The sequence below is a fragment of the Rattus rattus genome, chromosome 8, assembly GCF_011064425.1.
Source record: "Rattus rattus isolate New Zealand chromosome 8, Rrattus_CSIRO_v1, whole genome shotgun sequence".
Taxonomy (NCBI): Eukaryota; Metazoa; Chordata; class Mammalia; order Rodentia; family Muridae; genus Rattus; species Rattus rattus.
Genome location: NC_046161.1, coordinates 66,992,819 through 67,136,997, shown reverse-complemented (window position 1 = coordinate 67,136,997; position 144,179 = coordinate 66,992,819). Strand labels below are relative to the sequence as shown.

The 144,179-nt window shown below is 44.7% G+C and overlaps 1 protein-coding gene, 1 long non-coding RNA gene, 1 other non-coding gene and 2 pseudogenes across 4 annotated transcripts; 2 read left to right on the top strand and 3 right to left on the bottom strand.

Moving 5' to 3' along the window:
* Positions 1–23,379, top strand: part of LOC116908207 — a 38,186-nt pseudogene extending 14,807 nt beyond the window's left edge.
* LOC116908324 lies at positions 21,550–21,654 on the bottom strand. The gene has a single exon (XR_004388881.1). It is a non-coding gene; the product is annotated as a U6 spliceosomal RNA (small nuclear RNA).
* Positions 23,380–30,254: 6,875 nt separating the features above from the next.
* LOC116908206 lies at positions 30,255–31,223 on the top strand (annotated as a pseudogene).
* An 11,809-nt stretch (positions 31,224–43,032) lies between these two features.
* LOC116906971 lies at positions 43,033–51,307 on the bottom strand. Its single transcript, XR_004388791.1, has 3 exons — positions 51,297–51,307; positions 44,154–44,223; positions 43,033–43,113 (listed from the first exon to the last, which is right to left on the bottom strand). It is a non-coding gene; the product is annotated as an uncharacterized LOC116906971 (long non-coding RNA).
* Positions 51,308–54,385: 3,078 nt separating this feature from the next.
* On the bottom strand, positions 54,386–139,300 carry Nedd4 (NEDD4 E3 ubiquitin protein ligase). 2 transcript variants are annotated; one of them, XM_032910856.1, is made up of 29 exons: positions 139,216–139,300; positions 132,348–132,512; positions 131,335–131,408; positions 124,240–124,318; positions 124,104–124,142; positions 115,090–115,143; positions 92,578–92,628; positions 91,172–91,233; positions 88,823–88,922; positions 82,982–83,148; positions 80,579–80,696; positions 80,337–80,501; positions 77,060–77,125; positions 75,312–75,431; positions 72,425–72,502; positions 72,130–72,184; positions 71,980–72,038; positions 70,863–70,928; positions 67,723–67,952; positions 66,310–66,431; positions 66,148–66,218; positions 63,864–63,959; positions 63,496–63,569; positions 63,080–63,140; positions 62,095–62,154; positions 61,250–61,357; positions 60,379–60,475; positions 57,778–57,850; positions 54,386–57,118 (listed from the first exon to the last, which is right to left on the bottom strand). In XM_032910856.1, the coding sequence occupies exons 1-29, from the start codon at positions 139,270–139,272 to the stop codon at positions 57,016–57,018; spliced, it is 2,670 nt and encodes an 889-aa protein (XP_032766747.1). In that variant the 5' UTR covers positions 139,273–139,300; the 3' UTR covers positions 54,386–57,015. The 2 variants fall into 2 exon arrangements, with proteins under 2 accessions (XP_032766747.1, XP_032766746.1); XM_032910855.1 differs by lacking the exons at positions 115,090–115,143; positions 124,104–124,142; positions 124,240–124,318; ... (1 more) ...; positions 132,348–132,512; positions 139,216–139,300 and adding an exon at positions 105,157–107,401.
* Between the last annotated feature and the right edge of the window lie 4,879 nt (positions 139,301–144,179).

Below are 144,179 nucleotides of genomic sequence, written 5' to 3'. Positions count from 1 at the left end.
GTTTCTTCGCTTATTTTTTTTCTAGACTATCTCTCTACTGGTGAGAGTGGGATAGGGAAAATCATCTATTAACCCTATGCTACAGTCAACCTAAGACCTATATAGAAAACTTTCATGTAGTAGAGGGCCCCTGTATACTGCATATGTTTAGAATTATAATATGCTGTGGTGGGTATTTTCTTTAATGAATATGAAGTACCCCTTTTTTTTTTTTTTTTTTTCCGGAGCTGGGGACCGAACCCAGGGCCTTGCGCTTCCTAGGCAAGCGCTCTACCACTGAGCGAAATCCCCAACCCCTGAAGTACCCCTTCTTATCTCTCCTGACTAGTTCTGGTTTGAAGTTTCTTTTGTCCGATATTAACATAGCTATGCCTCCTTGCTTCTTACTTCCATTTGCTGGAATATTTTTCTCCATCATTTTACCTCAGGTGGTCTATTGCTGATGGTGGAGCATGTTTTGCAGAAGCAGAAAAAAGACGGATACTATTTTCTAATTTAATCTGTTAGTCTGTTTTTCAATTTTTTAGTTTTGCTTTTGTTTGTTTTGCTGTTGGTTTTGGTTTTTGTTTGTTTTTAGCTGAGACAGGGTTTCTCTGTGTAGCCTTGGCTGTCCTGAACTCGCTCTGTGGACCAGGCTGCTGGGATTAAAGGTATGTGCTGCTACACCTTTTTATTATGAGTGGAGACCATTAATATTATGAGTTGTTATTAAAATATGTGAATCAATTCCTGTCATTTGGTGATTTTTATGGCATTTTTGTCAGCTCTCTTTTGGTATTTGCTTTTCTTCTGTGACCTCTTGGTTGTGTTTATCCTTTAGATTAAATATTTCTCCTAGAATCCTCTGTAGGGCTGGCTTAGTGGCCATAAATACTTTTTAAATCTGTTTTTACTATGGAAACTTTTTATCTCTCCTTCAAGCTTAATAGATAGTTTTGCTAGGTATAATATCTGGGTTGACAGTTGTGGTTCTTCAGGACTTGGAGTAGATCTTTCCACGTTCCTCTAGACTTTGTCTCTGCTCTCCTCTGACTCATACAACCCTCCACTTCATCTGTCTGTTTATAGGGAGGCTTCCCTTTCCCTCACTGTGAGCTCATTGAGGTTCAGAGTTATGCTTTATTTAGTTCTGATTTGCTAACATGCAACCCATAGTGGATACACTGAATTTAATTAAGAAAAGACATCTGAGGACCAGAACTGGGAGGTAAGCTCTACCCTTAAGTAGATGAGTCTCCATTTGAATTTGAATATGAGGCAGAGAGAGTGTTGATCTGGTAAATCTCTTAAATAAGATGTTTTCTCAGTAGCACAAAGAAGCTGAAGGCTGGGACTGTGTGTAATACTTTTGTGGGGGGTGGGGAACTGCATGTGTATGTGCATGTGTCAGGGTATGCATTCATCTGTGTGCACATGTGTTGTTTTTTTTTTTTTTAAGATTTATTTATTTCATGTATGTGAGTACACTGTAGCTGTCTTCAGACACACCAGAAGAGGGCATCGGATCCCATTACAGATGGTTGTGAGCCACCATGTGGTTGCTGGGAATTGAACTCAGGACCTCTGGAAGAGCAGTCAGTGCTCTTAACCGCTGAGCCATCTCTCCAGCCCGTGCACATGTGTTTTAAGACCAGGGATAGAGACTGAGGGTGTTCTTCAGTCACTCCCCACTTTATTTTTTGAAGCAAGGTTTCTCACTGAGCCTAGGGCTCATTAATCCTAAGTGGCTGGGCAGCAAGCTCCAGGGATCCTCCTGACTCTATCTCTGGGATGACCAATATGTCTACACCTGGACTATTTTATGTGGATGCTAGGGATCTGAACCCAGTCTTAGTGCCTGCCTGGCAAGCACTTTACCACCTGAGCCATCTCCCTGACCCATACTACTCTTGATTGCTTTCTTGCTTTGGATGAAGTCGGAAGTTTGCTAATCGTGCGGAACATCTGCAATACTTTTGTTTTCCCTCAGACCTTGAACCACAGACCCTCCGGCCTCTATCTCCTAAGTGCTGGGAATAGAGGTGTGTGACCTCATGCCAGATTGTGTGCAGTACTAGGGAAGTCCTCCTTTGACCCAGCGACACTTGGCTGTGAAAAGACCAATAAGAAATGTGAGTGACCGTTTCTCTTATTAGCTCTTCTGTTCTCTCTGGATAGCCACAGTTCCTCTGGAATATGGAGTATGGGAAGATACACAGAGAGTGTCTGTTTGGATCCCTGGTGTTTGACTTTCCATCTCTTCTGTGTCCTTTTTATATAATCGCAGAGAAGACTCCAAGGGAAAATGTGTTTGCCGTCCAGATAACCATACAAAATAGCCTGTTTCCCGAGCTTAGTTTTTCTTTCCTTTTCTTTTTTTCTGGTGGTGGTAATAGGGATTGAACCAGGGGCCTCATTCACGCTAGGCAAACACTCCACCACTGTGCCACACTCCCAGTCCTCTAGGATTCACTTAAACTTTATAAATTTTGCGTGAATGAAAATATTGAAGCACCTTGTGCTTGTAAAGATGGTTTCAAATTAGATAGTTCGAATTTCTTAATTGAGACTGAAGAGACTTTTGGGTAACTCGTGAATTGAAAGGAAAGAAACTGCCAGTTTCCGTCCCAAAGGTGACCCCTTTAAAGACGTATTTGTTAGTTATGAGTGACAGAGGTTACGGAGCCAGCCGGGACCATTTCTAAAGTGTTAAGCTGACCTTAGGTAACGAGGTCGCGAGGTCGGTGGGGGTCAGGATTGTGCTGGAGAGCCCTCTGCCTTTTGTGGAGAGCTTTTTAAAAGGTTTTAGCTTTCTGTCCCTCCCTCTCTTCTTGATGTCTCATCCTGCCTGGCTGTTTTTTAGAAAACCACCGTGATTTGAAATCTGACTCATGGGCTGACCTCCCCAGTGGAAGGGCACATGGACAGCCAGATGCTGTGGTCGGAGCCCCTTCCCATTTGGCAGGATGGAAGGAGCCGGAAGCCTGATGAGAAGGCATCCCTTACGCGCCCCATCCCCCAAATCTGTCTAATGCAGACACTGTTTTCAGGTCTCCCCTTCCGCTTCTGCTTCCGCTTTTCTATGGCTCTGGTGACCTCGGATAAGTCATTCACACTTCCTGGGGACTCTTTCCCCCCCCCCCGTCATTGACAAAATAAGAAATTTGGACTGCATGGTGTGTTATTGATTTTTATCTCATTCGTTTGGGTTGATAAAATGACTGAACCCTTTTGTTTTTGTTGTTCCTAATTAGTAAAAATTAAAAACAGATCACGTTTTATTTTCCATGTTCTATGCGTCTCTTTAGGGAGAAAGCTTCTGCGTTAGCTTTGCCCTGTGTGTGACAAACAGCACTGTACACGGGGCAGTAGATTCTGGGAGCTCCTACTTAAAGGGCAAGTCCCGGAGGACTCGGAATTCAGCGTGAGTGGGGCCAGAGAGATGGCTTAGTGAATAAGGCAGTTGCTGCCAAACCGGATGGCTTGAGTTTGATCGCTGGGACCTACATGGTGGGAGGAAAGGACTAACTCCCACAAGCAGCCCTTTGACTTCCCACATGTGCACCATGGCTGTGTGTGTGAACACACACCTATACACGCATGCGCAAAACGTTAAAATAAAATGCAATTTTTAAAAGTTTTTTTTTTTTTTAAGCGTTTAGTACAAGCGACTAAGCTTTGCTACATGATGTGCGCTTACTGCGTGGTCCTATCTGTTCTCTCTGGCATGTGTGACGGACGTGGCACCAGGATGAACCTGATACCTTACTACTACACTATGGGTTTGTTTGTTTGCTTGCTTGTTTTTTTTTTTTTTTTTTTTAGCATAGACAAACTATGCTATATATTCTCTTCTGAGCATTGAAGACACATTCTGACAGCCTTTGAGCAGAGAGATCCAGCTCCCTGCCCACTGATACCTGAACTGACTGGGTGACATTCCTTCTTCATTAATTTCTGTCCATCAATTGGGAAAATAAGTCAGCAGGATGAGTCCTCTCTCTCTCTCTCTCTCTCTCTCTCTCTCTCTCTCTCTCTCTCTCTCTCTCTCTCTCTCTCCCCCCCCCACTTTGGAAAGCCTGCTGGAATTTTGACTGGAATGTTTCCCAGGCTCCTGGCTGTAGAGACCTCAGCTCCCTAAAACCACAGTTGTTTGTGTGTCTGCAGCCCCACAGGAGGCTACAATGGTGGAAGCCCAGTGTGGAGTGTCCCCATCCCTTCTCCTCAGGATTCCAGAGACTGGCAGGAGGACAGTTCTCCCTGCCAGGGGCTCATCTAGCTCTTCCCTCCACCTCCATTTTAGGAGAAAATGCCAAGGGGAGAAGAGAACATGACTGTGTTGATGAAGCTGGCACCACAGACTTCTGGTAGATATGCTGAACCCACAAGAACCAAAGACCCAGAGTAGGGATTTTAGAATTGTTTAAATCTGATTCAATTAAACGAATATTTCAAGGAATAAACCACTTTTTCTTTTTGTCTGTTTGTTTTTTTTTAGCCCTTGCAGGTCTGAAACTCAATATGTACATCAGGCTGGTCTCTCATCTGCCGGCCTCTGCCTATCCAGTGCTGGGATTGAAGGTGTGTGCCACCACACTCAGGCTTGTATACTAAAATTTGGTTCTGTGAGCAAGGGAGATGCAAAAAACATTTAAAAGGCATAAGCAACAGGTTCATCTTCTAATGGGAGAGAAAGAAAAACACATCCAGATCTTACACAAGATACAAAATGAACGGTGGGTGGGGACCCGGGAGATGGTCTTCCGGAAGGGAGAGCTCCCGGGAGGAGGCTTCTGGCAGAAGGTAGCATTTTAACTCAGTCATGAAGAACGGGTGTGATTTAGTAAACAGATCTGACTAGGGGGCAGAGGTCATGGAGGGTGATCCAGAAAAGCGAGGAGAAAGCAGTTTGAAAAATCCTAGAGGAGAAAACCAAAACAAAGCAAGATACTACATAGCAATGACTTCTCAGTAAAGTGTCCAGTAATCTGAAAAAAAAAAAATCCTAGAGGAGGCAGCAAATGACTGAAGGGATGGGAGGAGTTAGGATTCAGTAAAGGTCCCGATTAATAGTGCTTTAAAAATCATTGAGAAGAAGATGATTAAAGGCAGACTGAGCACTTAGTTTAGGAAGATAGATAGATAGATAGATAGATAGATAGATAGATAGATAGACAGACAGATGATAGATAGATAGACAGATAGATGATAGATAGACAGATAGATGATAGATAGATAGATAGATAGACAGATGATAGATAGATAGATAGACAGACAGATAGATAGATGATAGATAGATGAACAGACAGATGATAGATAGATAGATAGACAGACAGATAGATGATAGATAGATGAACAGACAGATGATAGATAGATAGATAGATAGATAGATAGATAGATAGATGAACAGGCAGATGATAGATAGATAGATAGATAGATAGATAGATGATAGAGATAGATAGACAGATGATAGATAGATAGGTGATAGATAGATAGATAGATAGATAGATAGATAGATAATAGATAGGAAAAGAGGGGGAAAGGAGAGGGTAGAAGGGAGATATTGTTAGAAAAAGAAAACCTGTCATATACAGCACAGAATATCTTAGAAAAACTTTAATATTACTTAGACATTGCTCCGACTAGGATAAGTGTTGGAAATAAAACTTTTGTATGTGCAAGACTCTAGGTGTATACCAGAGAGAAACCAGAGGACTATCTCAGTTGTCACCAGGGCATTCTCAGGGGAACTCATCCACTTCAGTCAAGCCAAGTTCCAGTTAGGCCAGACATACATACGGGCCAGCGAGCCCCAGGGATTTTCCTGTTCTGCCTTCTCAACTGGGACTATGCCTGTCATGTTGGTTCATCGAACTCGGGTCCTCATGCTTCTGAGGTAAAGCAGACTGCTGAGCTACCCTCCAGCCCTGCACACCATGGTTCTCATGTGCGTAATCACTAAGGCTATTTAGGCGAAAGCCTTAACACTCTGCCTGCTCTCTATGCTGGTTGCTACTGGTATTATTTTTAAACCTTTAATAATATTTATCGCAATTTTTCTAGTTTTATGAAACCAAAGTCCAAAAAGCAAGAGTTGAGAAGTGCTTGGCTATGAAATGAGGTGGGAGGGATCCATAAAAATTTGACCCTATGGAGTGGAGACTGGAGGCAGCGGCATATAAAATCTGCGATGATGAGGGGCACATTGAGCCCCATCAGACCGTTCCCTCCAGCCTTGAATTTTAAGCTCAGCCAGTGTCCTCAGTAGCTACAAACCACTTCTGTTTCCTAGCAACCTTCCACACATCTCCCCAAGCCTAGGCCAGGTACCACCTTCCTACGATATTTTCTTCCCATTCTTTCCTCCCATTGGTTGAAACACACGAGTGTTTTCTGTGTGTTCAGAATTCTGACCATGCACAGAGTTGTACGCCTCTCTCTCCCGCTGGGCTCTTCTGGCTGTCTTGCACTTATAGGCACCCAAGAAATATTAATGTTATATGGCAATATTACTTTTGATGGTTTTGGATGTTTTATCTGCATGTATGTACGCATACTATTTGTATAAATATATAAGGAACCCAGAAGAAATCATTGTCAGCCATCATGTGGGGTGCTCAGAATTGAACCCAGGTCCTCTGTAAGAACAGCCAGTGCTCTTGATTGGTGAGTCATCTCTCTAGCCCATGTACAGATCTGTTTGTTTATTGAGACAGGGTCTCACTATATAGCTCTGGCTGGCCTGGAACTTGTCATATACAGACTGAGTTGGCCTTGAACTTGTAGAGATCTGTCTGGTTGCCCTCTGGAGTGCTGTGATTAAAGGTGTACTATCACATCCAGCTATACTTACATTTTAAATGTAGCTGTTGAAAGAGTAGCTCCAAGACCTAGATATTTAAAAAAGTAATCTTTCTTCCTCTCCCTCTCCCTTCCTTCCTTCCTCTCTTCCTTCTTTACGGAGAGGGTCTTGTAGCCCAGGGTGGCTTCGATCTCAGCATCCTAACCACTGATATTACAGGCACGTGACTCCCCTCTAACCTATAGAGGTTTTTTTTGTAAACTCTATTCTTTTATCTGAAGGTGAGAGAAAACTGTACTTATTTGTTTTGTTTGTTTATTTTATTTTTTTTATCTTATTGTTTTTCTTTCCTGTGGCATGAAGTTCTAGAGGGCTCTTTTGATACTGTTTGGTACTCAAGCTGTAGTCTACCCAGCTCGAGGCTAAGCTGTTTCTTGTTCCTTATGTTGTCTCTGGGTTTCTCAATTTGAGAAACTAATTCCAATACCCTGGTGGCATGTGTGCCCTGCTGCTCAAATGTTCATAGAGTTGTCCCTGCTCTTTACTCTGCTGTCTTTGGTTCTGCAGGGGACCTTACACAAAGCCATCCCTGATTTCTGTTATCATTTCCCACCCCCAACCCTAGGCTAAGACAGAGTACAAACCTTTGTCAGCAACCCGCATGCTAATGGTTTCTGCCTCCTTTCTAGCATGGGATTTCTTCCTCTTTCCACAGCAGAAAACCTTCATCTTAGCCCAGGAGTTGACATTTGCTCTGAGACATGCATCAAGTCTTTTTTGATGTCCCAAGGGTCCCATCAAAACCTGAGTGGGATCAGCTTTTAATTGTCAGCTTGATCACCTGGGAGGCAGGCTTCTGACCAGGTCCTGAAGTGGGAGGACCTGCCCATTGTGGGTGGCACCATTCCCTGTGCAGAGGATTCTGGATTACGTAAGAGTAGAGAAAAACAGCTGAGGACTCACACTCCATGTCTTCAGATATGGGGGAAGGTTTCTAACCCTTCAAAGTACAGTGTCAAAGTACCCTGGCGAAGGCAGCTTAAGGGAGATAGAGTCTAATTGTCTCTCAAGTACATTAATTCATGGCTCTCTGTTCTTGACTGTGATTGTGAAGTGACTTGCTACTTCGAGCTCCTGCCATGTTTCTTGAAATGATGGACTGTACTTGAGAGACAAAAAGACTCTGCCTCCCTTAGGTTTCTTTTTGTCAGGGTATTTGACACTGTACTTTGAAAACATGGAATGTCCTTTGTCCCTCAAGGGAAAAATGGACAGGGAAGAGGGAACCCTGGAGTGAGTGGAGTCTTTATTATTTCAGTTGCAATAGGCGGTTGGTTAAGTGGACCTCGTGGCATAGAGAAGAGAACTAAACATATAAACTTAGGCATCAAAAACATGAGGGTTGGGCTGGAGAGATGGCTCAGCGGTTAAGAGCACCCGACTACTCTTCCAGAGGTCCTGAGTTCAATTCCCAGCAACCACATGGTGGCTCACAACCATCTGTAAAAAGATCCGATGCCTTCTTCTGGTGTATCTGAAGACAGCTACAGTGTACTTATATATAATAAATAAATAAATCTTTTAAAAAAAAACATGAGGGTTGGACTAGAGAGATGGCTCAGTGGTTAGGAGCACTGGTTGCTCTTCCAGAGGTCCTGAGTTCAATTCCCAGCACCCACATGGTGGCTCACAACCATCTGTAATGGGATCCCATGCCCTCTTCTGGTGTGTCTGAAGACAGCTGCAGTGTACTCATATAAATAAAAATAATAAATCTTTAAAAAATATGAGGGTTTTGATCCAAGAGAATATTCTTTGTCTCCATTCATGTCAAAGGGGAGGAGAAAATCAATTCAGTAAATTTTTTAATTAAGCACTATGCTAATTACCCCCAGGGAATAGAGAGGAAGTTTGCAATTAGGTATAAGATCCTTTGGGAGTATGGGCCCAGGCTTCGTCTGTAGCCTTTCCCCCTCCACAGCCTTCCTAGACTACTCAAACCTAAGCCTTTTCTGCCTTCATCTTTTAGATGAAATGCCTGCAAGGCTCCCTGGACCTCTTTACATCAACTGACAAAGTCTTCCTTAAAAAAGATCAAATTTCTGCAGCAGTGGCCTATTGCATGCAGCATTGTGGTAGCTCTTTTGCCCAGCCTGTCCTTACAGTAGCTACCTCGGACCTGTGAATCACCAAGGCCAGGGACTGAACCCATCCCACAATACACCTGGCACAGTCCTATGACTGAATGAAGGGTGTGTGTGTGTGTGCGCGTGTGTGCGTGTGTACATACATAAGTGCACATATTTATATATATGGATATGACAAACATCTGCATGACGTCTGGGCTGTCAGCTATAGTAACATATGTTGAATGCTGCTGTCTAAGAACTTTGCCTCCATTTTCTCATGTATTCTTACCCACAGACAAAACCTAGCTTTTAATTCCCATTTAGAAGGAGTAGTATTGAGAACTAGAAAGGTTGCTACCTGTATAGAATTACTTGCTCACCTTACTATCTTACAACTGTTATTTAGTTGTTAAATGTGATTCCTAGAATCTTCCGAAGTTTCCCTTTGGAAAGCTTCTGCCTAAACAGGGATGTGGCTAAAATAGGGGAGGCAGAGGGCTTGGGGCAGAAGGGACACAGTCTAGTAGGCTGAAGTAAGAGACGTCGCTGAAGTTCAAACCTGGGCTAGGTACCTGGCTCAGTTGGTAAAGTTCTTTCCTTGCAAACACACGGACTTGAGCTCCATCCTCACACTCATCTACAGAAGAGCCAAATGTTACCTGCTTATATCCCAGCTCGGGCTGCCAGGAACAAATGGACCCGCCCAGTTTAGCATAGATAGTGAGATGCAGGCCAGTGAGATACTTTGCCTCAAAAAAAAAAAAAAAAAAAAAAAAAAAAAAAAGACGAAAAGAAAGACCACATTTAAAGAACATAGAACACCCAAGGTTGTTCTCTCTCTCTCTCTCTCTCTCTCTCTCTCTCTCTCTCTCTCTCTCTCTCTCTCTCCCCCCTCCCCCCCCCCCCCCCCCCCTCCTTCCCCCTCCCCCTCCCTCTCTCCCTCCCTCTCCCCCCCTCTCCCTCTCCCCCCCCCCAGTGTTCGGCGGTGTTGGTCAGGAAGTCCGCTCCCCCTCTCCAATACAGGCTGTTGATTGCAGGCTACAGCTGGGTGTTAAAGCCCTGTTGCTGAGGGCACTGTATACTTTGGCTGTAGGCCAGGGAGGGAGAATTGGGCGGGAACTGAGTTAGAAGCCCCCTGCCCACTGGCTGCCATTCCTAGTGCTGGAGACTTGTTAGTGCTGGTCCTACCAAGCTATGAGCCCACGCTCTAACACTGGCAGCATGCCGGGCAGGCTATGCACACTGAGGTAACAGTGGCACAGCTATTATGGGTACAGCGAACTGGGTTCCACTTGCACTTAAAGCTTGCTCCACTGGGGTTGGGGATTTAGCTCAGTGATAGAGCGCTTGCCTAGCAAGCGCAAGGCCCTGGGTTCGGTCCCCAGCTCCAAAAAAAACAAACCAAAAAAACAAAAACAAAAACAAAAAAAGCTTGCTCCACTGGAGAGAACCTGCGCTTGGTATGTAAAAAAACCCGGGGCCATGGGTCCTGGTGGGGAACGCTAGTGTTGTTTTGTTGAATGGATTCTATGTGCTTGTAAAGAGACACAATATATTACCGCTGCTGTCAGCCTTGGTCGGTGAGGCTTCTTTTTGCAGTGAGGATGGTGGTTGCTATGGAGACTCGTAACCAGTCAATCTTCTGGGAATAAACGCTTGTTGCTGTGGCACAATGACACAACACTCAACCCTTAATTGAAAAGAAAAAATACCATACACTTATGTCACCTTCTCTAAGCCTAGAGAATACAAGGGCAGGAAGAATGGAAAGGCCAAAAGAAAAAAATAGCACGTTGTACGGCATTTCCTCTGCATAGGACAGGATTTTATCCCTTCTTGTTATCGTTGCTTGTTTGTGTGTTTTTTTTAAAGTGGTTTAACTTCTTGTGATGTGGTCATATTACAATTTTTAAAAGATTTCTTTCTGAATATGTGTCGGAGTTGGGGGCGGGGCACCTGTTTCAGGCACTCTTAGATGCTGGAAGAGGTGACTGAGGGCCACCCTTATGTGGGTACTGGGAACTGAACCCAGAGCTTCTGAAACAGCAGCAAGCTCTCCAAACTGCTGAACTCTCTCTAGTCCTGATAATGGCTCTTAAATCGACTACCTGTGGGGGCTGGAGAGATGGCTCAGTGGTTAAGAGCCCTGGCTGCTCTTGCAGAGGTCTTGAGTTCAAATCCCACAACCACATGGTAGCTCACAGCCATCTGCATTGAGATCTGATGCCCACTTCTGATGTGCTCATATACATAAAAATAAATAAGTCTAAAAATAATTTGAGTACCTGTGATCATTAACATGAGGGCTGTCATGAAACAGAGCTTAGTGACAACGTTCCCTCTTGAGGTGGTAGGAAACGCATGAGCCCCCTCTTTCCCCGAGGTCATGTGAGGTGGGATGAGGATTAGGTGTATTGGTTGCTCACAGATTATCTAATGCCATTCTATACTCATGTACAGAGCCAAATAAACTAATTGGCTCACCAAGCAAGGCTTGAGTAGAAACCTTTGTTCAGTCTGCCATTGTCCCCTCTAGCTGGTGTGGATAGGAAATGACTCTCCCAGGAAAGTCACACGTGAGCAGTTTGCCTTGTAGGTTGGTCCTCTGATGGCTGTAAGTGGAGTTGCTGACTTTTAGTTTGTATTACATTTTTTTTCTTATGAGGATGGATGTAAAGGCCTCCAAAGCAAAAAGCAGAAGCCTGGAGACGGCCTATTTTGGAATAAGGAAGAAGCAGATGAACCAGACAGAGAGGAAGTGAAGAAGCAGGCAGTTGTAGGTCTGGGACAGTAAGGGCTTCTCTTGTCTGTGAGGGTTTGCCCCTGACATGATTTAGAAACAAGCCCCAAGCCCCCTATCTGCGCCCTCCGTATCTTACCTTCTAGGGAGGGGCCTGAAGAGGGATTCCTCACCCCTGTATCCATTAGCTATGGCCAAGGTCCTAAGGTCACATAGTAAGGGTGCGAACTATCAAGCCTGCCCCTGTGAGCTGGGAAGGGGTCTTTGTAAGGTGAGTAGGACCACAGGAGATATCCACCTCACTGCTAGATGTCCTCGTTTGAAGGCACTTGTGAGGAGAAGGGAGGGAAAAGACAGTTGATGGATAAAAAGTGCCATAACTGTCAAGAAGATGGAGACTGAGAAAGAACTGGCTTTAATTAATTAATTAGCTTTTTGAGACAAGGTGTACCATGTCCCTGGGGGGCCTCCCACTTGCTATGTAGCAGGGGAAGGCATTGAACTCCTGCCCAGTGTTACAGTTAGAGCTCTGTCTCACCAGACATGGTTCATGTGATGCTAGGGGATTGAACCTAAGACTTCAGGAATACTACCAAGTGTTTTCATTTACTTTTGTGAACTGAAGGCCAAACTCAACACCTTAAATACGCTAGGTAAGGGCTCCACCACTGAGCAATGCCTGAGGCCTCAAATGTGTTCGGTTACTAACGACTGAAGAAAAGGCTGCTAGAGAGACGGCACCCACGTCACATAGCCTCAGCTTCAGGGAATCTGATGCCCTTTTCTGGCTTCCGTGGACAGCACACTAACATCTACACAGACACACAATTACAAATAAAATATTTCTCCACTCCACTCCTGAGGAAGAGGGGAAGGAAAGACCGTAGGAGTCAGAGGGGGTGGAGGATACCAGGAGAACGTGGCCAACCAAATCAACTAAGCAGGGCTCATATGGGCTCTCAGAGGTTGAATCAGCAAGCACATGGCCTACAAGGGCCTGCAAGGCCTCTGAGCATTTTAGCTTAGTGTTTTTGTGGGTCCCCTGATAGTGGGAACAGCTGTCTCTGACTCTTCTGTCTGCTCTTGGGACTCTTTTCTTCCTGCTGAGTTGTCTTGTCCGGCCTTGATATGGGGGCTTTTGCCTTGTCTTCATGTATCTTGTTTTGTCCTGTTTGGTTGTTGTCTCTGAGAGGCCTGTTCTTTTCTGAAGGGAAACAGAGCGGGAATGAATCTGGGGGAGAAGAACAGTTGTGGGGAGCTCGGAAGAGTGGACGGGGAAATAGTGGTCAGGATGTATTGTATGGGAAGAGAATCTATTTTCAATTTTATAAAAGTGTACAATATGGGGTAGCTGGGTAGAGAGAAGGCTCAGTGGTTAGGAACACTTGTTGCTCTTGCAGAAGATCTAGGCTCTCCTGGGACCTGTATGGTGGCCTACAACTATCCTTAATTCCAGTTTTGGGGAATCTGATGCCCTCTTTTGAATTTCGCAGATGCCACACATGTATGTGGCACACATACATACATGCAAATAAACTATTCATACCCCTAAATAAAAATAAATAAACTTTAAAAAAAGTATATGGAACAAAAAAATTAGTCTTATATCCTCTGCTAATTTGGCTTATTTGTTGAAGATGTTGGTGGAGAGAGAAAATTGGGTGACCAAAGGAAGGAATTCAGAGATGGCTTTCTGAATGCAGGGATGGAAACCAGAGGGTGTGCCTGAGGCTAGATCTGTAGCCGGGAAGGAGAGAGAAGGGAAGAGAGGCAGAGACCACGGGGTTGGGAGCTCTGTTTTGGCACCTGAGGTACTTTCTGCTCAGAGCCTCTGAGATGGCAGCTTACAGGCTATGGACGGGTAAAGAAGGGAATCAGAGGCCAGAGGCAGAATTTGGAGTACTGTTTCTGCATTCATTTTGTAGCAAGTGCTACAAAGAGTTTTAAACTGAGCAGCTCGGACAAACAGGCATCTACTGTCTCCACCCTAGAAAGGGAGGTTAGAGTCACCTGCTGTCCTAGTTGGGCGATCCAGTGCTTTCCTTGCTCTGTTGAGACACCATTCCAAAATCAACTGGGCTATTTCATTTTACATCACTGAGGGAAATCAAGGCAGGAGCTGATGCAGAGGCTGTGAAGGAGTGCTGCTTACCAGCTTGCTCATGGACTGTTCATCTTGCTTTCGTGCTTTCTTTCTCTTCCTTTCTAATATTTCAAATCTTATTTTATGCATACAAGTGTTCCGTTTTCATGCACACTAGAGAAGGAAGTCAGATTCTATACGAATGGTTGTGAGCCACCATGTGGGTGCTGTGATTTGAACTCAGGACCTCTGAAAGAGCAGCCAGTGCTTTTAACTGCTGAGTCGTCTTCCAGCCCCCACACTGCTTTCTTATAGCACCCAGGACCCCTAGCCCAGGGGGAGCACCCTCCACAGTGGGTTGGGGGGCCTATCTCATCGAAATCATTAATCAAGAAAATGGCTCAGAAGCTTGTCCCCAGGCCGGTGTAGTGGGGGCATTTTCTCAATTAAAGTTCCTGTTCCCAGACGACTCTAGTTTGTGTCAAGTTGACATACAACTAGGCAGCACACCTGGGTTGTGACCTACCCTGAGTGACTCCATCTTGTCCTAGTTTTAGCTAACTGACTAGTGCTTCACCCAACCACTCCCTGGCCTCTGCTACCCACATCCTGCTGAACAGAGGATTCCTATGCACTGTGCTTTGGGGGGTCCGTGGTTTTACAACATAAAACAAATTGTTTTAATCAACTGAACTGAAACTTTTGAAACGTCTGCCCGCTGGCCTGCCTCTGGTAGGATATAATTGTGGGGTTTTGGCTTCATAAACTCTGCCTTCCTTTCTCTGGGGTCAAGAGTTCTTTCTGGCATAAGACTGCTCTGGACAGGGTCTAGAGAGATGACTCAGGGGTTAAAAACACTGACTGCTCTCCTAGAGGTCCTGAGTTCAAATCCCAGCAACCACTGGTGGCTCACGACCATCTGCAATGGGATCCCATGCCCTCTTCTGGTGTGTCTGAACACAGCTGCAGTGTACTCATATAAATAAAAATAAATAATCTTTAAACAGCAATGAGAGAGAGAGAGAGAGAGAGAGAGAGAGAGAGAGAGAGAGAGAGAGAGAGAGAGAGAGAGAGATTCTCTGGCATCCCAAGTGGGCACAGCAGGTCTGTTCCATCTGAGGCTGCGGAAGAGGATCTGCCCGTGCCTATCTCTCTCTGAACTTCTGTATGGTGATGTCATTTCAGGCCCTTGCCTTTCTCTGTACAGGATGGTTTCCCTGTGTCTTCATTTGGCCTTCTTGTTAGACAATCAAGGTCACGCCTGAGTTCTCAGGGGCTACAGTTTCACTATATTTTCTATTAGAGTAGCGTACCCATGAGTTTATTGGTATAACTCACAGGAGCATGGGTGACTTAAAGATACCTGTGTGGTGTGCAGGTTAGAGACTCTTCCGTAAGATCGATCCATTTTCTTTTCTTTCTTTGTATGTTTTTGTTTTGTTTTTCAAGACAGGGTTTCTTTGTGTAGCTTTGGCTGTCCTGGAATTCACTCTGTGGACCAGGCTGGCCTTACATTCACAGAGATCCACCTGCCTCTGCCTCCTAGTGCTGGAATTAAAGGCATGTGCTACCACTTCTCAGCTAAAACATTTTCTTTTGAGAGGAGACAAGTCAACATGTAGTAGTTCTCACTTTATACATGAGCAGACTAAGACTCAGAGAGATGAAATGAATTTCTGGATGTCATCCAGTCTGTGCAACCAGGGTTTGAATTCGGGTCTGATTCCAAGCCTCAGAGCCTTCTTCCCTGTGATCTGAAGGCTGGTGCATCAGATTCCATTATAGATGGTTGTGAGCCACCATGTGGTTGCTGGGAATTGAACTCAGGACCTCTGGAAGAGCAGTCAGTGCTCTTAACCACTGAGCCATCTCTCCAGCTGCAACTCATGCTTTTTTTAATCTCAGGACTTGGGAGACAGAGACTGAGTTTGAGGTCAGAATAGTCTAGATCTAGACCTGGGTCCTGCTGTGCACTCCAGCTACCATCCTGCCCTCTCTTCCTTTCCCTGGTTCGAGACCACCCAGGATCGTATACTGAACTCCTGAGAGAGAGAGAGAGAGATTGGAGAGTAATGAAAAGAACATATGACACTGACGACAGCTGTCCCCCACATACAAATGTGCACACACAGACACATGTGCACACATTCATACATGAACACACACACACATACCACACACCAATGTTTAAGATTGTTTAAGATAAACAATGGTGACATCAATACTCGTGCTTTTATAGTACTTATACTTCATTTCTGCAAGACGCTTAAGTCTCTCAAGGTACTTGAGGCCTGGCCTGAGGTTTAGTATCTACTGCCATCCTAAGATTACTGACGAGGAAAGTGAGGCCTAAAAAGCTCAGCGAATTCTCTAGAACTTACCAGCTGGCTTAGGAGCAATGGCTAGGCTTCTGGTTCCATTCTTTCTCCTCGGAACACCACCCATAAGTATCTTCTTCACCAAGGATCTACTGGAACAGCAAGGACTCAATGATATCACCAGGAAGGCCAAGGAGAGAAGGAAGTGAGGGAAGGTCCCGCAGAGGCCACACTGGGTCACTATGATAGAGTCATAGGACAGGACAGGATTGTGGATCAGAGGGAATGATTGGTAACAGGCAGATCAAACGCTCAAGCAATGTCAAGGAGGATGAAAATGAAGAAATAACGCCAGCGCTTTGGAAATGAGCAGTCTAGTCAGCCTATGACCTCTTGAAGGTTTCAAGAGAGCAGGGGAGGAAACAGGCGTGCAGGGGGCGGGGCTGAGGAAGTGGGAGAGTGAGTGGCTCCATTTTTCATTCAGAAAGCTTGGCAGGGAAAAGGAAGAGAGAACAGAATGGTAGCTGGAGGGCACAGCAGGACCCAGCAAAGGTTTTTCCAAGGAGGGGAGGTGGGGGTGGGGGCCCATGTGTGTCTGGAATACATCGGATTTCAAGGCTAGCCTCCGTTTCCAGATGTGCAGTAGTCAGTGATGAATTCAACGTCTCCATCTGTCAGCGCAGCCAGAATCTCTGTCACAAAGATTTTCATGTTTATCAGCACATGGTACTAATTCTGTTTGCATTGTCTTGGATGGTGTATTGCCCAACACTTGTCAGAGAAGTCCCTAATTAGATTCAAATGCATCCTAGCACACGGCCACGTTGAGTGCATAGGGATGGAGAGCTTGGATTTGAAGGTATAAGGACCGAGCGGAAACAACGTGTGGACAGTTAACGTGCCCCAAGTCCAGTTTGCTCATCAGGAGCCCAGGGGTGAGGCTGTCTGCAGCATGTTGTCAGTGGAAGGAAACGAACTCAGCCCAACGCCCCGAACAACGGAGTGCTCACTGCACCGCTGTACAAACTGCCGTAGCCATGGTGCAGCCCTGAGAACGATGCTCCTACTCTTTGCCCTTAAAGTATGAAAACTGAGGCTTGCCTTATTTCACATGCTTCCTTTCCATATGGGGAGGGTGCAGTCTCTTCCTACCAGAACTTTCTTTAGGCCAGGGAGCACTGGTGTAGAGTGGGCTACACCCCATACCAGAGCAGGCCCCTCCCCCACTCATTCCTCCATTATCAGGTCAGTCTGTGTGTGGGAAAAAAAGATCTGAGCTTTTTGCAAACAGATCTGGGGTGGGGGTTGGGAAGGAAGAAGAGAGAAGGACAGACACCAAATGAAACTCTTTGATCTAAAAAAAAATGTTCTTCAATGTGCCCATACACACACACACACACACACACACACACACAATTTGGTTTCTCTCTAGCATGAGCCTTCCTTTTTGAGGCCAAAGAGACAGACACAAGAACATTGTCGAAGAGGTTTGCTTTTGTAGATGTTAAAAATGGTGAAATCTGATGGGGACTATCCAGCTCTTCTCTCAGCCCATAAAGGTACACAGGATAAGCTCCTGAATTATTATCTGGAATTAGGTAGATTATAGGTCCCTTTCACATATATTCTTTGTGCACACATCCCTTAGCCTCTAGAAAAGCTACCCTCTTGGGGAGAAGCAGGGCTGGAGAAAAGGCAGACTGCCCCAGAAACCTGACAAACAGAAACAAATATCCAGACCCACTGTGATGTTCTTTCAAGTTTTCTCAGCTCTTCACAAATACCCACTCCCCTTTGATCAGTTTCTTCTGAAGACTTGGGGGGAAAGACGCAACTGGCTTCCTGCTGCTCTGGCCCATTTTATCTCATTAGACCCTCTGCTCCTCGGGAGAAGGCCACTTGGCCAGGGGAACCCATATCTCCCTCTAGGAATGTGCTCCCTACAGTACGGCTGTCACGGAAGACCGATGGCCTCCCTGGAGTGTGAAGATAAACAGGTTTCTCCTGTCTACAGAGCTTGTTCCCAGTGCCACCCATCCACTCCTGCTCTGGAAGGACCCTCCCTGCATTAAACCCCCTCTCCCCCATATTGCTGCCCAGGGTCCCTTTCTGGGCTCTCTTGTAATTGTCCTAGCATCCCAGAGGCAGTTAATGCAGTACAGGCTCTTAAAAGGGCGCAGCGACAAGCTGGTTCAACAATGGTTGCGCTAACAGAGAGAAGCACTCTGTCATTCTCTGAGGTTACAATGGCCACAGATGTCAGGATCTGCCACCACGACTGCATACACACAGAACACATAGACACACCCACAGAGACAGACACACGCACACTCGGACACACATGCATGCACTCATGCACACTCATCTTGCCAAAGCCTCCCACCACATCTGACTTCCAGCCTCGCGCACCGGGCACTCCATGCTCTTCCTCACTCACAGAGGAGCCCCTCCTGGATTTATTTGCTCCTGAGATTCAGTGGTGGACTTGGGTGTGGGGAGATAGTGATGACCTGGAAAGGCTCAAAAGATGGCGACTATACCACTGTCACAGAGGCTCAGTGCAGACACAGTGGGAGGTAACGTGGACTGACCTGAGAAGGAGCCAGCCTCCTGATCTCAAAAGCTCTATTTTTTTTTTTTCCCAGCGCAGAGTTGATGTTTTCTGAGGGCAATGACAGTTTCCTATTAGTGGGACACGAAGCCTGGCTTTGGTTTTGCAATTAAGGTCCTCGCACAGACCTAAGAAGAAGACCGGAGCCACACAGGCAAACCTCCCCGGAGGGGCAGCAAATGCAGAGCAAAGCAGAGGCAGGAATTTTAAACTGATAACCTCAGAATAGCCAATTGGGTTGATAATCCCCCCTGGCGGCAGGTGACAAAGGCTTCTTGATGCCTTGCAGACAGGGCTCCCCTGCAGGGCCCCTAATGGTCAGCAGTACATTCCCTGGTGTCCCTGTGACCGTAACACCGCTCTAGGGAAAACCTCTTAGGCTCTTCAGGCTCTCTTCTGGTGTCAACAACCCTGGGGACAGTGAAGGGGTGGGGGTGGGGCTAAGGAAGGACTGGAACGACTTCGCCTCTAGCGCAGGAAAGTGCTCTGTAGGGAGGAGGAAGGGTGACACGGGGAAGGGCAGCTTCTGACCCCACCCTTGGTTTCAGAGCCAACGGGTGACCCTAAAGAAGGCAAAGAAAGGCTGGTCCTCCCAGCTCACAAGAACTCTAGAGGCCCGGCATCCTCTTCATTGGGCCTTGTAGAAAGGGACTGACTTCCAAGTGAGGCCCATCAAGGGAGGAGAGACGTGGACTTTACCCCTAAGCAAATGCTGAAGGGAGTGAAAGCCGACCCACACCCACTTCTGCATTCCTTCTCTTCCCTTCAGCTCTTGGGCTGCAGGGGTGTGTGTGTGTGTGTGTGTGTGTGTGTGTGTGTGTGTGTGTGTGTGTGTGTGTGTGTGTGTGTGTGTGTGTGTGTGTGTGTGTGTGTGTGTGTGTGTGTGTGTGTGTGTGTGTGTGTCCGTGTGTGTGTGTGTGTGTCCGTGTGTGTGTGTGTGTGTGTGTGTCCGTGTGTGTGTGTGTGTGTCCCTGGCTTCAGCTGGGTTTCCTCAGACAATTACATGGAGTCCCTCCCTGCCCTCTGTTTTCTTCTTTGACTCCTGACTAGCTAAGCTCTTCCAGAGCGCTGTGTCTGCGTCCACAGGGTTCTTGAGGAGAAGGTGACAGGATGAACTGTTTGGTACACAGCGGGGATGCTGTGGATGCTGAATGAACAATTATGGTAAGTAATATGAGGAATAAATGGCTCACTCCCTGGACCACTCTCCAGAGCATTCTGCAGTGTTCTAGAATGCTTTCAGCCTCTTCCGTTAACATTATGAGAGCTACTAAGAGGTCTTTAAAAAAAAAAAAAAAAAAGACCTCTTTGCTGGGCAGTGGTGATGCACGCCTTTAATCCCACCTCCGCGGGTGGGGGGCACAGGAGATGGGTCTCTATTTGTTAAAGGCCAACCATGTCTGCAGAAAACCCCTCAGCTCTTCAGTGTGTGTGCATGTGTACGTGCGCACAAGTGCCGTGGTGCACGTGAGGAGGTCAGAGGTCAACCTCAAGTGTCAGTGCTCACCTTCCACCTCCTTTCTGACAAGATCTCCTGTTCGCTGCTGCATCCCTCAGGCTAGCTGGTCGGCCCGTGAGCATCTGTGGATTCTCCTGTCTCTGCCTTTACGTTTTGTCCTGCTGGATTTGGCTTTACTCAGTTTCTGGGGATTTGAACTTAGGACCTCACACTTGCATGGCAAACACTTTACCCACTGAGCCATCCCCCTACCCCCAACATGGGGAGGTCGTAAGTTACCTGGTATCTAGTAGAGGACAGGAGAATGAAAGCAGCATTTGGAATCTGCTGCATACCACCAGGACATACCTTGTACTCCTCGTTTTGGTCTTTGTGTTTGAAACAGGGTCTCCTGTAAGCCCGGGCGGCCTCGAACTCACGATGTAGCTGAGGATGGCCTTGACCACTCGATTCTCCTGATTCTGCTTCCCTAATGCTGGGATTACAGCCATGTAAAGGAATCCTCAGGATTTGTTTGTTTTTAAGATTTAAAATTTTTCTATATGTGTCTATGCACGCACTCACGCACGCACGCACTCACGCACGCACTCACGCACGCACACGCACGCATGCATGTGCATGAGTACCCATGGGGCCCAGAAGAAGGCATCAATCCCTCTGAAGCCTGAGTTACTTGTGGTTGTGGTGTGAGTCACTGTGGGAACTTAGCTCGGGTCCTCCGGGAGAACAGACTTTGAGCCATCACTCCAGCCTCATGATGTCCAGTGTTTTGTGAAGCAAGGTTAGCAGAATTGAACCCACAGCTTATTGAGGACAAGGTAAGCGCTCTGCCGACTGAGTTATATTCCTAGCCTCTCAGTGATATTCTTGATGTGGAGAATTCCTTTTATTTTTTTATTTTTTATTCCTGGCTGTTCAGGAACTCTGCAGAACAGGCGGGCCTCAGACTCAGAATCATGCCTGTCTGTCTTCTAAGGGCTGGGATTAAAGATCTGTGCCACCAGAGCCTGGCTGATGTGGGGTGTTTTTAAAAAAGAATGTATTTATTTTATGTATATGAGTACACTGTAGCTGCCTTCAGACACACCAGAAGAGGGCATCAGATCCCATTACAGATGGCTGCGAGCCACCATGTGGTTGCTGGGGTTTGAACTCAGGACCTCTGGAAGAGCAGTCGGTGCTCTTAACTGCTGAGCCATCTCTCCAGCCCCCGATAGGGTGTTTTTAACATGTTTACATTAATACACTGAATCACAAGTGTGGGCTACACTGTAAACAAGGTGAATTTTTAAAGGCATGCATATACAGACAGTCTTTAACTGTACCGGCTGGTTCTGTGTGTCAGCTTGAGCTGTCACAGAGAAAGGAGCCTCAGATGAGGAAATGCCTCCACGAGACCCAGCTGTAAGGCATTTTCTTTTCTTTTTTTTTAAATATGGAAGCTTCAGGAATTTGCGTGTCGTCCTTGCGCAGGAGTCATGCATCTTCTCTGTATCGTTCCAATGTTAGTATATGTGCTGCCGAAGCGAGCCCAGGCATTTTCTCAGTTAGTGATCAAGGAGGCTCCGAGGGCCCAGCCCTCTGTGGGTGGTGCCGTCCCTGGGCTGGTGGCCTTGGGTTCTATAAGAGAGCAAGCTGAGCAAGCCGGGGGAAGTAAGTCAGTAACATCCCTCCACGGCCTCTGCATCAGCTCCTGCTTCCTGACCTGAGTCCTGTCCTGACTTCCTTCGGTGATGAACAGCAACGTGGAAGTGTGAACTGAATAAACCCTTTCCTCCCCAACTTGCTTCTTGGTCATGATGTATGTGCAGGAATAGAAACCCCGACTCTGACACTAACTTACGTTATGATGATTTGACTTAAAATAATTTTTGCGTGTGTGTATATGATGAGTATACATGCGTGTAAACCTTCAGATGCTGGTTCTTTCCTCCCTCCACTGCAGGTTCTGGGGACTGACCTTGGGGGTTGTCACACTTGAGCCACAGGTACTTTTACCACTGAGCCACCTCAAGGGATTTTTTTTTTTCTGACTTCTTCATGATGCGAAAGGATATGTATTCAGTGTAAAGCATACTCCAGATCTGTGACTTTCGATCCTTCCCAGGCTACACTGTACACACTCCCGAGTGGCTAAGAGCTGGCAGAGAGCTGTAGTTCTATGAGCCATGGCCTGCTGAAGGGATCAAGCAATGGCTGCCATGAAGCATCCTGAGCCATGACGCTGGTAGGTGTCTGCAGTGCACTCTTGAATTATGGGTAATGTGTTCAGCTTAGGATGAGTTGCCTAGGTCCAGAGCATCAGTGTAAGCGAGGATGGCATGTGTCTTTGTCCATTTGTCTTACTATAACAAAGCACTTAGACCAAGTGATTTGTAGTGAGCAGAAGTTAATTTTCTCATGGCTCTGTAGTCTGGGAATTGCAAGAATGACATCTTAATTTAGTGAGTTCCAGGACTACATATCAAGACCCTGTCTCCAAAAAACCAAAAACCAAAACCAAAACCAAACCAAACAAACAAACACGAAATGAAATAAAAGGGTCAGACCAAGATTTGAGGGGGCCTCGCTTGGAGCGCACTTGACTCAGAGAAAGATCACACCACACCCTTTCTAAGCCCACACTCCGCCGTAAATACGAAACCAAGTTCAGCTCGAGCGCCAAGATTATGAAGCCCAAGGGCAAGAAGCGGGACGATCTCGAGTCTGACTTCTCTCAGGTGCTGCTCGAGCTGCAGATGAACTCAGATCCCAAGGCGCAGATGCGGGAATTCAACATCGCCGCGGCAAAGGAACTCGAAGTCAGTGGTGGTCGGAAAGCCATCATAATTTTTGTACCAGTTCCTCAGCTGAAATCTGTCCAGAAAATCCAAGTCCAGCTAGTTCATGAATCGGAGAAAAAGTCTGTGGGAAGCACGTGGTCTTTATTGCTCAGAGGAGGATTCTGCCCAAGCCAACCCGGAAAAGCCATTCAAACAATAAGCAAAACGGCCCAGAAGCTGCACCCTGACCGCAGTGCACGACGCCATCCTGGAGGACTTGGTCTTCCCAAGTGAAATCGTGGGTCAGAGGATCCGTGTGAAACTGGATGGCGGCCGGCTCATAAAAGTTCACTTGGACAAAGCACAGCAGAACAACGTGGAGCACAAGGTCGAAACTTTTTCTGGTGTGTACAGGAAGCTCACAGGCAAGGATGTCAACTTTGAATTCCCAGAGTTTCAGTTGTAAAGAAAATGACTGAGTAAAGTGTCATTCATAGTAAAAATAAGTAAGGTCGCAGCACGTTGCTGCTGGAACCAGTGAGAAATCTGCCACAGACAAGCCTGGAACAGACCCTAGACACACAGGACTAGAAATGTGTACAGCGATCTCGGTTATTTTTCTTCGGGGAACGGTGTGAGTGGAGTCTGCTGGCTACCAGAGCGCAGAGGGGACCAGCAGCAGCAGACTTATCCTCGACAAGCATGTCGGGCTTCAGATCTGCCACGAAGAACCAGGAGGTGGCAGGGTGCTCTGGTCTCATCCTGAGCCCAGCTGTGGGCACACCGCTTGGACGAGCTTCTCCTTCCTAAGATTTGACAACTGTTCGCTAACATTCTGGTGGTATTTTCTGTGACAAAGCGAAACATGGTATTTTGACATTTAGAAGACTATCAGAAAGTAGCCTGGGGAGCTGGCTTAGTGGATAAAGTGCTTGCTGCACAAACGTGAGGACCGGAGTTCAGATTCCCATCTTCATACAAAGCAGACACAGGGTGCACACTTGTACTCCCAGTGCTGGTAAGAGAAAGCAAAGGATCCTCAGGGTGTGCTGGCCAGCTAACCTAGGCAATCAGTGAGCTGTAGGCTCACCGATGGACTCGAGAGGCAAGGGAGGGAGTCAGAGAGACAGTCCAGCGGGTAAGAGCACCAGTGGCCCTTGCAGAGGACCTGGGTTGGGTCCCCAGAACCTACTTAGCAGCTCGAAGCAGACTAACTCCAGTCCCAGGAGATCTGATGTCCTCTTCTGACTTTGAAAGCATGTCGCACACGGACATTTAGACAAATGCAGGCAAAATCATTCATGCACACAAAAATGACACAATAATAATTAATAATAAAATGGAAATTGAGGGAGATAGCCAACAATTACCTCTGCCCTCCATACCTTCTCTCTCTCCTTCCTCTCTCTCTCTCTCTCTCTCTCTCTCTCTCTCTCGGTATTAATTTATTTTCGGTAATTAATTTGCTGTGATAACAAACTGACTAAGAACAACTCACGGAGGAAAGGAATGATTTCATCGTACAACTTCCAGGTCATCGTCTGAGACTGAGGGAAATCAGGGCAGGAGCTGAAGCGAAGACCATGGAGAAACACTGCTCACTGGTTTGTTCCTCACGGCTGCCTCAGCTCGCCTTTTTATACAACCCACAGCCACCTACCCCTACCCAGGGATGGTACCTCTCACAGTAGGCTGGGCTCTTGAATGTCAATCATTAACTAAGAAACCCCGCCCCCCATACACACACACACACGCCTATGGGACAATCTTGTGGAGGCTTTCTCAGTTAAGAGTCCTTCTTCCTTGATGATCCTAGCATGTGTCAAGCTAACAAAAAAACTAACCAAGGCACATGAGAAGCAAATATTTGGAAGTGCACTTGGTTCTTCTTACTCTGGGACAGCAGATGCCAGATTAAAGAGACCATGTGGCCGCTGGCCGTCAGATGCTGCCGTGTGATCCTCGTTCTCTCAAAGCCCAAGATGAGGTCCGACTGCCACCGTCCCTTCTGGATGCAAGCCCAAGCAGAGGCCAAGCTTGACCTGGTATTGGGCTTCTGTAGAAATGGGTCTCCATGTCTGGTTTAGTCAGGGATCCCTTGCTAAGCCTCCTGCTCCCTGGCCATCTACAAGCCCAGTCAAGCTAGGAGATACCAGAACCATGTGGTGGATGGTGATCAGGCATCCCCTGCGGATATCTCACTGTGGAGAAGGTGACAGATGATATCAAAGCAGAGAGAGAGAGTAAACTGGGCCTGAGTAATGAGACCAAAGAAGCATCAGAAGCTCAGGCCACTTCAGTGTCGTTCCAGGAAGCATCGCTGGCCCCAGCACTGGATGTCCCATTTTGCACAGGGACAGGGCAGCGATGAGCACCTCTGTTTATCTCTCAGCTGTGTAACCTCCGTAGACAGCATCCTGCACGCAGAAGCTGCGTAATGACCGATTCATGACTCCGCTTGACCAGTGCCGAGATGTAGATTTGGAGGGACTTGTCACAGAGACCATGAGGACTGAAAGAGAAGGTCTGATGAAGTAGTGAGCTTCCGTCCTCGGTCAGGCCTGCTTCGATCCACCTGGGCTTTAAGAGGGCGGCATTCACAGTGTCCTGTGTGTGATCCAATGATGCTAGCGTGTGTCTGCAGGCATGCTGCAAACCAGGCAGACACATGAAAACGATCCAGAAGTTTCCTTCCCTTCTCTACATCCCCTTTGCTCCCTCCTGTAACCTAGGCTGGCCTTAGATGATTCTGCCTCAGCTCCCAAAGTGCTGAGACTACAGGTACACACAACCATGCCCTGCTGGGCTACCTGATTCTTTTAAAGTCTTTATTATTTATGCACATGGCTGTTTTACCAGCATATATGTCTGTGCACCACATGTGTGCAGTGCCCACAGGAGCCAGAAGAGGGCATCACATCCCCTAGGATTGAAGTTACAAATGGCTATGAACTGCCGTGTGGGCGCTGGGGTTTAAGCTCAGGTCCCACGGAGGAGCAGCCAGTGCTTACCGGCTGAGCAATCTCTCCAGCCCTCCCTACCTGCTTCTTTTTTTTTTTTTTTTTTTTGGTTCTTTTTTTTCGAGCTGGGGACCGAACCCAGGGCCTTGCGCTTCCTAGGCAAGCGCTCTACCACTGAGCTAAACCCCCAACCCCCTACCTGCTTCTTGATGCCATCTCTCATTACTGTGACCTCAGGATTTGGCCTGTGCTACAATACGTAGCTGCTATTCAATGAATATTATTTTACTAGGAGTTTGTTCTTTGTATGTTGCACACAGAGGTTTTATTTCTGAGGGTTTTTCCTTCTGTCTTTGAATGACTAATGTTTCGTTGTAATGGCCCATGTGTGTCTGGCTGTCCTAGGAAGACCCTAAGCAAGGTCTCTGTAATCAGGGCTACCCACTGTCCTAACCTGCCTGCAGTACCCAGGCTAGCACACTGTAGGGCTTTTCTAAGCATACTGGGAATGAGAGCGCCTGTCCTAAAACTCCCGTTAGCAGATTCTCCATGGTTACCTAGGTCAGCCTGTCTTCTGTCCTAAGTTCTTGCAGCTGGCCCAGTATGTGGCCCTGCCCCACAGCCATATAGCTCCGGCTATGGAGGGGACAGGAGGAGGACTCTCGCCCTCAGAGTGTGTGCGCACATATACATGGTCAGTAGCACGGATGCAGGTATAAATAACCCTAACTTAAAACTCTATTCCAGAGTGGGGGGTGGGGGGGAGACTGAGCAAACACATCAGAGGAAGGAGGATTGCTTCCAGCTGTGGAGACCAGGCAGGCCTCCAGGACACTCACTGTCTTCTGCCGCTCACCCCCATCGAGGAGGAGTGACCTCCCAAGACTTCAAAGGACTCTGGAACTAAGCTGATAACAGCAACTGGAGAGCCCCTCCCTGGCTATGCTCCTTGGAGTACTTTAGCATTTACTGTGTGTAGGAATTAGGATCTCTGTCGTCCCCCTCCCCAGGTTATGTGTATGTGCGTGTGTGCGTATGAGTGTATCACTGTATCAAAATTGGCTTTCCAGCTTGTTTTTCTTATTTGTTCTTCTCTGCTATGTACCCAAGGCTAGCCAGCCTGCAAGCGCCAGCCATTCTTCTGTCTTGGTCTCCCATGGTCCTCACAGGTGGTGCTCAGATTACAGCCACTGCTGCTATTGTGTCCAGCCTTTACCTAGGTTCAGGAGATCTAAACTCAGGTTGTAAAGCCTGACTCTGTATTTTTTTTATGGTTGAATACAATTCCATTGTGTCTATGGATCAAATTTCCACTGTCTGGTTGATGGATACTGTGGCACAGTGTAGCAACAAGCATGGGTGTTCTGGTGTCTCTGTGATGTGCTTAGCTTCCCTTGGGTGCTCTCCCAGCAGCCAGGGGGTGGTATTGTTGGATCATAGGGTAGTTCTTTCAGTGTTGTGAGGAAACGCCACACTGACTTCCAGAGTGGTCGAAGAGTTTTTACCATTTTACTTTTTTTTTAGACTTATTTATTTATTTCATGTATGTGGGTACACGGTCACTGTCGAACACACTAGAAGAGGGCATCAGATCCCATTACAGATGGTTGTGAGCCACCATGTGGTTGCTGGGAATTGAACTCAGGACCTCAGGAAGAGCAGTCAGTGCCCTTAACCACTGAACCATCTCTCCAGCCCCCATTTTACATTCTTACCAGCAGTGTCTAAGGGTTCCCCTTTGCCCACATTCAGACAGAAATTTGTTATTTTCTTAGATTAAAGCATTTGAAATCTAAAGGTGCTGGAGAGATGGCTGCACTCATATACATAAAATTAAAAAAAAAACTTAAAAAAAAAAAGCAGTTTGGTAGTTTAGGCGGTTTGTTTTTTTCTTCCTTTCTTTCTTTTAAATACCAGAAGAGGGCATTGAATTCTATTACAGATGGTTTTTACCCACCATGCACTTGCTGGGAATTGAACTTAGGACCTCTGGAAGAGCAGTCATTGCTTTTAACCACTGAGCCATCTCTCCAGCCCCGTTTTGTTTTCCAAGACAGGGGGTTTCTTTGTGGAACAGAGCCCTGACTATCCTAGACTTGCCCTGTAGACCAGGCTGGCCTCAAACTCACAGAGATCTGCCTGTGTGTCACAGTGCCCAGATTTGGCAGGGTTTTGTTGTTTTTGTGATTATTTTATGAGTATGTTCACATGGCGGGCACTCTTGGGGTCCAGAAAGGGAATCACACTCTTTTGGAGCTGTAGTTACGGGCGTTGGGGAGCTGCCTGGTTGTGAGCATAATTGAGCAGCAAGCACTCTCGTCTCAGTTTTGGTTTTACTGTAGCTTAGGCTGACCTGAATTTCCAGGAATCCTTCAGTGTCTCAGTCTAGAGTGTTAGGATTACAAGCCGGAGCCACCATGCCTGACACAACACCCTTTTAATTCCCATCTCTCTGAAGGCTAAGGATGGCTTTGTTTTCTTTTATTTTGATCAGGCATAGCTCTTTTTGATCTTTTAGTTCATTTGCCTGTGTATTGATTGCATTTTTTAATATTTTTTTTTTCCGGGGCTGGGGACCGAACCCAGGGCCTTGCGCTTGCTAGGCAAGCGCTCTACCACTGAGCTAAATCCCCAACCCTCCTGCTTTGCTTTTTAAACAAGATCTTTACATATAGCTGTGGCTGGCCTGGAACTCACGAAGTAGACCAGGTTCAAGCTCAAGAGATCTGCCTGCCCCTACCTCTTGTGTTTAAGGCTGTACAGATTAATTTTCCTGTTAATCTATCAGATGTGTAGTTGGCAAGGTTTTCTCCTGTTCTGTAAGTGCTCTTCCCTCTCTCTGTCCTTTCTGTTGCTACACAGAAACTTGTTTCCTGAAATCCCATTTGTCCATTCTGGAACTATTTTCTGAGCTTCTTTCCTTTTCAGAAAAGTTCTTGTGTCTGCCTCCATCCTGAAGTGTCTTCCTCTAATGGCTTGAAGAGTTTCAGGTCTTACATTAAGGTGTTTTGTCCATCCTGAGTTCATTTCTTTTAGTAGGGTTTGTTTTGAAACAGGGCCTTGCTATATAGCTCTGGCTGTCCTGGAATCCACTATGTAGACAAGGCTGGCGTCAAACTCAAACTCTTCCTGTCTCTGCCTTCTGACTACTGGGATTAAAGGTGTGAGCAACCATGCCCCAAACACAAGATTCATTTTTTATTTTATATATGTAAGTCTTTTCCTGCTTGTTCCCTAGCCTTGATGTAATGACTATTCCTGGTTGTCAACTTGACTATATCTGGAATGAACTAGTATCCGGAATTGGAGGGTTCATCCGTGATCTTGAGGCTGGAAGACACAAGTTTCTGACCTGGATCTTGGCATGGAGATCTTGAGGCAGAGTAACCATGAAAAGCTTAGGCCCAGACAACGTAGCACATGCCTTTAGTCCCAGGAGACTGGGGCAAGGAGATCTCTGAGTTCAAAGTCAGCCTGGGACAAAACGAGTCCCAGATCCAGTTGTGGTGGTACACGCCTTTAATCTGGGCCACACCTTCTGCTGGACACCTAAATAAGGGCATTGGGAGAAGGAAGATTCCCTCTTCTTTACCACTTGCATTTACTTGCCAGCACATCTGTTGGAATCTACTTCTACAGAAGAGCAGCTGACACAACCAGCCTTGTGGGACTGAGCAACTACTAGGTTCTTGGACTTCCCATCACAGCTGACTGTTGTCGAGGAGTTGGACTACAGACTGTCAGTCATCATAATAGATTCCCTCAACATAGAGAGACATGCCATACGCTCTGTGACTCTAGAGAACCCTGACTAACCTACATGTAGGTTGGTTCAAGTGCTTGATTCACAACTGAGCACTTGAGGTCTGCTCCTTTGGTTCTTAGTTTCTTCACGTTTTCTATCATGACAGGATACTTCAGATGATCATACAATTTCCTCTTTGTTTTTTTAAAAGATGTATCTGCCTATTATGTATGCAGCATTCTGCCTGCATGTATGCCTGCAGGCTAGAAGGAGGAAGGCACCAGGTCTCATCACAGGTGGTTGTGAGCCACCATGTGGTTGCTGGGAATTGAACTCAGGACCTGTGGAAGAACAGTCAGTGCTCTTAACCACTGAGCCATCTCTCCAGCCCCTGATTGTACGATTTTCATTGTGTTTTCCAAGATGAGATGTATTAGTGACTTCTGAGTTGCTATGATAACCAAAGAAGCATCTTAAGGGAGGAAAGACGTATTTTGGCTTGTGGTTCTGAGAATGTAGTCCATTTGGACAGGGGAGGCCAGGTAGAATGCTCAGCGGTAGGAGCAGGTGGCAGACTCCTTGCATCAGAAGCCCGCCAGTGGAGAAGAGTTTCTGCCGTTTTTGAGAAGTGGGAAGGTCCTTATTGGAGTGGCTGTGGTCGTTGCAATGGCAGTGTTTGCGGTGGATCCCCAGGCGCCCACGCTAGGATCTGAACCAATGATGTCCGGCTCACCTACATCTCCAGAGCCAGGCCAGTCCTTACCTAGATTTTTAATGGGAGATCTACCAGCTCCAGGGACTCCAGAACTTCGATCAATTAGCAGCCCTTCAGTAGGAGCAATGGAAATGAGGTCACCTTTACTTGCAGGGGGCTCCCCACCACAGCCAGCTGTACCTGATCGTAGAGATAAAAGTGGGGCTCCCCCTTTTAGAAGTATCTATGATGACATTTACAGCCCAGGACTTGGATCAACATCTTTGCCTTCAAGGAGACAGGCAAGCATTTCTGTGTTGTCGGAGTTACAACTCCTGTGACCAGGCAAAGCCTGCTCAGTCCAGCAAATATTGGTCACCTACGAAGGACGACACTATCTCCTGCCCAACTGGATCCCTTTTATACTCAAGGAGATTCTCTGACCTCAGAAGGTCACCTAGATGACACTTGGGTGACTGTGTCTGGGTTTCCACAAGCATTTGCTTCTTATATATTATTATAGTTTGCACAACATGGGAATATCTTAAAGCATGTGATGTCTAACACAGGCAACTGAATGCATATTCATTACCAAGCTAAATTGCAAGCCCGGAAAGCCTTAAGCAAAGATGGGAGGATATTTGGAGAAGCCATCATGACTGGTGTCAAGCCATGTATGGATAAAAATGTCATGGAAAACAGTGACAGAGGAGTCTTGTCATCTCCATCTCTGGCCTTTACACCACCGATTAGGACCTTAGGCAACTCCAACACAGCCTGGAAGCACTCCTAGGGTTTCTACCATGAGGCCTCTCGCCACAGCATGCAAGGCTTCCACTAGTGACTATCAGGTTATTTCTGACAGAGAAACACCAAAAAAGGATGAGAGTCTTCTGTCCAGAGCGATGGAGTACATACACACTCGGTCGGTGGGACAGTGAGAGCTGGACTGAGCCAGTTTCCTCGGGTTAGTTGTATAGCCATGCTGGCAGGGTTGGGGACCTATCTCGGATTCATCTTTACAAACCTTTGTTTAAGGAAACAGCCCGTTTGTAGCTTGCACTTTAAAAGATGGCCGTGATACACCTGCAGAGAAGCCGTCCAGGTGGCACTCTGTGCTCTGTGATACAGTGCATGCTTAGTGCCCTGTCCTCGGCGTCTGCCGCAGTAATTAAGTGATTGAGCTTGAAGTGAGTCTCATTGGCTTTCATGGGAAGATGGATGAATTCCACAGAGCGACAGCTGCTTTACCAAGACACAGTGATCACGATTGGCAACTCGAATTATGGTCTTAATTTAGATAGTATTTAATATCTCCATATATGTCTTGTAGATTGTCATATTTTATGTTCTCTTTTAAAAAACCATCTACCACTAATGTTTCCTAATAAACTTTGTCAGTTTTTATGTGCTTAAAAAGAAGAAGCCCACCAGTGATGTCCCTCTCCTGTCAGTGAAAGCCAATCTTCTAAAGGTTAGTTTCAGCTGCACCACAAGCTAAGTATTCAATATGATCCAGGGAGGATATTTCAGATTCAAACCATAACGTGAGATAAAGGGAACCAGAGTATGGTTTGAAGCTAGAGAGGGATAATTAAAAAAAAAACAAAAACAAAAAAACAGGAGGCTGGAGCTGGAGAGATGGCTCGGCAGCTAAGAGCACTCGCTGCTCTTGTGGAGGACCTGGGTTTGGTTCCCAGCACCCAGGAAGGGCAGTTCACAACTATGTGTAACTCTAGCTCCAAGGGAAACAACGCCCTCCTCTGGCCTCTATGAGCAACTACGTGTCCATGGTGCACATACACTCATGCAGGCACCAACACACCCCCACACACATACAAATAATAAATGGATCTTTTAAAATGTCAGGGAAAACAAGACAACTAAAAGTATAAAGAAAAGGCCACACCAGCAATGCGCTGAACACTCCTCGCACCATCGGTACAGAGCTCGGATACAACAGTTCCTGTTAGTGGCGGGGAATCGGAGGTCACACAGAGAGCAGGCAGGAACAGATGTGACTCGGGAATTCCACACAGAAAGCACACGCTTGAGCAGTATACCGTGTGAAGGAAGGTGGCCGGAAGCCATCATCTTACTCTGTACCACAGCCTCTGTCTTCACCACACTCAGTGTTGTCTGGACCTCACAGCGTCGGTAGTGGGTAATGGGATCTAGTTCAGGGGGCACCCATCTTCCCCAGAGGTGCTCTCAGTCCACTCGAAACAATGTCTGGTGCAGACCTAAGGGACCAACTCTGTTACCGTCTTCCTCACTGTGGAAGCTCATCTTTGAGAGCTCTGTTGCTTCCTTGGCTCCCGGTGCATCCCTCTAGGTGCAGCAGGCCACCCTCTTTTTACCACCTAAGGTGGGGCCTTCTGGACCTAACACAGTGCCCAGCGGATCCAATGTTATAGAACGCAGGACAGTTTTGCATCACCTGTGCTGTACGGCATACAGAAAGAAGACAGTCTCCAATTTCAGTGCTCTTTCTATCACGCACAGAGCAGTGTAACTCAGAAGGCACACTTTGCCCTCCGATTGTTCATAGCTAAGAAGTAGGGTATTGGAGAAAACATTTGAAATGTAAATTAAAAAATATCCAATAAAAGAAAAATAAAGTAGGGTATCAAGTCGGATGCTGTGGCATGGCTGGAGCTGAGGAAATAGGGTGTCACATCCGTATCATATGCCACAGCGTGGGTGGAGACAATGATCCATGTGTATCCCCTTCCCTGTGTCTTCCCAGAAAATGCTGGTGTCTTCTAAAAGGCTTATTTTCATTTTTACTTGTATATTTGCCGCATGTGTGCGTGTGCCCACAGAGGCTGGGAGAGGGCCCTCCGGAGCTGGAATTTCAGGTGGTTACGAGCCACTCAGTGTGAACTCTGGGCCCTCTCCAGCCCCCTCAGATATATTTCAATAAAATAATGTCTTATTCCCCAGCCCTTGGGACTGGCGTCCTTGGCCTTCTCCAGCTCTGATGAAAAGTCTTAAACAGCCCCTTTCACTGTTCCAAAGTCCAACAAGTAACAACCATGTTACCATGTTTTATGGTGTTCCTTCACCAAAAAGATCAACATGCCTTTCAGTAACTCTTTCTTCTCTGTGCATGTGTGTGTGTGTTGTGTGTGTGTGTGTATGTGTATGTGTGTTGTGTGTGTGTGTGCGTGTGTGTGTGTGTGTGCGCGCGCACAAGTGTGCATGTGTGTTGTATGTGTGCTCATACATGTGGAGGCCGCTATCTTTCTCCCTGCTCCCACTTTATTTGTTGACACAGGGTCTCTCACTGAACCTGGACCTAGGTGGTTGGACTCCACAAGTGTTTCTCAACCTCTGGGTCTCGACTCCTTTGTGGATCAAATGGCCCTTTCATAGGGGTCGCCTAAGACCATCTAAAACACAGACATATACACTACAGTTCATAACAGTAGCAACAGTTATGAAATAGCAATGAAAAGGTATTGTATGATTGGGGGTCACCACAACACAAGGAACTATGAAAGGGACACAGCATTAGGCAGGCGAGAACCGCTGAACCTGACTAATAGGCTGGTAAAACCCCAGGATCCTCTTGTCTCTGCCTCCCAGCCCAGCATTTGCACGGGTGCGAGGGATCCGGACTCAGATCCTCAAACTCACAATGAGGTATTTTATCCACCGAGTCATCTCTTCAGACCCCAAACACATACATCTTAAAGGTTCCGCTGAGGCCACTACCAGAGAACAAAGTTATGAGAGCCAAACATTCAAAGGGTCAGAATCTGTCCACAGGATAATTTCCTAATATGCCCAGCATGACGACCTGGAAGTGCCCAGTGCTTACCTATGCCAAGGAAAGGCAGGACTCTTGAAGCAACGGTCAAATGATACCTTTGTATTTTCTACTTGAATCTTAAAACTATTTACTTCAGTGGTTCTCAACCTTCATAATGCTGTGACCCTTTCATACAGTTCTTCATGCTGTAGTGACTCCCAACTATAAAATCATTTCCTTACTACTGTTATGAATCAAAATGTAAAGATCTGGCAGGGGTCGCGACCCACAGGTTGAGAACCTCTGAGTTACTTTTAAGGAAAAAGAGTTAGATGATTATTTACATCAGGACTATTTAATGAATCTACATTTCGGCCCCGGTCTCTTTCTCCTCTTCCCTTTTCCTGCCTTCAGCTCCTTTCTGCTCCCCACTCCTTCTCTCCCCCCTTCTCTTTCCTGTGTATGGGGGGGTCACTTGTGTAGTTTCTCAGAGCCATCCATCTTGTCTTTAGGACAGGGTCTCTCACTGTCCTGGATCTCACTGAGCGGGCTGGTTGGGTAGTTAGTGAGCCTTGGGGTTCCCTCTCTTTCTAATTCCCCAGCACAGGGATTACAAATTTGTGCCACCATGCGGAGCTTGTTTAAAAAAACATGGGATTGGGGCTGGGGATTTAGCTCAGTGGTAGAGCGCTTGCCTAGGAAGCGCAAGGCCCTGGGTTGGTCCCCAGCTCTGAAAAAAAAAAAAGAACCAAAAAAAAAAAAAAAAAACAAAAACCATGGGATTTAACTTAGGTCCTTTACAGACTGAGCTATCTCCCAAGTACATGTACACACACACACACACACACACACACACACACACACACACACACACACACACACACATGCCCCCTTCCTTCCATTCTCTCTTCTCCTGCCGTCTTCTGTTTCTTTAACATGTGAGAAGAAATCAAAGCCTAGAATTCTTTTGGGGATTTTCGATTCGAATTCACTTTATGTGTCCTGGACAGTCTTGGGGTAGTATCCAGGACACGGGCCTGCTGGCCTAACATCTTTTTTTTTTTCCCTGCCCTGATCCCTCTCCACAGTACTGACCTGACTCACAGTAACCTGAGACAACCAGAGAACCACTTTTTTCTGGGCCTCTCTAACATAGCTGCTGCCAGAGATCTAAGGTTGCAAAATTGTATCTGCTCCCCTCCCCCAAGCAGCAATTAGGCAATTGACAAGCTCGGTGGCCATTTGTACCTTCTGAACAGCGTGCAAATGGCTGATGGTGGGTGCAATTCAACAACAGCACATGCTCATCCGCGGCTGGCTGTTAGGGCTTTCCAGAAGCCAGACGACAGTCCAAAGACCATGTTAATGTGCTCGGAGTAAGAAAAGGGATAGACGGTGCATGGTGGAGCCACCCCTTGGGAGCATGAGCGCATTATTTTTAAGATTAATATGTTGGCAGCTGGTAAGTAGGTGAGTTTCCTGCAGCCTTTGAAAGCGGAGGGGATTGACTCACAAACGACCTCCCACACTTTTGCAGGAAACATGAGTCCGTGGCGCCACCTTCTGGCAGAAATGCCCCCAAGGAGTGGCTGAGGAAAACAACAGACATTTTATTGGAGGCTCCAGAAGATTCTGAGCTGGGGGAAATCACAGGACTGGTTATGATCTGGTCCAGTCTTCGCATTTCATAGGAAAACGAACGGAAGCCTGGAACAGGGAACAGTCAGGAGTCGGGGTAGAGCTGAGACAGAAACTCAGCGGACCAACCGATTACTACCTGTTGACTCTTTCGGCTGAGCCCGGACAAGCACAAGTGTACCCTCACACCCTCCATGTGAAAAGTGAGGTCAGAGAGGCTCAGGAGATGGCTAATTACATGTCCCAGTGGCCTTTCATACACACAAATGACACTTGAAACAGAAACTCAACCTAGGCTCCACAGTGTCTGGGAAAATACCACCACTCTACCCTGCTCATGTCTCCAGATCGCCTGAATGGACCCAGGCCCATTTCTTTGGAGAGAAGACCGCGGTGGGGGTCCGCGGAGAGCATGGAGTCCTAAGAAGGCAAGGAGCTTACGAGAAGCCAGTCAGTAAATAACATTCGCCAGACGCTCTGTGCTTCTTGAGTTTTTTCATAAATGCCAGACCAGGGTCTTATTTGGGAAGAGTAGATCCTATGTTATGGAACACAGTGGGGGAGACACTTATTAAATATAATAGATTGGGCCGGTGAGACAGCTCAGTAAGGCTGCTTGACTCCTAGCATGGTGACCTGAATTTGATCCTAATGAACCACAGACTTCTGAAAGTTGTCCTCTGCCCCTACACACATGCCATGGCACATGCCTGCACACACAGAGAGAAATAGGTACAATATACACATATGCATACATATTAGGTGACCATGAAGGGGAATGCAGGCATCAATTCCCACACAACTCTCTCTCGCATACATGTAACATGCCTACCACTGCCTACATTATTCCCAATCCCTAATCCAGATTGATTAGCTCCCGAAATCTCACTGAGAGACTGCCCATCTTTTTTGGATTTGTTTGTTTCTTTGTTTTGTTCTTCAGACAGGGTTTCTCTATGAAACAGCTCTGGCTGTCCTGGAAATGACTCTGTAGACCAGGCTGGTCTCAAACTCACAGAGATCCGCCTGCTTCTGCCTCTCAAGTGCTGGGATTGAAAGTGTGCACCTGGGTTGGGGATTTAGCTCAGTGGTAGAGCGCTTGCCTAGCAAGCGCAAGGCCCTGGGTCTGGTCCCCAGCTACGAAAGAAAAAAAAAAAAAGGCAGGAAAGTGTGCACCACCACCACCTGGATATGTTATCTATTTTTAGTTCCTATAATTAAAGTTATCCTTTTGGTGACTCAGTTTGTCATACAACTGCAGCCTCTGGTCCTAATAGGTCATTTCTTGGGCCTGTTTGTCTTCTACCGAGAGGCAGCCATGTTTCTCCTGCTCACCTTGGTTTCTTCCATATCTCCTTTCTGGAGGTTCTGTTCCCGCCATGCAGCCCCCATCCCTGGTCACAAGTACAACCTGCTGAGAAGGTCAGCTGAGAAGGACTTCTCTCTTCCCTACCCAGGCACTGCCATGCTCAGCCCTGCCCTCCACCAGACAACAGTCTTACAGAGAGAGCCCCTGTACCTGACTGCCCCGATGGGCACACGGGCCTGGTTTGTACCTGGCTCTTCAGAGAAGACTAAACATCTGCAGTTCCTGGGAAACTCTGCACTGGTCACTGCAGATCTGCCCCACCTCCCATCTCATCCACAAACTAAGGGTGTGGGCCCGTTTACCTCAGCGGTCCTCTGAGGCTCCAATGCAAGCCCTCTTAGTTCTGAGCGCCTACACTGGCGTCACTGAGGAGAGCAGAGGCATTTCCAGTCACCTCGGTGCCCTCATCTGCATGCTAATCTTTTCCTTCCTGGAAATTTCATAATGGCTACAGATTACTATTTGGAGAATCTTTCTGGCTGAGTTGAAAACTCCTTTATATGACTTTTCTTTCCCATCTCCCCCTCTCAGTGCAGCCCAGGGCACTTCCTCACTTCAGACTTCTCTAGGCCCTGTGTTGGCATCTCTCTGTGCTGGTAATGCCTGCCCTGTGCTGGGACAGCCTTGAGAAGAAACCATGGGGATTTTCTTTTACTGTTCATGTCTGTTAGGTGAGGTAGCATGTGGAGCTCAAACGTCAACCTCAACTGCAGTTCCTCAGGTGACAGCCATCTTTTGAGGTAAGGCTTCCAGGACTTGCAAAGTAAACTAGACGGTGTGGTCTGTGATCCCCCAGAATCTGCTCATCTCTTCCTCCCCCAGCACTGGTTTACAAGTGTTACCATGATTGTTTTTTTAATGTGGGTTCTGGGGTTTGAACTCTGGTCCTTGTACTTGCAAAGCTCTGAACCATCTCCTCAGACCCCAGCCTAGGGGGTGTTTTGAACACTGAGAGAATGCTGTACACATCTGTACACATCTAGATCAATGTCAAGATTATGACAGCCCCCTCTTTCCATATAGTCATTGTTTTGATGGTCAGGAGTAACCTATTATTTACTACAATTTAGAGCTAGAATATATGAGACAGTTTTTCTCTAATTGCTCTCACATGGCGAAGGTATACATTTATTTACGCAAACACTTCATTTATCACAAGAGAGGATGCATAAAAATTTTGAGCATACTTTTTTTTTCTTTTTTTTTTGGAGCTGGGGACTGAACCCACTCTACCACTGAGCTAAATCCCCAGCCCCCTCTTTTTTTTTTCATAAGAAGCGTTTGTCGTCCTGAAGGGAAGATGCTCTGTAGCAAAGGAACAGTTGCCTACCTGTGTGTCCAGACCAAACGATTCCTGACTTTTCCTCTCAGCCTATAGAGAACAACAGATGGGTTGTGGCTGAACTCTGAGTCTAGGCTAGCATGTTCTGATGCTGAGTCCCCAGAGTCCTGCTTGCCTGGTGCCTGGTAGGTTGTCCAAACAGCCACAGCACAAAAAAGGGCTTTGCTGCAGCCTCCACAGGGGAATAATCATAAGAGGGAAAGAAAAAAAATGCTTTAATTGCCTCGTGACTCTCCTTAGCTGTGAAATGAGGTGGCCTTTACAGCTGCCCCCCAGAGAGACTAAACACCCGCCAGGACTATTTTGAATAGAGAGCCATAAAATGCCATCGGTTAACAAGAGGCAAATCTGTAATCTGGGCTATTTATAGCACTGGCTCCACAGGCACAAGGCCCAGAGCGCCTAACTGCCCGGCTGTCAGCAGCTGGCTTAGCCTGCAGCCGAGGGCCCAGCATCCAGCAGAAGCTTAGGTGGGAGGAAGCCTAGGACTGTGGGACTACAGTCACACACAGTGTGTTTAGGGGGTTAGGAGTTGGGGGGCCAGAGGCCAGAGCCTCCCCCAAGCTAAGCTATGAGGAAGGTGGCTGGGCTGACAGTGGTTGTCACTACTTTTATCTCTTGTGCCCAACAAATGCTTGGAAGCTAGGATCTATACCATTGGAAAAAGTTAAACATTAAATTTTTTTGTAGCTTTCTTCTGCCAAAATTAAGCATCTGTAGAACTAGCACTGTGCAGGACGGCTGTGGCCAGGATCTTCACACCACTCTCCTCTCTCCTCCACCCCTCCCTGCTTCTCTACCTCCTCCCTTCCTTCTTCCCTTCTGCTGTTTTGAGACAGGGTTTCACCATGTAGCCCTGCCTGGCTTAGGACTCACTGTGTAGATCACCACACACCCGTGGTGACCCTCCTGGCTCCGGATGCTGGGGTTACACTTGTGCAGACGGCACCGAAGCAGCACCCACAGGCCAGCCAGAAGGAACGAGCGAGCGAGTGCAACCAACAGAGAAACTCATCCCATGAAAACAAAGTCGGGAACAGAAGACTTAGAACCAGAGTCTGTGAACAGTGTCTCCGGAGGGCATCTTGTCCATAAACAAGACAGGATGCTGCAACACAGAGCTAGAAGATGGCTCGTGGATAAAGGAGCTCGTCATCAACGCTGACGAGCTTAATCCTTGGATCTACAGAGTGGGAAGAGAAAACTTGTCCTCTGATCTTTACAGGCATGCACACACACACACACACACACACACACACACACACACACACGCACGCACAAACACACACATGCACAAGCACACGCACACAGACATGCCCACAGACATCTTTTGAAAACATGAAAATTTAAAAAAAAAAAAGGGCTAGACATCGAAACAATTGCTGAGGGCTGGAGAGATGGCTCAGAGGTTAAGAGCACTGACTGCTCTTCCAGAGGTCCTGAGTTCAATTCCAGCAACCACATGGTGGCTCACAACCATTTGTGATGGGATCTGATGCCCTCTTCCGGTGTGTCTGAAAGATATCGACAGTGTACTCATACATAAAATAAATAAATCTTTTAAAAAAATGCCAAAAAAATCAATCAAAGAGAAAAGAAATCTCCCAGATGGTAAAACAAAAACAAAAACAAAAGTCACATAAGCAGGTCTTGGTGGTACATGCCTTATAGAGATGGAGATATAGAGAACTAATTGAAAAGGACAAAATGTTCCAGAAAGAACCTCAAACAGGCAGGAGAGAAAACTAGGAAAGTCGTCTTCTTCTTCTTCTTCTTCTTCTTCTTCTTCTTCTTCTTCTTCTTCTTCTTCTTCTTCTTCTTCTTCTTCTTCTTCTTCTTCTTCTTCTAAGATTTATCTTATTTATACGAGTACACTGTAGCTGTCTTCAGACACACCAGAAGAGGGCATCAGATCCCATCACAGATGGTTGTGAGCCACCATGTGGTTGCTGGGAATTGAACTCAGGACCTCTGGAAGAGCAGTCGGGGCTCTTAACCACTGAGCCATCTCTCCAGCCCCAGGAAAACGTTCTAAAGGTGAACAGCGCACGTCAATGAGCAACATCATAAGTAACAAAATCTACTTGGGCTACACATGAGGTTTACTTGCTTTTTCAGTCCTTTCTCTGATTCCTTCAATGGGGGTCCCATTCTCAGTTCAGAGGTTTGCTGCTGGTATTTGCCTCTGTATTTGCCGTATTCTGGCTGTGTCTCTCAGGAGAGATCTACATCCGGTTCCTGTCGGCCTGCCCTTCTTTGCTTCATCCATCTTATCTAGTTTGGTGGCTGTATATGTATGGGCCACATGTGGGGCAGGCTCTGAATGGGTGTTCCTTCTGCCTCTGTTCTAAACTTTGTTATTAATGTTCTTAAGGGATGGGTGGTACTGGGCTTTGTATGTTTAGGTGGGCAATTATATCTTATCAATTGGGTCAAAGGTTATTGTGTTGTGTGTTCTTTTTTTTTTTTAAGATTTATTCATTTATTATATATAAGTACACTGTAGCTGTCTTCAGACACACCAGAAGAGGGCATCGGATCCCATTACAGATGGTTGTGAGCCACCATGTGGTTGCTGGGAATTGAACTTAGGACCTCTGGAAGAGCAGTCAGTGCTCTTAACCGCTGAGCCATCTCTCCAGCCCTTGTGTGTTCTTTTATGTGAGGGTTTGAGTGTAGGAAAGTGTGCGGTGGCAGGAGACACTGGGCCGCCGCAGAGTTGGGATGTGTTTCTGCCAAGATATCCAGCAGATATCTTAGGGCACTGTGGTGCAGACCTAGCGAGATAAAAGACAACTTTACTTTTTTTATTTTTTATATTTTTACAACAACATCTGCACATCCCCACAGATGTGCTTCAGAGCAACAGAGGCAACCATTACCGATAGAGCACAGAAGGACAAACGCCACAGACTTCTAAGGGTAAATGGCTGTCAACTAGAAATCTCTACCCAACAAGTTATCATCTGACCATGAGGACAAAGCCCAGACCCTTTCAGGAGTGAAGCTATAGGCAATCTGGGTGGTAGGAATTTCACCCTAAGATGTGTTCTAGAAAAACAAGTGGGCTGGAGAGATGGCTCGGTGGTTAAGAGCACTGGTTGATCTTCCGACGTCCCGAGTTCAATTCCCAGCAATCACATAGTGGCTCATGATCGTCTATAATGGGATCTGATGCTTTCTCCTGTCATGCAGGTGTACACACAAATAGAGCACTCATATTCAAAAATAAATCTTTTTTTTTTCTTTTCTTTTTTTCGGAGCTGGGGACCGAACCCAGGGCCTTGCGCTCGCTAGGCAAGCGCTCTACTGCTGAGCTAAATCCCCAACCCTCAAAAATAATCTTTAAAGAAAAACAAGGAAGCAAATTGCAGAATGACCCGGTGTAGAAGAAATGGGTCCAGCGTAGGAGTCACAGGGTCCCAAAGAGGCTTTGAGCAGTCAGAACAGAGGGAAATCCCAGGAAACGGTCACTTCACAGTTACGAGGACTGAAAATAAGTGGGACTGTGATAAAGACAACTGGTAGAATAAACACACGAGGAACCTTCCAGGAGGGGCCTAGGAGATGCTCAGAAGGTAGCAGTGCTCGATGCTGCAGCCTGGCAACCTGAGTTTGAGTATCAATCCCTGTGGTGCTCAGAGAGAATGACTCCTGAAAGTTGTCCCCTGACCTCCACGATTGGAGTCAGAAGCAGATAGTGAATTTTTCAAATGTATTTATTTGTGCTTATGTCCAAGGCCCTGGAACTGGAGTTACGGATGTGCCAGGGAGCCGCCAGAGGAGTGAGCATTCGGAGCGTGCATTCTCTGCAGGAGCCGGTCTGTGCATGCCATGGCATGAGTGCAGGGGTCAGGGAACGACGTGTAGGAGTGAGCTCTCTCCTTCCACCATGTGTGTCCTATGGATTGAACTCATCCCTCAGGCTTGGTGGCAGGGACCTTTACCCACTGAGTCATCTTGCTGGCCTAGCAGTGAATAGCAGTTCTCTATCTGGCCATCAGAACGCTGGTTTCCAGCCATTGGACTAAGCTAATAAGCAGTGTAGGACATTATGCTTTTGGACCCAAATGTAAGCATCCTGAATCTTGAAAATACAGAAGAAAAAGTTAGATGAACAGTTAGAGAGGTGAGGGAACGAGTCAAAAGAAAAAAATATGGATGCTAACCAGGTAGTGATGGGGCACACCTTTAATCCCAACACTCAGGAGGCAGAGGCAGGCAGATCTCTGGGTTTGAGGCCAGCTTGGTCTACGGAGAGAGTTTAGGACAACCAGGATCACACAGAGAAACTCAGTCTTGAAAAACCAATAAATAAACAACTTTTGAAATTTGTGTGCCTGTGTCTACACAAATGAGCGCAGGTGCTCATGAAGGCAAGAGAGGTGCACCCAATGTTAGGGAGCTGGAGCTCTGGGGACTTTGTAGGACGGGGTCATGCCCTGCAAGAATAGCATTTGCTCATAAGTGCTACTGAGTTTTTCAAGAGGGCCAAGTTACACTTTAAAATGTACTCATTTTTCAACTCACTTCAAGGCCGGGTTGAGTTTTTATTGTTATATCTAATGAGATGGAGACAGTATATGTCCTATTCTCTCTGTGTGTGGGGGGAGCCGCACCTTAAGTGGGATTCGGCCTCACACACTAAGTGATGTTTTCAGAGCCCACAGAGAGCGTGGCGGATTCCTTTGATGAGTTTTTATCAATGTCAGCTGCAGAGGGGGGCTGTGGGCAACCAGGAAATGCCAGGGACACAGGATTGCTTTCTTTCTTGGATCTGCCTCTCAGGGCTCTGCAGGAAGCCAGATCTTACCGCCTAACCCATAAAATTTCTTGAGAAACATAAACAGCTTCTCCCTTCTTGAGGAGAGAAGGCTGGTGTAAGCCACAGTCAATAATCTGAGACAGACTCATTCAGAATAGTATTCAGGAGAAAGAGTGTGTAGGCAGGCCAGTACTTGTAATAAGGAGACAGCGGCTGTGCTGCAGAGAACTGTGTACACGTGTACACACACAGATATGAACACGCAGAGCATACGCACACATGTGTAAGCACATGTGTAAATGCACGAAACATGGACAAATGCATGCACAATGCACACACCTAGACACATGAGTATGCAAACACACACATATATATGCAAAACAGTACACACATGTATACTGCACAAAGTGCATGGGCACATGTACTCACACATTTGAGTGTGCATGCACACACACACACACACACACACACACACACACACCAACATACTAGAAATGGCAGGGAAAATGGATTTGTGCGCAGATAATGAAGAACCAAGAGGGTCAGAGCAAAGTTTCCTTCCCTCCCCCCTCTGCATAAGAGAATCATCCCCAAACTAAGTTACACTGGGGCATCCAAGGTCACCCAGCACTCAGACACACTAGATTTCTGAGCAGTTGTATTTTAACTATGGCGCCTGTCATAGCTTTACGATTCATGAAGGTTATATAAAAATTACAAATCCCGTAAGGTCTAGCTGTCCTTAGTTTATTTGTACTCTTGTCCTGAGGAGGAGAGAAGGGGACCTGACTGAAACTTCAGATAGAAGGGTGGTCTCCAGCCTCACCTACAGGTCAGGCATGGGGAGATTAAGGTGCTCGTACTAAGCCTCGATGGAGCTGGGAAGCTGGATACAACCTGAGTCCGGAGACCACCCAAAGAGACTGACCTCACTCCTAGACCTGCTTCTCATTTACCCAGTGGGTGAGCAATGGTGAGCCCTTGATGGCGCCTGGCTTACCTTTTTAACTTTCAGATGAGAAGGAGGATGTGTGCTTTTACCAACTTCTCTGGCATTCAACAGAATGAGACTATAAAAGGAAAAACATGTAAGACAATTAGATTGTCCAAATGTCAGTGATTCTCAAGCCTGTCCTAGCACTCTTGGCTGCATACACCGCCAGGGAAAACAACCTACGGTTAGAGGTCTCACAGATGAGCGCCATGAGTTTGAAACTCACTCGGGGGGGGGGGGGCTGAGTCACCCTCCCATCCTTAGGAGTATGCATGAGGTCTCTGTGTGTATGTACGTGGCCAGCTTAAAGGGCTAGGGGACCTGGATTCCACCAGCCCAAAACATTACCAAGCTGTCCCCACACAGCTGGCGGGGCATACTGAGGCTGAGTCAAAGGAAAATAGTTATTGTTACCCTGGCAGAGACTGTAGCCGCCAAGCAGCAACATTTCTTATATTCGATTAGGGAAGCAACATCATTTCAAACCTCACATTTATAGCTGTCCTTTACAGTGTCAGCCCATTTGCTCTCTGCACCCGTGCCCGCGAAGACTAAGCATCTTTTGGGTAATTCAATCCTCAGGAGCCGTTTGTGGTGTGGAATTGTGAAATACTTCTCCTCAGAAGCCCTAAGGGAGGAGAGATCTCAAACAGATGACGCAGTCCAGCGGCTTGTGCTGTGTGGAGAACACACTGGAGACCTCAACCTCTGTCTTGGCTGTGTCTCCTGGCCCGAGACTGCCTTCTGGAGCCGAGAGAGAGTGGGCAGGCTACAGTATGGCTCCCACAGGCCTTGGGGGCTCTCTTCCAACTCAGAACAAAAGTCTCTTTTCTAACACTGGAACCCACTCTGGAATAGTAGTCATGGATATTTGGGGCCAGGAATCTTTTTTCCTTTGGCTTATAATTTCTTTTCTTTCCCTTTCTGACAGGGTCTCACATAGTCGAAGCTGATATGAATTCAGCATGTTGTTGAGGGTGATCTTGAACTCCTGGTCTGCCTTCCCCTACCATTAGAGTGCTAGAATTACAGATTTGAATCACCATACCCAGGTGAGGTGGAAGCCAGGCCCTGGTGCATGTGAGGTGAGCTCTCTCTCTCTACCGACCGAGTTTTGTCTTCATTTCTGGTGCTTTATTTCAGTGTGAAAATAAAAGGCCTTCTTTTCTATTCATGTCAGCTATCAGCAAATAGATGGAAGTGTACACCCTAACGCTCATATCTTACCCTTCTGAGGCATTCACATTTGTATGGTTACCCTAACTCATTTCTGGGTTCTACTTCCTCAAGGTTATCAGAGCATCTCACTGTGCTCTCTGCCTGGGCCACTTGGCCTGGTTGATTTCTCTATCTACCTTGTCACCTCATGGAAGTACTAGGGCTGTGTCTGAGTAGCCCTCCCCAAATTCTTAGGCAGCAGCAGCCTTCCAGCCCTACATGTTAACATGAGGAAGAGAGATTGCCTTTACCTGGGAAGCTCAGGCCCAGGGGTGCCAGGGTGGGGTTCAGACCTATGCCAGGTGGCTCAGGCCTTGAGCAGGGAGCTCAAACACCCTCAGAGGGAGTGCTGGAGCACAGTTACGACTGTGAGTCCCAGCCATCAGTAGACATCAGGCTGTCCATATATACATGTGTGCATGGAGGATGTCTATTGTTACAGATCCTAGAATACCCAATAAAGGGGAGATGGCCTAAAATCTGGTCAGGTGCTTTAATTCTGGTCGGGTGTGAACGCTCACTTCCCCCTCCTTCCACCCTCTGAGGCTAGGTCTATTATGTAGCTCTAGCTGGTATGGAACTCACAGAGATTTGTCAGCCTCTGCCTTTCTAAGTGCTGGGATTAAAGGCTTATGCCACTATGCCTGGCCCAGTAACCTTATTTATTTATTTTCTTTTACTTTTTCAAAAAACGATTTATTTATTATATATAAGGACACTGTAGATGTGTTCAGACACACCAGAAGAGGGCATCAGATCCCATTGCAGATGGTTGTGAGCCACCATGTGGTTGCCAGGAATTGAAATCAGGACCTCTGGAAGAGCAGTCAGCTGACCCATCTCTCCACATACACACCCAGGTTTTCTTTCTTTCTTTTTTTTTTTTCAGAGCTGGGGACCAAACCCAGGGCCTTGCGCTTGCTAGGCAAGTGCTCTACCGCTGAGCTAAATCCCCAACCCCTAGGTTTTCTTTCTTAATGAGAACATCTCATGCTCAGGTATCCCAGACTGGTCTCGAATTCCCTATGTAGCCAAGGATGACCTTAAGTTTTGATCCTCCTGCCTCTGCCTTCCAAGTGCTGGGATTACAAGGGTATTATTACCACACTTGTTTATGGAGTACTGGGTTCAAGCCCAGGGCTTTGAGCAAGCTTAGTCAAGCACTCTACCGAATGAGCTGTCTCCAGCCCTGATTCCTGACTCTCTGATGCTGGCGACTTTGTACAGATGTGTTATATTCAATAGGATAGCATTTAAGTGTTGATTGGGGAAGATTCTAAATGTAGCTGGCTTTGTATTTAAAAAATTAATTCTCTAAACTAGTAGCATCCATGAGATCCCAAGTTTGATTCCTAGCACACCATAAACCAGGCGTGTTGACTCACGCCCAGAATCTCAGGACTTGAGATGTAGAAGCAGGAGATCACAGACTGGGCTATCCTGTGCTATACAACAAATCTGAGGCCAGCCTGGACTAGATGAAACCATCTCTTTCTTTCTTTTCTCTCTCTCTCTCTCTCTCTCTCTCTCTCTCTCTCTCTCTCTCTCTTTCTTTTCTTTCTTTCTTTCTCTCTCTCTCTTTCTTTCTTTCTTTTCTCTCTCTCTCTCTTTCTTTCCTTCCTTTCTTTCTTTCTTTCTTTCTTTCTTTCTTTCTTTCTTTCTTTCTTTCTTTCTTTCTTTCTTTCTTTCTTTCTTTCTTTCTAGACATGTTTTCTCTTCTGTCCTGGAACTTGCTCTGTAAGACTGTTCTCTAACTGAACAGCTAAATGAGACCTCTTTTTTAAGGGAAAAAAAAAGCCTGTGGTGGTAGTGGTGGTGGTGGTGGCGGTGGCGGTGAAGGAGGAAGAGAGGAGGAGGAGGAGGAGGAGGAGGAGGAGGAGGAGGAGGAGGAGGAGGAGGAGGAGTTCCCATCTATAGAGTGAGTTCCAGGACAGCCAGGGCTACACAGGGAAACCCTGTTTTTAAAAAACAAAAAGAAAATAAGGGCTAGAGAGAGATGGCTCAGCGGTTAAGAGCACTGACTGCTCTACCAGAGGTCCTGAGTTCAATTCCCAGCAACCACATGGTGGCTCACAACCATCTGCAATGGGACCTGATGCCCTCTTCTGGTGTGTCTGAAGACAGCTACAGTGTACTCATTTACATAAAGTAAATAAATAAATGTTAGAGAGAGAGAGAGAGAGAGAGAGAGAGAGAGAGAGAGAACCTGGAAAGTAGTGGCACATACATTTAATCCCAGCATGCAGGACGCAGAGGCAGTGGATCTCTGTGAGCTCCAAGCCAGCCTGGTTTACAGAGTGACTTCCAGGATAGCCAGGGCTACACAGAGAAACCCTGTCTCAAAAAAGGAAACAGAATATAAAACTATTTAGAGCAAGGAAAAAAGGGATGAAGAGAATGTGAGAGAGAAGAATGCAGACAAGCTAAGGCTCAGCTTGGCCCCTGTCTCCTGCTGGTTCCTTCTGTCTAACTTGGGATATCTGCACATCTCACCTGCCTGACAGGAAGTTCTGACTCCATACCTGCTGCCCTTAGGTACTAAGAGTCTCCTAAACGGCGAACCGGCAGCTCAGGCGCCAGCTCTCGCCATGGCTGTCGACCGTGTGGGGCGCAAGGGATGCTGTTTCCCCAATCGTCTGCTTCTACTTTTCCACACCAAGATAATCCCTGCTCCTCCCCCACCGTGAGTAACTCATAATTATCTGCGAGGAAGCCCTTGTTTTACTTCCCAGGCCACACGCACAGCTGAGAGTGAGTGAGCTGATTCCAGTTCAAAGCCTCCAGCTGGACCCACTTCCCAGCCAGTGCTCCATCTGCAGCCCATTAGCCCTCGGTCTGGTCGCATCTTGTTATTATCCTCATAGCCAAAAAAACAAATAGATGTCTCTCCCACAGCCTGTGCCTTCCCCTGCATGTCAGAGGTTTGCTCCCAGTGACCCCTGCTACCCCAGTCCCCAGGAGCTCCTGCCTCAAACAGTGGCTTTCTCCAGTCTGTTTGTCGCAGCCCTTAGTTTCTTGCTCTTTCAGATACACAATCTCATTCCTGTTCACCTCACAGCTGTGCTGAGCATGCCATCAGCATAGCTACTGTGGTGTCCTCAGCTCAGTGGTGTCCTCTGTCTCTCTGTCTCTCTGTCTGTCTCTGTATCTCTGTCTCTCTCTGTCTCTGTCTTTCTCTGTCTCTCTGTGTCTGTCTCTGTGTCTCGCTCTGTATCTCTGTCTCTGTGTTTCTGTCTCTGTCTCTGTGTCTCTGTGTCTGTCTCTCTGTATCTGTCTCTCTCTGTGTCTCTGTCTCTCTCTCTCTCTCTCTCTCTCTCTCTCTCTCTCTCTCTCTCTCTCTCTCTCAGAATTGCATGTTTCCCTGAGTAGACTTGCTATAGAGCCAAAGATCTTCAACTTTTGAAGCCCCTGCCTCTCCCTCACCACACCCAGCTGATATGGTACTGAGGACAGAACCCAGGATTCCCTTCATGACAAGCAAGCACCTCATCAGCTGAGCCACAACCCCAGCCCTAGAGGGGCTTTCCTCACACCCCTCCTCCTCTCAAGCAGGCACTTGGGCAGATGCTAGCATGAGTTGAGTTTTTAAACTCTTCCCCGCTGTGGTGGTTTCAGTAAGAATGGCCCCTGTATAACTCATATATTTGAGTATGGCCCCGTTAGAGGACCTGTGTCATGGAGTGGACTTTGAGGTTTCAAAAGCCCATGTCAGGTCCAGTCTCTGCCTTCTGTCCCTCTGTCTGTCTGTCTGTCTCCTTGCAGATCAGGCTGTAGGTCTCAGCTACTTCCCCAGCATGTCTCCTGTCTGCTGTCATGCTCTCTGACACGATGACGACGGACTAAGTCCTGAAACTGTAAGCAGCCCCTAATCAAATGCTTCCTTTGTAAAGAGGTGCTGTGATCTTGGTGTCTCTTCACGGCAATACAACAGTGACCAAGACACCTCCATAAGCCGCATCAGCCCGACACCCAAGTCGTCAACAGTGAAGTGAAGCGAAAGTGCTTCTGGGAAACAGAGCATCCTCTTTAACCAGAGATCTAAGGGTAAGCTCGGCAGTCGCAGAACATGGCAGCCGACAGGGTGAAGCTTAGTTCTCAGCATTGGCAGTCGACTTCTCACTTGCTTGGATGAGGCTATGGGGAAGACATGGCATACATATCTATTGGGTAGGGCTGCAGTGTGGGGGTAAACCCTCGCACAGGTCTTGGTACAGCTCCCCCTTTCTCCCTAAGGCCACCTACCTCAGGAATGCCTAGGCGAGTAATTAGAATTCTTTTTCTGTTGGTTTCAAGGCAGGGGCTTATGTAGCTCAGGATGCCCTAGAACTCCCTATGTAGTTGAAGAAAAGCTTAAGTTCCCTCACTTCCAGCATCCGCCTCCCAGTGCTGGGCTTAGAGATGTGCAGTTATACCAGCTTTCCGACTAGAGGTTTTGACACTACACCCCCAAGTCCCTTTCCACACCATTCCCGGCTCGCAATGGAGCAGGCAAGCAAAACAAACTCCTGGACAAGCACAGATTATTCCAGGCCTGGGACCGACTGTCTGCCCAGGACTTTCTCTTTTCTTTTCTCACAATTCTTTTGAAGAGGTAGATGACCTCTTCACATATCACCGACTCCTCCTGACTGAAAAACCAAACACTGCCTACAGACTCGCAAGCGTGTCCCCATTGCAAAGCAGCACTGAGAAAGCAAGCCCAGCTGGTGCTCTGCCATCATCACTGAGGGTGTGGTTAATCCGCTGGAGGTTGGACATGAGAGAGCTCACGGTCGTTGGCCTGGGAGAATATTTATGCTGCTCTTGGACTGGTGCCCAGGGACAGAATATTAACAAAGTCGTTTGTCTGGACTGTGCTTTCAAGTCTAGCATCAGCGAAAACCCTGTTTATTTAAACAAAGATTAGCGTAGTTTGGGGTGCCCATCGCCTCACATAGTTTGAATGACTTTTCTGGACATTCCCCTGTGTAAAATGTACTTGTTTTGGGACTGGAGAGATGCCTTAGAGGCTGAGTGTTTACTGCTCTTGTAAAAGACCCAGGTTTGGCTCCCAGAACCCACATAAAACAACTCGTAGACATCTGTAACTTCAATCCCAGGAGATCTGATGTGCCCTCCCAGCCTCTGTGGGCACTGCAGACAGGTGGTGCACGTAAGTAGACTAACTCACATATATTCTAAAAATATTCTTGTTAAAGAGAATCTATTTTCAGGAACACCTAGGATTTGCCTTGATAATTATTTTTCCACAGAAGTTAAATTATGGTCCAAATAAGGAACTAAACAGTGCTGCTGTACCCGCAGCTGTGTATTTGGTCTCTGGTGAACTCCACTAGGAAGGAATGGCTACCCCACAGCCACTTGATTGCAGAGGAGGGTCCACCTATGCCAGAGAAGGGAGCCCGCCACTGCCCTTCTGGGAGATGAAACAGGGCTAACAAGTGCAGGGTAAACAGCTAGCAACTGGCTGGGAGTGGCTCTCCTCCGTTCTTGACTTAGACCAACTAATCCCACAAAGAAAACCAACCTTCCTTGAGTAAGGTGACAACTCTGGCCTTTCGTTTCTCTGCAGGACAAGGAAACATGTAAGGAGTATTGAATCGCTTGGGGCTAATTTACCCTCCATGCTATTGAGAATAAACATCAGAGGGCTTACCTGAGAGCATATAGTGCTGAGATGCACTGGTCGGTGTTTCTGTCCGTTTATGCAGCCTTGGGTTGACAAAGAATAGAAAACCACAGTGCGTGGCCCTCCTTAGGGTTTCTCTCGCTGTGATGAAACACTATGACCAAAGCAACATGGCGAGTGTTTGTTTGGCTTTCTCTTCTATATTACTGTTCATCCCTGAAGGAAGTCATGTCAGAAACTTAAACAGGTCAGGAACCTGGAGCCAAGAGCTGATGCAGAGGCCATGGAGCATGGATACTTACTTGTTCCTCATGGCTTGCTCAACCTCCTTTCTTAAAGAGTTCAGGAACATCTGTCCAGGGACGGCCCCACCCACAATGGGGTGGGCCCTTGGACTCTCCCCCATCAATCAATAATTAAGAAAATGCCCTTCAAGCTTGCCTACACTTGATCTTATGGAGGCACTGTCTCAACTGAGGCCCCTCTACTAGATTCCAGCGTGTTCCAAGTTGACATAAAACTACACAGAACCCTGCATGTCACAGGATCAGACACCTTGGTGTTTTCAGAATAGAATCTCCGGTCCTTCTCTTCATACCCTTTAAATTGTGGGGAGGCAGATTTTCCTAGGAGCAATCTAGAAAAGAGTGCTGGTCAGGCATGCCTGTGGTCTGTGAAGAAAGATCTTACTCCCATGACCGTGCTGTGCAAATGGCTTCGCCGATCTGCCAAGGGAGGGCACCCATGTGGGCCACATCTTCTCAAGTAAGCGGTGACCGAGGGAACTTTTTCCAATGGTGGCAGACAGCAAACTGGAGATTAGAAACTCGAGGTGCATTCCCTGCCTGAACAGAGTAGGACTAGTGAAAAGGGATGCGGATCAATGCCTAGCTGACTCCAGCCACAAGGAAGGAATTCAGACCTGAAGCTACCAAGAATTGGGCTTCGGCAGCCCCTGGAGGGATCCTGGAGGAGGGAAAGCCTGGCTAGTTGGCACCCAAAGTTTTGACACCAGCAGAAATCATGGAGACTTCTGACTTAGAGAGCCCTGAGGTTGGAAATTCGTCTTGTTTTTAGATGCTACATTTGTAGCGACTTCTGCAATGAAAGAGGATCACAAACCTGGGTAATAGGTTCAGCTTCGCTTTTCTCTTTTCTTCCTCTTATTTATTTATTGTTTGTTTATTTACTTATTTATTGGCATGGTCTCTGTGCCCTGGCTGTCCTGCAACTCAACTTTGTAGACCAGGCTGGCCTGGAACTCACAGAGATCTACCTGCCTCTGCCTCCCCAGTGCTGGGATCAGAGACATGTGCCACCATCTTCCAACTGGTTTTCTTTGAAGAGTATTTGTGTGAACATATCTTCATAAGTATGAGTTAATTATTAATGATACGATGGTCAAGTTATTTAATCAATGCCCATAGCATCAGGTATGGTACCACCCAAACAGTAATGTCAGCTCCAGGTGATCCAACGCCCTCTTCTAGCCTCGGAAGAAGGGAGGTTAGTTATTAGAGCATATTAGCCTATTAGAGGCTACCCCACCTAAGAAACGACTCCTCCTCCCCAGCAGCTGTTCACTGTGACCTCCCCAGCAGTGAGCAGCAACCACTAGCCTGTCACACTCTCTTACAGAGAACCTGAACTCAGTTCTCAACACCCACGTCTAGCAGCTCCTGTCTGTAACTGTGGCTCTGAGGGATTTTGATATTATCTTGTGCTCTCTAAGGGAACCTGATCTCAGGTGTGTTTATACAGACACACAGAGATGAATAAATAAAAACAGAAATTAAAAATAAAAGATGCACGCAAAGCCTTCTGTGTCCACAAGCTACCCAAATGTGTGCAAGTTATGGAAATAAATTATCGTTAATACAAAGTTATTGGTCATAGTGTATACCAATGCTGGGGTCACTGAGCCCAAAGAAAGGAAGAACTGGAAGAGCGAGTGCTCCCAGAAATACAAGCACTGAACACTTTCAGGGGTCAGGGGTTGAGGGTGACCAAGTGAGGAATGACATAATTTTAAGATTTTAAAATGTTTGATACTCTGTGAATTTCACATCATGTTCCCCAATCCCACTCATCTCCCCTTCCCTTATCCACCCTCTACCCTTGACACACACCCCAACCCCAAATCTCAGTGTGGAAGCTGTGGTATGCCAGTGTGTCCCAGTCTATCCCTCTGCCCACACAGCTTGACTTGCAAATGTTAATTGCAGTAAGTCATCGGTCTGGTTTAAGGTCTCTGGTTTCTGCTACTCCTGGATCTGCACCAGGTTTCTCTTGGGTATCCTGTTGTCCTGTGTCCTGCAGATCCTACAGCTTTGGGTCTTCAGGGCAGGTTTCCTTCACATGCTCCAACAGTTCACAGATGGGGTGGGCCAACACCAAGCCCTGCACTTGGGCCTGGGAGGTAGCTGAGGCTCAGCTTGCCTGCTCACTCCCATCAGGACCACCAGTGAGAGTTCTCCAGCACTGGCCTGGCCTGATCAAGCTCTCTCCCTAGGGGCTGGCTTTTTAAATACCTTTATGAGCAGAGACAGTACCAATGGGAAGCTATGAGTGAGGACGTTCAAGGACCCAGGGTACAGAGGTCTCTCTTTATCAGGTCTAAAGGAGGAGCTGTAGTTTGGGTGAACCCCTACTTTGATTGACAGTTAAGGTGCTGTCACATCTTATAATGCAGTTGATTTCAACCTTCCTAATGCTGTGACCCTTTAATACAGTTCCTCATATGGTGACTTCCAACCACATTTTCACTGCTACTTAACTGTAATTTTGCTGTTATGAACCATAATGTATCTGATATGCAGGATATCTGACCCTTGTGAAAGAATTGGGGGGTTGTGACCGACAGCCATAATACATCTGACTTTAATCATACACACACACACACACACACACACACACACACACACACACACACACACACACACACACAATTATGCATAGGCATAGAAGACAAATGGGGAATTCTCCCCAGAGTTTACTGGAAGACAGTTTTGTCTCACTGCATATGCACCCTAAAATCAGTTAAAGTCAGATCAGCCCTTCTCATCATACTGCTTAGATACTGTCTAAATCTGATTGCTACCAGGAGTGGGGAAGCTCACACTTTTGTGGGGTTCTGAAGTTCCTGGTGCACTGTTTGGAGAGGGTTGTGTGCATAGTACATGCAGAAATTAGGCTGCTGAGTCCATTATTATAGGGAGAACATAACCCAAAACCAAACAGGGAGCCCTAAGCTAAAGTACCTTCTGTGCTTGCCAGCCTAGGGGCCAGAGGGCAGCTGTCTGTCAGAGTTAATAATCATGGAGGGCATTCACACGTCAAGTCAGTCTTGAGAAGCTGAAAACATTTCTAGGTAAACGGAGTCACAGCTTTGTTTTTAAAATTAGAATAGAACTTTATTTGTGGAACTGAGATTTTGAAAATGATTTTATAGTCTATGCAATAAATTTTGATACATTATTCTGGATATACACTTACCATATAAGAAAAAATTTAAAAACAATGTCAAATAGCTTCTCATTAAAACCAATTGTGTTTAACTTGATACTTATAAGGAATAACTTGAAAGGTATAAATAAAATTGAAAACAAATACCATTTGGGTTTGCTTTTATAATGCAATTTTGTGTTTCATTTGTTGGGGGTAAGGATTAGAGAAAAAGAAGGCTAAAATACTTTTTTTTCCTAGAGAAGTACAAAGCCTTTGTGTTTCATGTAAGTGACTTCACAATGCCCCAGTGGTAGAATGTCAACAAGATGTTTTCATGCGCTGGCATGAGGGGCTGTGGTGTCCATCCAGGGTCCCTCCGGACCGTCACTACACACCGGGGGTAGGGGTGGAACACACCTGGTCTCCTTAACACCAGGTTCTAGTGAAGTCACAGAATCATCCAAAGGGAAATGGGTGTGAGGAAGAGGAAGCTCGTGTTTTCTAAGCTCTGCTGTGGATGAGTTCTCAGAGGCGACACTGAATAACCGTGTGTAAAATTCTGTTTTCACAAGATGGTTTCACCCATAGTTCCATACTATGGGGACATTCCAGGTAACACACCGGCCTATATTAGTGTTACTTTGCCACTATGGAGAAAGTGAACTCTGACACTGAGATCCATACATGAAAACGCACATAAGCCAGTACACATTAGGGATCACCCTTGCCTACGGTAAATCAACTTTAATTTTTAGGTGAACATGCTCACTGGGAGGGGAGAGAGCTGACTGAGACTGGTGGCTTGCAGGAAGTACCTTTTTAAGAACTTAACATAGCCTTTAGAGACAGAGAGGGCGGGCACAGGTATTCACATCTGCCAGACAGAGAACTGGAGCCCTGTACCGCAGGCTTGGCTGGCCAACGATAAAATCAAGACTGGACGGTGGCCATGCCTGGCTGACTCTGATCACCCTGGAAGCATGCACTGGCCTATGGAAAGCGTTTCTGCTACCGTCACTGAAATCCCTACCATGGGCTGACAGGCACTAGTCATGTCAGAGCCAGTAAGCTTAAACCAATGGCCCCAAGTTATTTCTTACAGCTCCCACAGGCAACTAATAAGCATTCCAGAAAGTTTATAACACAAGCTTACATTAACTCATTACATGCCACACTGAAAAACAGGCTTAGCTTTTCTCATCTATAAAGAGCATTTTCTGATCAGTCACCAGTGTAAGGTGAATACAAGGAACCTTGGCAGATATAATCTTGCAGTCGGACTAGGACCTCGCTTTCCTGTCCTTCTGCCTTATTCTGCTAACTCCTGCTTTCTACTGTTAGTATAATCACCTACACATCTCTAAGCTTGAGGATGAAGGTGGAGCTGACGATTTTATCTCAAGGGCCTGGTACACAGCCAGCCAGCACTGCTTATGCGTGGATTCACGCATGGGATCTCTTCCTGTACTTCAATGTGGTTATGGTGGGATTCCACCTGTAGCATTTTGCCCCAAGGGTTTTTGACTTTAATAAAACATAATTTTCATAGGAAACAGTATTTTTTAGAAAGCATAAGAAACCTGGTAACAAATTCATACAAATTATGCATTGAACTACTCTTTGGTTATTTTAAACAAATTTTTATACTAATGTGATACTAAAAATATAAAAATGCAACTACAGAAATTCGCTTAATCTGTAAACATAATGAACTCCGTAAACACGTATGTACTACGTGACTGCAAGCGTGAAGAGTGGCTGGTAAGGGCAAGTCATACATGTAACTCGGTTCTTCACGGCATGCTTAGAAACACTGCGTTGTGGAGCTTGTTTCGTGTTTGAAGGAATTCTAACGCTAACACAGGACTCTAGCCTTGAGGGTGCACAGGCAAAAAGGAGGCCTAGTACTCACTACACACTGCGAACAAAAGCTTGCTCCACTTGTCTCCAGACTCGCTTAGGCTCAAGCTGCATGCTAACACACGTGAAATACTTCCAAGTGAAGAGTAACTTTTTTTTTTTTTTTTTTTAAACACAAGTGACTTACTTAAGTGACTAAAAACACATGTGATACATCTTCCAAAGCGGCTTCAAGGGGTCTAGGCGATAAGGTACACTAGGCAGGTCTACAGAGTAAGTAAGCGACACGTGGTACTAAGTGTGTCGCGGTTTATGAATCAATCATTAAAGACTTCTTTGTCCAAATTTCATCTTTAAAAAGCGTCAATTTTTCCCACCAGCTACTCATTACAGATATTTCACAGTTGGAATCTCAGTAGTTTTAGAAGGATGTGCCTATGCCTAGCAAGATGAAATACGGTCAGAACTCAGGCACGCAGGACTCACATCCTGCCGTACACATGAACCCCAACAACTGGACAAAGTACTTGGACAAAGGAACAAGTCAGCATGGTGGTGGCTGAAATCATGGATAAACAAACTGTCCCCTGGACTCTGTTAAGAGCCAGTGACCATCTTTTAGAAGTTATCTGGAAAATGCTAAAATGTGATTTTGTTTTTGCTTTTGCTTAGGAACTATGGTGTACAAGACACCACAGCTTGGTTTTTTGTAATCTAATCAACCCCATCAAAGCCCTGCGTGTTCTCAATCGCCATCTGAAGTTTATCCCAGAGTTCGTCAAAGGATTCATAGGGTGGCAGGTCCAGGCGGTTGAAGCTGAAAAGATTGAGAGAATCTGGTTAGGATTGACAGCGAAGGGGGAAACGTCCCCATGGTAACCACAGCACCGCTGCTGCCTGTCAAGAGCGTGTTCCATTACTGCTTTCTGAGGTCACAGCTGCCAGGGAGGCTCTCCTGACCCCTGTGCAATCTTGCCCTCACACCTGTCTCCAGATGACTGGGTTCGTAGATCATGATAGCCTTTAAGACGGAATGTTCTAGCACTCTGGGGAAAAGGTCAATACTCATGGAATGGAGGAAAAAAAAAAAATATATATATATATCCAACTAAACTAGTTGGGCCTCTCTCTTTCTTTTTTTAAGATTAATCTATTTTATGTATGAGTACACTGTAGCTGTCTTCAGACACAGAAGAGGGCATTTAATCCCATTACAGATGGTTGAGACCCACCACGCGGTTGCTGGGATCTGAAGTCAGGAAGAGTCAGTGCTCTTAACCGCTGAGCAAGCTCTCCAGCCCAGGGCCTCTATATCCTTAGCTACCTGGATTTTGAGCCCAAGCAGCATGGGTTTCAGGATCCATGTTCCTGTCCCTTCCTGTCTCTCCTAAGGCTGCCACACACCTGTATAGTAGGAGCTGCTCCTAGGCCAGCAGCAAGGGACTATGTCTTGTCTAGGGTAGAACAGCTACTCACCAGGTATGTGCTCTGGGCAGCTTATCAGGGGTGCCCCACTGTTCCACTGTGAAGGACTGTGGTCCATTTGAGCCTGTGGAGAAGACAAGTTTCTGTGGTTTAATTTACTTTACCCACAAATCCCTAGACAATTCAAACTACACTTTTCCATATATAAAACTTGTATACACAGAAAACGAATCAGAAGAGAAAATGAAGCCTCCCCTGTGCTAGGATTTACTGTTGAGTTATAAAACTGTCTGTCACTTCACCTGAGGGTGCTGTGCTCTGCCCCACTGTGGCACACGAGGTGGCACTCAGCTTTTTGTTAGACCTGACCCAGCTGCATCTTGAATCAGGGCTTTCTTTACAGGTACAGGTACAGGTACAGAAACAGGTACAGGTACAGGTACGAAGGAAAGAAGGAAGGACGGACGGACGGACGGACTTCTTGCTTTTGATTCTCATTGAAACCAGTTTTAATTTTTTCCCTGATTATGTAATGTCACTGTAAAAACTGAAAAATGACAGAAAAACCACAGCTGAAGGCTGTGAGAGTCATTACAATCCTAGCTCATGAGGTCGCCGTGGGGAGGGTTTTGTGTGGTTTCTGTGTGGTTTTCTTTTGTTTGATTTGTTTTTCAACATTTAATTTAGGGCCTCCCATATGCCATGAACACATTTGCTACTGAGCCAGTCTTAGCTTTTAAGTATCTTGATTATAATTATTTATTATTTTCTCCGTATCTAAATGTGCATGTGTGGAGGTCAGAGAAAAACCTGTGGGAGTTCTCTCTGCACCTGTAGGTTCTGAGGACTTAACTAAGGTCATGAAGCTTGGTGGCAAGGGCTGACCTGCTCAGTCATGGGGCAGGGCGTCTTTGTCTGCTGTTCAAGACTGGGTTTCCAGGCTGTGCTGGAACTCACAATGTAGCTGAGGCTGGCCTCAAACTTCTGTCAGTCTCTGTACTTCAGTTTCCCAAGTAGTGGGACTCCTGAGTCTTCCTGAGTGGTTCTCACCCTTCCTAATGCTGCAGCCCTTACTTAACACAGCCTCCCACTTTGTTTTGACTCCCAACATAGGGTTATTCCGTGGGTACTTCATACCTGTGATTTTGCTAGTGGTATGGACTGTAGTATAAATATCCAACATGTGACACCCCTCAAGGGGTTGCCACCTACAGGTTGTGAACCGTTAGCCTAGAGCAGTTTGTGTGCATGTGGCCCTGCTACACGGTCTACAATTTTTCTCATTACAGACATTTTAGAAACTGCCTTTCTTTTCTTTCAGAGTTTCCACTTAGCTGTCTCCAATCCTCAACATCTCAAGTGCCAGATAAGCCGGCTCACATCCTGATCTGTGACTTTCCACTCTCCTCCTCAAATCCCATAATCAATTCCAAATGTGCACACATCATTGCCAGAAGGTTTTCAAGAGGCGTAACTTTCTATATTTTGTCCTCTATGATCAGATCCCACTATAACTTTTAGTCCTGGGGCCGGAGAGAGCTCAGCTGCTAGGAGCCCACACTGTGTGGCTCACAACCTCCCATAACTGTAGCACTGGGGGATCTGACATCCTCTTCTAGCCTCCGTGGGCAAGCACATGGTACACAGACATAAACGAAGGGAAAACACGATTACATATAAAATAAAATGAAAGGAGAGTGGGAGCTATGTGTGATCTTATCTGGGATCCCACCATCTTCCACAAGAATGAAGCTTTACCCACACCTCACACCAAATCACAAAAGGACTCTCTGCTCGAGAAAGCTCAGGAAAACTTACTCTTAATTTAACTTTATTTTTTTTTACAAGTTCCTAAGAAATCGTTGAGTTCTTCCTAATCTGTGTTTGCTGGAGTTGTGCATATATGCACACCTCACATCAGGCATGTGACTACGCTCTCTGCTCTTTATTGAAATTCCCTTTAGGATTTGTGGACTGAATGTCTGTGGTAGCTGAAGCAGCAGGAAGAGAATCCTTGGGTAAGAGGGCAATTAGACTTTCTTTAGTGTAGTCTATGTATCCTCCAAGGCTACTATGGCATAGACATCAGCTAACCCTGTTTCACTGCTGTCTCCACCCAATATGCTAGAGCAGTGGTTCTCAACCTGTGGGTTGCAACAACCCCATTGTAGGGGTCACCTAAGACCTCTGGAAAACAAAGGTTTATATTATGATGCATAATAGTAGCAAAATTACAGTTATAAAGTAGCAACGAAGGTCAGCATGACACACGGAACTGCATTAAAGGGTTGTAGCATTAGGAAGCTTGGGAAGGAAGGAACTGGGCTAGAGGTGCTGCTGTTTCTGGGACTACAGAACGCAGCTCAATGCTCAACAGCGAAAAGTAACTCAGCCACATGCCAGGTTCTCGGTCACTATCCAATTAGAAGGTAGTGGCATCATCCACGTCTTTTTAGGGCAGGGTCTCTTACCTACCTGCAGTTTGCCAATTGGTCTAGGCTGGCACTCTACCAATCAAGTTGTCTCCCAAGCCTTCAACTAAATTTTTAAAAGTTAAACTAGACTTGAAATGGTAGAAACTTAAAGACTCTTCAGCTATGAAAGTAACAGTCAGCTTCTGTGCACTTCTGAGAATCTACACAGGACTCTTACCATAGAGTTCAGCAAATCCATTCATAGGCACACGGGATGTGCCAGTAACAAACTGAAGTAAGCGAATTCTTTTTTCTGAATCCATCATCAAAACAGCCTGAAAAACAGAAAGACTTCTGCTTGAGAAGAGTACTGAAAATAACAGACAAACTGTCTTGGAAAAACCATTTGACACCCCAAGCCCCACCCCGCAGTGGTGGTGGCAGGTGGATCGCTCTGAGTTCAGAGCCAGCCTACAAAGTGAGTTCTAGTATGATAGCCAGGGCTACACAGAGAACCCTTATATCGAAAAACAAAAGTCATTAGAGTTTAGACAATGATCACTAAGGTTTTGTTCTTATTCTCAAAAAACTTATTTCTAAGGCTTTTCCCTCAGAAATGGAGAGGGCCTCAGCAGTGAAGAATGCTCACGGCTGCTGCAGATGGCCTGGGTTTAGTTCCCAGAATGCACATGTTGGTTCACAATTGTCTGTACGTCCAGGGGATCTTACACCTTTTGGCTTCTACTAGTATTGTATACATGTGACATAAACTCATGTAAGCACGCATACACACACACTTAAAAAAAAAACCTTTACAATAATTACATATTACTAAAAGTCACATATCTAAGAATTTAGAAGAGCTATGTTGCAAGTTCTTCGAGAGAGTCCCCACACTGGTGAAAACTGATGTGCCTATTTCGGCTCATTTCCTACGATTCTGAATGCCTTCCGTACTTACCTCTGGATATCAAGAGGGGTAGACTCACATTCAAAGGCATATTATGCAAAATTAGAGGCCTGTCTGCTTTGCTGGTGCACCTTTCAGAGTGCGACACACTCTGAGAGTCACTCTACAGGTGGCGTAGTATGACTGAACCTCAGATTACCTTCCAGAACCAGTGGATGACCTGGTGGTTTAAGCTGTATCCATTTTTGTATTTTGTATGTTCCCTCCAGTCGTTCACGTCCACATCTCCCAGACCACACATGAGAAGCTGCAGACAGACATGCAGTCAGAACTGTGAGCAGGGAAAACCGGTGCAAAGCTCTGGGTTTTTTCCTCTCCCGAGTCAGGGTCTTATTACATAACTCTGGATGTTCTATAATTCATTGTATAGACCTGGCTGGCTTCAAATTCAGAGGGTCACCTGCCTCTGTCCCTCAGTGCTGGGATTGGAAGAATGCATCGCTACATCCAGCCAAAGCTGTTTTAACATAGAACATTTTCTCTGCTGCCCTGTTCTATTGCGTGTTTATATGTACTGCAGCATGTCTATGTCATGTTGTGAGTGAGGAAGTTAGCGATAGCTTGTGGGAGTCCATCTCCACTCTAGGAGTCAAACTCGGGCTGTCAGGCTTGGTGGAGGGTGCTTTTCCCATCTTGTGGGCCCTTCAGTTCTCTTTTTAAAGACAGGGTCCCTTTGTAGCCCAGGTTAGCTTCAAACAATGTAGCTGTGGATGACATGAACACTGGTCTTGCTCCCACCTCTCGAGTGCTAGCTAATGGGTATGTACCACCACACCCTTCTACACCGTGCTTTGGATGGCACCCAGGGCTTCACACCCTCCCTCCTCCTCCCCACTTTCCCTCCACAAACTGCCATACTCTCCCTTCCTCCCCACTCCTCCATGCCCTCGCCTCCACACCAGTGGCGCTGAGGACCGAACTCAGGACCTGCATGACTGCTCAACACTGAACTACATTTCCAAGCACAGCACAAACAGTTGTTACCTCTAGTTCATTTTCATCGAATATCTTGATCAGATCCTGTGGTATCAGTTCAAAAAATCCCTAGAAGGAAAGGAATGTGCCCAAAGCTGGTTAGCAGGCTTGGCACGCTCAAGCATCTTGTGGATGGAACACTGTCACTCCTACACAGATCTTGCCAGTATACTTTCATGAACAACCCTTCACTGTGATCTTAATGTGGCCGTCCTGTCTTTATTTCTCAAAGTGGCTATGTTAAACCCTCCTTCCTCCCTCCTCATCCCTTCTTCACAGTACTGAGGAGACTGAGGCAGACAGAAGCCTATCCCCCATCCTGGCCAGGCCCACTGCAGGAGGTGAACCCCCTCAGCGGGCCTCACCCCTTCTGTTGCTCCCTCCTCCTCCTCTCCTTCACCCACTGAATCCTGTCCTGGCCTGGGACTTGCAGTAATCCTGCCTAAGTCCCCAATCGTGAGTCAACTGCACCTCCGTTAACTTCCTGAGTTTTCCTCTTCAGCCCCCACTCAGGACTGAAGACACTCATTCTCACCGGCACAGCTACTTGCTCATAGCTCTTCTCTGCTCCTCTAGTCCCCAGCTTAGTCTCACTGTGCCCCTCCGTCCCCACTTCCCAGTAAGATTCTAATTGTGCAAGACAGCCAGAGCAGGAAGATTTGCCCAGGAAGATAAGGTGAGACTGACACACAGCACCTGAGCAGAGGTAACCAGCCACGTGGCAGAATAAAGTTCTCTTAAGTTCTAATTCTCCTCAGAGAAGATCCTAACTATATGGCCAGGGTCCATGTAAATGTATGCTGAGTCTGAGTCTTATTTTGGGGTCATGGGGCTGGAAGAACCAGGATCCAACTGACACTCTAGGGAGTCCTCCACAGGCCTCCATGGGCATGCATATGCATAGTATTTGAAAAACATAAACTCAACCTAAAAACACAGCTAAAAAGGGTCTTTGAAGCTCTGGTACGGCAAGCAATGAATGTGGGGTACCCACCTCTTTAAAAGCAGCCATTTGCTTCTGGATTCTGTTCACAAATCGCCACTGGATTACAAGGCTAAAAGGAGAAAAAAAAATAAAAACATTTCTTTCTGTTTTTTCCCCCATACAAACCATGAAAAATGTTTTCAGATATGTCTATTCCACTGAGAGACAGATAGACTAGCTGTGCCCAAGGCAAAAAAATCGGAAAAGAAACAGGGAGAACTAGGATGTGCTTTTCTTAAGAAAACTGATTCTGGCTTGGGGGGAAGAAAGAGCAAGTAAAGGAAAAATCTTCTGAAGGAGAAGGAGAAGGAAGAGAGAAGAGGGAGAAGGAAGAAGAAGAGGAGAAAGCAGGAAGAAGAGGAGGAAAAATAGAAAAAACCACTCAGAATCATTTCTAGGAAAATACTTAGAAGTAAAGTACTCACTAGATATACTCCTTTTTGTTCTTGTTGGTGACCACAACCTCCGATCCACCAGTTTTCAGCTCGTGTTGATGTGTCTAAATTAAACATGAGTGTTTTCATGAGGAAAATGGGAGAAAACTGTACATGAATTACACCAGAAGCCTAGTGCTTTAGATTAAATCCATTCAAAAGTTAAAAGCTAAGGAAGCTTAAATATTAGTCACACGTCAGTGGCGAGTACAAATGCTGGCTGAGAGACACCTTTTGCCACGAGAAAATAAATGCACAAGCTGAACAGAGAAGTGTCTCAGGTGCACTGGAGTGCACTACACTTAGGTGACAACACTGGCTTTGCAAACGACGTTTATAGAATCTGAAAGTCCACAGACCTGTCCAAAAAGCTCTTCATCTATGATAAATCTCAGGTCCAGCTCCGTTGGGTCATTTTCAAGAATCCATCGCAGAGAACTGTAATATTCACTATCCTAAAAGGAAAAGTGCACTCTAATTAAGTAAGTGAGTAAGCGGTGCTAGGAATTGAACTTAGCCTAGAATTCTATCTTCTAGGCATGTACCCTACCACTGAGCTAAAACAGCACTTAAAAAAATCTGTATATAGAAAGGTACATGAACATCCATGACATCTACACTGATGGGCTGGGGAGATGCTCAGTCAAGCATGAGGATTCCCACCGTAACATGGGCACAGGGCACACACCTGAATTTCCAGCACTAGGATTGAGAGATTGTATGTGGAATGTCTGAGTTCGTTACTGGACGGTACTTAAACGTTCAAATTAAATATACTATTCTAACCCACACAATAACTATGTGCTCTTGTCTTACAGTTTCCAAAGACCCCTGCTGGAGCCGGGGAATGTGGAATGTGGCTCACTCACTGGTGTAGGACTTACTAGCATGTGTAAAACCCTGGGTTTGATTCCTGGAAAGGCATTAACCAGCTGTGGGGGCCTATACCTATAATCACAGCACCCAGAAGTCATGGCTGGCTACATGATGCGTTTATGGAGGCCAGCCTGTGCTCCATAAGACACTGTCTCAAACAACAAGAAAAAGCACAACAAAGAATCCATGAGGCCTGGAGAGAGACAACTTAGTTAGTGGTTAAGAGCTCTGGCTGCAATTGCGGAAGAAGGTTTGATTGCTAGCAGCCACAGCACGGCTTTCTGGCCACTGAGGTGCACATACACACATGCAGGCAAAACACTCATACACAAAAAATAAAAATCATACTGTTTGTGATATGGAAGCCATGTGTATTCACACTACACAGGGCCATACACAAGACCTCATCTTTAGGCTTCTGTTTCCTTATAGGAGACCCCACAATACCCTGCCTTTGGAGTGGAGGCTTTAAACATTTGCCATTCATTATAAAGAAGTCTAACTCAAAATGTGATGAAAGAGATCTCTGTTTTGTGGCGTCTGGAAAGACTCCTCAGTGGGTAAAGGCAACGGTTACCGAGCATGATGACCTAAGTTCAGGTATTGGGACCCACCTGACAGAAGGAGAGAAGCAACTACGGCCAACTGTTCTTTGACCTCCACAGGGGTCCCATGTATAAGCAATGCTCCCCTCCCCCAAACAGACAAATGTAATAAAAATAACTAAGTGTAAATTTAGAACATTAGCAGATAGCTGTCGACAGAGAGGGCTCAGTGGGTAAAGGCAGGTACCACCTTACTTAATGAGCAGAATCAAGGGCTGGAGAGCTGGCTCAGAGGTTAAGAGCACTATCTGCTCTTCCAGAGGTCCTGAGTTCAATTCCCAGCAACCACATGGTGGCTCACAACCATCTATAATCTGGCGTGCAGGTGCATACATGAAGGCAGAAAGCTGTATGATGTATACATAATAAATAAATGTTAAAAAAAATGAGCAGAATCAATCCCTGGAATCCACACGAGGGAAGGAAGCAGAAAACTGATCTCTAAATGTGGGTGCCTATATGCATACACAAAGATACGTAAATGTAAAGGAATTCAGCAGAAGAGACTAATCGCTGCAGTGCATGGCAAACAGATACTGATGGAGGGAGGTACAGGAATAGTCAGTGTGGTGGACACAGGCCCCGCTCAGTCACTCTCTGCTTTGCCTCACTGAGACAGGGCTGCTCGCTGATCCTGGAACTGAGCCCAGAAACCATCCAGCCTCTGCTGCCAATAGTGCTGCGGCTTCAGACACTCACAGACACAACCCACTTTCTATGACACTCAGACACAACCCACTTTCTGACACTCAGACACAACCCACTTTCTATGACACTCAGACACAACCCACTTTCTATGACACTCAGACACAACCCACTTTCTATGACACTCAGACACAACCCACTTTCTATGACACTCACTCACAGACACAACCCACTTTCTATGAGGTGCACGATGTAAACTCAGGTCCTGGGACTTTTTAAAAATTTTGTTTGGTGCCCAGCAAATGCTCTTACCCACTGGGCCATCTCCTTAGCCCCTATCTATATTTTGACACATGAAAATGTATTCATTTCTGTTCTTACTATAAATTAATTGGGCTGTGTATGCAGCTTGGTGGTACAGCACACACTCAGCAGGTGCGACCACCACTAAGTCAATTCTGCAAATAATCACCGGCCTATTAAATCCTCCAGATTCCGGCGCATGAGAGAGACCTACCACGGACTCCATGTCGTGCAGTGTTATCAGTTTCTGAAGCATCATCTTGTAAAAGGGGCGGATGAAAAACCCTTGTAAGAAACAAAATATTTTTAGGGTGACTATTAATCAAGAAACAACAACAAAAAACATATAAAAAAAAGTCTGCTCCTCGATGCTCACCATCCAACAGCTTGCCATGATAAACCGCCATCCCGGCCACACGGCCAATGAACTTGAAGTATGAGAGGTGATCTTCATTACACAAGCCCGAGTTTGGATTTATCTGCAGAGTGTAATTGTCCCTGTAAGACAAACCACACTCACGTGATCCTCTTGGTATCTCATAGAGCAACAGTCTATGTAGACAAATGATAATGAAGTCTCCCCTGTGGATACTTTTCTCTCCTAATACCAGTGACTCTGATAATGGTCTGAAATAGCCACTTCCGTTAAAAGGTGGAAATAGTTCCTAAGAACACATAGACAGATAGACAAATGGCCCCTGTAAAGACAGAGAGAGACTCAGGAAGAGCACTGGTGCTTTTATAGACGACCTATGTTGAATTCCCAGCACCCACATTGCAACTAGCAGCCATCTTCTGGCCGGAGAGGGTACTGCATGCATGTGGTGTGGGGCATAGACAAGCATGCAGGTGAAAACCTATTCACACAAAATGAAATTAAAAAACAAAGACCCAGGGAGCTATCAAAACCGTCTACAGGATCTCCAAAGTCCTCCCCTGGGCTAGGTAAAGTAGCAGCAGGAGAGAAGATACTCTGACCAACAGAGCTCCTGAAGTCGTGCAGGAACTCCAGGGACACAGCCTTTGTGGGCCTCACCCATGCTAGGAAGGGCTTCTCTGTTACCCTTGAGTCATGCCTGATGCCAGAAAAATCCCTCAACCACACTTCTGAAAGTACTTCAAGAAAGCCCACTGGTTTGCCATGTTGGGCTCTGGTAGAATCCTAAGCTGATCTGGGGTGAAGAGAGGTTTGTTCATGTTTTCCAAGGAAATGCCACTTGACATATGCTAACTAAAATTGCCCATAGTACAGCCAAGAGCTGTATGGTCTCATATATCTAATTTGAGTATGCAGTCAAGAGTCACAGAGAATAGTAGACTGGTGGCTGCCTGGAGATGGAGGGAAAAGTGTTTAATGAATGTAGAATTATGGCAGGAGGATGAAAAGGTTGGAGAGGACAATCCAGAACGCACTCAAGAAGTCGGCCGAGTGTGTGCTTACAGAGGGCTGTTGTGGGCACTCTGTGGAGGAGGGCCTGCCCACTAGGTGCAAGACACAGCACACACAAGGTTAAAATGGTAATTCTTATGTTCTATAATACAATATTTAAAAAGCTGTTTTTGAAATATCAGTCATAATTTCCCTGTGTCACAATCATGGAGTCCACGCTTCCTAAAATGCAAACTAATGTTGGAGACTGTAAACTATTTCACCCCCGGTACACAGCCATTTAAAGTATTTATGAAGGGTGTGTGGACATGTGGCTCAAGTCTTAGCTAATCAGGAGGCTGAGGCAGCAGGACTGCTCAAGTCCATTCACCGGGGACCTGGTGAGGAAGAGGAACTTACGTAGCGGAATATTCAAACAGGCCATAATAGGGATTAAACATCTCCTTTGAGATGAGGAAGAACCATTCTCGGGCAACTCCTCCATAGTCAAGGCCCTTTTCACCATCAAACTCAATCCAGAGTCGGGCCTTGAGGAAGTCAGCTCTCTTCACACCCATGATTCTCCGGTAAGAATCCTCCAGAATGTTTGCACGGCGAAGTTTCATTTCAAATTTGTTTGGAATGTCAGTCTGCAAAGCCAAGGACAGAGACATTGTTTACGTCAGCCCAGTGTGTTTCCACACTTCACTAGGTATCCACGGTCCTTTTCCTGTAGGTAAGGGCAGCAGGAATAGCCACTTGGATGTACTGACCTTTCTTTCCCTGAACCGAAATTGAGGAACCTAGTAATCCAGGTTGGCCATTTGCTTGCTAGCTTGCTATATAGGTCAGGCTGGCCTAGAACTTTTAAGACCTTGCACCCTCACAGCCGCCTCCCCCCCCACCAGTCTGGACATCCTTACAGAAAGCTAGGAAGTGTGGTCTTAACATTCGTCAACGCGGAAGAACCTATGTATCACTTCTGATTCTTATGTCTAAAGACGCTAAGATGATAAGAATGAACCCTGGAAGGCATTTAGCCAGTGCTGTATTCCACGCTAAGGTACAGGTTTGGCCATTCCGCCATCAATGTTCCTTCAACCTACTGCTGGCTACTCGCTACTGGTTGTTCTTACTTTTGTTCCAGGCTCTGTTCTCTGAGTGTGATGGGTGCAAACCATTCATTACAGCACTATGATACACTACTCTATTTTCTAACACAAGGAAACTAGAGACAACAGAGCTGGGCTCTGACTTCCCAGTCTCTGCTCTGTGCGTGGGGCATTTGGCTCTCGCATCTGTACTTTGGAGACAAACACAAGTAACCATGCCTCAGAGCCTACTGTAAATACTATGATACGTATCTGAGTGTTTCATCCCTGAGTGCTTTGTGTGTAATTGTCAAGTGGGTACTGTTAGAATAAGTTCTCAGCCTTCTGCCAATTCAAAGACAGACAGACCAATCTGTTAGTATACTTACGGAAAACAGAAAGCCCCAGGGAAACTAATATCAATAGCCCACAGATGCAATATAGGCACCACACTGGTTTTCCCTGCTTGGGAAAGTTAAACAATGGTAGGAGTGGTGAGAAGTGCTTTTTAAAGACTAATTACCAGGGCCCTGTATGCAGGTAGAGTCCTGCTCTGGGCCAGGCCCTATGTGCCGGAGGAATGGGGAAAGGGAGTTAAACTCCAGGGGTAGACAGACTGTAGAAATACAGTGTGGGGATAGAAGTGAAAACCTGCTAACACATCAGATGTGGCTGCGTCCCTGAGGCCTATGCAGTACAGTGTGGGAGTGGGCGTTAAGTGTAGTCCTGTCAAGTTCAAACTAACAGGAGCCATGGGAATGCAAGACTGAGCTCTTGGCTGACCAAAGGCAGAAAACTGCTGAGTTGGAGACTAATCTGGGCCCCATTATGGATTCCAGACCTGTTTCAAAACACCAATGATTTATTTATTTATATTTAAAAGTTGAGTGGTGTGTGTGCACTCTCGAGCATGTGTGCAGACAGGCACGTGCATGCAATGTCATACACAGGTCAGAGGACAAATTTTCATGCGTGTGAATGTGTAGGCCAGAGGTCAATATTCATTGTCTTCCTCAATTTCTCGATACTGTATCTTCCTTTTTAATTCCTTCTGAGACATGTTCTCACTATGTTGCCCTGGCTGGTCTGGAATTCTCTATGCAGACAAAGCTGGCTTCAAACTTAAGAACTTAAGAGATCAATCTACCCACATTCCTGAAATGCTTTAAAGTCAGAATGCCTAAAAGTAGAAGTTAATACACAAAGCTATTGATTATGATTTTAAAAAGCAGTATTTCATTTTGTTAAACTTGTGAATGAAAAACCCTGGTATCCAACCCACCATTTTGAATATCTGGAAAAATCATCAGCTTGGAACCCAAAAAAGCACAACCTAGCGTTGCCACCTAGTGGCCTTGCTCCTAAACTGCAGGGAAAGGAGGATGGGACCAGTCCATAAGGAAGGCATTTAAAATGTTGGCTATACCAAAGGATGGCAGATGATTTAAGTTAAGTTTGGTCATGGGAGAAAGAGTAACAAATATATTGGCCAAGCACAGGGAAATGAGTAACAATACCAGCCATCTGCACTTGTGCTACCTGTTAACTTTTACACTGTGTAGAAATGTGCTGTGTTGGGGTTGGGGATTTAGCTCAGTGGTAGAGCGCTTGCCTAGCAAGTGTAAGGCCCTGGGTTCGGTCCCCAGCTCCTAAAAAAAGAAAAAAAAGAAATGTGCTGTGTTTAAAGCTGAGAACAAATGGCTATTAACACTTAGAGTAGTAAAGGGAAGTCTGGAACAAACACAAAAAAGGGAAAAAAAAAAAATCTCCTGAGCACCAAGTTACAAAGACCAAACCCCAGGAGGGCAAAGAATAAAGCAACCGTCTCATGATGTTTTTCTAAATTACAAAGACTCCTGGAAAATAATGTAAGCATGTTGGTTTAGTAAGTTATCTAAAATATATGTATCCCGGGACTGGAGAGATGGCTCAGTAGTTAAGAGCATGTACTGTTCATGCAAAGGACCTGAGCTCAGCTCACAGGTTCACAGTGAGTGGCGTACCTAAAGGTACCTATAGTGACCTATAGGTCCAGCAGACATGATGCCATGGCAACTACAACACTCATACACACAATGAAACTTGTAGCTTTTGTTCTGTGTTTTGAAAGATGTCAGTATGTATCCTTGGCTGTCCTTGAGCTCAGAGAGACACCTGCTTCTGCCTCCTGAGTGCTGGGGTTGACAGCATGCACCAACATGTCTAGCCTAGAAAAGTAATAGTCTTTTAAAACTAATGGAGCTGGCAAGATGGCTCAGTGGCTCAGAGGACACAGATGTAGGCCCACAGGGCAGCTTAACCAAACTTAACTGCAGTTGCGGACACCCAGATCAGGCATGTATGTGTAATGTATACATGCACGCACGAGGAAAAACACTCATACATGTTGAATAAATGAATCTTTAAAGAAAATAATTTAACAAGCACACCACACCATTTTCTGTGAGTAGCTGTTATGACGTCACCCACCTGCTTCTTCAGCTTCCTTCGGAAAAACTCATACTTTCTTTTGTAATCTCTGGAGTAGGGCACTGCCTTTAGTGGAAAAAATTTGAAAAAAAAAAAGGAAGAAGTTTAGGTTGTCCTTATCGTAGATGAGATTCTATGTCCCCCTGGATATTTTAATGAATATATATAAAAATAAAATAAAGAATTACTTGAAAATTAAGGTTTCATATGAAGAAAAGCAAACAAAAAACTTAAGTTAAAAAATTCTCTTTAAGATAAAATTAGACTCAACATTCAACTGTCTCTTTGACTGCAGTTTTCTTCATGTAATTTCTTTTTCCTTTTATAAAGGACAGTCTTTCTGTGTCTTTGGCTATCTTTGAATTGTCTATGTAGACCAAGCTATCCTGAACTCACTCGCAGTAGTCTTGCCTGCCTGTGACGTCTGAGGTTAACAGGATGTGCCACCATTCCCAGCTCATGTAATATTCTTAAAATGTGACAAGCCAGAGGCAAAGAGAGGTCTTCCAAGCACAGAGAACCTCTACTTCTGAAAGGATCTGAGAGTGCCTTCTCCATTAAAGGAAAAACTAGAAACTTCCAGGAGTTCCCTTTATTATTTTAAAAGAGTATATACATCATAAAAAGAAAGAGTACTAATCTAAAAAAGGAAAAAGAAAACTAAGCAAAACAAACAAAAAACCCGCATACATCCTATTTTCATTAATTTTGTAAATTAAACAAAATCTGAAGAAATGGAAAAAGTAGCTACATGAGAGTTTTCTATAAACGAACCCAACTCAAAAACGGTATAATCATGGGGCACTGAAATATTTATACAAAACATGAACAAGGTTTCAACAGTAGGCATGTGCAATGGCTCTGACTAAAAATCTAGTTTCAGGTGTGATCCCGGAGATGGTAGGGGGCTGCCACCTATCCTGGCTCAGGCTGGCCCCTCTCTGCTGGGCATCGTGCTTTGAGACGGCCTGGACTGGACAGTCTACTGTCCGAGTGGTGGAGCAGGGTAGGATGGCCTCACACCATCGTAAGAGCAGGCAGTGTATGGAGGCCAGAGAAGGCTGCTCCTCTACAGTTCCACCCCTGACCCAGAGCACCAGGATGCGGGAAGACTCACTGGTCCAGTTATGCCCACATTCTGCATCCGAGGATCTTCCCACTGTGTCTTCTTTATATCTAAGAGGGAAAAGAAAAGAGATGTTCCTCTTCCTGGTACCCACAACTGCGTGCAATAAACAACTGCAAAAGAGGAGGGCATGGCACGTACTGTGATTTATGAAGAAGACCCTTCCATCTGTGTGGGTTCTTTCTTCCCAGCCTGGCTGTAATAAAACAGTCATTGCAACTACTTCAGTACCACGTCTTACATGTACAGGTCATAAAAACACAAACAACAAAAAGAGGAAAAGAGGCTAGCATTGAGTGCATGCCTAGTTTGCAATAATAATTTTTAGCAAAAGGTTATCAATAGTTTAATAACAATGTTAATTATAGTTGTTAAATAAACTTCTACAGGTACAAAATGTCTAAGTTAGGCAGGTGAGCTCAGCAGCAGAACTTACAGGTAAAGGTCCCAGGTCATTGGAGTCGACTGGTGTCTTTCCTCTCAGATGAGCAGGAATTTTCGATCTTGGATCATCCTTTATTTGTTTTAGTCATGAAATAACAACACACATTTTAAACACATTGGCTACAGTTGCTTTGTAACACCAATAGATTTTTAAAACAGTAGTTAGAGCATTTGCCATGGGACTGTGAGGACAGGGTCTGGATTCCCAGGGCCCATGCGAATGGCAGGCAGGCCCCACGGTCCACTCTAATTCTACCCTTGGATGACAGAGAGGGGACCCCCCCCATGGCAAGCTGTGCAGATTAACTAGATGCAAAGATAAGTTGTGGGTGGGTGGGCGGAAGACGTGACAGCTGTTTCGTTGAATTACTTGAAAAGCGGTGGAGCATGAGTTCTGCCATCAACCTCAGGCCTCCACACCCATTCACATGCACACACACACATGAATGTACAAAAACACACATACAAAATACACACGCATACATATGAAAATGGAAAAATAATGAAATAAATAAAAATCTCCTATATTTTATTCACACTTCTTGCGTTTTGAGACGGGGCCCAGACTGGCCCTGGAGTCCTGGTCCTCCCATCACACAGCCTTTTGAGTGCTACCTCAAGCACTTATAACAGGCACGTGCCACCTCACCAACTTATAAGTCCCTTGTGACTTATTTCTTCTACTAGAAGATACTGCTGGGAAGTCCTACTAATAGGAGAGTGTGTCACTTCCTGGCAGAGTCAGAACTGATGTCGTCCATTGGGAACCATTTCAGCCAACTGTGAGGTCACTGCAGGCACTGAGGACACTTTACCCAACTGTGAGGTCACTACAGGTACTGAGGACACTTTACCCAACTGTGAGGTCACTGCAGGCACTGAGGACACTTTACCCAACTGTGAGGTCACTACAGGTACTGAGGACACTTTACCCAACTGTGAGGTCACTACAGGTACTGAAGACACTTTACCCAACTGTGAGGTCACCACAGGTACTGAGGACACTTTACCCAGCCCATTAGAACCTGAACTGCATCCAGTGTTCCCTGCACAGAAGCTGGTACAAGAGGGTAGCATTCACATGCAGGCCGGTGAGATGGCTCAGGAGGCTGAGGCGCCGACTGCCAGGCCCCACACCCTGAGTCTGATACCTGGGACTCACATCACAGAAGGACAGAACAGGCTACTACAAGTTAATTGTGCTCTGACCTCCAAACACAAGCAGTGACACAAAGGCATGTACACAGACAGGCTAAATGATGATATAGGTGTAATCAAAGAAAATAATGAATAAACAAACAGAATCACACGTTGTGGTCCTATCTGCTTGAGCACTTGGCTGTACTTTCCCAAGATAATTCAAAATGCATATGGGGGCTGGAAATTTGGCTCAGTGGTTAAGAGCACTGACTGCTCTTCCAGAGGTCCTGAGTTCAATTCCCAGCAACCACATAACCATCTGTAATGGGATCTGATGCTCTCTTCTGGTGTGTCTGAAGACAACTACAGTGTACTTATAATTAATAAATAAATCTTAAAAAAATAAAGTTCTATTTATTTGGATTAATTAATGTACAATTACTTTAATATTCTATTAAGTTATTAAACTCTTTTAGATTTGTTTTAGATATGCTGACCTTTAAAATAGTTCTTTCAGTCTTAAGTGTTACAAGTTTGAAGAACTTTTTTGTTTGTGATTAGCTAAACACCACCCAACTTTAAGAATTAAAAATTAAGAAATATCAAGAACACTGACGGGGCTGGGGATTTAGCTCAGTGGTAGAGCGCTTGCCTAGGAAGCGCAAGGCCCTGGGTTCGGTCCCCAGCTCCGAAAAAAAAGAACACTGACTGCTCCTTCAGAGGACCAGTGCTTGTCTCGCAGCACCATGTAGTAGTTCACGACCATCTGTAACTAACTCCCAAGGATCTGACACCCTCTTCTGGCCTCCAGGGCTACACAGGCATTATATATAAATATAGGCAGTCAAAAACATAAAATAATGTAAATAAATTCTAATGACGACACTAATAACAATAAACATCTGTCCTGCTTAGCCTCAGTCTTTCTGGTAGTATTAATGAATGAGATAGAAACTTGAAAGTTCTTTAATCTCATAAAGGTAGAAAAATTATTACTAAAAGTATTGCTAAAAGCCTTTATGACTAGTGAGCCAAAAACTGGAAATAGTTTATGAACACCTCTATAAAATCTAACATAATCTCAACAAGAATAAATGTACACTGAATACAAATAATATTATTAAGACTCCCAAGAGTTGGGGATGTGGCTCAGTTGGAAAGCACTCACCTAGCGTGCATGAACCCTGGCTTCCAGGCTAGAGGTGGCTCAGTGGTTAGAAACAGTGGCTGCTGTCTCCAAATGGCAGCTCAGAGCTGTCTGTAACCCAGCTCCAAGTGATCTGACCTCCTCACAGAGACACACATGCAGGCAAACACCAATGCCCATAAAATAAAGAAACCCTAGCACCACAGAAACAGAACTCATGTGTGGTACCTGGGAGGTAGAGGCAGGCAAATCAGGAGTTCAAGTTTAGCTTCAGTTATACAGCAAGTTCTACAACAGCCTGGGCTACATAGGACTGGGTACTGAACCTGTGTCCTCTGCAAGAGCAGCAGGTGCTCTAAACCACTGAGCCAACCCTTCACCTTATAGTTATAAACACTCGTTCACAGACACTAATCATCAAGACTACCCTTTAGCAAAACGTCTGAGCAGGCGCCCAGGGAGATGACTCGATGGACGAAATGCTTGCCATTAGTGTGAAGAGCTGGGCTCAGGTCCCAGCACACAGAAGACACGAACTGTGGGGTCTGAGCCTATGCCCAGGGCGCTAAGACAAGCTAAGACTGCGGAGTACCTGCATGGTGGGCTTGGACCATGTGGTCGTCTTAGAGTTGTGGTCTACATAGTACGATCTTCCTCTGTCATCTTGTTTTTCTTCCCAACCTGGTGGCAATCCAGATGAAGTAGGCAAAAGCTAATACACACAACAAAAAACCTCCATGTTAACCAGCAAGAACTACTGACAGAGGCCTCGTGCCTTTCTTCACTGCGAGTGCTGAGAAACCCTCGTTTATATTTTAAAGGTACACCACTCATCAGAAAATAGGAAGATGATACATTTTAAATTTATAACAATGAACCACAGTTTAAACCATATTTTAAAATATATTTAAAAAACATAGCAATTTACTTGGGAAGAAAGAAAAGAGACAATGAACATAATAAAACTTGTCAATATGCAGAGCTATATAATTTGGGGTGGGAACATTCACACACAGGCTTGCGCACAAACTGATGGGACTACTGCTAACTCGGGTCCACTTTGCTTATGACAAGTTGAGGCTTTGGAAAGGAAACTAAGCCACTGTTTCTAAGAAAAGGAGTTAAAGCCTAAACTGAGGCATGCTAACCTCAGAAACCACAGTTAGGTGCTGGGTGGCAGAGTGGATCTCTGTGAGTCTTGAGCCAGCCTCATCTACCAAGTGAGTTCCAGGACAGCCAGGGACTACATAGTGAGATTTTGGCTTCTCCTTGCACATGCTATAGTCTGTAAGAGGAGGCCAGACTAGACGGGGTATGGACCCCAAGACAGGGTAACAAGGTAGTCCCTTCATGGCCTTTACAATCTGCTGTCATGTTGACTAGGCCAGTGGTCTTGACTGGACTGAATCTTTTTCCAAGACAAATAAGCCACTCTCCTGAGCTGATGCATAAATCTCATTTCTCAAAACCGATATATAGAATGCCAGTCAAAGGTGCACTGACTGGCGGGAAAGAGGAGGGACTTCCAAGAGGAGACATGGGACATGCACACATCAGATGAGCAAGGATAGAATTAGGATTTGAGAATCCAGGTGTTAGAAAGAGAGTAGGAAGGGGCCAAGGCGCCAGATAGCAGGCAAGGGGAAGGGTAGGCTGAAGAGGCAGGAGCCTCCGAGTTTGATTCTATTTGAAAAGCAGGTGGGACTGGGGACAGAGCTCAGTGAGTAGAATGCTTGTCTAGCTTTCTTGAAGCCACAGGTTTGAGCCCCACCTCTGTAAATCAAGCATGGAGGAGTATGCCTGGAATCCCAGCAGGAGAGCAGGCATTCAAGGCTTGAGATATATGAGGTCTGGTCACAAACAAAATAAAGTGGTTCCGTGAGGCAGTGAGAACTTGGTGTAATCAGAGAGGAATCAGAAGAAGTGAGAACCACTGTGGAGATGGCAGGACTCTGACGAGAGCACAGGAAAAGAGGCACCCGGAAAACGCCAACGTGGCAGCTGCACACGCTGAGCCACGTGAAGGAGGGTCCTGGCTAGACAACCCACACAGAGGGCAGGTATGACTGTGCATGACACATGGGTAACAGTGGCCCAGCATCTCCCAGCAGCAGGGACCGAGCTGAGAAGCCACATCCCACTTGCCAACAGCATCACATTAGCACGGGGCTCACTTTATAAGAAACAGCACTCTGAGGCTCAATTTCCAAGGTTGTACGGCATGGTTCCTCCATCCCTTGCTGAGCAGTCACTCACACTCAGTCTGGTGATATCCAAGAATTAAAAAATTAGCTGAGTTTTTTTGTCATTCATTCTTAGCCAAGAGGAGAGAAAACTCACCACAGGAAGTGTAGGCTGTTCCTCAAAGATACAGGTTTGCGAGCTGCCTCCTCTGCTGGAATGGTTCTTGAGGGGAGGAAAACAAGTAACACTTTGAGGTCTATCCTCAAGCACAGGCAATGGAATGAGACTACGGGGACAGAGTAGGACACAGCATGTGGGAGGGTGTTGCCAAGATCCACAGGGGATGCTTTCTCTCTCCACCCTCGATCCTGGTCCTTCCACTTTCTGGTCCTCTGATGTCCACGACTGGACTCGGATTTTCCCTGTGTACAACCACTCTAGATCATTCTTTCATCCTGTCATTCTTATCCAGTTTAAATATGGCTTTTTTTTTGCTATACCCAAATAAAAAAATTTCACGTTGATTACCCCATCAGTGACAAGGGGTTCCTGTTTCAAGCCACATTTCTGCATGTCCAGATTGCCGGCTCTAGCCAGAGGGCTGGTTCTAGCCCCACTGTTCTCTGGCTGCAGCATTCAACAGAATTTCAGCTTGGATGTGCAGCACCAAACACATGCTTCTGCCCCGGGAAAATGCTCCTTCCTCCTCCCAGGCCACTTCCCGATTCGCAGCTCAGGACTGGGCATTCCATGCCAATGACTTATTTCCTGGAAATCTATAGTCTCTCGTCCCCTTCACCTCAATATACAAGCTCTAACCACTAAATGAAATATCTTACTCTTGTTATTAAATGATATGACTTCAAAACTTATAAATATAAAACATAAAATCAGAATATCCCAAATTGTATTGTTTATGGTAACACAAATGGTTAACCTAAATTCATCACAACAGGAAATGGTGTGTACTTTCAGGACAACTCGTTTTTGGTGATTTTAAAAGAACATTGATATCCATGGAAACAGTCCAATTAGCAAATGAAAAAAATAACCAAAACGCATGTGTAAGAGGATGTCAAGGGTGTGGCTGGGAGGTAAGACACATGCTCTGCACATGTAAGGTTAAGTTTGATCCTCATACCCCAAACCAACCAACCCACAAAAACACAGAACAGGAACACACACATGGCGGCACACACACACACACACACACACACACACACACACACACACACACACACACACACACACACACACACACCATTTAAAATTACATATAGGATCGGGAGAAAGGGCTCCGCAGTTAGTGTGCTTGCTGTTCTTCCACAGGACCAGACTTTGGATCAGCGCCTCTCCTGTAAATCCAGCTTCAAGGGATCTGATGTTCTCTTCTGAATTCCCTGGGCACTTATGTGCCCATGTGCACAAACCCATATACAGATGTATAGACATGCACACGGATACATTAAAAATAAATCTTCTGTAAAAACGTTAAAGGTATGTAAGTATGTGTATACATGTATGTTTATGAATAGATATAGAATGTCTAAGACACTATATATCAAGCCACTGATACTTATTAAGGCAACATAATTTGGAGTTAAGAAGGAAGAATCATTTTTGATTTTGTAAACCTCAATACTGTCTCAGGGTTCAACCCATTCATGAAATGGTTGAAGAATACACCTAACAGTGATGGTAACTCACACAAGGCCTAAACATGACAAGGGTACACTGCCGCATCTGGCTTTTATTTTACACAGTTCTGGCATCGTGTTCAGGGTCCCATATAAGCATGGCAAACACTTTGCTGAGTCATCTCCCCACACCTATTCTGTAAATCTGATGAATCCTTTCCCTGGGCCACTGACTAATTAAATAAGCAAACGGGAAACAGAAGAGGCTGTAGGAAAGAGGAAAGGGGTCAGGGAAAGGTGACCTGACGGATACTGACATAGGTAGGGGACATACAACCGTGTAAGTGAAGCTTCTTGAGGAAGGGGCTAGAAGTTAGCAAATAATTGCCAACTGCAGTCCAACACTAAATGCTAGTTCTTCTAACTGCTCAAGTCTGAGATGTGTTTGAACGTGGCTATGAATAAGTAGGAATGGCTGTATTCCAATGACACCTTATTTATGGCAACAGGCAGCTGCAGATTTAGCTCACAGAGCGTAATAATGACCCTCACTAGAATGAAGTCCTGGGAGATCAAGGTGTTCTGTCCACTTTAGGACAGAAGAACTCTCAGTGAGTGAGTGATTATGGCACCTTGTTCCTGGCCAGCCAGAGGAAGCAGTCACTAGCCGAGTAATAATGCAATGAATGACCAGTCTGCCTTCTACTGAGTCTGGCTCGATGATACCGACTATAAAGGGCCAGCCAGTTTCTTCTCATGGGGTGGGATACAGTGGAATGCTTCTCTCTGGGCCCTGTAGATAGTGAATGAAACCATTACTTCTCTCTTCATCTCACCAACTGCCTCCATCTAAACATGCACTGGCCACATGTGTGATTTAATGCTGAAGCCTCAGAAGGAATAGATATGGCTCTAGTAGTTAAGAACACGTACTGCTCTTCTATGATGAGGGTCTGGTTACCAGCATCCCATGGTAGTTCACTCTCTGTAACTCCAGTTTCTAATCTGTCATTTATGTTGGGCCTCAGAAGACATCGAACATACACATGGCATAGATACATGCAGACAAAACACACGCACACGCACACGCACACACACACACACACACACACTCTTTAACATCCCCATCCCCACCCCTACTCCAATCTCAATTCATACAATCAAGACAGACAAGAGGCCTCCCCCACTCAGGAAGTGGCAGACACAGGCAGGGTCATGGCAAATCCAAGTTGCCTTTTAAATTGTGTCTGAACACAGGCAAAACAACAACAAAACCCAAACAAACGAAAGCAAAACAAAGCCAAAAGAAACATGGCATTGCCCAAGCTGAAGAATACCAAACAGCTGCCACGTCTGCTCTGCTCTGCTCCTCAGTGAGTTGTGTCCTCACGGGAGCTCTGGTGACTCAAGCACACCATGCAGAGTACACTCCTCGCTCCCCCAACCTCCTTTAAAACTACCTAAGGAATGAAACCCCACTGTCCTCCCTGACATCCTCGCACCGACAGTGAGTTCCTTCCTGCTGAAATGAGCAAGTCAGCGCCTGGTTGCAATGCTTCTGATGGGTTTTCGAGGAGGCAGTGAGTGAAGGGCCCTGAGACCAGTGTGCACTAGGACTATCCACATTCTGCTCCACGGTGTTACGGGGAAGGAAGGGTAAGTGAAGAACCACACTGGGAAGTCTCAGCAAGTCACCATCACACGCCATCGAAGACAGAAGTTTACATGAAGCACAGCTGTCAAATCTACTCATGACATGAAATCACAAAGCCATGACAAAACCTAAAACATCTTACTGAGCTGGTGACTGGCTGGCTGGTGGCCGGGTTTCCATACATGGTGAGTCTGGTATCTAACTCCTCTGCGAGGCGGACCTGCACGTCTGCGTGACCTGACGGAGGCGACTGAACAGCCTGACCACTGTACATGGTGTTCTCATCTTCTCGTACAATCTCCCAATTCTGAAAAGAACAGAATCCACACTCATCCACTGCTTAACTGTGCTGGGAATGGGAACAAGAGAATGGCGGGCTCATACCTCAGGGGACTCGTGGTTGTCAGGGCCATCCACATCCTCCGATATCTGCCGCCTGGTGGTAAATGCTCGCTGTGCCTGCAGCTGAATGTCACCATTCTCATCATCTGTGAGGTCATCCCTAGGGCAGAAGTGTAAGAAGGTATCACCCTGTCTTGTTACACTTAGAATCAAAGTCTGCAATTAGGAAATATTTAGATGGAGTTTATGGGTCTGGTATGCTGATCAGACTGTCAGCACACTGGTAGCTGGTCTAGGGCACTGGGGCAGGAGAGAATATACACTGGAGTAGAAATCTCAAGCATGTGTAACAGCTGATGTGTGGTTCATCACTGTGCCTAGTTTGATCCTTACATTATGGTAAAACACTGACCAAAGGCAACCAAGGGAGGAAAAGGCTTATTAAATTCTACAGGTTCTAGTTATGGCAAAGGGCAGGACCAGAAGCAGAGGTTATGGAGGGGTGCTGCTAACTGCTTCCTCATACCCCAGACCACCTGCCCAGGGGTGCCACTTCCCACAATGAGTCACACCCTCTTACATTAATGATCAATCCAGAAAAGGCCCTCAGACATGCGTACTGAAGACAATTCTTCAACTGAGGTTCCCGCTTACCAGCTGAGCCTATCAAACTGTGAATTTTATTCACATATATGGTAACAAAAATGTTAACTAAACTTGTATAAATATTCATGTGTGGAAGTCAGAAACCTACTTGCAGGGAGTAGGTCTCCCTTTTTATCTTGTTGGCTCAGAAAGATCAAGCTCAAACTGCCATGAATGGCAGCAACCTCAGTTGCTGGGCCGGTTACATTGGCCCCGAAAATATTAATTTGTTTGATGTTAGACCAAGATAGCTTAGGAAATCAGTTGTTTAAAAACACAATTTTTGCCACAATGGTGACATACACCTTTAATTTCATTAATTAGGAGGAGGTAGCTATCTTCGAGTTTGAGGCCAGGCTGTGTCTACAGAGCAAGTTTCAGAACAACAGGTTCCAGGGCTACACAGAGAAAGCCTGCCTCAAATACCAAAAGCCACCAAACACGCACACATTCTTAAGGTGAAACATGAAAAACTGCATATCCTGGGGCTGAAGAGACATCTCAGCAGTTAAGAGCACTGGCTGCTCTGCTAGGACACAGGGCTCAGTTCCCAGTGCCCAAGGGGTAGTGCACATCTACAACATCAGTTTCAGGAGCGTCTATCCTCTCTTCTACACAGACCTACATGAAGGCAAAACAGCCATACACAAGGAATGAAGTAAAAATTAAGAACAAAAACGGATACTGGACAGTTGGGGGTGCTGTGTGATCTATCCGTGGGTGTACACACTGTAGTGACTGTGAGCGCTTGGTGTAGATACCATTCATCCACGTCACTTCAGGATCATAGGAGCACTCAGCCTCCTCAAAATCCAGATATTCAACCCAGCATTCCCACCAGACAGAGCGTGAGAACGGTGTCTAACTGTCCATCTGTCCACAAGCATCTTCTCCCAAACCCTCCAGCCACTAGAAGATCATTCTCTATTGTGACTTGTAAAAACATAATTGTGATTAATGGTTCTAAGAAATGCTTAACTTTTTTTTCTTCCACCTTTATACTAAAAAAGGCCACTAAGGAGATAGCAGCTTTAATATATGAAAGGTTATATATATTCACCCTTGCCCTCTGCATGTGCATGGCCCATGTCTACCATCCGAATTAGAGAAGGGCCCTAACAAAGAGCCTTCATTAGTGACCCCTCCATGAGTAAAAACTAAATTATATTTTAAGAACTGGGATGGTGGTTCAGTTGCAAAGTACTGGCTTAGCAGGAAGACGACACTGGGCCCAAACTCTAGCAGCACAACAGTGCAGAAAGTTACGAGTGGCCTTGACCTTCGGACCCTCCTTCCTCCACCTCTCAAGTGCTATGAGGCAGGAGTCACTTTATGTGATGCTGGGAACGCAACTCTGGGTCTCCTGTAGGCGAGCACTCTACCAAGTGAGCCACAGGGCTAGCCTGAAGTAATTTTTCAACATATGTGGGTTTTTTTTTATTACATTTTATTTATTTACTTGTTATGTAGTGTGTTGAGAGGTGTGAGCAAGGCATGGCGCACATGTCGTGGTTAGAAGATGGCTTTGGTAATCTTCTCTCTTTCTACTCTCTGGGCCCTGGCAATCAAATTGGAATAGTCAGGCTGGATGGCAAGTGCCCTTCACACCCTAAACCATTTTGTTGGCCTCCAAATAATTTTAACTATTATCAAATCGTTTATTAAAAACCTCAGGTAAGATAGAAGTTTTTCAGTGGTGGTTGGCCTGTAGTTTAGGGATCCCTACACCACTATAAGCCTACTTGAGACGCAGCACCAACATGCTAAGTAGCAGCAAAATCTATGCAGATTGGCACATACTCAGGGCTTGGTCTTTTCCATTGTGTTGTTCTAGACTCATGGTTTACGTAGTAGGTCCTTCCAAGGACATCCTGCCTCTCCTCCCACCCTGGAGGTAGGGGAGAAGGTTCTGGTGGATGCTGCAAATGGGTGGCAGCATCTGGTTGGTCCAAAACAACCCAGCCAGGCTGAAAAACAGAATGGAAGCGATTAACTTGATGACTTAAAACAACAACAACAACAGACAAAAAACCCAAACCCCCAAACTCTTTATAAATTACAAATAAAGGAAAGTTTACATTCAATTCAAAAAATTGTGCATAAATAGAATTAGTCCATGTTCAACTCTTAAGAACAGAATGTGAATACTTTGTAACCAAGGCTTTCCTGCAAAAGGATAAACATTTCAATACTGTTTGAGAATGCCTTAAGTTTTCGAAAAGCTTAAAATACAAAACAAAACATACTAACAAAAAGGAATAAAACAATAAACCCCATGACAACTAAAACCAAATCCTTTCAGTAACTGAACAACGATGTGACACTGGAAGGTGCTGAGGAAATGAGAAACACAACTGAAGCCAATCTGAGCCTGGCCACTCACCCCTCCCACTGAGAAAGTGCACCACTTATGGTAGAAATCAACAAACACTAGAGACATTTAAGAGTTGTCCACTGATGTCCAACAGAGACAGGAGAGTGCCTGAGAAACAGTCACCACTCGGGGATGTGTACTGAAAGACCCAGCATCACGCTGACACTGAAATGTGCATATTTCTCCCCTACATCCAGGACAAGCATTGTGGCCAGGCCAGAAGAGTCAAACAAGGGATTCTAAAAAAAGAAATGCACAGGAATTTTGGGTCTTTAAAGAGACAAAATATATAATGCCCCAAGATAAAGTAAGGAATTAAGTGGAAAATGTACTAAGTATTAGTATTAACATGCTTTCGTATTAAAAACCTTTAACGGGGGCTTGAGAGGTTGCTCAGTGATTAAGCACATACTGTTCTTGCAGGGATCTGGTATCTCTGGGCCACACGCACACGCTCTTGTGCGCTCTCTCTCTCTCTCTCTCTCTCTCTCTCTCTCTCTCTAGTTCAGTGGGGAATATAGCTCAGTTCATAAAGTCTGTGCCTGGCATACATTCCATCCTAGACGGCACGATGGGTTATTTTCCTGGGGCCGATCTATCAAAATTCTGATAAAATTATTATGTCATAATAAATGTTTTAAAAATAATGAGTCAATTTTCAAGTTCAAATAGAAACAAACAGGCCATAACCAACATCATTCTAAGAAAGAAGAGCTGCATGGAGAAGAGTCTGTCAGAGAAAACAATCTAAGTGGTACACACAGCTCAGAATAACAGAGTAGGAAACACAGAAAGAATAAAAATCAGAGGAACGTGGCATTCAAACACATAGACACTTGTTGAGAAAAAAAAATTAATTCATATCCCTACCTAGTAACTTATACCAAGATATACAACAAAGCCAAATGTTTACAAAGCAAACCCAAAGACTGTTAGAACAAATTTGGAGAAATTTAAAGCAGGAAGCTGTTAAATATGATGGCAAACCCAGAAAGCACGAAAGAATTATGAACTTCCTTGGAAACTCAGACGCACACATGCCCCAGTGCTGCTGAATCAAAGGAAAGCAGACAAACTGGAAAGGTCTTCCATACTGGGACAGATAAACACCTGCATACAGGGCTTCTATTCCTTGTGTTGGCAGAAAGTGTGCAGGCAGATACAGGCTGGGAAGAGCAGCTCAACCCTTGGAATTAAGAAAGGAATTAAGTGGAAAATGGACTAAGTATTAGCATTAACATGCTTTCGTATTAAAAACCTTTAACAGGGGCTTGAGAGGTTGCTCAGTGATTAATCACATACTGACACCTGACAACAGAGGGTCAGGAAGATGAGAGGAAGAGGGACTGGAGGAAGAGGGGGGCTGAAGAATTACCTGGGAGGGGATTCTATGTGGGAAGCTAAAGCTAGTCCCCCCCTCACGTACACTCTCTTTTTCTCTTTCCACTTCCACAGGAGCTGATACTCAAATTTCATTCTCTTCTCCTCTATTATTTCATCTCGACATTTTTCTGTTTTCCTTTCCTGTATACCATCATAATATGCCACTTTATAAAAGAAAATCTAATCCTGTGTACAGAGTCAAACTACATCTCCCAGGGGTTGGTCTCAGAAGATGTGGTCTGAGTTTGCTAGTCCTTTGCAAGACTGTTTACTCAAGACCTCCGTTCTCAGTTTTTCATTATTTATTCTATGTGTTAGATGTTATACGTGTACCTGTGCATGACACGCAATGCAGTGTCCATGGATGGCAGAGGCACTGTGTCACAGAAAACTAGTCACAGATGGTTGTGGGCCACTATGTGGGTGCTGGGAACTGAATCTGAAACCTCTAGAAAAGCATCCAGTGCTCTTAACCACTCAGCCATCTCTCCAGCCCCAAGATTTCTTTATTGAATGTGGCCAATGGCTACTCTGCTATCAGATTAATAAAGTCTAACAGTAAAAAGGAATTTACTAAGGAAATTAAAGAAAGAAGACACACAGGGACTTCAGAGAAAAAAGGTGATGGGGAGGGGGAGGGAGTAGAAGGAAGACAGGGGCAGGGACTGTGATCAAGGTACATTACAGGCATGCACGCAGGGACATGTCAGGTATATTACACGCACACAGGGACAGGTCAGAATGAAAGCAGCCTTTCATGATTCTGAGTGTGTTGAGGGGGTTTAGAGAGGAATCCTACTGCTGAACATGAAACAAGACACTGGAATGAAAGTTCACCGTGCCCTTCCATTCCACCATTCACACTAGGTGACTTATCAGTGCCTCAAAGCCCAGTGCCAAGAGGGCTGATGCCCTCTGGCCTCCACGGCACCTGCACACATAGTATATGCATACATGCATACATACATACATACATGAATTAAAGAAACTAAAAAAAAAAAAAAAAAAAAAAAGAATATAAGGCCAGAGGCGGCTCAGGCCTTTAATCCTAGCATTTGGGATTGGGAGATACCGGTGAGTTTGAGGCCAGCCTGGTCTACAGAGTGAGTTCCTGGACAGCCAGGACTATACAGAGAAACCCTTTCTGAAAAGCGCTGAGGAGTACACACTGGCTGGTTGGCCCTTAGGCTTTCAGGGGGTTCGTCTTGCTGAGGAAGTGGGTTCTGAGGACAGAGCTTAAAGTTGGGGCCTCAGGCTTTAGCCTACTGAGCCATCACCTTGGCCCAAGAAAATGTGTATTTCTTCTTTTAAGGTCTGCTTTAGTGTTGTCCGTGTAAATTCAGTAAGGAAAACAACAACAACAACAACAACAAAACCAAATAAAACCCAAAACAACGGAACTTATTTTAGGGTCTTAGAAAATGAAATGATTTCAAATTTGAAAAAGTACAACTGTACCCCAAACATTACTAGGAATGATAACATTTTCAGTCTTCCCTAAGAAACATTATCTATTTTCCTCATAAAATAATTTTCTACAAGACAAGGAATCCTAATTACTAGTCTCAAAACCAATATGCAAATACCTACAATTTAATGGAGTCAGAGAGACCAGAAACTAAGTACAAAGTACTTAGACCAACATTTTACCCTAACCTTGTAGAATTCATCCCGCTCCCCTGATGATGGCAAACACAAGACAAATGTTACACAGAGCCACATTTACTCAGAAATGCAGGCCGCCCAGAGCTCGCCTCCCTCCAAAATTACAATTGTTTTCTTTTTCAAATAGCAGAATTTTAAATATTTAGTCACAAACTAGATGTCAAAGGAACAGGCAAGACTTCTCTGGTCTCTGGCTGCCCAGAAGATAAATAAGCACATTTGTGTCTGAATTCCTTGGCCTTTTCATAAATAAACAACACACTTACATCTCTTGAAATTATAAGGTGGCCTCTGAAGGAATTCAAACATTGCTACGGGAGGCCACAGCATGAAGCAAGGCCAGTCTACACCACAGAGGCGAACTGTGAATGAGGTGCCTGTGATCCCAGAGCAAGCAAAGCCTGGAGAGAGTTCCCATGGAATGAGATGCTGCTCAACGTTTAAAGACTCGAGGAAAGCCTCTTCTTTCTTCACAGCACAGAATCTTAATGTCAAACAGAATTCCTGTACCACACAGCTGTGTACAGACATTTATACCCATCAAAATCTCGTACATGTGGGACCAAGTGAGAAGGCTGCGGTATGAAGGCACTGTGAAGGTGGGAGCTCACAGAAGGACGACCTTCTGAGAGTTGTCCTCTGACTTCTACAGCATTCCACAAACACCCTGGACACGCACACAGACCCACAAGTGTACTCACGGAGGGAGGAAAATGCATGAGTGAATGTGAACAGGGTTTGGAGAGACGGCAGGTAAGAACACTCACTGTTCTTCCAGAGAATCTGGGTTCAATTCCAGCACCCACATGGCAGCTCAGAACTACCTGTAACTCCAACCCTAGAGGATGTAAAACCTCTGACCTCACAAGCACCAAGCACACACACCTAACATATGAACACCCATGTAAAATGAACAAACAAGTAAAACCTATAGAGAAAATAAATGTATACTTGAAAGATTATTATAAGGAAAACAAAGACAACAGAGCAGCAGAACGGTAACCAAGCAGGTGGATATGTATGTATTAAGAGTGGGTAGTAATGAGCTTCAGTCCCCAAATTAAGGGTCATTATATTCTTGGATTTAAAGAGTAAAACAACTTTCTACTCTCAGACATTCCCCTAGGAAACAAAATCTCACAGACACATGAAATACCAAAAACTTTACTAATTTACTTCCTGTGCCAGGTATCCAGGCACATGAACTGGAGCCCACACCTCAGGGAGGGTCCCTGGCATCATAGCTCTCATGGAGATTAGAGCAAACCCTCAATCAAAGAGAGACAAGCCTGTGAAGAAAACACACACAACAAAGAACCTTCCAGATCAGAGCGCGCCTGTGCACGCGCGCATGTGCACAGTTGCGCGCTCTCTCTCTCTCTCTCTTTCACACACTCACACACACACACACACTCACACTCTCTCTCTCTCTCTCTCTCTCTCTCTCTCTCTCTCTCTCTCTCTCTCTCTCTCTCACCCACTCCAGTGTGTGGTAGAATAACTAGTTATACCTTCTGATGAACTCTGCCTCTAAGGGGACCACAGACAGGACGTGGATTTTGTCTTTTTAAAGCCAGGGAAGAAACCCTAAAGGCAACCTAGTGAAGTCCTGTTTCCCCACAAAAGGAAAACCTAACACATCTGAGGTCACAGGGCTACTCATGTGGGGCAAAGCCCACCCCACCCTGATACTCTTCCTCCATGTACCCAGATGGCTCTCAGGCACCTGGTCTGACTCTTTGTTAGCTCTGTCACCCATGAAAACCAACAACTTATACTCACTTCGAATAAACATGACAAGAAAAGCAACAAGAATTAATATACTAAGTTTCTTTTACACTAATATAATTATTATATAGTGACAGCAATTTTCACATAGTAATGTCTACAGACTTAGCTTTACAAACATATATTTTCTTATTCTAAATTAGACTAGGACATGGTTTTTACAAAAAAACTAAAGACAATGATGTAATTATAATAAACACCTGCATTGGTAGATATTTCATTTCCTATTTCTACCTTTAAGTCTACCAATAACAACCACTCTACAGAGTAAATACCATCAGAACTGCCTAAGGAACATTTGCTCAAGTCAACATCCTGGTGATTTTCATTGCATGCATTAGTTTCACTGAACACCCTATTTTTCTACAGAGTATGTAGAAAGATATCAGATAGCCCATTTCAGCCTAAGCAAACATTCCTGGGAATCTCACCTCTAACTCCTCAGCCTGGTCTGCATTTTCATCATCTGAGCCGTTTCTAGGTAAGTAAGTCATTTTTAATCTCAGATAACCTTTAACTCTTGATTTGTGGCTGTGGAAAAGAAAACAATTATTTATGAAACTTGAACACCAAGAAGAAGGCATTTATTTGCTGAGTTTACCGAATGCCTGCTGGCTCTGAGGGGATCTACTCGGGGCACAGTGTCAAAGTCATGTTTCTGTTAAGATAGAAAAGACTCATCAAAGAGAACAGAGGTTAGAAAGGAGAGCAATGGGGTATAGAGGAGTGGAAGAAGGCAGGAGGGAGAAAGGGAGGCTATGACCTGATGGGATGGGTGAGAAGGGGTAACTGAGTAAAGGACAGGGAAAACCCCGCTGGCACTTCAGCGGCTGGTAGCACACAGTGCGATGTGGAGATGTAGTCAGAGGTTCTAGCAATGGGAGGAAGAGCTGGAGAGGTAAAAAAAAAAAAAAAAAAAAAAAAAAAAAAAAAAGGTGAGACTATATCCTTAGCTATTTTTGGTATGCACACATTGCAATCAGCCCCGAACTAGAGGAAGAAAGAGATTGGACTCTTAGACTTCCTATAGAGGAATTAAACACAGGACTTCGCTCACACAGAGAATAAATAACAACAATCACAAAGCCACGGCTCCTTTAAGTTGTTTTAATATTTATATTGCAAAGTCTAGGTTAAAGCAGCCATTTTAAATGAAAAAGATTTAAGTGTACATAATACAGTATTCAATGCATTTACTTTGAAATAATAAAGTAAATGCTATGGTTTTCCCAGATGGGTTACTCTGACTTGTGATGATTAATCACACATTCTAAATTGATTTTACTTGACAAAGTGGCACAAAAGATCAAAAGGAGTTTCACTTAGAACTTAAAATTAAAATGTGGAGGACTGGTTCAATGGCTAAAGAGCACTTCCTGTTCTTGCAGAGGATCCAGGTTCAGTTCCCACTACCCACATGGCAGCTCACTTAGGGCGGTAAGATCCAGTGGACCTGACTCCCTCTGCTGGCCTCATCTAGTACTGCACAAATGTGTTGCACAGACACCCATATACAGTAAATAAAGTGAGCAGCTCCTTTTCAAAAACTAATGTCTTAGGGCTGGAGAGATGGCTCAGCGGTTAAGAGCACTGACTGCTCTTCCAGAGGTCCTGAGTTCAAATCCCAGCAACCACATGGTGGCTCATAACCATCTGTAATGGGATCTGATGCCCTCTTCTGGTGTGTCTGAAGACAGCTGCAGTGTACTCATATAATAAATAAATACATCTTTAAAAAAAACAAAAAACAACTAATGTCTTAGTTAAAAAAAATTTTCAGTTCAGGAAATTGCAAAAACAAGTGCACTAATTTGGCTTAAATTTTATTCTCTGTTCATGCTATTTTCTCTGATTGTGTGAATCTTCTAAAGTATTTTTGAAATTAAATTTAGCAAAATAAAGTTAAATATTTTCTTAATTTGTTTCTGTGCATATGAAGGAAGCAGCACATTTGTTTTACAGGAAATAACTGCTATTAGATAAATATAAGGGGGACAAATCATTCCTAAATTTTGTGTCCTTTTAGGAATTTTATTTGCAATGTGCATAAACACTGTTTAAAGATAACTATGTGCTGGGGTGCACCCATAGTATCAACACTAGGAAGAGAAAGGGGGAGTCAGGTGTGGGGTACACACTTCTGATCCCAGCAGTTCCAACACTGGACTACACAGCCAAACAGTGTCTCCAAAACCAAATAAATAAGAGGAAAACGAAAAAAAAAAAAAAAAAAGATAACTATGTGCATCTGTGTGTGTGTTGTATGTATGTGTGCATGTGTGTCCACAGACACCAGGAAGGCAGCAGATCCCCAGAGGCTCCAGCTGTGAGTCACACAACATGGGTGTTGGGTCCACTGAAAGAGTAGCGAGCACATTTAACAACCGAGCCGTGTCTTCCAGCCACCTCAGTGTATTTTAAAATCTAAGACAACTAAAGCTTTAAAACAAATAATACAATATATTTAAATAGTTTATCTATAGGGTGTTTAAATCCTGACATTTTAAAGGTTTAGCAAAGACAAAATGTGTGGTATGGGAGCGGCATGTATAGCTGGAGGATGGCTGAATGGTTCAGGAGCACTGGCAGCTCCTGCGGAGGACCTCATACAAGTCTCAGCAGCACCGGCAGCACCAAGGGATCTGACACCCTCTTGTGGCCTCCTTGGGAACTGCATATACACGATGCATATTCAGGCAGATAATATACATAAAATAAAAATAAATAAAAATCACAAAAAAATTTAGCTTAATATACTATAATCTTATATATTTACTGACCTTCTTGGATGAAGAACAAAATCCTTAAATGTATATGGTCTCTCAATTCTTGGGTTTTCAGTCTAAAATGAGAAAGGGGGTTAAGTACTTTTGAGAGAATTTATGAACTATAATGAAAGGCATATTGAAGAATGAGAAAAGGAAGTTTTAACTTGTTAAAAGGGTCAGCTGGTAACCATGTGACTTTTGCTTCTTCTACAAGAGGAACTCCAACAAGTGCCAGAACTAAAGAGGTCAGCAGAGTGGGGTGTGCAGAAGAGGGGGGCGGGCTGAGGTGTGGGAGCAGGTAGGAGGCAAGTAGTAGAGGACAGTACAGAATGGGCAGAACCCCGCCCCAAAGGAACATAGGATATGTACAGTATCAGCAGCTTGACTCAGTTAGAGTAGAAAGAATTCTAGAACAAAACCATCAACAGCCTGGAAAGTAAGAGCAGGTCAAATATTCACAAAAGTCTAAGATCACTAAACACTGCATAAAGCCAAAAGCCTCGAACACTGAGAGGGGCACAGGTGGCTGGCTCATTAATCCTCTCTTTGTGTTGCTTCTCTACTTCTTTGCATTGAAACTAACCTTCCTTCCTTTCTATGGAAGTTCTCGCTATAAAGCCAGGCTGGCCTCAATGTTATAATCCTCCTGCCTTAGCCACCCAAGTATCAGGATTACATGAAGAACATACACAATAAGAAGCTATTTCCTTAACATTTTTTGAAATTATTTTCTCTGGTTCGTTTCCACTCTGCCTTCTGACTTTCTTTCGGCCCACCATGTTGACTAAGGTTTTTCACCTGGTCTCTCATCTTATTTGGACACTGTGAACCCTCAACTCCTCCTACACAATATACAGTTAGTTGCTACTAACTGACCACTTTCAACTTTGAAATTTCCCCCATTTTATATCAGAATTAAAAATGTACATTGCATGTGTACAGGATCCATCAGAATCCAGAAAAGGACACTGGGTCCCACGCAATGGAGGTTTCTGGTAGCTGTGAGCTGTCAGGAGAGTGCTGGCAACTCAGTCCCCTGAAGCACAGAGCCACTTCTTCAATCCCCCCAGTGACATTAGATTCTGAAAGGCTACCTAAGACTTTCCCACTGCTGTTTCCAACTCCATTTTCAGGAGTTTGAACTGCCCTGCAGTCCCTAAGTTCCCATCCACAGAACCCAGGCTCTGGCTCTGCTTATAGGAGTAATTCCAAACCCTTTAAGTCCAGGCTCCATCTTGCCTACCAATCCCTGTGGTTCAGTTTCTTGTTGGAGCTCATGTAAGGAAATCTTAAAAGAGAGTGAAAAGGAAAATTGAGATGAATTTCGGGAAATGGCTGACATACTAAAGATTCATGTTAGCAGTTATTAAACTAAAAATCACAAATACAAAGCCAAAGTCATGGACAACTATACTAACCGGTAAAGGATAGAGAGGGACATCCACTTGACCCAGGAAATCATCTCTTGTCTGTAAAAGAAAGGAGAAACAGTATTACGCATACACTCAACATCACTGTTTATTCTTTGAGGAGAAGCTTGTTTAACCCACTGCAGCATGGGTGGAGGTCAGTGAAAACAGCAACACCCTGTGGTGCACTCTTGGGTGAGACAGCAGGACTGGTCCTGCAGATAGTTACTGCACAACAGGAAGTATGGACGTGCAAGCACATGACAGAATAGCAGTAGAAGCAGAAGAGCTGCTCTTGAAGAGAGATGGATCGGTGAGAGGGAGGAGTCAGGCACACAACCGTGCAGTGCACAGGAACTGTTCAGTCCTTAAGCAAACATCTGCTAAGTTCTGCTTAAGGGGTGGGAAAGCAAAGCGTGGAGTTAACAACACAATGGGAAAGTAAGCGATGAAACCTCAGGATAAAAAACAAACAAACAAACAAACAAAAACAAACAAAAAACCAACAATCCTCACTGGTCCCTGATCTGCCCTCCTTAAAGGAACAAGGCTCAAAAAAAGACTCCAGGCAATGTTCACCCAAGAAGCAGCTTGTGGCCAGCCCAGCTAAGGTAGCTTGCTAGACTGAGAGTCAACAGTCTTCCAGGAAGGGACCACAACAAGCTCTCTCTCCACCCAGAACCGTATGCATGAAATTTACTACACACAAAACAAGAGGGAGGAACCAGGCAGAAAATCATTTGAAAAACTCCAAGTAGGCAAGGTTTTTTCAGGATTGGGAAAATAGAAGCTTAAGTTTCAATAAGCAGATGCCTGACGAATCTGAATTACGAGTGAATAATAAGCACATTATTATTAAATGCTAGAAATTATGGGAAAATCTTGAAAGACAGCAAATTTAAAAACAAAAACAAAAAGGCAAAACCACTGCACACAGGAAATAACAATGCCCATGGTGGAGCTACGGAGATGCTGGGTGGTTAAGGGTGCATGTTGCTGCGATCCAAAGTGGCTCACAACTGCCCCCACCTCCACCTCCAGGGTACCCGATGCCTTCTTCTGGTCACATTCACCCACCCCAACCCCATACCGACAGACATAACTGAAAATAAATTTTAAAAATTTAAAATCTTGGGGTTGGGGATTTAGCTCAGTGGTAGAGCGCTTGCCTAGCAAGCGCAAGGCCCTGGGTTCGGTCCCCAGCTCCGGGAAAAAAAAAAAAAAATTAAAATCTTTGACATATAATTCACATAAAGTTTACCCACTTTAAGTGTAGGCGGTGTATATGCAGGTAGGATTGATTACATGTTGAGGCTAGAGACTGACATGTTAAAACCAGGTGGCATCCTCTATCCCTCTGCCTTACTTTATTTTATGTGCATTGACGTTTTGCCAGGGTTTACATCTGTGTGAAGGTGTCAGATCCCCTGGAACTGGCGTTACAGTTATAAGCTGCCGTGTGCATGCTGGGAACTTAAGCCAGGTCCGCTACAGAAGAGCAGCCAGTATTCTTAACCACTGAGCCATCAGGGTTTATCACTGACCCTGGAGCTGATTTGCCTGAACAGGCTGGCCAGAAACTCTGTCCACTCAGGTGCATCTGACACACTCAACATTTATGTGGGTTCAGGGTTTCCAAACTCAGGTCCTCATGTTGGTAGCACAAACCACCCAACTAACTGTGCCGTCTCCCCAGTCCTATTCTCTTCCCTTTTTAAAGAAAATGAGATGAATTGTCGTAGACTGTGAGTGTGTATGTGTGTGTGTGTGTGTGTGTGTGTGTGTGTGTGTGTGTGTGTGTGTGTGTGTGTTAAGCTGTCTCTCTGTAGGAATAGTTTTCATGAGACACTGAGGAGCAGGAGGATGAAATTAATAAACAAGGGGTTGAGCATGCTGGGTGGATTGTAAGGCCAATAAAATTAATGAAGGGGCCTGCAAGTGTGAAGCCCAGAGGCCTAGACTCTAAAACCTATATAAATGCCAGTCTGGTGTGGCTGGCCGCCCACCTATAATTCCAACCTGGGAAAGAAGCAGGGGTCCCCCATCAAGCTGGCTAGCAGACCTAGCCACATCAGCAAGCCCCAGGCTGGGTTCAGAGACGCTGTCTCAAAGAGTAGCATTGGTGAGCATTGGTGAGATGATTCTCAGCATTAACCTGAGGCCTCTACAAGGACATGGACACATGTGTAACCACACACATGCATTCATGCGCACACACATTATGCCTCCATGAAAAACAAACAGTAATCAACGAAATGAAGTCCTCCACACCTCTGGCCACAAGATGGGGAAAGACCACGAAATGAAGTACTCCACACCTCTGGCCACAAGATGGGGAAAGACAAACAGGTAAAAGGGATATTGACTCTCCAGGAACGTTAGCTGATAATCCCCACAGCCATTGGTGTCACTCAACGATTGCAGTAAGAATGGACTTGACCTGCCCCAAGCACTACCCAGCTGGGACATTATTCATCAGGTTGGAGTCATCTTAATGGAATTTTTCCTCCAGACACTTGTTTTTTCCTTCTGGTTCGAATTTTACCAAAATAACCTTTTCTAAGCAGCTAGCCCCAGTTGGGTTTTCCTACTGCAGGGTCAAAGTGCTGTCAGCCCATGTAGAGCAGGGACACCATTAGACCATAATGGTGCTGAGCTTCTGTACATGGGGCCCAAGACAGGCATGCGAACATTTATCCCTTCATTTCTCATGCTGAAATAGTAACTATTTGAGCAGGTTTTTCAAACATGGAGTATGAAATACAAGCATCAACTAACTCTTTGTGGAACAATATGTCAAGCTGTCCTTGAAGATAGAAATCCTAGTTGAGGCTTTTTGACATAATGATTGTAAGCATCCAAAATAAACCACCAGGAAGTCATCCTGGTATCTTCTGCCAAGTCCTACTCTCAGAGGAATGGGTATGTGAGCATAAATCCAAAGGACAATCTCAGATGTCACTCAGTCCCCAGGCATCACCCATTTCTCTTTGTTTCCAGACACTGGAATGTGGTGTCACTATCTGAGTAGGATAACTGACCTGCAAGTCCTAGTGATTTGCCTATCTCTGTTTCCCATCATATGCCACCAGGGCCACTCTAATCTATGAGGTGGGATTGGAACTCATAGGTCCACATGATGACTCAGCAAGCACTTTACTGACAGACATCTTGTTTTGTTACATGGTCGGTTGGTTGGTTGGTTGACTAGTCTTGCCCAAAACAAGGTTTCTTTGTAAGCCCTGGTTATCTTGGCACTCACTCTGTAGACCCAGGCTGGCCTTGAACTTAAAAGATCCTCCTGCCTCTACCTCCTGAGTGCTGGGATTAAAGGTGTGTGCCACCATGCCCAGCTTTGACCAATTTTTAAGGGTTCTATGTCTGTGAGTGGCAGGAGTGCATGCTTATACTTAGTACATTGTCGAAAATGCAAAAGACACAGTGTGTGTTAAGAAAATCACATTTTAATGAGGTATGTTTGAATTAGTCACTCCAGTACTAGATGTGCTTCTAGAATATAATCAGGTATATAAGACAATAAATGTGAAGGTCAGGCAATTTATGTATTATAAATTAATTCCCATAAGCACCTTGAGAATCAGGTTAAGTAAAATGACTTTTAAGATAGTTTTAATCTGAGTTAGTGCAGTTATATATCCCACAGAGAGGAAACATTTTCCTGTGTCCATCACTGTGTCTATAAATTGAGTAATAATTCAAGGTGTCTTCTCTAAAAAGGAACTGACCAGAGGCAGAGTCGGAGAGGTTACTTCCTATGGAGAAACACCCTAGTCCTATTGGAAAAGCCCTACATTACAGAACCTACAAAAACTGCACTCTGATTCTCTTTCAAAAACAACAAACAATCTGACCCCCCCCTACACACACACACTGAAACTTTAGAAATTTTAAAACATTAAAAAATTAAAAATATGGGCTGGAGAGATGGCTCAGCGGTTAAGAGCACCCGACTGCTCTTCAAGAGGTCATGAGTTCAATTCCCAGCAACCACATGGTGGCTCACAACCATCTGTAAAGGGATCCGATGCCCTCTTCTGGTGTATCTGAAGACAGCTACAGTGTACTCAATATATAATAAATAAATAAATCTTTGAAAAAAAAATTAAAAATATTCAATTAAAGGGAAACTTGGGGAATAATTTTCTGGAAATCAGAATAAGGAAAAAATAAAAAATAAGAGGAAAGCCAATTATATGATCAATCTAAAAAGTGCCAATCTTGGGCAGTAGAAATTCTAGAAATAGATTAGATGGAAAATCCTTAATGAAGTAACTCTTCAATTAGACATGTTAAAGTATATGGGTCATCTCATATCTTGGAATCTGGATAGTCGGGTGTTTGAATGAAACATTTGGAGATTATATTATAGCATTTTTTTCTCGCTGTTCTCTATAAATTATGTTGTCCTCCCATCTCATTAAAGGCTCTTTAAATCTCATAATAATTTTTGTTACTTACATCAGGTTCATATTCTGTTTCTGGTAAATACTTCAGTTAGACTCATTTGCTTTGAACAGGACTTATGTGTCCTTTAAGCTCTATGACCCTGTAAGGGCTGAGCCTTGGTCATGAGGAAAGGCCATTCTTAACTAAAACAGTCATTTGAAAGCAGCACCGCCTCAGAGGATCCCACCTCCAGGCTTGGAGGAGCACAAATACTGTCTATAAGCTAGCTGGATGGGCTTTGTTGAAATGTTCTTTAAAGTCTTCTCCATTCAATTTTCCCTGCAGAAACCTGACCTGAGTCTCTTACTCAGACACTGAGTTCTAGGGCACCATTTTAGTGGAATGTGCAGGCTATGAATCAGTCTACTGTGGAAACTAATCCTTGGGTCAGGATCACAATATTCCATTGGCACTCACCCCAGGGACGCGATATTCATTTAGGAGAACCATTCAGTCATCACTTAAATAGCCTAGATTGGTTATATGTCCCTGCCAGGGTGTCAGCTCACCCTCAGCCAGCAAGATCAGTTCTACCTCATCCCAAAGGGACCGCGACTTTATTCATTAATCAACACTTTCAATGGTGAACTCCTGGTTGTGAACTGCCTGATGTGGGTGCTGGGAACCCAACGCAGGGCCTCGCTCCAAGCCCTGGATAGTCATGTACGCTGCTCTAAAAAAAGGGCAATTGCTGAGTGATTTAATACTGATTTAGAGTTGACTTTTAGTAGCATTATAAAAGTATAAAATGATGCCCTAACTTTCTTTAAAGTAGCAAAAGGGAGAGCCACAACTGGGCGTGTAGAGTTTACAATGTCTCAATTGTTACATAGTGCTGTTTAAGAATTACATAGTTTCAGTAGCATCCTGACTGGCATGCCTGAAGAAAGTATGCTTACAAGATTCAAACAGTGCTTAAAAAAGCCAGAAGAGTTAAGGAAAACAGAATATTCCAACAGTCCTCATGTTGAAAAGGGAAAATTTAACATAACCATTTTTAAAGAAACACACCAAGGGGCTGGAGAGATGGTTCAGCAGACACTGGGCATGCCCCATGGTGCACTTACACACATGCTGGCAAATTGCTTATACATATAAAATAAAAACAATTAAAAAATAAAATAGCACAGATGTTTCTGAATGGCAGATTTTGGTTAGTGCCCAACTATTACCACGAGCAAAGATGTATATATAATCCTCTTCAACATCGAATGAAAGGTCAGCATATGGTAAGAATGTAAAGTCTGGATAGCATTATTTTCATTAAGATTGACTGCATACCAAATACAAATGTGGCTTCTTTGCTGTGTGTCCACTTCCAATGGCTAAACTCAAGATCTAAGCATCTGAATGTAAGCTGAGTGTTGATTATTTTACATCTAGCATCAGGGGCGTAAAGCACCACTAGTGTCTTATTCCACACAAAAAATAATCAAATCTAACCAGTTACAAAGGTTCCATTTCTTTTCAAATTCCACCCCTTGAGTCACCCTGACTTATGTCTAACAAATCTGAACAGTAATACACCCATTCTGTAAGGCTCCTATTTTGTCTCTCCTGTGAAACTGTTTTGTACTCAGTAATGAATTTCAGCTGCCCACTTTCTCCATTCTTGAGCATGGATGCAGACAGTACTAAGTGCTGACAGAAACAGCAGAGTCACTTCATCCTGGAGCACTGGAGAAGCAAAGCACTGAGGAACTGTCTTCTTGCTTTTGAGACAGGGTTTCTCTCCATAGCCCTGGCTTTTCTGGGACTCAGTTATCCCACAAGCAGGCAAGGGCAGGCAGGTTCTTTCTTGCTCTGCTTTCCGGCCCTTTCTCTTTCTCCCATTTTCCCGGCCCAGTTCATTCTGGACCCTCCAGATGCCTCTGGCTGTGCTGTCCCTCAGACCTACAATACAATATCCTCACCCAGACCTGGGAATGACTGCGTCCTCATTGTCATTCACCATTATGTTCTTAATGCAAACTCTTTGCTTGGCAACATGTTTTTTTTCTAGAAAGCACCATGTCTCATGGCTCTGCAATATCTCTTAAGTCCTTTCTTCCTCCCACAGGCGCCCAAGACCCTATCTAGAACTGTGTGCGCTGACTACTGCATGTTTTCTAAGTGGGCTGACGACAAGGTATTTCCTATATCTGGTGAGCTGAGATACAGGGCTCAGTGCCATGCCAGATGCTTAGCTCCATGCTCAGACCTGGTGCTGGGTGGGAATATACCCCAGCAGCCTTTCAAGTCTTCGCAAAGCTGAGACTGCTTTCAGCAACCATCTCCATGTTGACAGTCCCCAGAGCAGCTCACAGATCTGCTCCTCTGCTGTTTTCAACATTTTTCTTTGATCTTGAAGCACCTGTCATCATCTAACTCCAACCTTCTAGTCTCCCACAAGGGCCAGCACTGGAGGCTGAAGCAGAAACAGCAAGGCTTTGGACAACTGCTTCACCTTCTTCCAGCCTTCCCTTCTGCTAATCTCCTTACCAACCTCAGCACATGGCCTAGCCACACCCAATAACACTGCCAAGCCTCCTGCTTGGCCATGCTCCCAGGTCCAGGTCTAATCTTGTCTTGTCGTCCACAGTCCAGAAAAGTTTACAGCTGCTAGCACCAGCAGGCTCCATATCTTACGAGAAACTGACGCAGCTGCCTATTCCCCAGTTTGAAGGAAGTAGCCTTAAAATCTTGGCTCACTTCTGCATAGAGGTTCTACGTGGTTTTATTTTCTCTAAATGTTTTATTACAGTTACAATTTGTTTATGAACACACATACGTGTGCCACAGTGCATATGTGGAGGTCAGAGGACACTTGTGGGAGCTGATTCTCTCCCTCTACCATGCGGGCGCCAGGAATTAAAACTCAGGTCATCAGCAAGTGCCTTCACCTGCTGAGCCATCTTGTCGGCTCTATTTTATTTTTGGTGTCAGATGAGAGGCTGAGAAAAGCAAAGCAATGCTGTTCACATGCTCCAGTGCATGGCCCGCAGCCATGGAATCAGTGGCTACGGAAAAGGGGAGGGGCATGCGAAGTTGGGAAGGGGAAAGAGGGGGTAAAAGTGGATCAGGAAGGAGTTAGAGAGGAGTAAGGGGTGATTGTAATCAAAACATACTATATGAGTGCATGAAATCCTCAAATAGTAATACAATACGATATTCTTAAACAGGAATTATGGCTATGTATGGCAGTCCTGAATTTCCACCTAGTTTTCGGTTCAGACACACAACACTGACAGCATCCAGTCTGGGTTTACCACCCACACTTTCCTATCTAAGGTGCCAAGGTGAGGAGCAGACAGCCCCGCCTTCCCATTCCTGGGGAGGACAGCACTTTTCTTTGTAGAGATGAAATTTGTCTTATTTCATTTTAAAATCACAAAATACTGAGTTTTCTCTGTAATAATCATCAAACCATACCTACGTCTACACAATACTGCACTCACTGGATGAAGGCATCTACACTTGCTGTTCTTAGCTGTTTTATTATTTCAACTTGGGCTCCAACCCTGGGGTTTTCCTAGCAGACTTTTGTTAGCGTCACTAATGAGCTCCTAATATACAATGGAGAACTGAGTTCTCTGTAGTAGCAAATGCCTTCTTCTGGCTACAGGTCACCAAGCTCTCCTTGCCAATCTACTAGCTCACTGGGTCTCCCTTTTATCTTATTTCACCCTATACTCATAATTCGTGGTCCCCATTGTGTTGGTGTGAAGCATGGCCCAGCCGAGTTGATCCATACCTGAGGCTTTGAGCATACTCCTCCCGATTGGTCGAGATTCCCAGCTCCTCTGCCCTCAGTTCCCATCTCTCCAGCACTACAGACCTTCTCTGTATCTGCACCATACTCAGGGTGGTCCCACCTCTGTACTCCCTGCCTTCCTTCATGACATCAGTGTTTATCAAAACATCACACAAGGTTAAGAAAAGTTATTCACTTAAATCCATGGTGCCACAAATAATTAATCTCTTAAAAACACAGAAGTGATGGGGCTGGAAAGATGGTTCAGGTTAAGAGTATGTATTGCTCCTACAGAAGATGAGCTGGGTTCTTTCCCATCGCCCACAGCAATGGCTAGCAACAGCCTGCAAGTCCAGCTCCTGGGGATTCGAGATATCTGGTCTCAGGACACTTAAACTTAAACACATACATATACCTACCACAGACACACAGACACAATTATTTAAATAACATAAAGATATCTATGTATAAGTGCTGTCTTCACAGGACATGAAGGACTTTCTCTGCAGAATGGGGTAGGTGCCAGGCCTCTCTCAACTCTAAGCCAAGCCTCATGTCCTCCCAGGCCTTCTGTACCTCTCACTCAAGTCACACACAGTGACTTGCACCATAAGGCTCTTGCACATTTCTGGCCTTCATACACCAAGACTTCTGCCTAAAGTGGCAATTCTTACTAGGAGGCAACTTGCCCAAGAGGACATGTGGCAAGTCAGAAGCCATTTCTGACTGACTTCACTGGTGGGGTGTGCAACTGGCACCTAGTGTGCGATGGTCAGGTTCCCGGCTCACCACCCGAGAGTGCACAAGACAGCCCTACCCCACAAAAAAACCTATCTGGCTGCAAATATAGACAGTGTTGAGGAGAATTCCTGCCCTGAAATACCCATCTGGACCTTTCCGGGAAACTTAAATTCACTTATTAAAACCCAAATCTAGTGTCACCTGCCACCTAGGTGAAGGATTCTGACAGGTCCCCTCAATGCCACACTTCTTTCTCACAGAGCTATCCACTTCAGCCTGTCACACATTCAGTGTTGATATATTTATTTTTTTAGTGTCTGTTACTAGAATGATGCTGTTCCTGTAAACAAAGATTATATGTTACCCGGCTTTTAGTCTCAGTGAATTAAAGATGACAGACATACTGACAGAGAATACATAGTAACTTCAAGCAAATTAAGCCAGGCCCCAAATACCTCTAATGTCATTATAGTTATTCAGCTCTAGGAAAAAATATATGGGGTTGGGGATTTAGCTCAGTGGTAGAGCGCTTGCCTAGCAAGCACAAGGCCCTGGGTTCGGTCCCCAGCTCCAAAAGAAAAAAAAGAAAAAAAAATATATGTACATATATAGATATACATACACACACATATATTTTTTGGAGGGGCGCGGATTTTTAAAACTGGTCACTTATATTCCTAGATCACAGTTCCAGTGTTGACATTATTTATGCATTTTTTTAAACAGGAGATTAAATGTCATTCAACATAGACTTAATGTCTTTTTTTTTTAGACTTAATGTCTTAAATAATGTCCATTAAATTACAAAAAATAGAAAACAGAAAAATAATAAATGCTAAAACATGCAAATATTTAAAACATTAATCTTAGGAAGAATTATTTTTAAAATTATTGAATTGTGTCATCTTGAGATTAATGGTGACTATAATGATTAAGACATAGAAGTATTTTAGGATGCACTCCTTTAGGCTTAAGCAATATGCTCATCTAAGGTTAAGTACCAGACAAGGAGCAGGAAGCCTTTTATGTCAAAAAGCAGAAAATAACTGGATAGCGGAGGAAGGCACATGAAAGCCAGAGTGGAGCTGGAAGGCTACTAAACAAAAAAATGGAACCTCTCAGCACCCCAACAACCTAACAAGCAAGATTCAGAACACACTCCGCAGGGAAAAGTGAACCAATAATAAGCAAGCGGACGATAGACTTCAGAAAGTTCAGTATTATCTTCAGAACTGCGTATGTCCCCCTTGGCTCCTTAAACTGACAGGCGACCATACTCATCAAAGAAATACCTCCTTTACCATTTGAAATGTACAAAAGCAAACAAACAACACACACACACACACACACACACACACACACACACACACACACACACACACACACACACCAAAACTCCTGAAAGATTGTTTTTTGCTACACCTGAAATAGACACTAAAAGGTAGGTTTCAGGAGCCCATTTTTAGTCTCAGCTGTAAGCAGAGGACAGCCTGTGTCTTAGATACAGGTAAAAAGGCTTCACTGGACATTAAACATTAGTCATTTACAATACAAGCCGGGACATGAAGCTGCAGGGAGCTCATAGCCAAACACAGAAGAGGCTTGAGACTGCTTTGCCTCACCAGGTTTCTGACCAAAGCTGTTATCTGATTTCACTGCTACTCAGTACAGATGGCTGACATTACCAAGAGCGACTCCAGTATCAACTTGTTAAATGCGAATGCAGACTCGGCATATCTGAGCACGAACCCAGACTGACTGGAGACATGGGAAATATTTTGGGAGCTGTTTATTTATAAGCGAGTTACAATAAACCACTATAATTAGATTAATATATTATTGATAAAACACAGCATTGCTTCTGAAATGTCTATTACTATGGCCACTCCGTGTTTAGAAAAGGAATTAGCATAAGCACTAACTTTACCATTTTTTTTTCTTTTCTTTTTTTCGGAGCTGGGGACCGAACCCAGGGCCTTGCGCTTGCTAGGCAAGCACTCTACCACTGAGCTAAATCCCCAACCCCTAACTTTACCATTTATACGTAAAATTAATTTAGACACAGTAGACAGTAAATGTAACTTATATCACTTAGACTGTTTTTATAAGGTAATTGTTTAATACATGTTGAAGAACAATTTAAAGTTCTCAGACAAACGGCACCTTCTGTATTCTTGCACAACCAAGAAAGTTTAGGCACAAAACTAGGCCTTAGGTTCTAACAAAGCAGTATTTGTTAGTTTACCTGTGGAAACATATTCTTAGCAATGCAAAGGCGTTTAGTTTACATCTCACTGGATATGTTTAAAGAGCCCCTTGGAAAGCAACAGTGACAAATGATAATGTTACACAGTAACAACTATCTCAGGGATATTTCTATAATTCTTTTCAGATTAATAACTTCTTAGGTTACTTCAAATGTAGAGTGTGGGAGGAATACTGACTGAACCAGCAAATTACTGAAGTTGCTTCAAGATCCCAGCACTCCCCACTTTTTGGTGTGGTGGTTTTGGGGAAGGGAATTGAACCGATTATAATGTTCTAAAAACTGAATTTTGCAAGTGGAATGAAAACTCTTAAAACAGATCAGAATTTGAAATCTGATCTCTCCTTATCCCCAGTGAAGTAGATGCACAGATTAACCTCGGCACAATGACTGGATTGTGGCAGATTTTAAAAGAGAGGAAAAAAGCCCAATTACCTAATTTTCTAACTCCATCTGTCTAGACATTATCTGGATTTTCCCCCCAGCACTGGGTATCATGAAAAGAGGTAAGGTCCCTCCACCAGAAGGAAAGGAAGAAAGGAAGAAAGGAAGAAAGGAAGAGAGAGGGGGGGGGGAGAGAGAAAACCTGTATCTTGTCAATCTATAGCTAATGTCGTCAGAAAAACAATTAAACTTTCCGGAATTCAGCAAGACCTTCTAAATACAGATATTTTGAATTTTAGTTTGTAAGATTTTTTAAATGCTTTCAAAAGTCCAAATTACATAAAAAGCCAATCTGGCTAAGAGTTAAATTACTAATTAAATAAAGCAAAACTGTCAAAACAACAAACTAATGTAGTACATAGAAAATTATAGGAACTACCTAGTAAGTTTAAGCCAATTCAAACACATAAAACTTAGAAATCAATACTGCTGAAAAAGTGAGCTACATTTTGGGAGGTGGCATTGACTGGAAACTCAAGAAAAAGGGTGGGAGCAGCATTCCTGTGGCTAGAGTGTATGTAAATGCAAAACCCATTTATTTTTCCTCTGCTGAAAACATTCAATATAATAAATACTCTTTTTATCAGCCATCTTAAAAATGCATGCGTTTTAAGAGGGAGAAGAAAACCCTGTTTCTGAGGGTAAGAAGAACAAATGGAGCTGTTGGAGAAAACAAACAACACAGGATCGAGTGTTAAAGACCCAGCCAGTTCTGGAAGAATTTTAGGATTCAAATAACCAAGGAAAGGCTTTTTGGTTTTGTTTTTTTTTAAAGAAGTTTTCCACTGGAACAGTAACAAAGATTTTTACAAATATAAAGTTGATGCTTTCTAAATGCTTTCTCACTAAGGGCCACAGAAAGGAACAGATAATGTTATTATCAATTATAATCAGCATACAGTACAGGAAGTACTTTACAAGACCAGAAGACTCTTACCTTACAGACACCGGACAGTTCATTTGTCAAGTCTCTCTCTCTCCAGAAACTATCAACTTTACCGTCATTCCCAGATGCAAACTTTATGAGCAACTGAGATGGTCCCCCCTTTGAACAACTGTGCTTCAGGCTGGATAAACAGGAAACATTCGGATATGTCCCACCCAGCGAGACACTTCTTTGCAAAGCAGCACGGCCTCTGCTTCTCTGTGAATTTGGTCTTTCCAACTCTCCACGGATGTTTACATGGGAATCCGTGTCTGCTGTAGTTGGTAAGCAAGGAGATGCCCTCTGTGTGAGCATGCCATGGTCCAAATCAGACTGGAGCTGAAGTTCTAACCTCTCTGATGTGCGGCCAACATGTGGGTTTGCATAATCTGACGCTGTTTGATTTTGTTGGGTCAAGTGCACCGAAACACAGGAAAATCCTTCCGGCAACTTCTCACACACAGTTTGTTTGGGCCTATTATCTGAAATGACAATTTTCTTTTGCAGGGAGCCCTTGGCATGGAGCGGCCGTACATCTCTGACTTCCCCAGGAGTACAAGTCGCTTTAGATAATCGAAGCCCGCTGACAGCCGTCGACAGGAAGCCCCTGGTGCCAGTTCCGTCTTCATGAGGTGCAGTTTCGGTAGGAGACACAACCAACTGGTGTGAGGTCTGGTAGGCACCCCTGCTTGTCGGGGATGCTGGTGGAGTGTTTGAAGGACTCCTTGGGAAAATGACCAAAGATGTGCAGCGCTTCAGTGGAACCTTTGCATTCCCGCTCACCGGCACTTTCATAATCTCTACTCCATGTTCCAGGTCTTCCTGGGCAAAGGGAAGCCTACTGGGACTTCTGCACAGAACTTCACGGGGAGCAGTGTTGACTGGCACGCTTCTGTTGGAGGCGTTGTCAGAAGGTAAATTTCCACTGAAAAAGGTCTCATAACCACTACTGTCGCTGACAACACTGCCTGTGTAAGAGCCTCCACTTGTGAGGCTTGCACAAGACCCACAGTCACTACCATTGCTGCTGTAAGACCCATTGTCACTGGCTGAGAAGTTACTGAGGCTGCCACTGTACATGGCAGAAATACCTAAGAGGCTGCCATCGCTGGCACTGGACACCTCACTGTCGACTCCAGTGCTGCTGCAAACACTATCCTTTAAAGCACAGGTAAAGGAAATATCGTCCCTATCTACCACAACAGTGCCGGAGGGAAGACACCCACCATACCTGGGCCGCAGTGAGATCTGCAGGCAGCTGCTCTTTCTGTCAGTACTTTCGGCGGATCTATGATCTACCCACTGAGCCAGTGGCGTCTGTCTGGGGGTCAGCCTCATTTGAACCACGCTGGCCACTGAGATCCGGGGTGGCCTCTGGCCGTGTGTGTGAATGTGGTTATCCAAGTCATCTCCAGAGGGTTCCGACAGAGGGTAAGTCTTGCTTCTTCTGGCTGCGAAGTGCAATCGTAAACTCTGTGCCATTTGTTCTCATTTCCAAGCATGTTCAGGGCTGAGAGTCAAAATGAAGAGCTCTGTCTGTAGACAGGCTAGCAGCGGCTGTGCTGCAGCCAGAGAAAAAACCAGCGGTGGTGGCAAGAAAAAGCTGGTCAGGGGCGTCTTTAACCTCAGGACGGCGCGAGACTCCAGACTTCACAGAAACGGACGGCCGATGCCTGAGATTGACATTCCCCAAGTGTCTAGAATCACTGGGAGTCAGAACGCCTTCACTGACAAAGCACTTGATTTCCAGCGACCTTTAAGCTGAGCTCAGCTGCAGTCCTGACTCAAACACAGCCAACCTTGTTTCAATTATACCTTCGCCAATTTGCATGAATGAGTAACACAAGAACAACAAGCTTCTTGCATTTCAACGGGAAACCCAGTTTTTCACCCCAGCCCAAAACGAACATTTAACTCCCGAAATCTCAGTGCCTGCAACTTTCCCCGGTAATCTTAACCACTAATGTTTTCACCGACCGCTATAGTATTACAGGAAGTGGGTACAAATAAAACTTGTGTGATTGAGTATCAAATTGAAGATTGAATTTCCAAATAGTGGCCATACTGAGGGATTAGTCAGGTTAGTTAATGCGGGGAATCTGAATACACTCAGAAATACGAAAACATGGGGTGAGGCGCATAAAACTTGACTGTGAAATCAAACAGATAAATATTTTAGCAAAACACAATTATGAAAGTGAAAGCTGACAGACTGAACTACAAAGTGAGCCTAGTAACACTGTGGTAAACACAAAATAACCTCCTCAAGGGGAAATTAAAAAAAAAAAAAAAGGCTGAGGAGAAGCTGTCACCAACCATTTTGTCCTGTAATTTTAAGGCTTTTTGCAGCCAAGTGGTACAGTCTTTAAATGATGCCATTTATATTTTGACTATTAAAATCCTGCCAAGAAAGCCTGGGCAAACATTCCATTAAAAATATATGCAGATTAGACAGAAAAGCTACACCCCAATATAGTTTGAACACATTGGATATTTTATTCCACTGTGTGCAATTCATTCACTTAAAGAGAGTGTTGTGGTAAGTAAAGAAACCTAAAAAGGATTTAACACATCAAATAAACATATCTCAATGGCAATTCTGTTCTCAGAGAGTCCTCTGCTGGCCCCTGCTGGTGCTTTAAAACAACCCATGCAGCTGTTAGATACCTATAAAGAAACACAAACCAAGCCACATATTTCATAACATAAACAAAGCAGGCCCTTGTTTACGTTTCTGAACACTGGCACGGCCTTTGAGGTAGAATTATGAGTGCTGATAAAACGCTCACAGCAGAGAACAGTAGACTGCCTGTCCTTCAAGGGGCTGATTCTCTGTATATATAGATATATATTTCTGACGTGTTTACATAACCTTCACTGTATTTTCAGCTTACTCGGCAATAAAAGCTTCATATTTTAATTCTCTCCCAAATGTCACAGACCGAGGTTGGTATTCTATTTGAAAGAAACAAATTTATTTTTAAATAATACTCTAGAGTGTATTTAAGCCCCTTACCTGAATTTTATAGCAAGAACTCCAGCAGTAAGCATATAGTGGCCCATTCACAGGAGAAGTAAAAAGCAAACAGTTGAGTTATTTACACTGCATGGCACTACACCCAAGCTGGATTTTTTCTAAGTTAAATTTTTTTCCTAAGTAAAAGCAAATATGTAAAACATATACTCATACTTTGTTTTAAAAAGCTGCTTAAGTCAGATCTGTTTTTAATTCCAATTTTCTAACAGTATTTTTAACCAGTTAATCCATAACAAACTAGAATCTGTTAAACTTGTTTGACTGAAATTAGACATTATACTTAGAAGGTGCATAACCTGGTATGCCGTACAGACTTCAGCAAATAAAAACACTCAAATTATTCTTCTTTTTCTGAATTGAAGGAAAGTCCTAAGCTTGTTTCTTCCTTCTAACTTTCTTTTGGGACTAAGTTAGGAGTTAGATGTTAAATGGGTCACTTGTAATCGGATGATCAGTATCATCTAAGTGCACCGGCCTTGGGATAAAACTTACAGTTAGTGAGAAACTCTGATTATTAATAGAAAGTAATGCTGAGTATCTGACATATTTTCTCCTTGACCAACAGCTTTGTAGTAAGATTTTAAGCCTCCAACCACAACAGGCTTCTTTTTTCTTTCCCCCCTCTCTTCTAGTCCTACTAAACATAAAGCAGGCACCAGACTACTCCAGCTGGGAGGGGGGGTAGGGATGATGGGTAGATACTGTCACTGCTCCCACCGTGAGTACCTGATTTCTTATTACGGTTGGGATTTTTGTTTGTTTTGTGTTTTAAAGTTGACCCACAGCTGAAGATGTAGGTCAGTTGGGTAAAGTACTTACCTAAATTCACACTGCCCAGCTCCCTAAAAACCTGGTATGGAGGTGACACACACCTATAATCCTAGCATTTGGGAGGTGGAAACAGGAGAATCAGAAATTCAATATATGGTAAATGTGGACAGCCTGGGCTATGTGAGACATTGTCTCAGTTAATTAAAAAAGATAACCCAGTTGCTACTTCTGAAAGAATATTCGTAAGTTCTACAGATAGATAAGAAGCAATGATAACTGAAGAACTGGAGGAATCAGGCAAGACAATCAAGTGTTGAAATCCCAAAATGCTGAATAGCCCAAATTGTAGGCTCAGATCTCCGGCGATGCAGAGGCACACACCACAGTTACCAGGGCCAATGTCAACCCCGGCCTCAAGCCAGATGAATGAGATGTGCTGGCAGCCCTCATGTGGGAGGCCTCTGCTGTCCTGTCGAAATCCGGAGTCTGGAGAAAACTGGCCAGGGCCTGAGGATGGAAGCTTGGATCCTCACTCTGAGCTGTCAGGTCACTGGGTATGTCCCACACAGAATAAAGTGATGGTTTATGCTACGTGGACAGCTCTAGGTACCACTGATTACAGATGAACCCTGAACACCAACATCCACTGTAGGGCACTAGGCTGTTTGAACAAATTTCAATCTCCACATTGCTGAAGGTATTTCTAAAAATGGGAAGAAGATGCAAACCAGTAGCCTTTCAGTTAAAGCGATTGGCTGTTCACAGTGTGTAGTCCTCATCCAAACAGCTGAAGGCCTCAAGAGAAAAGGTGTGCTTCTCAAAGAGGCAACTTTACTTGTTTTTCAGACTTATTTTTAATTATGCAGGTACGTTTGTACACATGCAAACGGGTGCCATGACCTTAGATGGCAGAAGCATAAGAGCCTCTGGCACTAGGGTTACAGGAAGTTGTGGGCTGCTTGACACGGGTGCTGAGGGCCAAACTCTGTACAATCACTCAGAGATGACTAAGACACAGACACCACTACCACCATCACTTCACGCCTTAAAACCAGCTAAGGAAAGAAAAGCACAAGCGATACATGATCAGAGAAACATTTTCCAGAGGCCTGGAAAATTTCTCTACTTAAAATTCTACCTGTGTTCTTCTCCTCACTCTTTCCCAGGTCTGCCAGGACACGGTTTCAATCAAGGACAGATGTTTACAGTGCTGACGTCTGCTGCGGGCGGCCAGCCCAGCTGCTATGGCTCCCAGGGCCGCAAGCTCATTTCTGAACTTCAGTGATGTGCTGAGGTGTGGGTGGCCCCCAGCACACGGCTCTGGTTTTTTCTGGCCCCTGCTAGCTACTCACATTGACTTCCTGATAAAGCTCTCTCTTCCAGGACACATGAAGATTATCACAACAGATACAGCCAACACAAAAAAGGTACCATGTTGAATGTTACAACAGTTTAACTCGTATCCTCATGAAGAAATGTCTGAGGTTGGTGACGAGGTTCGGGTGGCAGACTGCTGTGTAATATGTAGGAAGCCCAAAGTTTGATCACTAAGTCCACACGTGCCACCACAAGGGAGGCGTACACATGTAAGCCCAGCACTGGAGAGGAGGAGACAGGAAGATCGATGTTTGAGGTCATCCTCAGCTAAATAGAAACAGCCAGGTGTAGTATTACACGGCTTTAATCCTAACACTTATTTGGGAGGCAAAGACAGGAAGACATTTTTGAGTTCAAGGCCAGTATTGAGTTGCAGGACAGACAAAGCTATAGTGATATCTTGTCTTGGGGAAGAAAAATATTCTCCCCAAGTGTTTTCCCAGCCCTTGTCTCCTAAGAGACTGACTGACAAGTTCATTTTTATTGTAAATAATTAAGTTTGTAACTTTAGTTTTTGGAGGTAGGGTCTCCTTCAGGCCCAAGCTGGCACCATGGCTCCTTGTATAGATGACAATGACCTTACAATGAATCTTCCTGGGGTTGGGGATTTAGCTCAGTGGTAGAGTGCTTGCCCTAGCAAAGCGCAAGGCCCCTAGGTTGGTCCCCAGCTCCGGAAAAAAAAAAAAAAAAAAAAAAAAAAGGAAAGAAAAAAAAGAATCTTCCTGCCTCTGCCTCCCAAGTGCTGGATGATGGCCTCCCACTTCCATTTCCTGTTTCCTGATTTGCCTGGGGTTACCACTGATGTGCCAAATCAGAGCCAAGACCCTAATGGAACTGCCACATCCATCACCTAGCATGTTTAACCACGAATACCAAAGGCATTCTCCCCTCTGAGCTCAGGACACACAGTACAGAACTATACACACATCAACTCTAAAGAAGTGTTAATGAAACAGTGTTTGACAAACACGAATGCTGGCAGTCAGGAAACAATCACATCCCATGACAGTCAATGGAAGGAAGGACGACAACAACCAGACCCAGAGGAAAGCAGAAGGAGCTATCCTGCCTTCTGGATTACATTTATTGTTGTTTTTGTTTTTGTTTTTTTTTTTTTTTTTTTTTTTTGGGGCTGGGGGCCGAACCCAGGGCCTTGTGCTTCCTAGGCAAGCGCCCTTCCCCTGAGCTAAATCCCCCACCCCCTGGGTTACATTTAAATAACTTGAATAACATAGTCCACATACAAGGATCAAGAAGAAAGTCACTCTAACACGAACACTAGCAGCAAACGTTGCATAGGAAGTGAAGACAAAGTAACCCGAAATTCAGCTCCCCAATACCCAGCCTAGAGATGCCCTCAGACATAGTGCAGCAAGACACTGCAAAGATGTCTATAAATTGAGAAAAGCAATTTGAAATAAGTAGACTATCCACTACGGAAGGCTAATGCACGAATTATGGTATTATAACCATAATATATGATGGAAAACTGCCTTGGTGAAAATGTCAGTGTGGTGAATCTGAAATACAGCATTTAGGAAAAAGCCTGTCAGAAACACACTCATAGGTGCTGCATGTGTAAGCTTAAACATATACAAAAGGGAACTAGAGAGATGGCTCAGCTATTAAAGAGGCCTTGCTGTTCTTGCAGAGGGCCAGAGTTCTGATCCCAATACCCATGCCAGGCAGTTCAAAAACCTAGAACTCTACTTCCAGTGGATCTATCGCCATCTTCTGGCCAACATGGGCACTGTACTCTTGTGCATAAACAGAAACTCATATATACATAATTTTAAAAATATAAATCAATCTTCTAAAGTTATGCAAAAGGAAATAATGTTCTTAGGGATATATATGTACTAACATATATGTATGCATGTACACACACACTAAAAATATTTTACAAAGCAAAGAAATGTTAAATAGAAAACTTGTAATAGTAGCCACTACAATGGGAAGGAAAAGGGTCACTACTGAAAAGGGTACAAGAGGTCTTCAGAGGCTGCACTGATTTGCTACTAAAAGTAAGGATGTGCATCGTGTACTTTATGTATATGCACATTTCTGGATTTAAAAGTAAATCACCAGGGCTGGAGAGACGGCTCAGTGGTTAGGAGTGCTTGTTTGAACATTATGAAAATTCAGAACTCAGAAGCCAACACACATACACCATCAGCCAGGGATCTTATAAATGTCTGTGACTCTAGGTGTAAGAGGTCTGATGCCTTCTTCTGATCTCCATACTGAAGGGTGTGAACACACATGTAAACACATACAAATAAATAATAAGTCTTAATATATGGTCTTAAAAGTTCATGCTGCCTGTTGATAAAAAGACTGCTTTGAGTATTAGGAGTTCTCAGTGGAGTATCTGCAGTCAGTGATACAACAGTCACTTTCTTTTTTAAACTATTTTTGAGGCAGAACCTCCTAATATTAGTACAGGCTTGCCTAGAATTGTCTAGACCAGGCTGGCCTAGAACTCATGTCTTCTCTGATGCAGGAGCTCGCTCTGTCTCTGTCTCTGTCTCTCTCTTTCTCTCTGTTATTGTTTTGCTTTGGGACAAGGTTTCCCTGTGTAGCTTTGGCAGTCCTGGAACTCACTCTGTAGACAGAGGTGGCCTTGAACTCAGAGATCTGCCTGCATCTGCCCCTGAGTGCTGGGATTAAAGGCAAATGCCATGACCGCCCAGCTGGCCTAGAAGTCCCAATACAGAGTTCTAGGATTACAAGTATGTACCTCCATGCCAGACTCAATTATCATTTCTTGAAAATAAAAAAAATGTTATGCAATGTAACAATATTTTTTAAAATTCTCTATTAAAATTATTGTGTATATGTGTGACTTTACATGTACATGCAGAGACACACAGAGGCCAACAGAAGCTGTACTGTGTTCCTCTGTCCTCCCCCACTTACTCCTGTAAGTCAGGGTCTCTCACCTAGTTTGGGACACGTTTTCTCTGGAGGGTAGAGGGCCAGCAAGCAGCAACAATCCTCCCGTACCCTCTGACAGGAGTTACAGGAATTTGCATGGCACTCCTAGGATACCTGGTTTGCTATCCTGGTACTGAAATCCAAACTCTGGTTTTCACAACTGTACATCGGGCACTTTTAACTAGACCAGTTCTCCATCCCAAATCCACTTTTTCTGTTAGTCAGGATAGTGACTCAGCCAGCACTCGGGAAGCAGAAGCAGGCAAATCTCTGTGAATGCCAGGTCAGCTCGATCTACAAATCAAGTTCCAGGATGGCCAGGAAAACAGAAACTCAGTCTCAGTGCCTCTCTCAGCCAGAGTGACTCAAATTACTTAATTCCTATTTTGGTGTATTTCTTAACCAAGACAGAAATGAATACTTAACATTACTTTTCTGTGTTAGGGTTTGGTTCTGAAGTGTGCTGCAAGCTTGGGCTATAAAGATTGTGCTCCAGCATCAGTGCTCAGAGGTGAGATGCGCCTGGACCTCAAGAGTGCTGATCACATCAACTGACGTGACTGGACCTATCTCATCAAGTGATTGATTTGTGCATTTACAACTTAATGAACTTGGAGATCGGGATTCCCTTACAAAGGTGGCCAGTTTTGTTCTGACCGACCCTTCTGCATGACACTCGGCCTCATCACAGGGACCCAAGTAAACCTAAGTGCACATGGGCTACAACTGCTAAAAGCATGAGCCTTCCCTCCTTTGGGTCTCAGACACAGTGTCGGGGAGGCTAAGTAATACAATCCACATGTTCAGATCTTACAGGTATAAATTATAAATGTAACCTGCTCATGGGAAGGTTTAAATAGACACCCAAAAGACGGAAAATTGTAGAGTTCCCAGATGTTTTTCAGGAAACCAAGAGGCAAAATGATCATTTTATAGAAATGGAAACCAGACTGAGCCCAGAGGTTTAGGCCTATAATCTAAGCACTTGGGAGACAGAAGGAGGAGAGTCCTGGCAAGTTCATGGCCAGCCTGACCTGAAGAATGAGTTCCAAGACAGCCAGAGATATGTAGGGAGACTGCCTCAAAACTAAAACCAAACCCAAACCAACAAAAGCACTTAGGTCTGGCTCTGTCCTGGCCTTTGTGAATAATATTCATTCCCTCAGTGTGGACAGGCTCTTGGAAGAGTATGGACAAGAGAGTAGATGGACAGTAAAACTGGACAGGGAAACCTGAAAAGACCCATAGGAGCCACCTCAGAAGCATGAGGGCCAGAGTTCTGATCCCCAAACCCACAAAGAAGATGGGCAGTGATATACACTATATTCTCAGCATGGGAGAGAAGAGGTGAACATACACAGGTTCCAGGATACTTGGCGGTAGCTAGGTTTGCCTACCTGGCAAGGCTCCAAGCCATTGTGGCCCTGTCACAGAACAAAAGTTATAAAGTGCCCGACTTTATAACTTTTCTGTGTGTTCTGACGCACACACAGAAGGTGGGGCACTGTGGTACACATACAAAACATGCAACTGCATATATTCTAGGATTCAGAGTACATGGCATGGAAAATGGGAGAAAGAGGGGCTTATCTCCCGGACCTTCATTGAGAGAGACTTTACAATCTCCACACCCAGGATAGGTCATTCAGAACAGAATGAAATGGGAGGATTAATCAAAGGAAAGAGAAAGAAAAATACTGCAGCCACACCAGTAGCTCGGAAGTCTCTCAGATCACAATCGCAGATCTTGACCCGTCCCCCACAGTCTCCTGAAGCTCACCATCAGCTCAACCTTCACACTCATGCAGGGTAACAGAACTTACCAAACGATTTTCATCGAACACTTCAAAAAGAATCCGGTGCTGTTGTGGAAGGACCTGAGTGAAAGAAACAGCCTTTCTTTAAAAACATAAACACCCACCTGTAGATGCCAAGAAACATCTTCAAAATGAGCAACTGATGACCCAGTTATGCAGTTCCATTGCACCAATAGGCCACTCCCATGTCACACACAGCCACCCTCGTTCAAACACTTTTTGTTGTTGCAACAATATGTAGTATTTTTCAAAGCTAATGTCTTCAACTTTTGCAGACATATTTCAGTAGTTAAAATCTACTTAATACCAAACATAAAGGAAGCTTTTTTAATATACCTGAGGTTGAAGATATTACATAAAATTATATTTTGGAAGGGAGAGATGGCACATGGCCATGGTAGCTGTCCTCAGACACACCAGAAGAGGGCATCCGATCTCATTACAGAGATGTGGTTGCTGGGAATTGAACTCAGGGCCTCTGGAAGAGCAGTCAATGCTCTTAACCACTGAACCATCTTTCCAGTTCCCCTCACCTTTTTTTTTTTATTTGATCTTATCTATTTTTTTTTTAGGTTATCCTGTCTTTCAAAAAAAAAAGAAAATCAATACTCAAACAGACAGGACCACAACATGTGATTCTATTTATTCATAAAAACCAGGAAAGCAACCATAAGACTCCAGGTTTCCACACATATAATAACCTTATATGTAAATGGCTGCAACTCATCAATAAAGAGGCACAGACTGGCCTCTTTTAAAAACAAAATCTAATTATCTAATAATATAATTATCTTTTTCTAAAATGAAACAAACAAAAAGCCCATATCCTTCAGGCAACAAAGAATGGACTATCCAGGGAACTGAAACTGAGAGAAAGCTGGCACAGTTTTGCTATCTTACAAGGTAGGCTTCACACCAAAATTATTCAGAAGTGGGTTTTTTCTGTTTATTCATTTTTTTAAATGACTGCATATAACAATCCACCAAAAAGATGCAATACCTATAAATATATTTACAGCAAATATTGAGGCTCTCAACTTCACAGAACAAACATGAAAGGGTATAATATATCAGACAGGACTCACAGTGATGGAGGTTGGTTTGATCAGTACCTCACTCTCATCTCTAGATACATCACTCAAACTAAGTCAACACAGAAAGCTTAAGAGCGATACTACACGGCTGACCAAACTGAGCTAGCTGATAGCTATAGAACACTCCATCTACATTTAAAAGATATAGAATACACATTCTTGTCAGCAGCCCACAGAGCCACCTCTAATATAAACCACATTCTAGGCCATGAAGCAAGTCTTACCAAGTACAAAAGAATCAATATAATCTCATATCTTATCAGACCATGGTAGAAATTAAACTAGAAATCAACAAAAGGAACACCCAGAGAAATTATACAAATGCGCTGAGACTGACAGCTCTTGATTAAACTCTGTATCATTAAAGAAATCAGGGAGAAAATGAAAAGGCTCTTGAGTGAATGAAAATGGGAGCACGCCTCATCAGAACCTTTGGGGTACAACTAGGGCAGCTCTGCCAGGAAGAGTGGGCCTCAGATGCTCAGGGTTAAGAGGGCCTGCTGCTCTTCCAGGACTCATGTCAGGTTTTGACTCCCACTCCAGGGGATCCTACACTCTGGCCTCTGTGAACACTGTACTCAACTCCACACATATCTACCCATAATTAAATATAATAAAAATCAATCTTTTTTTGAGACTCAGAAAAAGGCTGATGAGGTGGACAGGCTGGCAGGAAGAAAGGTTGCACGCAGGCCTGCGGGTCTAAGTTCGTTCTCTGGAGTAAACATGAAGAGAATCTGGCTCCCTCAAGTTGTCCTCTGACAACCACAGTGTACCTTGAGTGTACACACACGCATACACACTTGCTAAAATAAAGATTTTTTAAAATCAGAAATATCTGAAATATACTTATAATCCAACAAAAATTTGATATGAAATGGATAAATTTCTAGATATATCTGACCTACTAAAATTAAATCAAGAAGGAGTAACACAAAGCTGCTTAATCATCAGGACTGAAGCTGTAATAAACAGTCACCCAACAAAGACGGTCCCAGCAGGCAGATCCACTGCTGAGTGCGGACAAGCCTTGGAGGAAAGTGACTATCACTGGGCCTTAATCTGTTCTTTACAGCAGAAAGGGAAGGAGTGCAACCAACCTCATGCTACAACACCAAAAGCCAAATCTAAACAAGAAAAAAACAAGGCTATAGACCAATTCCCCTGACTCCTATACACACAGACACAGACACACACACACACACACACACACACACACACCCACCCACAGACACCCACCCAGACACACACACCCACACCCAGATACCCACACACACACACACACACACACACAGACACACCCACCCAGACACACACACACAGAGACACACACACACAGACACACATAGACACATACACCCCAACACCCACACCCACACACACACACCCACCCACAGACACCCACCCAGACACACACACCCACACCCAGACACCCACATACACACACACACAGACACACACAGACACACACACACACACACACCCAGACACACACACACACACACACACACACAGACACACACACAGACACACACACACACACAGAGACACACAGACACCCACCCCCACACCCCACACACAGACACACACCCACCCACCCACACACACAAATCTCACTAAATTCCTGTAACCAAACTTAAGAATTCACCAAAAGGGGCTGGAGAGATGACTCAGTGGTTAAGAGCACCAAATGCTCTTCCAGAGGTCCTGTGTTCAAATCCCAGCAACCACACGGTGGCTCACAACCATCTGTAATAAGATCTGATGCCCTCTTCCGGTGTGTCTGAAGACAGCTACAGTGTACTCATATATAATAAATAAATCTTTAAAAAAAAATTCACCAAAAAAGTGTACCCTGACTAAGCTGGTTTCATTGCAGGGAGCAAGCTTGGCTCAACATGTGCATATCAATGAGAGCTCAATCAGAACATAAATAGACCTGAGGGTAGAAAGCATTTGACTCAGGCAAAAAGGACTTTGGCAAAGTTCCCTGAAGAATATACCCTAACATAATAAAGGCTGTCACAACAAACATTAGCTAACATTATGATAAACTGGGAAAACTTAATAGCATAACCTCTAAAATCTCAAGGGAGACAAGGGCACCCACTTTCCATGCCTATTCAATTTAGTGCTCTAAGTCTCAGCTTCAGCAGTAAAAGGAAGAAAGAGAAGAACCCAAACAGAAGTCTGATCACGTTGCAGATGACTGATCCTTTACTTAAAAGACCCTAAAGAGGGCTGGAGAGATGGCTCAGCGGTTAAGAGCACCTGACTACTCTTCCAAAGGTCCTGAGTTCAATTCCCAGCAACCACATGGTGGCTCACAACCATCTGTAATGGGATCCGATGCCCTCTTCTGGTGTGTCTGAAGACAGCGACAGTGTCCTTATATATAATAAATGAATAAATCTTAAAAAAAAAAAGACCCTAAAGACCCCACCAGAAGAGGCGTACAATCTGATTAACACTCTCAGCAAAGCAGCATCTACAAAATCAATGTGCAAAAACCAGTAAGTTTTTCTAGACACCGGTAATACTTGCCAAGCAAAAAATGAAAACAAAACAGAAACCTGTGGAACTAGAAAGAGGGCTCAGCACTCACAGCCTCATACACGGTAGATCACCATAAGTTCCAAAAAAGCAATTGCCTTCTTTTTATATTTAGGGACACCAAGTACACATGTGCTTTACATGCATACATGCAAAAAAAAACCAAAAAACAAAAAACACTCATACACATAAAATAAGATAAAATAAATAAATCTAACAAAAAAATTTAAATACATATGAGGTAAAAGCCCCTCTAATTAAAAGTTCAAGACACTGAAGAGGTCGAAGACATTACTGAATGTAAGAATATAGAAAAAATCTCCCAGAGACTAGATTTAATGTTGTGGAAATGGCTATTACCAAAAGCCAACTTCAAAATCAATCCAATCCCTATCAAAACTACAATGAAAATGATTCACAGAACTAGGAAAAAAAATCTAAAATTCAGTGGAAATAAACAGACTTGAAACAGCTATTATCAATGGTCACTAGAACAATATACCATCCTTAGCAGAAGGAACAATGCTACATAGTAAGAAAACAAAACACCATTCTGGGAACACAAAGCAGGCATGGAGGTGAAGGACCAAGAAATAAACCCAAAGAAGAGTCACCCAATTTTAGACTCAACTGTGAAGAACTGTGGAGAAGATCCGGCTGCTTTAATCCTGGTGTACTTCCAAATTAGGAGAATGAAACCAGATCCTTACCCCTATCTTATACAAAGATCAATTCAAAATCCAAAGACCTTAATGTAAGCTCTGTAAAACTGTCTGGGAACATACTTTAAAATGAAAATATAGGCAATAATTTTCTGGTGCTAATAATATAAGAAACAGTGATAACAAGTGGGATTATATGAATTTCTATACAGGAAAAAAAAGCCAGCGTGATGGGAACCTGCAGATGGAATGAAATGTCTGCCAGCCACACATCTGATGGACACTAATACCTCACACAAAGAGAGCCACAAAAATTAAACTTTAAAAGAATCAACTCATTCAAGTAAGTAGGCTGATTGCCAAAGAAGAAACACATTGGCCAATGTATACTTTAAAGAGTTCAACTGCTCTTTAGGGGATTCTCTCCCACCCCAGCCTCAGGACTGTGTCAGGAAATGAATGACAACAAATGATGGGGAGGATTCCAGGGAAGAATCATTATTCACTGTGGATGGGAATGTAGACTTGTGCAGCCACAAACAGGAAGCGGTAGGGAGCTCCGTCATGAGAGGGAACTGGGGACTGGGGAGTGCCTCAGTGGCTAAGAGCACTTGTTGCTGTGCAGAGGATCCGGTTGGCAGCATCAGTGGTCCACAACCATCTGTAACTCCAGTTCCTAGGAAGCCATCACCCTCTTCTGGCCCCCACAGACACTAGGCACGTATGTGGTGCAGAGGCACACAAGCAAGCAAAGCACTCACACAAATATAATAAAATAAATCAATCTAAACACTTTTAAAGCCCTGAAAACAGGAAAAAAATTAATTGAAAACAGAACTACCATTTGATCCAGCTGTAAGTCTTGGGTTAATGACAAAAAAGAAATAAAAAGGATAGGAGAGGACGTAGACTGCTGGGTATGGTGGAGGGCAAAGTTTACTGTAGATAAAAGGGAGACACACAGCTGAGGTAGACACATCTGGGAGAGCAAAGAGTGGTCATGACCCTAAAACGTGGGGAGAGGGGGAGGAAAGGGAGAGCAGAGAACCAAGTACAGCAGCCAGAAGGACAAAGGTACCAGGAAAAACAGAGGCAGGAAGCAAAATGTCTGGATTCCGTAGGAAGCGCCTGTGGGGAGCTCGGCCTAACCCCCAGAGAGAGGAGCTGGGGAAAGCTGGAGCCAGGACCACTTCCATAGGTTAAATAGGCACCCAGCAAGTTAGTACAACAGAGGGACTCGCACCCACATTTACTAGTCTCAGTCACAGCAGGAGAGGAATGGATGAAGAAAACGTGCTCCATACACAGGGTGGAATCGGAGGCAATCATTAAGAAAATGGATGCAGGGGTTGGGGATTTAGCCCAGCGGTAGAGCGCTTGCCTAGCAAGGGCAAGGCCCTGGGTTCGGTCCCCAGCTCCGGAAAAAAAAAAAAAAAAAAGAAAGAAAGAAAAGAAAATGGATGCAGCTAGAAATATAAGTGAAATAAGCTCCTGAGATAGACAAATACTGTATGCGTGTGTTTGTCTAGAGTTTAGGTCACAAAACTAGACGTGGGGCCCTAACAGCAAAGGAAGAGATCCTAAGCAGGGCAGGAAATGGAGAGGGTAACAGAATCCCAGCAATAAAAAGGGGAAATGCAGCAGTAACTGGGGGACGAGGGAGCCAGCCCGGGAGGGCAGGACTACCAGAGGGCAGGGGAGGGGATGACTGAGAACGATACCGCTGCGGAAAAACGCACTCTGTATGTCAGCCTGGAAAATGAACTGAAAGAGAAGACTGTCTTATACTCTGAAGCCATCGAGGATATTTTTACAGTCAGTGCTCACATTTTCTTAGAGTTAAAAAGCAAGAACAAAGAAACAAACTCTAAACAAGTAGAGATAAAGATGAATTTTAGCTTTTAGTTCATTCCTTTCTGTAGCATCTTTATATTAATATTTTCACTAACAAGTAAATGTTATCAAAAGTAAATAAATATTTATAATGAATATAATGTATAATAGTTAAATATGAATTTAAAAATAAGTAAGTAAATCAAATAAATCAAAATCAAATAAATAGGCAGGTGGTGATGCTGCATGCCTTTAATCCCAGCACTTGGGAGGTAGAGGCGGCAGTTCTCTGAGATCAAGGACAGACTGGTCTACAGAGCAAGTTCTAGGATAGCTAGGGCTACACAGAGAAAAGAAACCCTGTCCTGAAACAAAGTAACACAAAATAAGAGCAGATGTGCAAAAAAATGTGGTTCAGTGAAAAAAATGCACATTATTTCTGAGCAAAAATGCAGTAAGTAAAGTAATGATACATTTGAGAAGTCTTTGAAAATTCTAAGCAACACCCACGCAAGGAAACTGCCCAAGGCTGACAGAGCAAAACCACAAGTGAGTTTCACTTTTCTTGGAATGACTCTAACCAACTCGGAGCCATTTAAGATTCTCAAATCTCAGACGGGTTTCGAAAGCTCGTTCTGACGAGCTCCTGAGTGGAGGAGACCTTCCTCTGAGCAGGAACAGGAGAAGGGCCTTGCTGGCGCTGCACCGGAACGCAGACTTGAGGGTCTATGCCGGCCAACTTCTTCCCTTCTCTTATCTACATCAAAACCAAGGGGTTTCACAGAGGCCAACGGACGCAGTTGCAGACACATACAATGTTTTAAATGACCACTTATTTTCACTTTATGCGCTATATTCTCTCTGCATGTATGTCTGTGAGGTATCAAAGGCCCTGGAGCCTGCAGTTTGGTACACAACGAACAGCTGAGAGCGGTCTTGTGGGTGCTGAGCATTAAACCCAGGACTTCTGGAAGAACAGCCAGTGCTCCTAACTGTTGAGCCATCTTTCCAGCACCTACCTCTTTTTAATACAGAATTTTGTTTTAATAAAACAAAATAAGTACTTATTCAGAAGCACATGCATCAGAGGTAGGAGTGCAGACAGGCCTGACAGCTGGATTGTGAGCTAGGGTCTGAGCAAGATCAGAGCTGTGGAAAGTACACTGAAAGAGCAGAAAGGAAGATATCTTTTAAAAGCACACTGGCCATGCGTAAGCATACAGGCAAACAGAAAAATGAGGCCAAAAAAAAAAAAAACCTATTTTAAGGAAAATACAAGCAGAAATGATCCAGCCAAGAGACTGGAAATGCAATTCCACCCTTCAGGGAACCGAAAGGGCTGGTGGAGAACCGTGCCCCTCAGAATCTCCTGGGAGCTGGAATAGCAGGGCTGGAATCTGAGGTGGGGTGAGGTAAGAAGGCTGGAAGGTCAAGAAAGGTGTGTAAGAGCCACATCTACTTATCCCCAGGAGGCTCCCAACTAAAGTAGGCTAAAAGCACACCAAGTGTCCAGCTTCTCAATGGCCTTTAACCATCAATTGCCTTATATTTATCTTTCATAATAAGATTAATGGTTCCTACTGTATCATCAGAGAGCTCCCAATGTTAACTCTCTTTTAAAAGATTTATTGAATTTTTGTGTGCATGTGTGCCTGGTACACGCAGATGTGAGAACGGGGCGCTGGATCTCCTGGAACTGTATTAACAGATGGTTGTAAGCTACCATTTGGATGCTGGAAATTGAATCCCAGGACTTCTGTAAGAGCAACAAGTACCTTTAATCTCTGAGCCATCTCTCCAACCTCTAATTTTAGATCTCAAAATTTTTCTCTGGGTGCCTGGGCAAGGTGGTACACACCTTTAATCGTAGCACTCATAATACAGAGACAGGTAAATCTCTGAGTTTATGGAACTAGTCCAGACCAAATGTTAGCATTCTAAGCTCCACCCCCACAGTTAATTGGCAACAGCCAGGTATGCCTGATATAAAAGGGGCTGCTTGCCCCCTTCTCATGCTCTTGCTCTTGCCTTGTCCCCACCTCCATTCCCCATCCCCTCCCTCCTCTCTCCACCTGCAGATTGCTGGTCTCTACTCCTCTTTCTCTACCCCCAACCTCGGCCTTTCTCTGCCCCTACTACCCTCTTAACTCCCCTCCCCATACCCTGTGGCTGGTCCTTAGGGGATGGGGGGGGAGGAGAGATGTCTCAGCAGAGGCATCCCCTTCCCCCACACCTCACTACACCTCCATAGAACATATCGGCCCCTCTCTTTTTTTTTTTTTTTTTTTCTTTTTTTTTTTTTTTTCGGAGCTGGGGACCGAACCCAGGGCCTTGCGCTTGCTAGGCAAGCGCTCTACCACTGAGCTAAACCCCAACCCCATCGCCCCCTCTCTTTATCTTTATATAAACACACCACCAAACATCGCTCACAGTGAGACTCTTGTCTCAGAAAAAGATTTTAAATTTTCTTTTAAAAATTTTGGATCCAGTGCAATGTGTCAGCTGATTAGTTTGTTATGTAAGCCTGGCCTGAGTTTGACCCCTAGACCTAAAGGTGGAGGGAGAGCCAGGTCCACAGAGCTGGCCTCTGATCCCCGACAGACACACACACACACAGAGGCATGTGCATGTTGTGCATGTCCTCACTCACAGACACATCTCTCTCTCTCTCTCACACACACACACACACACACACACACACACACACAGAGACATGTGCATGTTGTGCATGTCCTAACTCACAGACACATCACACACACACATAATAAAATTCAAAACTCTAGGCACATTCCAAGATGTTATTTTAGAATATTATAAATGAGTACTTATGGTACCCACAGAGGAAAAAAAAACTTTTTTACTGAAATAAAATACTTACTCTGAATAGTATTTCTTCGTTCCATTTTGGATTCAAAGACTAAAAGACAATAAAAATAGTACAATTTATTTTTTAAAATAACTTGCCATAGAAAAACAATTTTATTAAAAATCTTTGGAAGCTGGCTAAATCTAACCTTTTTGATAGTTTTCGTCTGCACGCTGGTAAGGACTCCACTCATCGGGTCATACAATGTCACTCTTACATAAGGATCACTGTTAAAAGGTAAAAACAAAAGTTTCAGTAGTAGTTTAGTCCAAATCTTCAAATTACCAGATTTCCAGTTCTATTGTTTCTATTATTTTGTACCCTAAAACACCAGAGACCTGCACACAGGCTCTGGTTTATAGAAACTTACTAAAACCTTTAATTACCACATCAGTAAAATGGACAGAGATTTAGAGTATAGCACTTGGGAGAGTGGGGCCCACACCTTGACTGGGCAGCAGGCCTGGGTGCAGGTGAGCCATCCTGGAGGGCATCATGAGAGCAGGAGGGCTGACCCTGCCTCCTGCCAAGGGCAGCACTGGGTGGCCGAGCCAGGCAGGGCAGTGCTGGAGAGCTCACCCTGATACTGCAGAAAAGAAGCTGGTCCGTTGGCCAGCTCACTACCACCCAGGCCCAGATCCAGGGCACTGAATTGGCCCACCTCAAATCATGAGAATGGCTGAGGCACGGGAAAAGGCCAGCCCTGCTGTTCCAAAACTGGAGGATCTCCAGACAGAGCAACAACTGGAAGGAGTCCTGATGATCTAATATTGATGGTGTCACAGAAGTCAGAGATCTTGAACAGACCAATGGCAATGAATATTTGCAAATGAAGATGTGTGGACAGAGGAATATACTGTTACACACCATGGCTTCCACGATGAGACGCTTCCCAAGCTTTTTGTTGTTGTTTGCTTGCCTGCTGTTTTATTTTGGGGAAGGTTGCAGGGGCAAAGGACAGATATGAGGGGATGGGGAGATAAGTAGAATTGGGGTACATAATACGAAACTGACAAAGAATCAATAAAAAGATTTTAAAAAGATAGTAAGGAGTAAAAAAAAAGATTTGGAATGCAGACCACTTAATGACTCTTACAGACTCTAAATATTTTTGAAAAACTGCAGTTTAATTACATTTGCAGGTACAGCAGGGCACAACTTTTTTTCCTTAGGTAATTTTTATTTACATTTCAAATGTTAGCCTCTTTCCAGTGGGGCACTTTTAACCCAAGCAATCAGAAGGCAGAGGAAAGCAGCTTACTATGAATTTCAGGCTAGCCAGGGCTACATGGTTAAATCCCTTTCTCAAAACAAAGATGTTGTAGAAGCCCTTCCATTTTTTTTGAGACTTAGTTTTTATTCATGTTTATGAGTGAGTGTGTGTGTGTGTATGCACATGCATGCAGATGCCCATTAAGGTCAGAAGGTATCAGGTCCCCTGGCGTTATGGTTTCAGAGTCATCTAACATAGATAGGTACTGGGAACCGAGGACTCAGGCTCTCTGCAAGAGTAGAAAGATGGCTACTCTTAAGTGAGCCACCTCTCAAGCCCCAGAAACCCTCCTGAAGGGAGACAGATGGCTTTGAGGAGCCCAAAGAGGCACTCTGTCTAGCACATCCACCAGAGAAGGTCCCAGTCAGCCCATTTCACCAACTCCTTTGTCCTAACCTTTCCACATTCTGAAACTCCACTAATTCCTTCCTCTGGCAATGCAGAGCATGTCTTTCTTCCTTTCTCAATTAAAGGTACAGGAGAACAGTTGGTAAGAGCTTACATGGCAATTACTCCACATCACACTGTTCAAACAGCTTCTGTGGATCAGGGTCAGCTGTGATCCATTCCTCCCAAGTTGTAGAGACTACACAGTAGTCTGAGGGTGGAGGCTGAGGCCACAGCACTGCTCTCCGAGAAACAGCACTCAACACAGCAGCCCCACTTTGCATATTCCGCTCCCACAGCTCTTAAGAACCAGAGTGCTTTCTGTCTGTTCTCAGATCTATTCTGAAAATGCTTTGAAATACTCATGTCTGGGTTCTCTCCCGGACAGGTTATCATGTAGCCCAGGCTGACCTTAAACTCTCTATGTAGCTGAGAAGGACCTTGACTTTCTGATTTTCCTGCCTGGACCCCACGTGCTTGGATTACAGACTTGCATCACAAGCAGATTTGGGGTTCACAGCCAGGACCTTGTATATTCTAGGAGAGCCAAGCTACAGCCCAGCCCTACCCTCAGTCTTTCTTAAGCCACTTTAGTATTGTAAGTTTCAAACTGATTACCCCAAGGTATTCTTACCTGGTCTCCTGTTCATCTACATTTCCCTGTCTAATCCCATCCATAGTTTTTGGGTTTTTTTTTTTTTGGTTTTTTTTTTTTGAGCTGGGGACCGAACCCAGGGCCTTGCGCCTTCCTAGGCAAGCGCACTACCACTGAGCTAAATCCCCAACCCCCATCCACAGTTTTTATAACTAATTATATAATATCAAACAAAAACTGCAAAAATTGCTGGATACAGCGGCACAAGCCTTTAATCCCAGCACTTAGGAAGCAGAGGCAGACAGAGATCTCTGTGAGTTCTAGGCCAACCAATGCTACATAATACCCTGTCTCAAAAAAACAAAACAAACAAACAAAAAACCCACAAAAGTAAATATTAACTCTAACCCAGATAACCTGCCATCTAGACAATTTTTTGTCCTATTCAGTGGTTCTGCTCATTTTTTAACTGAATTTATATTACTACTGAGTTATAAGATAGTTAAAACTAGGTGTTAACAGGTTAACAGGTGTCCGACTGCTTCTTTATTGCAATATCCTCATCTGAGATTTCTCTTAGGTCTTTAAGTGTACACACATCATGGTCAGTCTTGGGTCAGTGAGCTGGAGCAGACTGAGCAGACCGACAATTGATTCCCCGGAGCCCACAAATGGAAGGAGAGAACGGATTCACACAAATTGACAATCTACATGCCATGCCAAGGCATGTACACATTTACACACACACACACACACACACACACACACACACACACACACACGGGGTAGAGGGGGAGGGAGGGGGGAGAGAAGAGCGTTTTCTTCTACTTCTCCACACAGTGTGGCTGACTCATATATTTACCTCCTGGGATCACAATGGAATCACGAATCACAGCAGACAATGCAGATACTTCAGTGACTACTTCTCAGGCATAGTGTGATGCTGCAAAACTCATGGGAGCTTGCTCTAAACTCTCACCAGTCAGAAATAGAAATTCACATGGGAAGACCTGAATCCCATGTTCTCACCCACATAGCACAGTGTGAACTCCCGTGGCTCCACAGCTGCCACTGCCCAGTGAGGCGCACTTTGCTCTCTCTGAGGTTTATTCAGTTACCGACCATTCCTGTGACTTTTACTGAGTTGCCCTGTGTTCACCCGACTGACATTCTGAACCCAACTTCTCTCCTGGCAATGGGCTCCCTTCGTGGGAAGGAAGAGTATGGACCCAGATCAGACCAGTCATGGGGCATTGACCAAGATATGCAAATCTCCTGAGGCACGTCTGGTGACTTGAGGTTTTACCATAAAAGCGTTCTGAAAACACAATGAAATCGCTGGAGCATCGTGAGGGCGGGTCTAAAGTTTACAGACATTCCCTCTTGAGACCTCATAACCAAATTAGAAACAAATACACAAGAGTTAATTCATAAGACCTGTAAGAGTGGATCAAGGTAAAGACTCCAGGGGCTTCTGAACCGTAGACTGTAAACAACAAGTACATGCTTGGTTGAGATAACACCAAGTTTCAGTTAAGATTATCAGGCAGCAAAGACAGACAATGCTCACAAGGCCACGACTGTTACTGTACTGTGTACATTTGAACATCTATTTTGCAGTCAAGTATGTTTGCTCTGCAACCATTAGGATGTGTGTTCTTAAGCCAAAGACATAGGTAATACTGTACAAAGTTGTTTTTCTCATTTTAAGATTTATTTTTAATTGTGTGTGTGTGTGTGTGTGAGTCTGAATGCTGGTGCTTGCAGAGGCTAGAGGCTTTGGACGCCCGAGAGGAAGTTACAGGTGCGTGAGCTACAAGACATGGTGTTGCAAACAATCTTGAGGCTCTGGAAAAGCAACAAGCAGGCTCAATGGCTGAGCTTTCTCTCTCCAGCCTCATGTGATTTTTAAGAAGTATCTGTTTTAACAATTGTGAAAAAGGCATGAGTGTCTTTATCAATTACTATAGAATTTTTCACTTTCCTTTAATCCTGTCAAGTTCAAGCCATCCATCTCCAAGTTCTGTTAGCAGGCATATATCCATTTCTGACTATTACGTATCCTGGTGACTTTATTATCATTGTGAGATATTTGAAGTACTTTCGTGTTGAGCCTTATTTCATCAGATTCTGATTGTTGTTGGTTTTGTTTTCCAAGACATGGTTACTCTTGTGTAGCCTTAGCCATCCTGAAATACTCTACGTCGATCAGGCTGGCCTCAGAGATCCACCCACCTCTGCCTCCTAAGTGCTGGGACTAAAGGCGTGCACCACCATGAGGGGCTCGTACTCATGGCAATCTTCATTATACCATCTCTGCATCCATTCCATTTTCCCCAACTTAGCTGTATCAATTATTAAGCTGTATTTAAGTGTATGTTTTTTTAAAGAGAGTTTCATTATTTATGTGCACACAATGCATGCTTCTGTGTTGTATATATGTAGTGCCTGCCACAGCCATGAGAGGGCTGCATCTCTGGGAGCTGGATTTACACACAGTTGTAAGCCAGTCGATGTAGGTGCTCTGAAGCAAGATCTAGAATTCTCTAGAATCCAGCAAGCACCTAGAACACGCCTGTCTCTTCGTGCCAACACACCCTCTACATAATGACTACCAGATCTTTCTGCCCTCCTTGATCCATGCCCCCCACATCCCTCACCACCAGGGATTCAACACAGACCGCTCCAGTTGTAGATTCTTGAAGGTATCGCTGTGTAACTCAGCCTGGCCTACAATTCCTGAGTGGTGGGATTACAGTCGCTTTCACCACATTTACTGAGTTTTATTTTCTAATTTCTGCCCGACATTTACTTATCCCATCAATGTTTCATGTATTACATGAATATATTACATGATTAGAAACAATATATGAATGCATGTTTTCCTTCCTTTGTCCTGTCACCATTAAAAAAATTGTTTTGTATTGGCTTTTTAATTGTTTCAAGAATTTCATTTTAAAATTTCTTTTACAGCTATGGTGTACAACTGTGCTTGCATAGCTATGGTGGCACTGGCTCATGCCCTTAATTCCAGCAACTGAGAGACAGAGGCAGGCAGATCTGAGTTCAAGGCCAGCCTGGGCTACAGAACAAGTTCCAGGATAGCCAGGGACATAGAGAAATTCTGTCAACAAACAAAACTACAACAAAAACCCTGCAAATGTCTGCTCTTATAAAACCTAGCGTTCTTTGCCTCACTGCTGACAGATGGCTTATTTATGTCTCCTACTTTTTAGTGATTCATTTGCCTTTGCTTTCTATGGCACCATTCTCCCACATAGGGTCACAGCAGACACGTCCGCCCTTTGTGCTGTAATTCCCATGGGTATTCTTTTCATCTATATAAATCCCTAAGATAAGGTTGGGAGTCCCGAGTCCAATGGATTCTGTATAAGGTTAAGAGCACTTACTGCTCTTGCAAGGGACCTAAATCTGATTCCCAGCACAAACATGGCAGATCACAGCCATCTGTAACTCCAGTTCCAGGAGACGCAATACCTTCTTCTCATCTCTATGAATATCAGGCATACACACATATACATGAAGACAAAACACCCTCACACAAAAATAAAACTTTTAATTTCAAAAAAAAGTGTCTGAAGATTCCAGGTATTTATTGCTTCTGATGCTCTTTTCCTCTCTTCACCAGGAACTTTAACCTGCTTTAACGTTTCTTCTTTAAAAAGATTTGTATGTGTACTTGTGAGTGCAGTGCCTGTGGAGGCCACGTGAGGGCGCCAGATCCCCTGGAGTTGGTCACAGGCGGGTCCCTGGGAATCCTCAGTAAGAGCAATTCCGGACTGCTGAGACAACGCTCCAGTCCAGTTGTATATTTCATTTATTGTTTCCAGATTTAGACACTTACTCTTTAAAAATTATTTTATTTCATTATTCAGCTCTCTGATCTTTCTGGAACGTAGTTAAAACAGATCTTCCTTCTTTATCATCTTCTAATTGGTAAATGATTCCCATTAATCTATATTCAGTTCATCTTTGCTCTATGTATCCATTCAGCTATCATAACCAACCAAAGTACTTTAATTTCAAATATATTTTAGTTGTAGAATTTCCCCCTTTGTCTGTCTGTCTGTCTGTATGTATGTATGTCTCTACTTCATTCCTGAAACTTCCAAGGTTTTGACTGACCATGAGCATATACTCTTCCCTTCGGCCCAGTTTTTGCTTCCTGAAGACAATGTCTCGCTATGTAGGCCTGGCAGCCCTGGAACTCAGACACTCCTTGAATTCAGAGATCTCCCTGCCTCTGCCTCCCACCACACTCTCTCACAGACTCTTTATTGACTGACTTTACTGTGCTCCACTTCCCTGTCTCTTCACAGACCAGATAACTACATGTTGTGTCACGGACACTGTAAGCTGAGTTACAGAGAATCTAGGTTCTATTATTTTTCCATGTTTATCTACCTTGTTTGGACAAGGGTCACAACCTTTGTTGGGCCAGTAGCTCTCCGCTCAGATCTTCTGACACCAGCTGAGAGTACAAATCTTCCAGAATCCTTACCACTGCCATGCTTCCTTCCAATCTGTTCTTCTCATTTCTCCACCATGAGAGTCCAACCTGCTCCAGGGTTTCAGGCTGTGGAGACTACCTCTCCCGTTCCAGGTTGTAATTCTCCCTGGCTTCAGACTAATTCCCATAAGGGAACCACTCCACACCACTGCTTCGCTCTCATGTGGCTCCGCCCCAGTACTCCCCGCTCTGCTCATTTGATGCTCAGAGGTACTTTTTCTATTGCACCCAGAGATTATGGTGGTTATTATCTGGTAAAGGATTTAGAGACTTAAAATAAAAAATCTATAACTATCACTGATCACTATTACAGATACCAAGAAAATAATCAACCACCTAACCTGTAAGGTCCTCACTGTACACCAAAATTTGTTACTATCATTCAGATTTTCATTTAATCAAAGTCCAAGAAAGAAATATTATTTCTTTAAACTCCAAACCCACGTATCATACTTACCTGGCTCCCAAGATGTCTTTCTTGGCCAGACCTATGCCAGCTATAACCTTCACTCTCACAACTCGCGTGTCATCCTAAAATGCAAAGGGTGGTTTTATTTAAGTAATTACAAGTTATCTAATACAATGATAATCAGAATACTAAATTCAGAGAATATTTAAAAATAAGTAATCTGATTAAAAGGTATATAAAAGAAGATAAAAACAAAATTTATCATTTTTAGATACATTTGATCACACACACAAAAAGCAAAGAACTAGAGTCAAGTTATTACACACAATAAGAATTTAGCCTTAAAATTTATAAGAAAAAAAAATTTATAAGAAAAATTTAATGACAATGGTAACTAAGGAAGTTTCCATTGTTACCACGTTCACTACATAAAATCAAAAGCTCATCATAATCATTTGTAATAACTACTAAGAAAAGGTAATTTTAAGTCTCATTAAAGAGTTTATAAATAACAGTGAGCGCACTATGATATGTCAAATAGCAATGATCTTGCAGGTCACAGTGGAATGAGGTCCTATAGGAGAACTTCCTTGTCTTAAAAGAGATGTCTCATCTAAGGGGAGCTGGGTGAGGAGTTGGTGGGGTGAGAATGGTCAAATTACATTGTGTATGGCTAGGTGAGGTGATGAACCACTCTACTCCCTTGGCGTCAACATGAGAATAATTTAAGACCAGCTTGGTTTACAGAGTTAAGTTTCAGGCTAGTTGGGCTATATAATGAGACCTTGCCTCAAAAGAAATCAATCAACCAATCAATCAATCAATCAATCGTGGGGCTAAGAAATGGCTCAGTAGTAAAAAGCATCAGCTGTTCTTCCAGAGGACCTGGATTCAATTCCCAGCACCTACATGGTTGCTCACAACCAACTATACGTCCAGTTCCAAGTTCTGGCTGAAGAAGCCCTCTTCGGGTCTCTATGGACACTAGGAACACACACCATATACAGACACACATACAAACAAAACATCCATACACATAAATAAAAATTTTAAAAACGTACATTGTGAAGCTCGAGATATGGATCCGCAGTGAAAAGCACGTGCTCCTCTTCCAGGGAACTCGGATTCAACTCCCAGCATCCACATGGTGGCTCACAAGTATCTGTGACATCACTTCTGGGGGATCCACCACCCTCTTCATTCTTATCCAGACAGAACTCCCATACCCGTAAAAATTAAAAAAAAAATACATGATTATGAAATTCTCAACAAATTAATAAAAATATTACACTTTCTAAAGTGATACATAACAAAATATTCAGGGGAAAATGGCACAAACTCTGTAACTTATTCTCAATGGCTCAGCAAATAAAAAGTTGGATGTGAGTCTATCTGTGCATGTATAAAAAGGAAATGAAGGCAATGTTTCCAAGCTGTGGACTGGACTGATACACTCTCTCTTTTTTTTTTTTTTTTCGGGGGGGGGGGCTGGGGATCGAACCCAGGACCTTGCGCTTCCTAGGCAAGCGCTCTACCATTGAGCCAAATCCCCAACCCGATACACTCTCTTTTAACTATCATACAGACTACAAATAGTTTAAATCCAAAAACTGGATTCATTTCAGCAACTGGGAAAAAATATCCCAACAAAAAGCAACTTAGCGGACTTATTTGGCTTACAAATTCCTCAGTCCGTCATGGAGGGGAAGTCAAAGCAAGAATCCAAGCAGGTCTCACATCATAGCCAGTCAAGAGCAGAGACCTGCTGGCCATTAGTCAGCTTTTCTTACATTGTTTGGAATCTCTGCCTAAAAAGTCTGTAGGGCAGTTCAGTATAATGAAAACTTCCATAAACTCAGTGCACAGCCTGGTAAAACCACATTCATTCTTTTGTTTACAGACTCAGGCTAACTGGGCTGGCTAGTTTTATGTCAACTTGACACAGCTATTGCCATGAGAGAAGGAACCTCAATATAGAAAATGTCCTAAGGCTGGACTGTAAGCAAGTATTTTTAATTAGTGATTGATGTGAGAGGGCCCAGCCCATTGTGGGCCAGGCAACATCTGTGCTGGTAGAGCCAGGTGCTTTAAGGCAGGCTGAGCAAACAATGAAGAACAAGCCAGTAAGCAGCCTCTACATTAGCTTCTGCCTCCAGGTTCCTGACCTGTTTTGAGTTCCTGTTCTAACTCTTTCAATGACAGACTACTACGTGGCCAGTGTAAGTTAAAAGCCTTTTCCTCCCCAACTTGCTGTTGGTCAGTGTCTCTTCAGACAATAACTAAGACACTAAGTGAGAATAAGTTACCAGGGATGTGTGCCCCTCACGTTAGACTGGGTCTTCTTACATGAAGTAGCCATCGAGACACCCCCCACAGATCTGACTCAGACAATTCCTCAAGAGCCTTCCCCTTCAAATCTGTACATGGCTTTAATGCCAGCACTCAAGAGGCAGAGGCAGGCTGACAGATCTCTGGTCTACATAATGAGTTCCAAGGCAGCCAGTGCAACACAGTTAAGACCCAAGTCTCAATACACATATTTTTTTCATATACATGTTTAAAATTGTACCAGATACAGAAACAAAATTAGTAAAAATGCACAAACTTCAAAGGATAATGTTAAGAACACTGTTGAAGGACGTGAGAGAACTAATAAATGGAGATACTCTCTGTGTTTGTGAGGACTATATTTAATAAGTTGTCTACTTTCTCCAAAGTAATCTGTAAATCCAATACATTCCAATCTCCAACCCCTTGAATTTTTTGTGGTCTTAATAAATGACTTGAGAGTCCATACTGGAATATAAAAACAAGACATTAACAATGGTACCCAATTACTATCTTATATAACATGTGTAAGAAACAAAATTCACTGGGCAGTGGTGGCTCAAGCCTTTAATCTCAGCACTCAGGTGGCAGAGGCAGGCTGGTCTCTGCGAGTTCGTGGCCAGCCTGGTCCACACAGTGAATTCCAGCACAGCCAAGGTTACACAGAAAGACCGTCTTGACAAAACAAAATTGAAAAAAGTTCACAAGAGTGTCAGCAAAACGGTGCCATGCCCCCTGGCCCTTGCTGCCAAGACAGGAGACTCAATTTCAATTCCCTAGACCCACATGATGACAGCTGACTCCCACAAGTTGTCTTCTAACTTCCATTCATGCACCATGGCACACAAATGTATACGTGCGCACACGCACACACACAAGTAAATAAATGTAATTTTTTAAATCTCAGAAAAATCTTCCCAAGAATTTCTTACTATTTCTATGAATTTAAGTAGGGAAGATTCAGGGCTGGGAACAGGGCTAAATTAGTATGTACACACATGCAGGATGCTATGCATGCACACGTGTAGCCAGGAGCGTCCTGAACCTTAATGCAGCACCACACCCATAAACCCAGTGCTCTTGCTAGACAAGCACTTGACCAACTAAGCTACAATTCTAGCCTCAGACGCTGGCATTCTCTTTTGTTATGGTTTACTTTTATTTTTAATTAGATGTTTGTGTTTGTGGGTGGGTACGTGCATCTGTGTGGGGGTTCCTGTGAAGGCCAGTAGAGTTCGAAGTGATCCTCTGGAGTTCGAGTAACAGGTTTGCTTGTTTGTGTGCTGCCTAATGAGTGCTGGGAACTGAACTCCGGTCTCTACATAAGCACTAAGTGCTCCTAACTACTGAGCCTTCACTCCAGCCCCCAACACTGTAACTCCTATGTAGAAAATTTCAATCTGCTTGTCAACAGAAAAAGCCAAAGTGATACCCTTCTTTTTAACACCCCACCCCCAATCTTCAGTAAGTGCATCTAACTAGGAAGCCTACTTCTCACAAACACTAACTGGGAAACAGTTCCCAGCCTCTAAAAAGCTGGCAGCCCCCTGGGAGGACAACAGGTAGTAATCCTCAGGCCCACATCTTCTCTCTCCCACTAAAGACTGAGGAGAAATGCTTGGCACCTCTAATCTAACAGGAAGCAGACAGGCAGATCTCTGAGTTCCAGGCCAGCCTGATCTACAGAGTTCTCCAGGTGATATAGTGAGACCCTGTTTCAAAAAAGAAAGGAGGTGATGAGTTATTTTCCATAGTTAATCCTAAGTGGCCATCAAAGCAAATCTTGTAAATTATATTACACTTCTTCATTTAGCTAATGTTTTAATAGTAAAATTTCTACAAACAGAACCTCTTTCCACAGGCTATGCATAAAAGAACTAAAACTCGGGCTGGAGAGATGGCTCAGTGGTTAAGAGCACTGGCTGCTCTTCCAGAGGTCCTGAGTTCAATTCCCAGCAACCACATGGTGGCTCACAATCATCTGTAATGGGATCTGATGCCCTCTTCTGGTGTGTCTGAAAACAGCTACAGTATACTCATATAGATAAAATAAATTTGATAAAAATTTCTTTAAAAAAAAAAAAAAGGACTAAAACTCATTGAAAAGTGGGTGTTAGATGCAACTTTTTCTATTCATCTTTCTCCTTGTTTCTGTTCCAGATCTGTGTGAATCTATTTCCTTCTTTTGGAGAGAGGAGCTTACAGCATAGCTCCGGCTGTCTTAGTCAATTGATCCTCCAGCCGGTTCCCCTTGGCTTGACAGGTGTGCTCTGATGCACTGCTACATGACTTTGACTTTATTCTTCCCCTGAGAGAAGGTCTTGCTATGTAGCCCTGGCTGTTCAGGACCTGACTATATAGACCACACTGGCCTCGAACTCACAGAACTCCTCTTGCCCCTCTCTCTCAGGTGCTGGTATTAAAAGCATGGGCTACCACATCTGGTATATGCAATGTGGGCTATCCAATCCATGGCTTCAGACATACATACTAAGCAAGCACTCCACCAACTAAACTAACCACACCCCAGCCCAACCACTTTTAATCACAGGCAGCAGGCTGCCTACTCTGAGTAGTCCGAGCTCAAGAGATGACACAGCTGCCATGTTTCCGTCTTTAAACGAAGAAAAAAATGTGTATGGGGGATGTTGTGGGGTGTGTGTATGTAAGTATGTGGCTATGTATGTGTGTTTGTGGTATGTGTATGTGTATGTGTTGTGTGTGTAGTGTATGAGATGTGTGTGCTGTGTGGTATTTGGTGTGTAGAGTGTGTGCTATTTGGTGTGTGTGGTATGTGTGCAGTGTGTGGTATTTGGTGTGTGTGGTATTTGGTGTGTGTGGTATGTGTGCAGTGTGTGGTATTTGGTGTGTGTGGTATGTGTGCAGTGTGTGGTATTTGGTGTGTGTAGTCTGTGTGCAGTGTGTGGTATGTGTGGTGTGTGGTATTTCGGGTGTGTGTGTGTGTGTGTGTGTGTGTGTGTGTGTGTGTGTGTGTGTTCGTTCCAAGCCCCCATTTGGTTTTGTGATAAACCAGAAAATAAATGCCAAATGACAGCATGAGCTTCCAACTATAACCAGCACACAAGAATTTCTATCTTTTTCACCATATAGTCAACTCCTTGGAGGCTGGCAGTCTTTTATCCTCTGTATCCCTGGGGCTTGGCACAACACACACAGAACAGTTAATGAACGTCTGCTAAGTAAATATTAATAACCCAATTAGCACCGCAGTGGAAGATGCTCACAACCATGTCTGTCTTCCTACCTCATTCCCTTAATGAGCACAAGTAGACACAGAAAAATAGGAGAAAATTGAGTCACAGAACCCATATCTAGACCTTTATCATGGGGATATAAGAGGCCCTGGGTCATGAAATCTTCAGGAGTGCAGATCCTCCATGAGTTCATGAAGTCCTTACTACAAAGGCAGCGCTCCTAGCCCCAGCTGCTGCTGAGCACCCACTGGCTGCCATAAAGATCTTTACTTCCGCTGGGCAGATGAAAAAGACAATCAGGAATACAGATACTGGGCCCAGAGGGAGAAAACAGACAAAGACGACTTTAACGATATTTAGTCTGTGACCAGCTGGCTCTGCTGGAAGGAGGTAGAAAAAGAAATCTGGCAGAGCCAGCCTCCCAGTAGCAACGGGAAACCCAAGGCCAGGGTCGGACCCCAACTTGAGATCCTCCACACTGAGTGGGTGTGCAGCAGGCAGGGGAGACAGGAAGGCATGGTAGGCGCAGAACAGCAGTACCTCCTGACTCCTGCACAATAACGTGGACTGCTCACTGTGGCCTCTGGCTACGGGACATGGAAGGCTGCTCCTGAGTGGCTAAACCATCGGGCTGCCTGCCACATTCTAAACGTTCCCCGAGGACTGGGCTTTTTTCTAAGGGTTTACTTATTTATTTTGTGTGTGAGCGTCTTGCCTGAACGTGCTTATGCACACCACATCTATGGCTGACTTCCACAGAGGTCAGAAGAGGGCATCATTTCTGAGGGCTGTAAACCACCATGTGGGTGCTGAGTAGCCAACCTAGGCCCTCTCAGTGCCCTTAACTGCTAAGTCCTCTCTACAGCCCATTTTGTAACATTCTAAAGAATATAAGCATTTTAGCCCACCCTGCATTAATAGCCCAACAGAACTTACTGCTCCCGTGCTCCAGTACCCACTCAGTGGCCTTTGCTTTGGCCTCTCTCCCCCCACTGCTCTTCCCAGCTTCACCAACTATTCTCAACTTCTCACATAAAGATGTAGTCTTATTTGTGTGTGTGCTGGTGCCACCGAGGCCAGAGGAGGGCACCAGATCTGGAGTTGGAATTACAGGTTATGAGCTGCCCCACCATGGTGCCGTACTTATGGTCCTTTACAAGCGCTCTCAACCACTGAGCCTCTCCAGACCCTTTACTAACAACTTTTATAAAAACAACTTTCTAGATTTCCCATGAGTAACCTCTCTCTAGGCCTGGCTTAGTTCATTTAATATGTCCTCCCTCCCACCCATTTTTTTTTTTAAAAATACCACGATTGCCCAAGAAATTAATTTCTAACCACAACACACACACGCACACGCAGGCACGCGCGCTTGCACACACAAACGTTTTCAAAATGTTGCAATAATTATCTTACATTAATAAAGTGCCCACTGTGTATAAACAAAAAGCTCTTTGGGAAATGGGAAAAATTGGAGGGCGCCATTACGATAGCGTTTGGAGGTATCTGAGAAAGGAATAGAAATTGGGGGGGGGTTGGGAATTTTCAGCTAATTGGGTCCGATCTTGATAAAAGGCACATGTGACCGCTAGATTAAGTAACAGGAACTCGCAGATTGGATTCTCGCACTCACACACCACACGCACACGCACAATCTGAAAGGGTCACTGTTAAACACTACGAAGTCTCTAATGCCCCACCCATTTGAGACAACCGCCAGCTCCATCGAAGCCCTCCTCAAGAGGGCCTCACTTTTAGTTGAGCGCGAGGCAAAGTCGCGATTAAGTTGCTCGACTGCAACAGACGGTTTTGCCTGCCGCAAATCCTTGGGCTGCAGTTTTCTTGGCCAACAGCTGTTGGGGGGGGTGGTCTTTAAAGTATTTATGATTTTTTTTGCCTTCATTTTTAAAAATACTAACAAAGGCCTTGAAACAAAGTGTGAACTTCCCACAGCTGACTCTCGCCGCGGAGTCGAAGGAATCCCACCCCACCTCCACCCTCACCCCCACCCCCACCCCCCTCGTTCCCACCCTGGTCTTCGGGAAGCCATAGTAGAAGAAAAGTCGCTAAGTTCTGTCTGCTCCCGCTGCGGTAGGAGCTGGATGCTGAGTCTCAGAAGGCCGCCCCACCCAAGCCATCGCCCTCTCCCAGAGGTTGAGCGCTCCCAGGCGAAGCCAGGGCCCCCCGGAGGCCGCCTGGGAGGCCCAAGGCCCTGAGCAGCGAGGCGAGCAGGCGGGGATCGGCTCCCTCGGCGGCCTCGTGCGCGCCTCTCTTCACCTCTCCCTCCCCGCCAGCCCCGCTCCGGAGCGCGCGGCCCAGCTCGGGCCTCGACCGCTCGCCTCCCCCGTCACGATGAGCCCCCGCGCGGCCCGCAGCCGCCCCGCACCTCGTCCTCCGAAAGCACTGGGGCCTCCGTGTCGTCGGCTGCCATGTCGGAGCTCATACTGCACGAACCGCCCCTGCTAGGCTGCAGCAGCGGGAGAGGAAGAGGAGGAGGAGGCGTCGCTGCAGCGGAGGAGGCCCACTCCGGGAGCGCGCGGGGGTGCAGGGGCGCGCGGCGGGAAGGGGCGGGACACGCTCTGCGGCTGCGCGCGAGGCTGGGGGGCTGGGTTGGAGCAAGCGTGGCGGGACTCCAGAAACAAGGAGCTCCGCAGGAGCGCGCGTAGAGAGGCCCGCGGCGGGGACGCGCGCGGGGGGAGGGCTGGGGAGGTTGGTGGCTGAGGCCCGCAGCCCCCGGAATAGGCGGGGGTGGGGTGGGGTGGGGGAAGGGACGAGAAACGTGGCTCTTCCGCAAAGAAACTACCTTGCGGTTTTGCTCAACAACAGGTCTCCCCAGGAGCCTGCCACGACTCGTAATGTCGCCTGCAGATTAGGCGTTTTAGCCCCAACCTAAAGCCACATTTGAAAGCGTGCTCTTGAGGGTCGGATGCCTCCTTAGGACCGGGGAAGGAATGCGCAGGCCTAAATCTGGTGGGGTGTCGGCCTCAAGGCCAGCCACCAGGCGTAGTCAGCCATCCAAACCTGCATAGCTGAGCCTCAACCGTCAGCGCGGCAGAAAGGCCCTGAAGAAAGGGTGGGGGAGGGAAGATAGCCGCTATTCCTACGTTTTGAGACACGGCTTGTTGTGGCTCCCAGGCTAGCCTCCAACTCAGCATCTTTCTGACTCACCGTCCTGAGCCTACATTACAGGCCAGAATGCTAGCATGTTTTTCTATAGTGGCAAAATATTGCGGAAATTAGACTCTCAAAATCTAATTGCAGGGGCCACGACATAGCTAAGGAGGTAAATAAAGGCCCTCTCGGCACCAAGCCTGACGACCTTGAGTCCGATACCCCAAACCTCCATGGAGGAAAGAGAGAACCGGCTCCAGTAAATTGTTCTCTGACCTCCCTCCACACGTACCTACAAAATAAACAATACATTTTAATTTTTCCGAAGAGAATTAAACTAATTCTGACTTACTAGTCACCGTCTAAAACGTTGATGGGCGTGAGCAATTGGTTGTTTACATAATATTTCTTTGAACATTGTCGGCATCCATTTAATTCATATTAGCTGTCAGAATTCTGTTAATATGTAATCCACGTCTTATCATTTGTGTTAGGACAGATGTAACAAGTAATTATGGGTAGAGTATTCCTGAATAATCAGGATTGTTGGCTTAGTTAAATCTTATCTATAGTGGCTAGCGCTGTAAACTAGTAGCAAGAGTGATTTCTAGCATGTCCAGGCCTAGCTTGGAGGCCCAGTCTCACAAATAAATGAACAGGCAGTTGTAGAATTAACTCTTTTGCTTTATAAACTCACACATCTGTGTTCTTAGATGTTAAGAATAAAATAAGCCGGGGGTTGGGGATTTAGCTCAGTGGTAGAGCGCTTGCCTAGGAAGTGCAAGGCCCTGGGTTCAGTCCCCAGCTCGAAAAAAAAAGAACCAAAAAAAAAAAAAAAAAAAAGAATAAAATAAGCCAATCACAGTGGCCCACATCTTAGTACCAGCACTTAAAAGGCAGAGAGGCAGGAGAATCTCTGAGTTAAAAGCCAGCTCCATCTACATTGTGAGTTCCAGGACAGCAAGAGCTACCTAGTGAGAAGACCTGTCTCAAAAAAGGAGGAGGGAGAAGAAAAAGAAAATTTGAATATATCCATTGTGTCTCTTATTTTTGAGAATAATAATTTCTCTTAATACCTCATTGCATTTTATTTTAATAAAACAGGGTCTCCCTGTATAGCATTGATGGGCCTGGAATTTACTATGTAGAACTAAGAACGGCTTCAAACTCACAGAGATCTGCCGGCTACTGCTCCCTGAGAGCCAGGATTAAAACCATGTTCTACCACACCTGGCGCTGTGTGTAATATTTTTACATTTAATTTTAAGTAGGCCATTCATGTTACTTCAAACAAGATCAGAAGTCAATCCCATTATTGGAATTAATATTTAATGATGGAAGACATTGAAATTGGCAATAGGATCACTGAGAAATCCCCCATGAGATTATGCGTTGAAGCATTTGATAACAATAATTCCAAATCCCAGTATTTGAATCACAGTTCTTTTCTTCCCATCAAATGAGGGAAGAATTAACCAGGCAGGTGCTTGCATATGCTGAACAGGAGTGCTTACTCTCTCGCAGAAGAAAGCTAGAGGGCCTACGAAACTGGCTCCGGAAGTTAAAGGGAACTTGAAAGAGAGAAGTGGTTAACTGGTGGTTCAATAACTAACCTCAAGTTGAGGAAGCTATCTAAAATGAAAACCCCTTTTCTCTATGTATTCCTCAACTCTATGGGATTTTCACGGAGGCTGTTCGTGTGTGTGTGTGTGTGTGTGTGTGTGTGTGTGTGTGTGTGTGTTCTTGTGTTCTTGTGTTCTTGTGTTCTTGCTTGGTTACCAGGGAGCATTTGGAGGTCAGATTCAACTTTATGGAGTCAGTTTTCTCCTCCCATCTTTTGTGAGTTCGAGGGAATTGAATATAGATTCTCATAGTACTCCCTTTCATATACCCACATGTTTTCTCTCTCTGTTCTTCTGACGAACACTAATATACGTAATAATTGGCCATAGTAATTTTTAAGTATAGTGATGTAGGTATTCCAGACCTCGTTTTTTCCCCCCGGATTTTTAACTCAAATCATTCTTCTTTAATAGTTTTATAAGTATGTTGAAATAAGTCCTTGAAAAGCCATAGGAGGCTCCAGCCACCTTGCCTTCTTAGGAAACAAACTGAAGCCCACTGGGATAAAACCTCAGCTTACCCAATCAGAAACTCAAGCGATCTCCACAGAGGTACTTGTCACATGATTCCAGTCAGTAGTAGCAGGGAGGGAGACATGGTTTCACACTGTCACTTGCATCAGCCTGAGGTCTGCAGAGACCTGTCCTGGGGCAAAACTAGATCCTTGGCCACAGTTAAAAATTTCAGGACTAGCCTGTATGGAGCAGAGTTGAAGTTTATTAAAACTAGAAAGAACACAGGCAGCGGTGGGTGGCTCACACCTTTGATCCCCGTACTTGGGAGGCAGAGACGAACAGATATCTCATGAGTTCAAGACCAGCCTGATCTACAAATCGAGTTCCAGGACAGCCAGGGCTACACAGAGAAACCCTGTCTTGGGAGAAAAAAAGAAAGAAAGAGAGAAGAGAGAGCAAAGTACACAGGAGAGCATGGGTGTGGGCTTCTTAAAAAAGAGTACTGCTTAAGTGTAGACATCATTCTGGTGGTCTAGGGTTACCTCTCAAAGGCTTGCTAAGAAATGGTTTTTCCGGGGTTGGGGATTTAGCTCAGTGGTTGAGCGCTTGCCTAGGAAGCACAAGGCCCTGGGTTTGGTCCCCAGCTCCGGAAAAAAAAAAAAAAAAAAAGGAAAAAAAAAAAAAAAAAGAAATGGTTTTTCCTCTCTTTTTGTCAAGCAACATTCTAGGGTGGCTCGAGAGGTTCCCAGTCAGGTAAGATAAAATCAGGAGCCACCAGGCTTGCACAAGGAGTCGGGACACATTCTTCTACTGTAACTAAGGTTTCTGATGGGAATCACAGTAAACTGCAGGTTTATAGCTGGCAGTGGGGAAAGTCCTCAAGCAAACGTTAACTGTGTTGGATTTCACTTGGGCATGTGCTCGCTTGCTTGCTCGCGCCATGCGTGCGTGTGTGTGTGTGTGTGTGTGCGTGTGTGTGTGTGTGTGTGCGCACGCGTGCAAGTGCTCTCAATTATGACTGCTGGTGTACATGGTGTATGGAGACCATAGATTCACCTTAGAAATACCACCCTGACAGCTTCCCCTTCTTCTATTCCCCACCCTCTTATCTTATTTTTTCAGTCTCTCTGACCTGGAATTCCCTGGGTAGGGAGCCTCATCTGCAGCAATCCCCAGAATTCATCTGTCTTTTCCCCAGAGCCCAGGAGTAAAAGCATATGCTGCCAACCCTGACGTTTTTATGTGGGTTAAGGGAATCGAACCGAGGCCCTCGTGTTTGCAAGGCAGATCCTTTACCCACTGGGGCCATTCTCCTGTGCTGGAATCTCCATTCTCATCTGGGAGGTGGCTTCAATATTCCCGTGTCCATCATCTTCCCTGCGTTTCTGTCCTGTCTTAGTTCCTACGTAATACAGACACCTGTCTGAAGCCAACCAAACCATTTCTTTTGGCACGGATTGATTGACTGAGAGGATGTGTGAGTGTGCACAGGCATGTGGTAGTCACAAGACAACTCGCAGGAGTCAGTTCTCGCCTCCCTCAGCGTGGGCCCCGGGGTCAAACACAGAGCATCAGGCTCAGCCGCAAGAACTGCCTGCTAAGCCATGTTGCTGGCCCTCAAGTAATTTCTCTCTCCCTTCTTTTCTTCCTTCCTCCCTTCCTTCCTTCCTTCTTTCCTTCCTTCTTTCCTTCCTTTCGTTCTTTCTTTCTTTTATTTCTTTGTTTTTCTTTTATTTTTCTCTATGATAGGGTTTCTCTGTGTATTCTTGGCTATCCTGTAACTCATTCTGTAGACACGCTCTTCCTCAAGTAATTTCTTTACTTTCCTATTCAGTTTGTTGGGGTATTTTTTGGGTTTTTGTTGTTGTTGTTGTTGTTTGTTTGGTTGGTTTTTGAGAGGTTTAATGAGAGAAGATTAGAAGATCAGAAAGGCAGCGGGCCATGAGCACGTGGAGGCTGGGGATGGGGACAAGAACAGAGAAGAACAAATAGCAAGAGGGGCTAAGAAGGGAGGAAGAGACCCCTATTCAGTTTTATTTATTTTTTTAAGATTTTATTTAATTTTTTTAAAGATTTATTTATTTATTATATATGAGAACACTGTAGCTGTCTTCAGACACACCAGAAGAGGGAATCAGATCCCGTTACGGATGGCTGTGAG

What these genes read in the sequence shown, in the direction of transcription:
- Nedd4 (XM_032910855.1), bottom strand. Translation starts at nt 106,626, where the DNA reads ATGGCACAGAGTTTACGATTGCACTTCGCAGCCAGAAGAAGCAAGACT. An exon ending in ACCAGGCTGAGGAGTTAGAG is followed by an intron (nt 83,149 to 88,822) that starts GTGAGATTCCCA and finishes TCTGTTTTTCAG; the next exon opens with CCTGGCTGGGTTGTTTTGGA. An exon ending in TCATCCACTGGTTCTGGAAG is followed by an intron (nt 60,476 to 61,249) that starts GTAATCTGAGGT and finishes TCTGTTTTTCAG; the next exon opens with GCTGTTTTGATGATGGATTC.